The sequence below is a fragment of the Ranitomeya variabilis genome, chromosome 4 (assembly GCF_051348905.1).
Source record: "Ranitomeya variabilis isolate aRanVar5 chromosome 4, aRanVar5.hap1, whole genome shotgun sequence".
Classification (NCBI taxonomy): Eukaryota; Metazoa; Chordata; class Amphibia; order Anura; family Dendrobatidae; genus Ranitomeya; species Ranitomeya variabilis.
The window spans coordinates 143,580,798-143,724,976 of NC_135235.1; the positions used below are offsets into that span (position 1 = coordinate 143,580,798).

Genomic DNA, 144,179 nt, shown 5'->3' on the forward strand with positions numbered 1-144,179 from the left:
TCAAATCATACTTATATGGGGATTATGTTGCAGATAGTGCAGCAAGAAAGCACTTAAATGTCAGGCTCTTCCATGAGGTCCAACCCCATGCTCTGTCGGTGGCAGGCTACAATGATGCTTTTTTCCTCCATCCCCTCCCACCAGCCATGATAAACAGAGAGCAGATAGGGGATGTTTATACTCTTCATCTCTTGACAGTTGCTTGCTCATCATCACTTCCTCTTCCATTTGTTCCTTGGCCCTTGCACCTTCAGTAACAGTTTGCCTAGTATCACCTGCCCCTCTTGATTGCAGTATATCACCCTACCTTGGCATCTGCCTGTGTAATGACAGTGTGAAACTTTGAGATAATGCTATCCCTTCCACATTATCACATATACATGGCCAACAGATTGGAAATGGTGGAATTCAACCACTTAGCTTAGAATTATGTAGGAGGAAACAATCTTTTATGTGATTTCAACTGCAGAACCAAGGGCTGGCTGCAGTTTAGTGAGAGGGTGGAGTACAATAGACCAGACAAACTGCTGAAACATGAATGAGATGCAGGCAGATATGTTACGGTGGGTTTATAAAGTCGTGTTGTGCTCTTTCTCTCAGATTGGTAAAAAACAGCAGGCATGTCTGCTTCTGTTACAGCTGATGGCAGACTCTCAATCAGCCTGACTCGAGCATGTAAAGAAATGGAGGTTTTGCAGTTGGAGTCCTGCGTGACAATACTTGGCATGGTAACAGAGGATGAGGAAGAAGCAACAGATGTGGTTGATGGGATGGCTGATGGTTGGTGAGGTCTTCTGGTCAGAATTTGATTGGAGTGGGATTGCCAGAGTAATGCATGTTGATTGCGCATGTGAAGATTCATGCATTCAGTAGTCAAATTATTGCACTTTTTCCCTCTACTCAGTTTTTGAAAATTTGGCAGACAGTGTTACTTGGCTCATTCCTTGTGGTGTCAAAATGGCCTAAGCTAGGCAACCCTTGCTGCCCCTGCGAGCTGCTGACCAGAGAATGCTGCTGGCCATAGCCACAGTTGTGGCTAAGGATGCAATGCTCATTGTGGCTGCATCACTCCGTGTCTGCGCCATATGGTGCAATGTAACCTCCATGTCTTCCTCGTCTTCCACCTCAGTTGACCTAATCAGCTGCATGCCTCTGAGTTCATGGCCAAAGGAATCTACAGCCTCACCATTATCCTCTGTGTTATTACATTCCTCACCCTGAGAGTCACCTTCCTCCTCTTCCTGCCCTGACAGCACAGTACAGTTGTCATCAGCCACAGCTATGAGTCCCATCAGGATCATCTCCCCCTTTGTGGTTAATGTCTGGTGACGAGGGTCAGGATGCAGCTCAGACCTTACTTCATCCTGCCATGGATGCAAGCTAAAAAAGATTGTGAATCTTTGGAATATAGTTCTGATGCCCATGGCATAGAATGTATAAACACCTCTACAGACTCACCCACTGTTGTTCCCTACATTTAGTTGGGCGGTTGGAGAGTTGTGATGCGCGGGGGAAGCAAAGACAATTGGGGTGCCACCTCTGTGGACTGTACTGTGTGTGATAATGAGGTGGAGAAAGAGGAGGAGAGGCCACTTGAAGTTGTGCTTGTCATCCACTCAAGCACATGCTCTTTCTGGGCCTCATCAATAAGGCCTACCGCTGGGCAGCTGCTAAAGAAAGGTGGTGGAGTAGCCCATCCAGTAACATAAGTTGTCATTTGGGTTTGTGTAGGATGTGACTTTGTTGGTTTAATGGTGCTTTAACTAACTATCACCTACCCCACATACACCTTGAACACCAAGCCTGATCCCTTTTCCACCACAACCTCGCTCTTTCTTCACAGTCATGCTGCTCAGATAGTGTGGAGGGAGCACAGTATTAGCAACAAAAAATTACATTTTTTACTCTGCACCAGCTCTACACACAGCTGAATTTAAACGGCACTAAATGACAAGGTGAAATATGACGTGCTGAATTGCATTAGTCACAGAAGAAAGAGTTGTCTCAATGTGGATGAGAAATGACAAAGAAGATATGCTCTGGACAATTTAAAACTGAGATCTGCCCTACTGCATCATGTTAGTAGTAGAATATTTTTTTGTGTGTGGATGAGGCCTGTATAACATAGACTAGATACTGCAAACAATTTCAAACTCTGTTCTAGCCTGACATTTGTCACAGAATTTTTTTTTTTACACTGCAACAGCTGCACAGAAAGATGAATTTTATCGTGACTAAATCACAAGGCAATATATGGCGTGCTGAATCATGTTAGCAACTGCAAAAAAAATTTCTAACTGGGCATCAGCTCAAATCACAGAACAATGTTGCAGCTACTAAATTAAAGTTGAGATATGGCATGCTGAATCCCGTTAGCAACTGCAAAAAATATTTATTTTTTACTGTAAAACAGCTCTGCACAAAGCTGAATTTCACAGCCACTAAATTACACGGTGTGCCATTTTTTTCAGTCTATTGCACAATGTGCAAGTAAAGGTGTGGTTTGCCTTTTCCTTGAGCTGGATATTCTATTCATGTTTTTCCCTATGTCTGTGTCAGCCAGCTGGTTCAGTCCTTTTATGCATGTACTTTTAAATTTATGTATGAAATAGCTAAGATGATTGTCTATAAAATGATGCTAGTCTCATGTTCGAAGCAGTAATGGATGGTGAGATATGGATGTGAAAGTCAAAAGTTCAAAACATTGTTACTCTTTTGCTCCTCAATGTAGCTTGGTGACAACAATAGAAATTCTGCAGCAAATAACTGTTTTATGTTTGATGTATACCTAGTTATTCACTTTCAACAACTGCAACATAACTAGGATGAGGGAATCTAGCCTAGGAGTGCCGCATTGCACTCAGTCAAACTCACATGTAAAGCAATTAAAGTTGCATTGTATTTTCATTGAAACGGCCAAAATACACATTTTACAAATTGCCCTGTCAGAGACAAAAAGTCGCAATCAGCATTTTAATAAAATGTTATTTTTCTTCTTTACCTAGTCGGCTGAAAAGAAGTAGCAATGTTATTACAGTGCTGGATTTTTTCACATTATGATAGGCATTTTTGCCAACAATTGTGTGTTTATATTATTCCTTCCCTTGTCATCAATTACTGTACAACAGCAGGCAAAGCACTAAAAAAGTAGATTATTATTTTACATATACAATCTCATTTTTTCTAAAATCTAATGGAAAAGTTATATGAGATCACAGCAAAATAAAATAAAAGCTTTGACATGTAAAAGCTCTTTGTGAGACATCATGTTGATAATCAGTGGGGAAATATTCACAATAAATACCTGGTTAAAAACACAATTTGATTCAATATCATAATAAGAAATGGCTACTGTTTAAATATTATCTTTTAAACAATAATGTACAGCAAAACTTTTTTTTAAGAGAACATGTCACTTATTGCATGCTGTCAAAATCATTGGCAGCATAAATCATAGTACAGTGCCTTGCAAAAGTATTCGGCCCCCTGGAACGTTTCAACCTTTTCCCACATATCATGCTTCAAACATAAAGATACCAAATGTAAATTTTTGGTGAAGAATCAACAACAAGTGGAACACAATTGTGAAGTTAAACGGAATGTATTTGTTATTTTCAATTTTTGTGGAAATTCAAAAACTGAAAAGTGGGGCATGCAATATTATTCGGCCCCTTTAAGTTAATACTTTGTTGCGCCACCTTTTGCTGCGATTACAGCTGCAAGTCGCTTGGGGTATGTCTCCGTTTCTGAATTAGCTGTGTTTTGTCAATCGCAAAAATTTTAATGCTTTTTGTCAGACTAACTGTCCCTGATGTTAATTTCCAAACCAGTTCAGAAACAATAAAGTTAGCTGCAGACCCACAGCAATGAAAGTCAATTCTGGTAAGACCAGGATCTTGAAAGAAAAGACAAAACCATTTTGAGCAGTACTTTATATGAGGAGAAAAAGGGTACCTGGAAGTCTAGGTAACCTAGTCAACTATCACCCAGGCTTAGACATTTGCTCGATGGCTTACTTCTTTGAGGGAGAGCTGAACAGTCCTTTGAAAAATGTCCTGAGAGACCACAGTTAAAACATGCTTGAAAAAGACCCTTGTGATTGAAACGTTGCACTTGGCAAATAAAGAAATCGTTTTTGAACATTTCACCTGGATTGGATGCTGTCCTTCATTGCTTTTTTGGTATTTTCACAGTTAAAACAGAGTCCAAGATCCTTTCTCTGTTTTTGGTCCACAGCACAGAAACTGGCTGCTTCAAATTCTATTGGCCCTACCATGAGTAAATTGCCCTGCTCTGAGGATGAATGCAAGGCATCTCGCTGCTACTATTCTCTCTCACAAATTCTGAGGTCAATTTGTACTGCCTAGGTCATGGCTTCTGCCAAAAAGCAAGGAGGATCATGCAAAACCAGAACGTCCTTCAAGGATTTAGATCTCTTTGAAATTGGCACCTAAGGTGCCTCATAATTCTTCTAAATCTCAGTGAACCACTGTCAGAATTCAGGACAATAGTCCTCAGCTGTGCTGCTCCCCTTTGTCAGGTTCATGATCCTAGCTTTAGAACTCTGTATTCTGTTAGGTTCATCAGGCATCAACTTAAGACCAATCTGGAGTTAGTGGGGCAAAGAGAATGCCTATGTCTGGGGGCCCCATCGTAATAGGGGCATAACAGTTTCCACCTGCTAGAACTCATTCCCTGAAGACCGGGGTCATGGGATAAACAGGAAACAGACATCGCATAGGAAATAGACATCGCCGTTTCTGCAAGTAGTGAAAATCTAGAAGAGGTTTTCACAAGACTAATTATCTGTCCCTTTCCAGGACCAGTAAAAGTGCAGGAAAGTGAAAAATGATCATTGTCCCACATATGTGCTCCTTCCTTCTCTGAAGCCAGTTTTAAATATGTTTTCCTGAATAAGGACATTGGATTTTAAAGGACTGGTGAGTGACACTACTTTTTCAACCTATATACTAATTATCTGTCATTGCAACTGGAACTGTGATGATCCGAGACTCAGGTATTCCTTATCAAAATCCTGCATCGTCTGAGTCAAATTCGCCACCTGGTCAGAGCGTGGGAACAGGCTCCATACTGGAGAAAAAAAATGTATACTGTCAGTTGTAATGTGATGCTGAGTCACTACTTATGGTCAAGTCAAGACACAAGGTAGTAAAAAGGTCTAAGGTCAGATACCAGGAGGGCTCAGAGTGCAGAAGGGTGATACAAAGTGTGGTCAGGTAACTGTCCGGGGTCCAATGCCAGGAGGATACATCAAAAGCAGAAGGGAAAACTCTAGATCACAACAATATCACAGCAAGCAGACACACCTACCTACGAATTATTTACAGCCAAAGCTAACAGACAATTTTCTATACTCCTCCTTCTAGACCAGTCCTCTGCCTTCGACACAGTTGACCACTGCCTTCTACTACAGATCCTCTCTTCCTTTGGAGTTAAAGACCTTGCACTATCTTAGACCTCCTAATACCTTACCAACCGCATATTTGGCATTTCCTACTCCCATACTACCTCTTCATCTCGCCCCCTCTCTGATGATGTCTCTCAAGGCTCTTTCCTAGGACCCTTATTCTTCTCAATCTATACTCTCGGCCTGGGACATCTCATAAGGTCCTATGGATTCCAATACCATCTATATGCTGATGACAATTAGATCTACCTCTGGCCCAGATGTCACCACTCTGCTCTCCGGAATCCCAGAGTGTCTATCAGCCATATCCTCCTTCTCCTCTCGCTTCCTCAAGCTCAATATGGACAAATCTGAACTAATTATCTTTCCTCCATCTCGAATATCTTCCCTACCTGATCTATTTATCAAAATAAATGAAATCACACTTTGCCCTGTCCCCAAAATCCGTTGTCTTGGAGTAACCCTTGACTCTGCCCTGTCCTTCAAACTGCACATCCAAGCTCTCGCCACCTCCTGTCGCCTCTAGCTCAAAAATATTTCCAGAATCCATCCTTTCCTCAACCCTCACTCTACCAAAATGCTTGTGCATGCCCTAATCATCTCCCACTTCGACTACTGCAACATCCCCCTTTGTAGCCTACCTTCTAACACTCTCGCACCCCTTCAGTTCGTTCTAAACTCTGCTGCCCGACTAATTACTCTCTCTCCTCGCTACACTCCTGCTTCCCCTCTTTGCAAATCCCTTCACTGGCTCCCAATTTCCCAGCGTATCCAGTTTAAACTACTAACACTGGCCTACAAAGCCATCCATTATCTTTCTCCTCCATATATTTAAAAATTAATCTCTCAATGTCTTCCCTCACGTAATCTCTGGTCCTCCCAAGACGTCCGTCTCTCCTCCATGCTTAAATGCTCCTCACCCAAGCCTCCAAGACTTCTCCTGAATATCCTCCATCGTCTGGAATTCTGTGCTCCAACACGTCTGGTTATCCACCAAATTTGGATCCTTCAAAAGAAACCTGAAAACCCACCTCTTCAAGAAAGCTTACTACCTGTAATGACCACACGGCCACCTCAACACGGCCATCGGAGCTACTGCAACCCCCGACCTACTGTCTCCTTCCCCAGAATCCTGTAGAATGTAAGCCTGCAAGGACAGGGTCCTCTTCCCTCTGTACCAGTCTGTCATTGTTAGTTTGTTTACTGTAAGTGATATTTGTATTTTGATATAACCCCTTCCCATGTACAGCACCATGGAATTAATGGTGCTATATAAATAATAATGAAAATATTATTATTATTAATAATATTAATAATAATAATAATAATAATAATAAAGCAAATCTACAATTGACAGAGATTACTAGCATCTAGCCAGCTAAATACCTTGCAATTATTTAGGGATAGGAGGCACCTGAGGAAACGCCTGCAGACTAAACCAAATTGAGCAGAAGCACTGTTAATAAAACTTGACAATCCAGCATGCCCCAGGATAAGATTGGATAACTGGACTGTCACTCACAAAGCTGACAGTCCTGCACACTCCAGATCCCACAAGGTGGCTGAGCTGTCACAGCGTTCCTTGGCCACAGTCATTGTATATCATGAAAATATCAATTCTAATTGAACCGAGAAATTTATAGGCTGATTCATGAATCAAACACCTGTTGTGAATTTTACCATTGTTAAAGAACAGAAAGATGTGCAAATACTTCTAAAACATTGGAACGTTGGACATGTGCATTGTAGGTTCATCCTGAAATTTTACCCGAAAGCCAAATATCCTTTACTTTCTACAAGTAGTGTATGTTGTGATGAATTTAATAGAACTAAGGTTGTGCTGGTGTTAACGAGGTTAAAATAAGCTGACACAATACCTTGGTGAGCTCTTCCTTCATGAATTGATGTTCATTATCATTGGGCTGTTGGTGACATGAAGAGTTTCCTATTTTAACATTGAACGAAGCCTCTATGGAGAAGACACGCATGTCGGGCGCAATGGAACCCTGGTGTAATGTGTTTTTTGTTGTAGAGCGCAGATAGGACTCTTTTTGATTGTTTGTTTCCAATTTTGGCACAACCTGACTTGATTATTATATGTATGTGTTTGTATTTGTTGATTCTTTTATTTTTCCATCAACATGGCCATGTGAGGGCTTGATTTTGAGGAACGAGTTTTACTTTTGACTGACACTTGATTTTATTATATAGTGTACTGGAAAACAGAAAATAAAATCCAAGTGTGGTGAAATTGCAAAAAAGTGCAACTCCACAATTGTATTTTTTTATTTACTATGTTTACTAAATGCTAAAACTGACCAAGCATGCATAGGTTATTTTTTACTTAAATGGTGAAAAAAAAATCCAAAATTTGTAAAAAAAGAAAAATAGGGTCATTTTTCGAGATCCATAGAGTCTCCATTTTTCATGATCTGAGGCTGGGTGAGGGCTTACATTTTACGTGCAGAGACAATGTTTTAATGGATACCATTTTGAGCTAAATACAAGATTTTGCTTGACCGTTATAGCATTTTATTGCAATGTTGAGGCAACCTAAAAAGCAGTTCTGAGGTTTTGATTTTTTCTCGTTACGCCGTTTACCGATCAGAATAATTCTCTTGATATTATGATATATCAGGACTTTTAGAAAGCGGCAATACCAAATATGTGTAGCAAATAGTACTTGGACTTTCGTGAGTCTCACTGTATGGCTAAGCAGTAATTCACAGCCATATATGGGGTATTTCTACATTCAGCAGAAATTGTGGGACACATTTTGGTGACATTTCTACACATTTCCCAGTTTGAAAATGTAAAATTTGGGGTTAAAACTAAATTTTGGTGTTAAAAATATAATTATTTTTCTCTTCATTGACCAATGCTATAACATTCTGTAACCCACCTGTTGTGTCAATATCATCACTCCACCTCTAAGTAAATTAATTGAGAGGTGTAGTATGTAAAATAGGATTCTTATGGGGGGTTCTGCTGTTTTGGCATCTCAGGGTGTCTGCCAATATGATGTGGAACGCTCAAACCAACCCAGCAAAATGTGAATTTCACTCCAATATGGTGCTTCTCCTTGTGAAAATGAAAAATTTGGGACTAAATTTAACATTTTTGTGGAAAAAATGTGATTTTTTTTTAAATCTTTACTGCTCTAAGTTATAAAATTTTATGAAGCAGCGAAGGGTTCAAAGAGCTCAGTTAAATTCCTTCACTGGTCTAGCTTCAGTAATGGTGTCACTTGTGTTTTTTTCACTATTTAGGCACATTAGGTAATCTACAAATGAGAAATTACACAAGCATACCATTGCATAAAAGTCTACCATTGCATCAAAGTCTGCTTTCCAAAACATCGCTCCTTTTCTGAGCCTCACCTTGAGCCCAAGCAACAGTTTAACCCCACATATTGGGTATCGGCACACTCAGGAGAAATTACACAACAAATTGTATGATGAAATTTCTCCTGTTACCCTTGTGAAAATGCAAAATTTGGTGCTAAAAAACATTTTTGTAGGAAAAATTGGATTTTTTTTTACGGCTCAACGTTATAAATTTCTGTAAAACACCTGGGGGTTCAAGCTGCTCACCACTAGGGTTGAGCGAAACAGGTCGGCAATTTTCAGAAGTCGCCGACTTTTAGCAAAGTCGGGTTTCATGAAACCCGACCCGGTGTGGGGTCGGCCATGAAGTCGGCGATCTTCTGAATCTGGAATCGGAATTCCGATACCGATTCCCGATATGTTTAAGATATTGGGTATTGGTATCGGAATTCAGATTTAAGTGTAAAATAAAGAATTAAAATAAAAAATATCGCCATACTTACCATCTGACGGGAACCTTCCTTCCTTAGAATCAGCCTTCCAGGACCTCGCGGTGACGTCGCGGCTTGTAATTGGTCACGCGGCCGCCCATGTGACCGCTCGCGCGACCAATCAGAAGCCGCGACGTCACCGTGACGTCACCGAAGGTCCTGGAAGGGCTGATTCTTAGGAAGGAAGGCTGCTGGAAAGAAGCAGGGCGTGTCCGAGGGTGAGTATATACCTAATAGGAATATACTCACCCTCGGCTTCGTTCTGGCAGCCTTCCTTCCTAAGAATCAGCCCTTCCAGGACCTTCGGTGACGTCATGGTGACGTCGCGGCTTCTGATTGGTCGCGCGAGCGGTCACATGGGTGGCCGCGCGACCAATCACAAGCCGCGACGTCACCGCGACGTCACCGCGAGGTCCTGGAAGGCTGATTCTAAGGAAGGAAGGTTCCCGGTTAGTACCAGGGCCCGTCAGATGGTAAGTATGGCGATATTTTTTATTTTAATTCTTTATTTTACACTTAAATATGGATCCCAGGGCCTGAAGGAGAGTTTCCGCTCCTTCAGACCCTGGGAACCATTGGAAACCCAATGCACTGCATTGGGTTTCGAGTTTCGGCCGACCCCGACCCCGACTTTTTTATAGGATCGGCCGATTTCACTCGACCCGACTTTTGAAAAAGTTGGGTTTCGTGAAACCCGACCCGATCCTATAAAAGTAAAGGTCGCTCAACCCTACTCACCACATATCTAAGACCCTGAGGGGTCTAGTTTCAAGAATGGTGTCACTTGTTGGGAGTTTCCACTGGTTAGTCACATCAGGGACTTTCCAAACGCAACATGGCATCCACAAATTATTCCAGCAAGTTTTGCATTCAAAATGTCAAATGGTGCACCTCATCGTCCAAGCCCTGCTGTGTTCCCAAACAGTAGTTTTCCCAACAAATGGAGTATCAGCTTACTCAGTAGAAATTGCTCAACAAATTTTATGGTATAATTTCTCTTGTTACAGTTGTAACAATGCTAAATTTTGGGCTAAAAAACATTTTTGTGCGGAAAATGGAATTTTTTTTATTTTCATGGCTCAACGTTATAAACTTCTGTGAAGCTCCTTGTGGTTCAAGTTGCTCATCACACATCTAGATAAGTTCCCTTAGGGGTCTAGTTTAAAAAAATGGTGTCACTTGTGGTGGTTTCCACTGTTTAGACATATCAGGGGTAGAGATGAGCGAATATTTAAATGTTCGATTCTGATTATGATCTCCAAATTTGCAATGTTTGCTGATTAATTTGTCGAATATTCTTCGAATATAGCTGGATGCCATTCAGGTTAATAGGAGGCAAAAACAAACGCATGGACAACACCTTATAATGATGCCAAATTCTGCCAAAACACATCAAATGAGGGACAGACACCAGAAAAGTGGCCTCAATTCACCCACAGTACAAATTTTAGCATGTAACTCAAGCAATCAGCCAGGCATGAGGTATCAGGATCTGGGACAGCATTTACAGCTTTCAATTGAACGTCACAGTAAGAGGAGGTGGGTGAGGGATCAGTATAGGAACCCTTTGCTGTGAGCCCTGATGCCACATGCAACATCTCTAACTGCTTTCATGCTGAGCCACACTCTGGTGGAACAAATATCAGTTTTGTAGATTACCATTGTCAGAAATATATAAGGATAGTAACGCAAGTAGTTGAGTCGAAGGAAGTGGAGGCCTGGTGGTCCCAGAGGCCAACTGCTACAGGCAACGCGCATGATGGAGACCCAACCAGGAGTGTTCACATATCCAAAAATTATTGTCAGACACCACAAAAGTGGCATCAACTTCACCACAGTAGAAATAATATAATAGGGACCGACAGGTCTTCCACTACACCCAATACAGCAGATGGACACCCACCCAGGAGTGTTCACATTTAAACAAATGAGGACCTTACACCACAGAATTGGCATCAATTTCATGAGAGTAGAAATAGTATACTAGAGAGTGATGGGGTATTATGCCAGATGACCTGGCCTCCACAGTCACCAGACATGAACCTAATCGACATGGTTTGGGGTGAGCTGGACCGCAGTGTAAAGGCAAAAAGGCCAACAAGTGCTAAGCATTTCTGGGAACTCCTTCAAGATTGTTGGATGACCATTTCCGATGACTACCTCTTGAAGCTCATCAAGAGAATGCCAAGAGTGTGCAAAGCTGTCATCAAAGCAAAAGGTGGCTACTTTGAAGAACCTAGAATATAAGACATATTTTCAGTTGTTTCACAATTTTTTGTTAAGTATATAATTCCACATGTGTTAATTCATAGTTTTTATGCCTTCAGTGTGAATTTACAATTTTCACAGTCATGGAAATACAGAAAAAAATTTAAATGAGAAAGTGTGTCCAAACTTTTGGTCTGTTCTGTACCTATACTGGGATCATGTTGCAGATAGTGCAGCAAGAAGGCACTCATATGTCGGGCTCTACCATGAGGTCCAAGTTCATGCTGTGTTGTTGGAGGGGCAACAGTGAGGCTTGTTTCTTCCTTCCCCTCCCACCAACCATGAACAAAAGAGGGGGAGGAGTATCCTCTTCATTTAACCGTCGCTTGCCATTACCTCCTGCTCCTCCATTTGTTACTCAGATCTTGCACCTTTGATAACATTTTGTCTGCTATCACAAGCCCCCCTCAAACACAATAATCCACCCACCCTTGGCACCCACCTGTGCGATGACAGTCTTGAACTTAGAGACAATTTTATCCCTTCTGCATCCTCCTCTGCTTCCTCCTCTTCTTCTGGGACCATCATCTCCTCCTGTAGGCTATTCAAAATCTGCTCCAGAATAGTGATGCTGATGATGGCGGCATCAGAGCTATTCATCTTATTATCCATTTCGTAACTGTGCGGAAAAGTGCAGAGGTCCTTAATCTGTGCCCCCTCTGTAAACATAATATGCACCATGTACCTACTGTGCTGGCCCAGGCTATATGACAAGACATACTGTGTCAGGGCGCGTGCTGCAGCCACAGTCTCTGTAACATGTGTAGAGTGGAATTCCACTGTGTTGGCACATCGCACATCAGACAGTTAGTTGGTATGGACAAAGACCTCTGTAACGATGCAAGTCGATGACCAGAGTGGTGCGAACAGTGGAAATGAGCACACAGCTTACGCGCTTACTGGAGCAATCCACCCAGGCCAGAAAAGTAGTGGAGAAAATGCTGTATCATCAGGTTGAGGATGTGAGCCATCTACAAGGTGGAAAGGTAGCATTTCCATGGCTAACAGATTGGAGATGGTGGAGTTCAACCTCTTAGCTTTGTCATACGTAGGAGGAAACAATCTTTTATGTGACCATAACTGCGGAACCGTGGGCTGGCTGCAGTGCTGAGAGGGCAGAGTACGGTGAACTGGACAAATGCTGGACTGTGAGAGAGGTGCAGGTGGAGATGTTATGGTGCATATAGAAACTTGTGGTGTGCTTGTTCTCTGACATCGGTCAAATAATAACAGACATGTCTGCTTCCATTACAGCTGAAGGCGGGCTCTCAGTCAGCGTGACTAGAGCGGATAAAGAACCTGAGGTTCTGCGATCAAAGACCTGCGTCTCAATAGTTGGCACGGTAACAGAGGAGGAGGAAGAAGCAGATGCAATTCATGGGGTGGGTGATGGTGGGTGGGGTCTGCTGGTCTGAATTTTTGCACAGTGGGATTCCCACAGTATAGCATGCTTATTGCGTATGTAAAAGGTACATATAAGTAGTAGTCAAATTATTGCACTTTTTAACTCGACTCAGTTTTTTTTGTTGCAAAGTTGGCAGATTACGTGAGTTGGCTCATCCTTTTCAGTGTAAAAAAAGGCCCAGGCTAGGCAACCCTTGCCATCCCTGCGAGCTGCAGCCCCATGGACACTGCTGGTCACAGGCACAGTTGTGGCTGAGGATGCATTGCTTGTCGTGGATGCATCACTATGTGTCTGCAACGTACAGCACAACGTAAACTCCTTGTCTTCTTCCTCAGATAACCTACTCAGTTGTGTGCCTCCATGTTCATGCCAACTGGGTTCTAACATCTCTTCATCATCATCCTCTGTGTTACCACATTCCTCGCCCTTGGATTCAAATCCTCCTCTTCCTACCCTGACAGCACAGTAAAGACCGCATGAGCCTTAGATATCTGAATCTCATCAGGATCACCTCCCCCCAGGGATTAACATCTGATGACGAGGGTCAGGATGCTGTTCAGACCCAACTTCGTCCTGCCCCGGATCCAAGCTAAAAAAAAAATTCCGCACTGGTGCAGATTTTCTCCTCTTGACTCTGTGAAGCTTTTGAATACACTTCTGATGACCATGGCATAGAATGTGTGACTCCTCCATCTGTGGTTCTGTATAATCTGTTGTACGGTTGGAGATTTGGGATGAGGGGGGGAAGCAAGGGGAATTTGAGTGCCACCTCTGTGGACTGTTCTGGGTAGGATGTTGAGGTGGAGAAAGAGGAGGAGAGGCCATTTGAAGCTGCGCTTGCCATCCACTCGAGCACATGCTCTTTCTGGTCATCATCGACAAGGCGTACTGCTGTGCACCTGACAAAGAAAGGTAGTGGAGTAGCCCATCAAGTAACAGAAGTTGTCACTTGTCTTTGCATAGGACATGACTTTGGTTCACTAGTGCTTTCACAAACATTACCACCTACCCCACATACACCTTAAACACCAAGCCTAATTCCCCTTCCACCACAGCCTCGCTTTTTCCCAGTCATGTTGCTCAGATAGTGTGATAGGATTGTCACAGTATTAGCAGCAAATAATTAGATTTTAAACTTTGCACCACCTCTGCAAATAGCTGAATTTCAGTTACAGTAAATTCCAAGTTGAAACATGGCATGCTGTATCTTGTTAGTCACAGAAAAAAATTGTTTGAGTATGGATGAGGCCTCTATGACAAAGAAGATATGCTACAAACAATTTCAAAGTCATGTCCCCTACTGTATGACACTAGGAACAGAAGAATTTTTGTGGCCTCTGCATCAGGCCTCTATAGCACACTACATGCTACAAACAATTTGAAAGTCACATCCCCTACTGTATAACACTAGGAAGAGAATAATTTTTTGTGGTCTCTGTATCAGGCCTTTATAACACACTAGATGCTAAAAACTATTTGACAGTCAGGTCCCCTAATATATGACACTAGGAACAGAATAATTTTTTGTGGTATATGGATCAGGCCTCTATAAGGGTATGTATCCACTGTCTGGAAGCTCTGCGCTTTGGACACAGCGGATACTACACTCCGCCCAAAGCACTGCCACCTGTTGTACCCTCAGCGATTTCAGATGTGTTCTTTGAACACATCCAGAATCACCGCATCGTATTTATAGACTGGGTTATTTATCTTGTGGAGATGGAGCGTCTCCGCAAGATAGACATGCTGCGGTCTATAAAGACGTGCCGCATGTTCGGTTACACAGGGCCGCTGGATGCGGCCCTGCGCGCATAGCGGAGATGGGATTTCATAAAATCCCCTCCACTATGCTGTAACATGTTGACACTGCAGATTGGATGCTGCAGCTGTCCGCAGTGTCCAATCCACAGCAAATCCTGAATGTTTACTGACCGTGGAAACATACCCTAACACACACTAGAGGCTACAAACAATTTGAAAGTCACGTCCCCTACTGTGTGACACTAGGAACAGAAATTTTTTTGTGGCCTCTGCATCAGGCCTCTATAACACACTAAATGCTATAAATAGTGTTGAGCGAAACCTTCCGATATTTGAAAACATCAGTATTGGATTGGATCGGCCGATATTTGAAAAATATCGGATATCGCCGATACCGATACCCGATACCAATGCAAGTCAATGGGACAAAAATATCGGAATTAAAATAAACCCTTTCTTTCCTTGTAGGTTCATTCAACATGAAGGAAAACAACTAAGAATAATGTAGGATGTATTGGGGGAGGTGGCAGAGACATTAGAGGCATAGAGGTTTAGCCCAATCCAATAGAATAGCAGGAATTTAAATTTTTTTTAAAGACGTTCGGAGTTACAAAGATATTGACTATGTTAAGATTTTTTATATTTTGTCAGATATTGATGTTTCACTAATTCCATGCTCTTCACCTTCTTTTTTACTTCTTCGACACATTCTTCTTCATCATCCTCAGCAGCAGCATCTTTTACATCAACTTCTTCTTCACCTTCTTCCTATTATTCTTTTTTGTTACATTCTTCATATTCTTTTTAGTCAACTATTATTCTCCTTCATATTCTACTTCTTCATCATATTCTTATTTGTGACAGGCATTCCTGTATCTGTTATCTATAAAAGTTTGAAGATTACACCTTCCGTTCTGCCTGTCACAAGAGTTACAACAGGATTTGTCCACGTTCAGTTTGACTTGCAGCAGCAGGCTTTATCCAGGGGCACGACGAGGAGGAACGGACTCACACCCATACAATGCTTAGTCATACAATGCTTATAATTTAGAAAATATCTTTTGCTCTGATGTTTAGTCTTATGCTTAATGTTCTTCTGCTTTGTTCTGCAGCTTCTTGTTCTTCTGCTTCTCGGTCTTCCGGGTCGTTGTCTCCAGGGTTGACGTCTCCATGGTCGTTGTCATCATTGGGGTGGTCTTCAGGGTCGTTGTCTCCAGGGTCATCATCATCATCAGGGTGGTCTTCAGGGTCGTTGTCTCCAGGGTCGTCGTCTCAGGGGATGTCATCTCTGGTGTCGTTGTCATCTTAGGGGTGGTCTTCACAGTCATCGTCTTTAGGGTCCTGAACTTGAAAATGTAGCAGAAGGTACAAGAAGGCTGAGAAAATGCAGAGAACCAGCTGATGGAACTAGAACCCATATGGCTACCCGAAGGTCCAAGAGCCAATGGAACTACCGAGGAATAGCTGACGTTACTGGAACCCGGTTACTAAGCTGCAGGTACCTGTGCCAGAAAGCACTACCAAGGACCACCTGATGTTGGTGGAGCTCGGATACATAGAAGGAGGCACCTAAGCCAAAGGCTCTGCCCGGAACCAGCTGATGGTACTGGAACCAGGATGGGGAGCAGAAGGTACAAGAGCAAAAGACACTGCCAAGAACCAGCTGATGGTACTGGAACCCAGATGGGTAGCCAAAGGTACAAGAGCCAATGGAACTACCAAGGACCAGCTGATGTTACTGGAACCCAGTTACTAAGCAGCAGGTACCCGTGCCAGAAAGCACTACCAAGGACCACCTGACATTGGGGGAACTCAGATTACCCAGAAGGAGGCGCCTAAGCCAAAGGCTCTGCCCGGAACCAGCTGACAGTACTGGAACCAGGGGGACCGATTCAAGATTGTCTTCCTATAGCCCCAACTAGTGGTGTTGGAGCCCAGGGGGAGCAGAGTGTAGGCCGAGGCCTGCACTCGAGGCAGTATAACATTTGTTGGAGTGTCAACGTGGCGGTCACAGGACACATTGCCGAATACACAGCTGGGGATCAGCTGATGTTACTGAAACCCAATAACATGGCAGCAAGTGTTGACTGTGCAAACAGCACTTCTGAGCAGCAACTAGCGCTGTTGGAGCCCAGGGTCAGCAGGGGGAGCAGAGTGTATGCCGAAGCCTGCACTCGAGGCAGTTTAACATCTGTTGGAGTGTCAGCGTGGCGGTCACAGGACACATTGCCGGATACACAGCTGGGGATCAGCTGATGTAACTGAAACCCAAGAACATGGCAGCAAGTGTTGACTTTGCAAACAGCACTTCCGAGCAGCAACTAGCAGTGTTGGAGGCCCAGGGTCAGCAGGGGGAGCAGAGTGTAGGCCGAAGCCTGCACTCGAGGCAGTTTAGCATCTGTTGGAGTGTCAGCGTGGTGGTCGCAGGACACATTGCCGGATACACAGCTGGGGATCAGCTGACGTTACTGAAACCCAATAACACGGCAGCAGGTGTTGACTGAGCAAACAGCACTTCTGAGCAGCAACTGGCGGTGTTTGAGCCCAGGGTCAGCAAGGGGAGCAGAATGTAGGCCGAAGCCTAACTGGAGCAAATTGAAAGGGAACCTTTAAACCCCCCAGGTGTTACTAACTAGAAGAGCCACCTTGTGCAGCAGTAATGCTGCACAAGGAAAAGGTGGCTCTTTTAATTATGTTCCTTGCACACTCTGAATGAAACACTTATAAAATTTTGCCTCTTATACCGTGAAACCGTCTCGGAGGTGGGAATTTCCTTCTTAATGAGCCGCAGCACAGCTGTCAAAAATACCCCCTTGATGCTGGGCACAGCATCATGAGCATTGTTTTTTTGGTGTACCAGAGTCTGCACCATTGTGTTATCCCTTGGGCATGCGCTGTTATCGTTGCCTGTCTTCTGAGATCATTTGATGTCAGCCGGTGCGGTCGCACAGCCCATGAATCCCAGCCCCGCAGTGTCTTCTGATTTATTCACACTGCAGGGCTGGGATTCATGGCCTTGCACAGTAAATATGTTCGCCTCTCACTCATGTCCTTACACCTGCTTCAGACTGCGGCGTCAGCTGATCCCTTATTGCATGCCATGGCCGTGAAGCCGCACAGTCAGAAGAAGGCGGATGGAGATGAGTGAGAGGCGAAGATATGCACCGCACATGCCCATGAATCCCAGCCCTGCAGTGTCTTCTGATTTATTCACACTGCGGGGCTGGGATTCATGGCCTTGTGCAATAAATATGTTTGCCTCTCACTCATGTCCTTACACCTGCTTCTGACTGTGCGGTGTCAGCTGATCCCTTATCGCATGCCATGGCCGTGAACCCGCACAGTCTGAAGAAGGCGGAAGGAGATGAGTGAGAGGCGAAGATATGCACTGCGCAAGCCCATGAATCACACCCCGCGCAGTGAGAATAAATAAGACACTGCTGGGTGTTATCTCGGGCAGGGCGGCCGCACAGGCGCAGCCAGCCTGACAACCAATGATGTTAGAAGACAGGCAGCGCTAACTGCTTATGGCCAAGGTTGAACATAACAGTGCAGGCTCCGGGGCAGATTCAAACTATGCTGAGGAGGCGGCGCACGGCACAAAGGGGGTTTCTGCGTGTCATTACAAAGTAAAGTCACACCTCAGGGATGGTTTAATGGTATCAGGGGACACATTTTATACGTGTTTAGTTCGACATGTGCAAGGAGAATAACTAAATGAGCCACCTTGTAAAAATGCAGCATTACTGCTGTACAAGGTGGCTCTTCTAGTTACAAACGCCTGGGGGGGCAGGTTCCCTTTAATTTGTGTTGTAGTGTCAGCGTGGCGGTCGCAGGACACATTGCCAGATACACAGCAGGAGAGCAGCTGACGTTACTGAACCCCACTTGTAGCTGAAAGAGCCAACTTGTGCAGCACTAATGCTGCAAAAGGAAAAGGTGGCTCTTTTAATTATGCTCCTTGCAAACGCAGAACTAAACAGTTATAAAATGTGTCCCCTGTCTAAGATTGCTCTTACTGAGTGTGTTGGGGGACACTCACTTGGCACGGGATTCAAATACTTAGGCACGGGTTTTCACTTAACAGTCCATGTGGTTTATTATGGAATCATAAGCCACAGAAATATGTACAAGCAAACAGTCTTTACATAAACTCTTCACATCATAGTATACGGCTATGAAATGCGGTCACTAAACACGCCGAACCTCTGTGTCCAGTTATCGTGGGTGACCGCACGCCATACAGTTCATTAATCTCCATGGAGCACAACATGCACCAACATACGATATTACGGTTGCAGTCTCTAATTATGCTGGACCTTACTCTGTTCAGTTGCCATTAGTGACTGCACGGTTCCCCATACGCTGGGTTACCTTCTAGGAGCTCCTGCTCCACGTGCTGACTCCTGTCAGTACTCTCTCTTACAGGGAAGCTGCCAAACTGGGATCACCGTCCCGGGCAATGCCTTGCTCACCAGGCCACCTGACAGTCCAGAACCTCAGACGGGCTTTAGCTTCCCCAAACGCAGTGCCATCACAGACTGCACACGCGTCCTCTCTGTGCGCTATTCAGGACGTCCATCCCCATCTGGGACCGTCCAACACACAGGCCCCCAAGTCCAAGGCCTCCCCCACATGCAGCGCCCCCTAGCTGTAACAGGGGTCACTGCATCACATACCCCCCCTCTGTTCAAACTTGTGGGGTTGAACACCTGTCACACACCAGGGGTCTCAACACCTGGTATCCAAGTCATCTTTTGGGACTCCACCCTTGTTTGGGTTACCACTTACTTTTAGGGACACCGCCCCCATCTGGGCAACTATCCCTGTTTGGGTTACCACCCCCTTTTGGGATTCCACCCCTTTTTGGGCCACCATCCCATTTGGGTCACCACCCCTTTTAGGGACACCACCCCTTTTTGCAGCTTTAAACACTTCATTTACGGCTTTGACTCACGGACACTAAACATGCTGGATCTCTCACTTCGTCCAGTTACCATGGGTGTCCGTACGCCGAACAGTTCACCAATGTCCCAAGTCACATACAGCACATATGTCTCTGGGTCGCCGTCTCTCATCACGCCGAACCTCACTCCGTTCGGTTGCCATGGGAGACCACACAGTTCATAGAACTTCACAAGCACTAACAGTTTGTATAGTACCTGATGGGAGCTCCTGCTCCACCTGCGGACTCCTTGTCAGTCCACTCCTCCGGGAAAGCTGCCTCACAGGGATCACCAACTTGCCTAAGCGGCATATCTTAGTCAGTCCAGACCCACCGAAGGATGGTAGCTTCCCCACACAGTAGCTGTCACTGGCTCTGCAGATCCCAGTCCTCACCTCGTGCTGTTCAGGGATCCGGTCCTACTCCCAGGACCTCCCAACACCCAGGTTACACAGGATCACACAGGTGGCCAGTCCGGGTACTATTCAGGACGTCCATCCCCAGCTGGGACCGTCCCATACCCAGGCCACCACCAGCAAAGCCCCACCACGTGCTATTCAGGATTCCTACTCCCAGAAAATCCAACACATACTTCCAGGACCTTCACCACTCAGGTCCAAACACTGGAACCGCACAGGACCTGTCCAGGTGCTATTCAGGACCTCGCCGGAGGTGCCAGCATTCTAGGGGCTTATTTCAGCCAGGTCCCTGAATACATGACACATTCAGTGCAGGAAGCTCTGAGCAGCAGCGCGGACGCCGGGGGACGTGACAGACATCAGAGGGTGAGTATGTAGTGTTTTTTTTTTTACTTTTACAATGGTAACCAGGGTAACTATCGGGTTACTAAGCGCGACCCTGCGCTTAGTAACCCGATATTTACCCTGGTTACCATTGTAAAACATCGCTGGCATCGTTGCTTTTGCTGTCAAACACAACGATACACGCCGATCTGACGACCAAATAAAGTTCTGAACTTTCGGCAACGACCAGCGATATCACAGCAGGATCCAGATCGCTGCTACGTGTCAAACACAGCGATATCGCTATTCAGGACGCTGCAACGTCACGGATCGCTGTCGTTATCGCTGCAAAGTCGTTTAGTGTGAAGGTACCTTAAGTACATCTTCTTATCAATTCTTTGGTCTGCTGAATTTTGACCAATTCATTGATTGTTATGGGTCCTTTGTTATGTGTATATCTGTATTGTCTGGTGAGATACTGTCCCTTGTCAACCCTCATATGACATATTGCTGATCATATTTAATTCTTATATATTTTTAATATATTTGGTTGGCATATTTCAGCTACACATATTCATTAGTATATGTTATTTAATGATGTGGCTTTGTAATAAGCATTTGGGGCTATCAATTAAATTGATGTGTGTTCTCAGGGTTCACTTAATAGGGATATTTCTATTTCCTGCATATTTCTACAGTTTATTACCCTATACTGCTTTTGGGTCATTTGCCAGATATATCGTAGCACTTTATTGTTTTGTGATGGTGGTGGTTTTTGGATAATCAGTCCTTTTTAGGGTCATACCTGCTTTGAGTGGGGCACCATATTGATTTTTGGGTGCCAACCTCCACGGCAAGGTAGAGCAAGTGAGGATGAATACACTTCCACCACCCTTTTTAGATTGTCTTTCTCCCTATCTATGTTTATTAACCATATGGAGATATGTCCTTGATCCTATAGAGTGTTATAATAATAATAAGAAGAAGAAGAAGAATCTTTATTTTTGTATAGCGCTAACATATTCCGCAATGCTTTATAGTTTGCACACATTATCATCGCTGTCCCCAATGGGGCTCACAATCTAAATTCCCTATCAGTATGTCTTTGCGTTATGCTTACGTATGGGTATTTTTTTAACTGCAGGAATAAAAGTTACATTTTAGGAGTATTTCTTTTCACAGATTAAATAATGCCTTATATTTGGCCCTTTCGTTTCAGTCTTAAGAAGATGCTCACCTTCACAAAAGTTCCTGTCACAATCTTGTATATAACTTACAAGGGCATAAGTCAATGCAATTTGGGTATAGTTTGAGAGAGATAAAATTGATGTTGAAGTCTATCCATACAAACCTTCTATGTCTCTAATTTTAATGACAGCTAGCTCACTTATACCTCAGTGATGTCCTTTTTTTCATGTCAAAGAGAGGACACCTAACATGATTAAATAAAAGTGAAATTGTTATGAAGTTTGTATAGTGAATGTGACTATTAATGATGTCTTTATAGTAAAGATGACAGGCAATTTCTCCTGTTAGTGCAGCTTTCCTCATAAATTGACCAGCACTCCTGTCGATAGGCTGTTGATACAAGAACATATTGTTAAGGCTAGCTGAACGCACCGAGTAAATAGAGATGTTTTTATTGATATTGGAGCGTTCGCAGCCCGGGGTCCACCGTGCAGGAGTACCTGTTGCTAGCAATCGGTGGCACTATATGGCGGTATGGACTAACTCAGTTAATTCACTGAGTAGCTGTGAAAGCAAAGCACTGTGCCCTGTTAGACTTCACAGAGGTACAGGCTAACTGCCCCAACAGAGAGCAGTCAGTGGTCACGCATGCACACAAAACTTCTCACCGGAGGTGCCAGCATTCTAGGGGCTTATTTCAGCCGGGTCCCTGAACACACTCTCACGTGACCACACTGGCGCAAAGCACATAACAAAGAACAATACTAGCGTATGGCCGTGCGGCCATGCGAGCCTTAAATAGTTGCATCACGTACAGGACCTTCCTAGAAGGACCAATGAGAGGCTGCCACAGAGCGTGAGCACCTACAGGACCTTCCTGAAGGACCAATGGCCTTAGCTGCAGTATCTGATCATGTGACCCTCGATCTCCACTGAGAGATCTTACTCTGGGCATGCTCAGAGCGAGAAAAGCAGGACTTAGTCGCAGAAGCATCTGCCTTCCACTGCCCAGCACTGACTTCAATGGCAGAAGCAGGAAAGGCAGCAGTAACTCTTTGTACAGAGTCAGACTGAGCAAGACACTGGGACAGACATCTCCGCTGAGCAGGCTCCACTGCGGCAGGAGAAGAATGGGAGACCACAGCGGAGATGGCCCGAGAATCCCCCTGTGCAGAGGTGGGAGCTTGACCCCTAACATTACCCCCCCTCCTTGGGCCTCACTACAATCAAAGGCAGCAATGTGCTCAGCAGGCTCCCAGGACCTCTCCTCAGGACTGTAACCCTTCCAGTCCACCAAATAAAATTTTTTGCCATGAACCACCTTGCACCCCAAAATAGCATTCACCTCGTAATCGTCCGTAGACGAACCCGATGTCCCTGCAGATGACTCAGAAAACCGGGACATGTATACGGGCTTAAGGAGGGACACATTAAAGGTGTAGGTGATACCTAGGCGTGGAGGAAGGGCTAGACGGTAGACCACAGGATTAACCTGTTTGAGGACCTTGAAGGGACCCAAGAAGTGAGTAGCAAACTTAGTGGACTCAACACGCAGCCTGATGTTACGAGGGGAGAGCCACACTAAGTCGCCAGGAGCAAAGGTCGGGGCAGGGCGCCGATGTGCATCAGCGGAGGACCTCATTCTCTCCTTGGAGGCCCAGATGGCATCCTGAGTGCGGTCCCAAATGTCTCGTGCCTCCACTGCCCAGTCTGCCACCCTGGAGTCAGCAGAGGACGGGTATAGGCACAGGAACCCGCGGATGCTAGCCGTAATTAAGGAGGAAAGGAGTCTGACCAGTGGAGTTGGCTACAGCGTTGTTAAGGGCAAACTCTGCCCACGGTAACAAAGATGCCCAGTCATCCTGCCTGGCAGAAACAAAATGTCTTAAATAAGTGACTAGAGTCTGATTGGCTCTCTCAACCAACCCATTCGTCTTGGGATGATAAGCCGAGGAGAGATTTAACTCAATACTGAGTAGATGACAAAGCTCCCTCCAGAATCGAGACGCAAACTGGGGACTCTGGTCATGGACAATCTTGTCTGGCATACGGTGTAAGCGAAAGATATGCTTGATGAACAAGGCTGCCAGAGCCCGTGCAAAAGGTAGCCGTGGAAGAGGCACCAAATGATCACCCAGATAATGGTGCAACTACGAGACTTGGGTAAGCCCACCACAAAGTCCAGCCTGACCATCTCCCAGGGCCTGTCTGCCACCGGCAGAGGGTAAAGCAACCCAGCTGGCCATTGCCGAGGGGACTTGTTCTTGGCGCAAGAGACACATGCCCAAACATAGTCTGCGACATCACGAGCCATATGCAGCCACCAGTATGTCCTCGCCAGTAACTCACATGTCCTTTTGGAACCAAAATGTACACCCACCCTGGACGAGTGTGCCCAAGAGAGAACCTCCGGTCGCAAACTGGATGGTACAAAAGTCTTGCCCAGAGGCACAGACACTAGCGCAACCGGGGCCACAGTTCTCAGGCTCTCAGTGGGGACAATAAGCCGAGGCTTCTCTTCCTCCTCCACAGATGACACAACAGAGAGAGAGAGCATCGGCACAAATGTTCTTCTCCCCAGAAAGAAAATGAAGGGTGAAATGATACTGGGAGAAGAATAAGGACCATCTGGCCTGGCGAGAATTTAACCGCTGGGCTGTCTGCAGGTACACCAAATTTTTATAATCTGTGAAGACTTGGAAGGGAAAACGAGCTCCTTCCAAGATATGTCTCGACTCCGAGAACGCCAACTTCATGGCTAGCAACTCCCTGTGCCCGATGGAATAATTCCTCTCTGCTGGTGAGAAGGTCTTAGAAAAGAAGACGCAAGGATGCTTCCGACCTTGAGCATCCTTTTGGAAGAGGACTGCTCCAGCACCAACAGATGAGGCATCCACCTCCATGATAAATGGCTTATCTACATCGGGACGATGTAGGATGGGAGCGCTAGTGAAGTGTGACTTTATGGAGTTAAAGGCCTTGAAGACCTCCTCAGACCACAATTTGGGATTTGCCCCCTTCTTGGTGAGGGCAACCAAAGGAGCTACCAAAGTTGAGAAGTGCGGAATGAACTGGCGATAATAATTAATGAACCCCATAAAGCGCTGCACCGCTTTAAGAGAATGGGGTTCCTGCCAGTCCATCACAGCCTGTAGTTTGGAAGGATCCATAGCCAATCCCTGGGTGGAGATGATATAGCCTAGGAAAGGTAAGGACTCCTGCTCGAACATACACTTCTCCAACTTGGTATAGAGGGAGTTTGCCCGTAGGAGGTCGAAGACTTTGCAAACATCTCTCCGGTGGGAGTCAATATCTGGAGAGTAGATGAGAATATCATCCAGATAGACTATGACCGAGGTGGTGAGCATATCCCGGGAAGATGTCATTCAAAAAGTCTTGGAAAACGGCTGGGGCATTACAGAGCCCGAAGGGCATCACCAGATATTCATAGTGCCCATCCCTGGTGTTAAAAGCCGTCTTCCATTTGTCCCCCTCACGGATTTGAATCAGGTTGTAAGCACCCGCAGATCTAGTTTAGTAAACACCCTTGCTCCCTGAAGCCTATCAAAGAGCTCAGATATCAAGGGCAAAGGATGCTTATTCTTAATGGTGATGGCGTTAAGACCCCTGTAGTCTATACATGGACGCAGTTTTCCATTCTTCTTCTGCACGAAGAAGAACCCAGCCCCAGCAGGTGACACTGACTTCCTGATGAACCCTCTTGCCAAATTCTCTTGAATGTACTGAGACATTGCCTCCATCTCCGGGAGAGATAACGGATAAACTTGACCCCAGGGAGGCTCAGCACCAGGCAAGAGATCAATAGGACAGTCATAGGGGCGAGGGGGCGGAAGGGTCTCCGCCGCCTTTTTGGAGAACACGTCTGCATAAGACCAATATTGCTTGGGGAGAGAGGATAGATCTCCGGGTACCTCTGTAGTCGCAACCTTAACGCACTCCCTCTGACACCTACCCCCACAAGATTCACCCCATCCCAGAATTCTGCCTGAGAACCACTCAATATGAGGAGAGTGGTACCGTAGCCAAGGTATCCCCAACAGGACCTCATCAATTCCCTCAAGAATGACAAGCAGAGATATAATTTCCTGATGGGATGGTGACATGGACAGAGTAAGAGGGATGGTCTGGTGTGTTATCTGTGAGGGCAGTGTTGACCCATTCACCACTCGTACCGTTACTGGTTGAGCTAGCATAACCAGGGGTATTGCGTGACGTTGGGCGAAGGCTGAAGACATAAAAGTGCCCTCCGCCCCAGAATCCATGCAGACCTCTACCGAGTGCGAGGATGAGCCTATAATAATTGTCCCCTTAAAGGACAATTTGGAGGCAAACGTTGCCGTGTCTAGTGTACCTCCACCTACTACCACTAGACGCTGACGTTTCCTCGACCGCTGGGGACATTTGGTGGCAAGATGTCCTGACTGCTGGCAAACATGACAGACCTTGAGTGCACAAGCGGTCCGGGACTTAGATCCTGCTCGTGACACTTCCATGGCCTCATGTGACTCAGGAACCAGGACCGGAGATTCCAGAGGTTTGGCAAAGGTGGGAGCCAGCCGAAACCTCTGCCTACACTGGGCTCGCTCTAACCTCCGCTCGTTAAAACGGAGGTCAATTCGAGTAGAAACAGTTATTAACTCCTCCAGTGTGGCAGGAATCTCCCTAGTGGCCAGATCGTCCTTAACATGATCAGCCAGGCCCCTCCAAAATATGGGGATAAGGGCTTTATCCGACCACTCCAGCTCAGAAGCTAAAGTATGAAAGTGGACGGCAAAATGGCTGACCAAGGACTCACCCTGAGTTAATGCCAGCAGTTGGAGCGCCGTGTCATGGGTGAATTGAGGTCCTAAAAAGACCTGTTTCAGAGTGCTCAGGAACAGCGGAGCACTCTGCACCACATGATCGCCATGCTCCCACAGCGGCGTAGCCCATTCCAATGCCCTGTCCGACAAGAGAGACAGAATAAATCCCACCTTAGCCCGCTCAGTGGGAAAACATGTAGCCAGGATCTCGAGGTGAATAGAGCACTGACTCACGAATCCCCTACAAGATTTGCTATCTCCAGAAATTTTTTCTGGCAGCGGGAGGCGAGATAATGTCGGAACAGGGTTGGCAGTGGACAAAGTTGCTGCAGCCATGCTAGCAGCCTGTACAGCAACTGCGGTAACATCCACAGCTGAGGTTGAGCTCTCGAGAGCCGCCAACCTACCCTCCAGCTGCTGGATATACCGCAAGGATTGCTGAATGACCACCATTTACTAGCCAGACCCTGGTGCTAGTATTCTGTTAAGGCTAGCGGAATGCACCGAGTAAATAGAGATGTTTTTATTGATATTGGTGCGTTCGCAGCTCGGGGTCCACCGTGCAGGAGTACCTGCTGCTAGCAAAAGGCGGCACTATATGGCGGTATGGACTAACTCAGTTAATTCACCGAGTAGCCGTGAAAGCAAAGCAATGTGCCCTGTGAGACTTCACAGAGGCACAGGCTAACTGCCCCAACAGAGAGCAGTCAGTGGTCACGCATGCACACAAAACTCCTCGCCTGAGGTTCCAGCATTCTAGGGGCTTATTTCAGCCAGGTCCCTGAATACATACAAACACAAACTCCTCGCCAGAGGTGCCAGCATTCTAGGGGCTTATTTCAGCCGGGTCCCTGAACACACTCTCATGTGACCACACTGGCACAAAGCCCATAACAAAGAACAATCCTAGCGCATTGCCATGCGGCCATGCGAGCCTTAAATTGTTGCAGCACGTACAGGACCTTCCTAGAAGGACCAATGAGAGGCTGTCACAGAGCGTGAGCACCTACAGGACCTTCCTGAAGGACCAATGGCCTTAGCTGCAGTATCTGATCATGTGACCGTCGATCTCCACTGAGGGATCTTACTCTGGGCATGCTCAGAACGAGAAAAGCAGGACTTAGTCCCAGAAGCGTCTGCTCGCCGCTGTCCAGCACTGACTTCAATGGCAGAAGCAGGAAAGGCAGCAGTAACTCTTTGTACAGAGTCAGACTGAGCGAGACGCTGGGACTGACGTCTCCGCTGAGCAGGCTCCACTGTGGTAGGAGAAGAATGGGAGACCGCAGTGGAGATGGCCCAAGATTCCCCCTGTGCAGAGGTGGGAACTCGACCCCTAACACGTATGATTATCAAAAAAGCAGCTTTCCCATGTGAGATGTTTCACAATTTGTGGAGTCTAATAGACCAGTCTAGTCACAGGCTCTTCCATAAACAACCATTTGATGGACAAAAGTGCTGTGCAGTTATTGCGGAAGGTAGCACTAACAAGAAACAGTGGCCACCCTCTTAAAGTCTCCATTTTTCTAGTATTCATATGTTTCATTACAAACTTATAATGTATTAGCAAGTAGAAATTTCAATTGCCATGTTAAGCTGTAATATACAAAAAGTGATAGCAGATGTGAAAGGGCAATAATGTAAGGAAAAATCAGATTTAAAGCAATGTATGTTTCATTATTTACTGCAAGAACTGCAAGTTTTACATTGAAGGAAATTATACAACTTTAAATATTAGAAGAATAATAATTAAAGATGGGCGGATACCTAGATGTGTGGGTCTGGCAGGTTCAGCCAAACAGTTACAAAAAGTACCCAGAATAGTACCTAGACCCGAACCAGAACTTGGACTCCATTCATTTGAATAGAGGACCCTAAAATGCAGTGTTTACCCCACTGTCATGTGAATGACAGCACCACAAACACTGCTTCTTAACGGAAGTAAAATCATCACCACCGGTCAGACAGCTGTTGTGATCAGATGTATACATTTTTTGGTGTCAACTGATGGGACTACTGCTCCCATCAGCTGACACCTGCTGCCACTAAAAACAGTGAGTTCCACCATATTTTTGAAACCCAGCCAGGCAAAACTTACAGCTGAGGGCTGCAGCCTTCAGCTTTCAGCTTCAGCAAGGCTGGTTATCACGAACAGAGAGGTCCCCATGCCATATTTCTAATTAAATAATTAAAAAAATGGATGGGGTCCCTCCATTTTTGACAACCAGCCAAGCTAAAGCAGACAGCTAGGGGCTTGTATTCTTAGGCTGCTAAGAGGCCATGGATATTACCCCCCCAGCCTAAAGATAGCTGCCTGCTAGAAAATGCTCATGTATTAGATTCTGGCACTTTGCTCATCTATTCCCACTTGCCCTGTAGAGATAGCAAGTAGGGTTCATATTTGTGGGGTTGATGTCACCTTTGTATTGTCAAGCCCAAGGATCACTAATGGGGAGGCGTCTATAAGACACCTATCCATCACTAATCCTATAGTTGCATGATCAATAAAGACAGCCAGAATAAAGTCTTTTATCTGAAATAAAACAAAACATACTTTTAAATTCTTTTTTAAAAATATCAAACACAGTAATTCTCGCCTAACTCCCATTCCATTGATTCCTTCGTCTCCTGTAATAAAATAAAAATAAAAAACAACAATATCCCTCACCTGTCCATCGTTCTGTCCATGTCATAACCCGTGTCTGGGGAATAAACAGTTTTCAACCTGGATGGTGCCAAGATGCGACTGTCCAGGCGGAGAACCACTGGTGAATGAGTTGCTGCAAGCACAGCATCAGTGACTAGCGGTGATGTCATCAAGGTTACTACCAGTCACTTAGGCTATGCTCCCAGAAGGGCTGAAATGCAGTGACCTCCGTGAAATCCCTGCTAGCACCGTAAGAAAGTCTCATAGTGCAGAGGTGAGTTCACCGCAGTTCAAATTCAATGCAGTGAAATTCTCCTGGTGAACGACAGTGTACTCACCTCTGCCTTTATCACGCTGCTAGCAGGGATCTTACCGAGGTCATTGCAGTTCAGACTGCCTGGGAATGCAGCCTCAGTGTCTGGCAGTAACCTTGATGATGTCACCATTAGTCACTTATGCGGCGCTTGCAACTCATTTAACGGCGGTTCGCAGCCTGGAGGGTCACATCTTGTCATCGTTCAGGTTGAAAACTATTTACCCTCAAACATGGAATACAGCATGCGACAGAATCATGGACAGGTAAGGGATATTTTTGTTGTTTTTTACTTTTTTTATTACAGGAGATGAGGGATTCAGTGGAATAAGGTGTTAGGTCAGTGTAATTGTGTTTGTTATTTTTAAATGAAAACAAAAAATTATTTTAATTACATTTCAAATGAAATACTTTATTCTTGCTGTGTCTTTATTTACAATAAAACTATAGGATTAGTAATGGATGGGTGTATTATAGATGGCTCTCCTTTAGTAATCCGTGGGCTTGATGTCAACTGATATTACTAAAATGACAACAACGCCACAAATATTTTGTATATCTTCAGTGATTTCTTTGTATCCTTAACACATACAGTTGAAACTAGAAGTTTACATACACTATATAAAAAGCCACATATGCATGTTTTTTTCATTATCAGAATAAACCTTTCCCATTTTAGGTCAATTAGGATTACCATAATTCTTAATATTTGCCAAATGCCAGAATAATGAAAGAGATAGAATGTTTTAAGGTATTTTTTTTGAAAGTCAAAAGTTTACATACATTTCATTATTATTTGGTACCATTGTTCTTAAACTGAATTTCTTGGGTGAAACATTTGCACTATCCTTCCACAAGCTTCTTACAACAGATGGTCAGAATTTGGGCCCATTTCTCTTGACAAAACTGGTGTAACTGATCCAGGTTTGTAGGTCGTGTTGCTCGCACCTGTCTTTTCAGCTTTGTCCATAAATATACAATAGGATTGAGATCAGGGCTTTGTGATGGCCACTTCAAAACATTGACTTTGTTTTCCCTATGCCACTTTGTGTCTTTTTATATAGTGTATGTAAACTTCTAGTTTCAACTGTAAATGGTTATTCAAGCCTTTTTGTCCCCCTCTGTAAAAATGAGCTCTGACTTCATATCTCTAGGCTGTAAAATTCTGGCGGAATGCACCAAATAATTATAAGGATGGTATAAGGTGCATTCGCAGCCCTGGGTCCACCGTGCAGGGATGGAACCTGCTGCTGAGTAATTACGGACTATATGGTGGTATAATGTGGATACACACATGGGTTAGCTTCACCAGGTATGAAGGAAGCGAACCCTGTTGCATCACAGGGCCACGGTACCACATAAAGAGCGCAAGTAAAGAGTCACAGAACTCTGTCCCAAGGCTCAGTGGAAGAGTTCCTTTAGGCCTAGCAGTGCATGCATCGCTGCACTGGGGTACGCCAGTAACCACCCAAACTTGGGCCAAGAAAGCGCACTATGCATTCACTGCTAAGAGATGCAGTATTGTGTGCAATATGTGTGGCATAGCACTGTTAGGCGCTAGGCAGCTTCCACCATTCGCGAACAGTCAACAACACTAGGGTGGGAATGATTTGGAGCTTTCATCCATTGACAAGCATACATCCACACACACGTTTGCAAGTTTACACTAGCGCATGGCCGAGCGGCCATGCAAACCTTTTATAGTGGTAACGCTCCGGGACCTTACTGATTGTCCAATGGGAGCCACAACAGGACCTGAGCATGTGACCCCCGACCTCCATTGGGAGGTCGTCCCGTGGGCATGCTCAGTATGAGAAAAGCAGAACTTAGTCCCTGAAAAGCCTGCTCGCTGCTGATCAGTGGTGGCTACAAAGGCAGAGCCTGGAAAGGCAGCAGTAATCACATGCACAGTATCAACTTGAGCCAGACGCTGGGATTGACGTCTTCGGTGAGCAGGTTCCACTGTGGCTGGAGGAGAATGGGAGACCGCAGTAGACATGGTTTGAGATTCCCCCTGTGCAGCAGCTGGAACTTGACACCTAACCACTGCTTTCTCTGATTTGGTTTTTTACATGTTTCTCAACAATAATTATTTTTTCCGCATCGAAGCGTTAACTTCCTGGGCACTGGCACTTTATGAGATTTCCTGCTATTTTTTAATCTTCCCATTCTCTACATTATCTGTTGACCCTTTGCTTTACACCTGTGTTATTCAACTATCCACTTTGTCCTTTAATGTGATTTGTTTTACATTTTTTGTATTTAAAAATATTTTTTGAATAAACTTTGACAGATTTTCTATCTGGATCAATTTTTGCTCTTTTTCTTCTTTGCGTTTTCAAACTTTTGACTTTGCAGTAAGTAATAAAAATGCCTGAAAACATTTCTCTCATTATTCTTGCACTTGGCAAATATTAATAAATATGGTAATCCTAATTGACCTAAAATGGCAAAGGTTTATTCTGATTTTATATCAGATATTGAGAGTAACATGCATAAGTGTCTTTTTATATAGTGTACAGTATGTAAACTTCTAGTTCCAACTGTATTATACTGTATATAAATACAATTTAAAGTGACAGTTATAGCAATTGAAGTGAAAGTGCATTTACAAAGTCAGGACTGCTGACGTGAATAAGGTATCACAGAAAAAGCAAGTGGATGTATATATACTTCCGATACAGCGAATATCGTCCGATACCCGATATTTGCAGTATCGGAATGCTCAACACTAATCATGTCATATCATTCAGATAAGTAACTTACTATGGTTTCAGTAGCATGATTTTGTTTCTCTAAGGAAGTGATATCTATAATATGACAATATGTTGTGCTGTGGCCATGAGAGACTAGTGAAACTATATATACGTGATGTTTCCTTCTAGCTTGCTTGCTATAAATATATTACTTGGTCGTGGTGACTTAACTATGCAGCCAATTATGGCAGTAGAATGTAAATAGTTTATGAGCACAAGAGCACTTTACTTCTTTTCCCAAAAAGTTGACCTTTGGAGGCCTATTTGCTCCCTCTTTATGCCCCTGACAACCTAGGTGACTATATATACATCCTGATTTGAACAAAGGGCGAGCTAAGGGAACAGTCCTGGATAAAAAGCGGACACAAGAGCAATAGGTTTCAGTGCAATACTATTGTATCTTGTGCAAACCTACTTAATTAGTCTTTTTAGTCAGACCAAGTATTTGTGGTTGTGTGTATGGTGTTGGGATTTGGGCATGGGTAGTGGTGAGGGTCCATATAGGGCCAGAAGGGACAGCCGACGTGGAGTGGGGGTGCCATGCTGAATTTAGGGTGCCAACCTCCACTGCCAGGAAGGTACAGTCCAATAGGAAGCAATTAGGGATAAAGTTAGGACTGTTTGTTCCATATTAGGACTCCCTGGCGTATTTATTGCTGTATCAATACCCCGCTCTGATCTTAGGTTTTGGTGTTGGTTAACTTATTACTATTTATATATAGAATTTTAATATGGTTAATTAAAGATATATTTTTAAGGGTTGTTTTTCTTTTTTGGTTTATAGACTGAATATACCCTTATATTATTTGGTTTTGTTTTTTCTCTCCACAGACAGCCATATGCCAAACAACAGACTCCATTTTATCAGGTTAACCTCACCCAGAGGTGAAGCATGTGGGCAGCCAGACACGCCCACCTTGCTGGCTGCCCAAAAAACCTGGCCCTAAAGCACCAAACAATCCTCTTAGTGCTTATAGCAATACTCTACAGATGAAAACCATCTCTGTAATACATAACTCTCATTAACTATCTGTTGGACCATCATTTATTTTTCAACAGGATAATGACCCCAAACACACCTCCAGGCTGTGTAAGGGCTATTTGACCAAGAAGGAGAGTGATGGGGCGCTACGCCAGAGGACCTGGCCTCCACAGTCACCAGACCTGAACCCAAAGTTAATTCATATGCCTTCAGTATGAATTTACAATTTTCATGAAAATACAGAAAGATCTTTAAATGCGAAGATGTGTGTATATATATATATATATATATATATATATATATATATATATATATATAATTCTCATAAAATTAGACCACCATTTTTATTATAATTATTATTATTATTATTATTATACATTGTTATAGTGCCATTTATTCCGTGGCGCTTTACTTGTGAACAGGACAAATATAGACAAGTACAATAAACTCGAGTGAAAAAAGGCACACACAAATACAGTTATAGAGTTGGTCATGCGGTAGATCAGCAGACAGAGGATCGCTGCAGGTTGAAGGCTTGTATGAAGAGGTGGGTCTTCAGGTTACTTTTGAAGGTTTCTGAGGTATGCAAGAGCCTGATGTGTTGGGTAGAGAGTTCCAGAGGGAGGGAGACGTCTTGTATGCAGTTGTGGGAGAGATGACAGAGGAGTAGAGAAGGAGATCATGAGAGTATCGAAGGTTGCATGTAGGTAGGTACCAGGAGACCATGTCACAGATGTATGGAGGAGACAGGTTGTGAATGGCTTTGTATGTCATTTTTAGTGTTTTGAACTGTAGCCTCTGGGCAATAGGAAGCCAATGAAGGGCCTGGCAAAGAGCAGAGACTCGGGAATAATGGGGAGACAGGTGGATTAGTCAGGCAGCAGAGTTTAGGATGGATTGGAGTGGTGCCAGAGTGCTAGATGGGAGGCCAGAGAGTAGGAGATTGCAGAAATCAAAGCGGGAGATGATAAGGCCATACACTACATGCACTAGTGTTTTTTTGGTTTCATGGTCAAGGAATGCACGAATCCAGGAAATTTTTTGGAGTTGGAATCGGCAGGAGGAGGGAAGGGCTTGGATATCTGGCTTGAAAGAGAGGGCAGAGTCAAGGATCACCCCGAGGCACCGAGCGTGCGGGACTGGGGAAAGTGAGCAGCCATTGACATTGATGGATAGGTTGGGTGGAGGGGTAAAGTGAGGTGGGGAAAGATGATAAATTCTGTTTTTTCCTTGTTCAGTTTTAGAAAGCGAGCAGAAAAGAAAGATGAAATAGCAGACAGAAATTGTGGAATTTTGGTCAGTAAGTAAGTGAGGTCAGGTCCAGATAGGTAGATCTGCGTGTCATCAGCGTAGAGATGATATTGTAAACCGTGGGATTCTATGAGCTGTCCGAAGCCAAAGGCGTAGATGGAGAAGAGTAGGGGTCATAGAACTGAGCCTTGGGGAACACCGACAGACAGGGGGCAAGATGAGGAGGTGTGTTATGACCCCAATGGCGAGGGTCTCAGAGAAATAGGTAAGTCTGCGAAGTACAAAAATCCAGCTCATAGGGCAGTGGTAACTGGGTTGACCATATATCTACTCCTAACGCCAACACTAGAAGTAGCCGGGGAACATGCCTACGTTGGTCGCTAGATGTCTCGCGCCAGCCAGAGAACTAACTACCCCTAGAAGAGGAAAACAAAGACCTCTCTTGCCTCCAGAGAAAGGACCCCAAAAGTAGGATACAAGCCCCCCACAAATAATAACGGTGAGGTAAGAGGAAATGACAAACATAGAAATGAACTAGGTTTAGCAAAGAGAGGCCCGCTTACTAATAGCAGAATGTAGTAAGATAACTTATATGGTCAACAAAAACCCTATCAAACATCCACGCTGGAAATTCAAGAACCCCCGAACCGTCTAACGGCCTGGGGGGAGAACACCAGCTCCCTAGAGCTTCCAGCAAGGACAGGATACAGATTAAGTACAAGCTGGACAAAAATGCAAACAAAAACAAATAACAAAAAGCAAGAAAGCAGACTTAGCTTAATCTAGCAGGAACCAGGATCAGTAGAGAAGAGCACAACAGATTAGCTCTGATTACAACGTTGCCAGGCATGGAACTGAAGGTCCAGGGAGCTTATATAGCAACACCCCTGAACTAACGGCCCAGGTGAGCATACAAGGGATGACTGACATATCCAGAGTCAAATCACTAGTAACCACTAGAGGGAGCCAAAAAGCAAATTCACAACAGAGGTGGTGTGGGAGAGGAAGACACTGAATGTCCGGTCTGTTAGATATGATGAGATCCAGGATAGGGCCAAGTCTTTGATGTCAAGAGATGAGCGAATCTGTAACAGGAGGGAATGTTCCACAGTGTCAAAGGCAGAAGACAGGTCCAGGAAGAGGAGGACAGAGTAGTGTTGCTTGCTCTTGGCGGTTAGTAGGTCACTGGTCACATTAGTTAGGGCTAGGGTTGAGCGAAACGGGTCGGCAATTTTCAGAAGTCGCCGACTTTTGGCAAAGTCGGGTTTCATGAAACCCGACCCGACCCCTGTGTGGGGTCGGCCATGAAGTCGGCGATCTTCTGAATCTGGAATCGGAATTCCGATACCGATTCCCGATATGTTTAAGATATCGGGAATTGGTATCAGAATTCAGATTTAAGTGTAAAATAAAGAATTAAAATTAAAAATATCGCCATACTTACGCTCTGATGCGCCCTGGTACTAACCGGGAACCTTCCTTCCTTAGAATCAGCCTTCCAGGACCTTGCGGTGACGTCGCGGTGACGTCGCGGCTTGTGATTGGTCGCGCGGCCGCCCATGTGACCGCTGGCTCGACCAATCACAAGCCGCGACGTCACCGTGACGTCACCGAAGGTCCTGGAAGGGCTGATTCTTAGGAAGGAAGGCTGCCGGAAAGAAGCAGGGCGTGTCCGAGGGTGAGTATATACCTAATAGGAATATACTCACCCTCGGCTTCGTTCCGGCAGCCTTCCTTCCTAAGAATCAGCCCTTCCAGGACCTTCGGTGACGTCACGGTGACGTCGCGGCTTGTGATTGGTCGCGCGAGCGGTCACATGAGCGGCCGCGCGACCAATCACAAGCCGCGACGTCACCGCGACGTCACCGCAAGGTCCTGGAAGGCTGATTCTAAGGAAGGAAGGTTCCCGGTTAGTACCAGGGCCCGTCAGAGGGTAAGTATAGCGATATTTTTTATTTTAATTCTTTATTTTACACTTAAATATGGATCCCAGGGCCTGAAGGAGAGTTTCCGCTCCTTCAGACCCTGGGAACCATTGGAAACCCAATGCACTGCATTGGGTTTCGAGTTTCGGCCGACCCCGACCCCAACTTTTTTATAGGATCGGCCGATTTCACTCGACCCGACTTTTGAAAAAGTCGGGTTTCGTGAAACCCGACCCGATCCTATAAAAGTAAAGGTCGCTCAACCCTAGTTAGGGCAGTTTCAGTTGAGTTATGTGGTCAGAAGCCAGATAGTAACCGGTCTAAGAGGGAGCAGGAGGAGAGGTGGGAGGACAGTTCAATATGGAAATGCTGTTCCAGTAGTTTTGAGGCATAAGGGAAAAGGGATATTGGGCGATAGCTGGACACAGAGAATGGGTCGAGGGAGGGTTTTTTGAGGATAGGCGTGGGTGATGCATGCTTGAAGGTTGAGGGGAAGACACTGTTTGTAAGTGAGAGGATCAAGAGTTGTGTTTGGGTTGGAATGAAGAATTTGGCGAGGTTAGGGCTGAGGTGGGACAGGAGCGGGTCATGCGTGCAAGTGATGAGATGTGATCTTATCAGAAGGGTGGAGAGTTGATCATCTGTCATGGTGGAGAAGCTGGCTTTGGATGAACAGGGCTGAGCAGTCAAGGGGAGGGGCATTGAGGGCTGCGGGCCAAATCTTTTTCTGATGTTATCGATTTTCTGCTTAAAGAAAGAGGCAAAGTCTTCAGCAGAAATGAGAAGAGAAGAAGGAGGTGCTTGGGGACGGAGTAGAGAATTGAAAGTGTTGAAGAGCAGTTTAGGGTTTTTAGTCCAGGAGGATATAAGAGATGAGAAGTAGATTTGTTTTGTGGCAGTGAGAGTGGACTTGAAGCTGGTGAGAGACTGTATGCGATAAAGTGCTCAGCAGAATGAGATCTCTTATATCTCAGCTCAGCGACCCTGGAAGCCCGTCTCAGTTCTTTGGTCAGGCTGGTCAGCCAGGGGTGCCTGTTGATTGTATGAGTTTTGCTATGCCTGAGGGGAGCGGCTGAATCAAGTGTAGCTGTTATTGTGGTATTAAAAAAGTGACAGCAGTATCTGTGTCATGGAAGGAAGCTATGTCTGTAAGAGGGAGAAGGGACTCAGAGAGTGAGTGTAAATTGAGGTGTTTGAGATTTCTGCGAGGCTGAGTGAGTTTGTGGAGTGGGGGTTGTGCACTAGGAAAGGAGAGGGAAGAAAATTTCAGTAGGATGTGGTCAGACAGGGGGACTGGTGAGTTAGTGAGATTAGAAAAGGAACAGAGGTGGGTGAAGTTGAGGTCCAATATGTGGCCATCTTTGTGGGTGGCTGCGGAGGACCATTGAGTGAGACCAAATGAGGCAGTGATAAAAGTTTAGAGGCAGCTGGGGTGGAAGTGTCAATGGGGATATTGAAGTCACCCAAGATGATAGTGGGCATGTCGGCTGAGAGGAAATGAAATAGCCAGGGGGTGAAGTGGTCAAGAAAGTTGGAGATGGAGAGTTTTAAGGGGTGGTAGATGACAGCCAGCTGAAGGTTGGAGGGGGAGTAGATGCGGATGGAGTGCAAACGAGGGAAGAGTAGTGGAGAGTGGTAGTGGAATTGCGGTAAAGGAGCAGGTATCGTACAGGAGCAAGCCAACTCCTCCACCACGTTTGCTGGTGGGGCGGAGTGTGTGAGAGAGATTGAGTCCGTCATAAGAAAATGCAGCTGGAGAGGCTGAGTCAGAGGGGGTGAGCCAGGTTTCAGTGATGCCAAGGAAAGAGAGTTTGTCAGTGATAAAGAGGTCGTGGATAAATTACATCATCAAAAAGTTAACTCATTTCAGCTCTTCAGTGCAAAAAGTGAAACTCATATATTATGTCATTGCAAACAGGGTGATCTATTTGAAGCATTTATTTCTGTTAATGTTGATGATTATGGCCTACAGCCAATGAAAACCCAAAAGTCATTATCTCTGTAAATTAGAATACTTTATAACGCCAGCTTGAAAAATGATTTAAAAATCCGAAATATTGGCCTACTGAAATGTATGTTCAGTAAATGCACTCAATACTTGGTCGGGGCTCCTTTTGCATTAATTACTGCATCAATGTGGTGTGGCATGGATGCGATCAGTCTGTGGCACATGTCTGTGTTATATGTGTTATAAGGTTGATTTGATAGCAGCCTTCAGCTAGTCTGCATTGTTAGGGCTGGTGTCTTTCATCTTCCTCTTGACAATACCCCTTAGATTCTCTATGGGGTTAAGGTCAGTCGAGTTTGCTGGCCAATTTAGAGGAGTGATACTGTTGTTTATAAACCAGGTAGTGGTAGTTTTGGCAGTGTGTCTGCTTGTCGGCAGAAGGAAGCACGGAGTGCTCTAAAATTTCCTTGTAAATGGCTGCGCTGTCTTTGGTCTTGGTAAAACACACTGGGCCTACACCAGCAGATGAAATGGCTCCCCAAACCATCACTGATTGTGGAGACTTCTCTATAGACCTCAAGCAGCTTGGATTGTGGGCCTCTCCAGTCTTCATACAGATACTGGGACCTTGATTTACAAATGAGATACAGAATTTATTTTAATCAGAAAACAACACCTTGGAACACTGAGCAACAGTCCAGCTCTTTGCCCAAGAAATATTCTTCTGGCGTTGTCTACTGGTCATGAGTGGAATGACATAGAGAATGCGACACTTGTAGCCCATATCCTGTGTGTTGTGGCTCTTGAAGCAGTGACCCCAACAGCAGTCCACTCATTGTGAATCTCCCCAAAATTTTTGAATGGCCTATTCTTTATTACTATTATACATGACTGACTTTTGGACATCTGTCATGTCAGCAGTATTCCCCATGATTGTGGAGCCTTCGTAAACAGACTTAGGGACCTTTTAAACACTTAGGAAGCCTTTTGCTAATTCTAATTTGCTGAGATAATGAATTTTGGGTTTTCATTAGCTGTAAGCAATAATCATCAACATTAACAGAAATAAACACTTCAAATACTATAGATCACTCTGTAATGACTCTATATAATATATGAGTTTCACTTTTTTTATTGAAGAGCTGAAATAAGTTAACCTTTGGATGATATTCTAATGTTTTAATTCTGTGAAAGCACCTGTATATATATATATATATATATATATATATATATATATATATATATATATATATATATATAACAGTATATATATACTGTTTAAAAAAAATAAAGGGAATACTTAAACAACAGAATACTGTATAACTCCAAGTAAATCAAACTTCTGTGCAATCAAACTGTCCACTTAAGAGGCAACACTGGTTGACAATCAGTTTCACATGCTGTTGTGCAAATAGGATAGGAAACAGATTGAAACTATTTGCAACTATCAAGACACCCCCTATAAAGGAGTGGTTCTGCAGGTGGGGACCACATCTCAGTATCAATGGTTTCTGGCTGATGTTTTAGTCACTTTTGAATGTTGGTTGTGCTTTCACACTCGTAGTAGCATGAGACGGACTCTACAACCCACACAAGTGGCTCAGGTAGTGCTGCTTTTCCAGGATGGCACATCAATGCAAGTTGTGGCAAGAAGGTTTGCTGTGTCTGTCAGCATAGTATCCAAAGGCTGCAGGCGCTACCAGGAGACAGGCCAGTACACCAGGAGACGTGGAGGGGGCCATAGGAGGGCAACAACCCAGCTGCAGCCTTTGGGCAAGAAGGAACAGGAGGATCACTGCCAGAGCCCTGCAAAATGACCACCAGCAGGCTACAAATGTGCATGTGACTGCACAAATGGTTAGGAGCCGACTCCAAGAGGATGGTCTGAGTGCCCGACATGCACAGATGGGGGTTGTGCTCACAGCCCAACACCATTCATAATACTTGGCATTACCACAGAACACCAGGATTGGCAAAGTCGTCACTGGCGCCCTGTGCTCTTCACAGATGAAAGCAGTTTCACACTGAGCACATGTGACAGACGTGACAGAGTCTGGAGACTTGGTGGAGAGTGATCTGCTGCCTGCAACATCCTTCAGCATGACTGGTTTGGCAGTGTGTCAGTAATGGTGTGGGGTGGCATTTCTTTGAAGGACCACACAGCCCTCTATGTGCTCTCCAGAGGTAGCCTGATTGCCATTAGGTACTGAGATGAGATCCTCAGACCCCTTGTGAGACCATAAGCTGGTGCGGTTGGCCCTGGGTTCCTCCTAATGCAGGACAATGCCAGACCTAATGTGGCTGGAGTGTGCCAGCAGTTCCTCCAAGATAAAGACTTTGAAGCTATGGACTGGCCCGCCCGTTCCCCAGACTTGAATCTGATTGAACACATCTGGGACATCATGTCTCACACCATCCACCAACATCACGATGCACCACAGACTGTCCAAGAGTTGGCGGATGCTTCATCCAGGTCTGGGAGGAGATCACTCAGGAGACCATCCTCCGCCTCATCAGGAGCATGCCCAGGCATTGTATGGAGGTCATACTGGCATGTGGAGGCCACATAACCACTACTGAGCATCATTTCCTTGTTTTGAGGCATTTTCACTGAAGTTGGACCAGCCTGTAATTTGATTTTCCACTTTGATTTTGAGTATCGTTCCAATTCCAGGCCTCCATTGGTTAATAAATTTGATTTCCATTGATGATTTTTGTGTGATTTTGTTGTCAGCACATTCAACTTTGTACAGGACAAAGTATACAATGAGAAATTTAATTCACTCAGACCTAGGATGTGTTATTTGAGTGTTCCCTTTATTTTGTTTGAGCAGTGTATATATATATATATATATATATATATATATATATATATATATATATATATATATATATATATATATATATATATATGTATAAATCCAGAAAAATTGTAGGCAGCACGCACTTTTCTTTGTGCTGCTCTAGTTTTCTTTATATATATATATATATATATATATATATATATATATATATACAGTTAGGTCCATATACATTTGGACAGAGACAACATTATTCTAATTTTGGTTCTAGACATTACCACAATAAATGTTAAACAAAACGATTCAGATGCAGTTGAAGTTCAGACTTTCAGCTTTCATTTGAGGGTATCCACATTAAAATTGGATGAAGGGTTTAGGAGTTTCAGCTCCTTAATATGTGCCACCCTGTTTTTAAAGGGACCAAAAGTATTTGGACAGATTAAATAATTGTAAATAAAATGTTCATTTCAAGTACTTGGTTGAAAATCCTTTGTTGGCAATGACTGCCTGAAGTCTTGAACTCATGGACATCACCAGACGCTGTGTTTCCTCCTTTTTGATGCTCTGCCAGGCCTTCACTGCAGTGGTTTTCAGTTGCTGTTTGTTTATGGGCCTTTCTGTCTGAAGTTTAGTCTATAACAAGTGAAATGCATGCTCAATTGGGTTCAGATCAGGTGACTGACTTGGCCATTCAAGAATATTCCACTTTAGTAAACTCCTGAGTTGCTTTGGCATTATGTTTTGGGTCATTGTCCATCTGTAGTATGAAACGACAACCAACCAGTTTGGCTGCATTTGGCTGGATCTGAGCACACAGTATGGCTCTGAATACCTCAGAATTCATTCCGTTGCTTCTGTCCTGTGTCACATCATCAATAAACACTAGTGACCCAGTGCCACTGGCAGCCATGCATGCCCAAGCCATCACATTGCCTCTGCAGTGTTTTACAGATGATGTGGTATGCTTTGGATCATGAGCTGTACCACGCCTTCGCCATACTTTTCTCTTTCCATCATTCTGGTAGAGGTCGATCTTGGTTTCATCTGTCCAAAGAATGTTCTTCCAGAACTGTGCTGGCTTTTTTAGATGTTTTTTAGCAAAGTCCAGTCTAGCCTTTTTATTCTTGATGCTTATGAGTGGCTTGCACCGTGCAGTGAACCCTCTGTATTTACTTTCATGCAGTCTTCTCTTTATAGTAGATTTGGATATTGATACGCCGACCTCCTGGAGAGTGCTGTTCACTTGGTTGGCTGTTGTGAAGAGGTTTCTCTTCACCATGGAGATTATTCTGCGATCATCCACCGCTGTTGTCTTCCGTGGGCACCCAGGTCTTTTTGCATTGATGAGTTCACCAGTGCGTTCTTTCTTTCTCAGGATGTACCAAACTGTAGATTTTGCCACTCCTAATATTGTAGCAATTTTTCAGATGGGTTTTTTCTGTTTTCGCAGCTTAAGGATGGCTTGTTTCACCTGCATGGAGAGCTCCTTTGACCGCATGTTTACTTCACAGCAAAACCTTCCAAATGCAAGCACCACACCTCAAATCAACTCCAGGCCTTTTATCTGCTTAATTCAGAATGACATAATTAAGGGATTGCCCACAACTGTCCATGAAATAGCCTTGGAGTCAATTGTCCAATTACTTTTGGTCCCTTTAAAAACAGGGTGGCACATGTTAAGGAGCGGAAGCTCCTAAAGCCTTCATCCAATTTTAATGTGGATACCCTCAAATAAAAGCTGAAAGTCTGAACTTCAACTGCATCTGAATTGTTTTGTTTAAAATTTATTTATTGTGGTAATGTCTATAACCAAAATTAGAAAAAGGTTGTCTCTGTCCAAATATATATGGACCTAACTGTATATATGTATATATATATATATATATATATATATATATATATATATATATATATATATATATATGTATATATATACTAGATGGTATTCTAGAATATGTATGTAGTTTATTTATGAAGATTTTAGAATAATACAATGACCAATTATCGAAGCGTGGTTCAAATCCCGCACCAACTCGCGGGCAGACTGCGCCTATTGCTGATTGTTCGCAGCCGGCCACGTATTATATAGCACAGCCATGTAGTATATAACAGCCCACATAGTAAATAGAACAGCCACGTGATACATAGCACAGCCACGTAGTATATTGCACAACCACATAGTATATAGCCCAGCCACATAGTACATAGCATAGCCACGTAGTATGTAGCACAGCCCATGGAGTATATAGCACAGCCCACATAGTATATAACACAGCTCACATAGTATATAACAGCCTATGCATGCAGTATATAACACAGCCAACGTAGTGTATAACACAGCCCACGGAGTATATAGCACAGCCATGTAGTATATAGCACAGCCTACGGAGTGTATAACAGTCCACGTAGCATATAACACAGCTCATGTAGTATATAACAGCCCACGCACACAGTATATAACACAGCCCACGTAGAGTATAACACAGCCCACGTAGTGTATAACACAGCCCACATAGTGTATAACAGAGACACATAGTACATAGCAAAGCCACGTAGTATATAGCACAGCCACGTAGTATATTGCACAGCCCACGTAGTATATAACACAGCCATGTAGTATATTGCAAAGTGACGTAGTATATTGCACAGCCCATGTAGTACATTGCACAGCCACGTAGTATATTGCACAGCCCACGTAGTATATAGCACAGCCACGTAGTATATAGCACAGCCCACATAGTATAAAGCACAGCCACGTAGTATATAACAGCCCACATAGTGTATAACACAGCCATGTAGTATATTGTGCAGCCCACATAGTATATTACACAGCCATGTAGTATATTGCGCAGCCCACATAGTATATTACACAGCCCATGTAGTATATTGCACAGCCCATGCAGTATATTGCACAGCCACGTAGTATATTACACAGCCACATAGTATAAAGCCCAGCCACATAGTATATAGCATAGCCACGTAGTATGTAGCACAGCCCATGGAGTATATAGCACAGCCCAAGTAGTATATTACACAGCCCATGGAGTGTAAAACAGCCCACATAGCATATAACACAGCTCACGTAGTATATAACAGCCTACGCACGCAGTATATAACACAGCCAACATAGTGTATCACACAGCCCATGGAGTATATAGCACAGCCACATAGTATATAGCACAGCCTACAGAGTGTATAACAGCCCACGTAGCATATAACACAGCTCATGTAGTATATAACAGCCCACGCACACAGTATATAACACAGCCCACGTAGTGCATAACACAGCCCACATAGTGTATAACACAGCCCACATAGTGTATAACACAGCCACATAGTATATAGCAAAGCGATGTAGTATATAGCACAGCCACGTAGTATATTGCACAGCCCACATAGTATATAACACAGCCATGTAGTATATTGCACAGTCACATAGTATATTGCACAGCCCATGTAGTAGATTGCACAGCCACGTAGTATATTGCACAGCCCACGTAGTATATAGCACAGCCACGTAGTATATAACACAGCTACATAGTATATAGCACAGCCCACATAGTATATAGCACAGCCACGTAGTATATAACAGCCCACGTAGTGTATAACACAGCCATGTAGTATATTGCATAGCCCACGTAGTATATTACACAGCCTATGTAGTATATTGCACAGCCCATGCAGTATATTGCGTATATTGCACACCACGTAGTATATTGCACAACCACATAGTATATAGCCCAGCCACATAGCACATAGCATAGCCACGTAGTATGTAGCACAGCCCATGGAGTATATAGCACAGCCCACGTAGTATATAACACAGCTCACGTAGTATATAACAGCCTATGCATGCAGTATATAACACAGCCAACGTAGTGTATAACACAGCCCACGGAGTATATAGCACAGCCATGTAGTATATAGCACAGCCTACGGAGTGTATAACAGCCCACATATCATATAACACAGCTCATGTAGTATATAACAGCCCACGCACAGAGTATATAACACAGTCCACATAGAGTATAACACAGCCCACGTAGTGTATAACACAGCCCACATAGTGTATAACAGAGCCACATAGTACATAGCAAAGCTACGTAGTATATAGCACAGCCACGTAGTATATTGCACAGCCCACGTAGTATATAACACAGCCATGTAGTATACTGCACAGTCACGTAGTATATTGCACAGCCCAAGTAGTATAATGCACAGCCACGTAGTATATTGCACAACCCACATAGTATATAGCACAGCCACGTAGTATATAGCACAGCCCACATAGTATATAGCACAGCCACGTAGTATATAACAGCCCACGTAGTGTATAACACAGCCATGTACTATATTGCGCAGCCCACGTAGTATATTACACAGCCCATGTAGTATATTGCACAGCCCATGCAGTGTAAAACAGCCCACATAGCATATAACACAGCTCACGTAGTATATAACAGCCTACGCACGCAGTATATAACACAGCCAACATAGTGTATCACACAGCCCATGGAGTATATAGCACAGCCACATAGTATATAGCACAGCCTACAGAGTGTATAACAGCCCACGTAGCATATAACACAGCTCATGTAGTATATAACAGCCCACGCACACAGTATATAACACAGCCCACGTAGTGCATAACACAGCCCACATAGTGTATAACACAGCCCACATAGTGTATAACACAGCCACATAGTATATAGCAAAGCGATGTAGTATATAGCACAGCCACGTAGTATATTGCACAGCCCACATAGTATATAACACAGCCATGTAGTATATTGCACAGTCACATAGTATATTGCACAGCCCATGTAGTAGATTGCACAGCCACGTAGTATATTGCACAGCCCACGTAGTATATAGCACAGCCACGTAGTATATAACACAGCTACATAGTATATAGCACAGCCCACATAGTATATAGCACAGCCACGTAGTATATAACAGCCCACGTAGTGTATAACACAGCCATGTAGTATATTGCATAGCCCACGTAGTATATTACACAGCCTATGTAGTATATTGCACAGCCCATGCAGTATATTGCGTATATTGCACACCACGTAGTATATTGCACAACCACATAGTATATAGCCCAGCCACATAGCACATAGCATAGCCACGTAGTATGTAGCACAGCCCATGGAGTATATAGCACAGCCCACGTAGTATATAACACAGCTCACGTAGTATATAACAGCCTATGCATGCAGTATATAACACAGCCAACGTAGTGTATAACACAGCCCACGGAGTATATAGCACAGCCATGTAGTATATAGCACAGCCTACGGAGTGTATAACAGCCCACATATCATATAACACAGCTCATGTAGTATATAACAGCCCACGCACAGAGTATATAACACAGTCCACATAGAGTATAACACAGCCCACGTAGTGTATAACACAGCCCACATAGTGTATAACAGAGCCACATAGTACATAGCAAAGCCACGTAGTATATAGCACAGCCACGTAGTATATTGCACAGCCCACGTAGTATATAACACAGCCATGTAGTATACTGCACAGTCACGTAGTATATTGCACAGCCCAAGTAGTATAATGCACAGCCACGTAGTATATTCCACAACCGACATAGTATATAGCACAGCCACGTAGTATATAGCACAGCCCACATAGTATATAGCACAGCCACGTAGTATATAACAGCCCACGTAGTGTATAACACAGCCATGTACTATATTGCGCAGCCCACGTAGTATATTACACAGCCCATGTAGTATATTGCACAGCCCATGCAGTATATTGCACAGCCACATAGTATATTGCACAGCCACATAGTATATAGCTCAGCCACATAGTATATAGCATAGCCACGTAGTATGTAGCACAGCCCATGGAGTATATAGCACAGCCCAAGTAGTATATAACACAGCCCATGGAGTGTAAAACAGCCCACATAGCATATAACACAGCTCACGTAGTATATAACAGCCTACGCACGCAGTATATAACACAGCCAACATAGTGCATCACACAGCCCATGGAGTATATAGCACAGCCATATAGTATATAGCACAGCCTACAGAGTGTATAACAGCCCATGTAGCATATAACACAGCTCATGTAGTATATAACAGCCCACGCACACAGTATATAACACAGCCCACGTAGTGTATAACACAGCCCACATAGTGTATAACACAGCCCACATAGTGTATAACACAGCCACATAGTATATAGCAAAGCCATGTAGTATATAGCACAGTCACGTAGTATATTGCACAGCCCATGTAGTATATTGCACAGCCACGTAGTATATTGCACAGCCCATGTAGTATATAGCACAGCCACGTAGTATATAACACAGCCACATAGTATATAGCACAGCCCACATAGTATATAGCACAGCCATGTAGTATATATCAGCCCACGTAGTGTATAACACAGCCATGTAGTATATTGCATAGCCCACGTAGTATATTACACAGCCCATGTAGTATATTGCACAGCCCATGCAGTATATTGCACAGCTACGTAGTATATTGCACAGCCACATAGTATATAGCCCAGCCACATAGTATATAGCATAGCCACATAGTATGTAGCACAGCCCATGGATTATATAGCACAGCCCAAGTAGTATATAGCACAGCCTACAGAGTGTATAACAGCCCATGTAGCATATAACACAGCTCATGTAGTATATAACAGCCCACGCACACAGTATATAACACAGCCCACGTAGTGTATAACACAGCCCACATAGTGTATAACACAGCCCACATAGTGTATAACACAGCCACATAGTATATAGCAAAGCCATGTAGTATATAGCACAGTCACGTAGTATATTGCACAGCCCATGTAGTATATTGCACAGCCACGTAGTATATTGCACAGCCCATGTAGTATATAGCACAGCCACGTAGTATATAACACAGCCACATAGTATATAGCACAGCCCACATAGTATATAGCACAGCCATGTAGTATATATCAGCCCACGTAGTGTATAACACAGCCATGTAGTATATTGCATAGCCCACGTAGTATATTACACAGCCCATGTAGTATATTGCACAGCCCATGCAGTATATTGCACAGCTACGTAGTATATTGCACAGCCACATAGTATATAGCCCAGCCACATAGTATATAGCATAGCCACATAGTATGTAGCACAGCCCATGGAGTATATAGCACAGCCCAAGTAGTATATAACACAGCCCATGGAGTGTAAAACAGCCCACATTGCATATAACACAGCTCATGTAGTATATAACAGCCTACGCATGCAGTATATAACACAGCCAACATAGTGTATCACACAGCCCATGGAGTATATAGCACAGCCACATATTATATAGCACAGCCTACAGAGTGTATAACAGCCCACATTGCATATAACACAGCTCATGTAGCATATAACAGCCCACGCACACAGTATATAACACAGCCCACATTGTGTATAACACAGTCCATGTAGTGTATAACACAGCCCACATAGTGTATAACACAGCCACGTAGTATATAGCACAGCCACGTAGTATATTGCACAGCCCACATAGTATATAACACAGCCACGTAGTATATTGCACAGTTACATAGTATAATGCACAGCCCATGTAGTATATTGCACAGCCACGTAGTATATTGCACAACCCACGTAGTATATAGCAAAGCCACGTAGTATATAACACAGCCACATAGTATATAGCACAGCCTACAGAGTGTATAACAGCCCATGTAGCATATAACACAGCTCATGTAGTATATAACAGCCCATGCACACAGTATATAACACAGCCCACGTAGTGTATAACAAAGCCCACGTAGTGTATAACACAGCCCACATAGTGTATAACACAGCCACGTAGTATATAGCACAGCCACGTAGTATATTGCACAGTCAAGTAGTATATTGCACAGCCCATGTAGTATATAACACAGTCATGTAGTATATTGCACAGTCACGTAGTATATTGCACAGCCCATGTAGTATATTGCACAGCCACGTAGTATATTGCACAGCCCACTAAGTATATAGCACAGCCACATAGTATATAACACAGCCACGTAGTATATAGCACAGCCCACATAGTATAAAGCACAGCCACGTTATATATAACAGCCCACGTAGTGTATAACACAGCCATGTAGTATATTGCACAGCCCACGTAGTATATTACACAGCCCATGTAGTATATTGCACAGCCTATGCAGTATTTTGCAAAGCCACGTAGTATATTGCACAACCACATAGTATATAGCCCAGTCACATAGTATATAGCATAGCCACGTAGTATGTAGCACAGCCCATGGAGTATATAGCACAGCCCAAGTAGTATATAACACAGCCCATGGAGTGTAAAACAGCCCACATAGCATATAACACAGCTCACGTAGTATATAACAGCCTACTCACGCAGTATATAACACAGCCAACATAGTGTATCACACAGCCCATGGAGTATATAGCACAGCCACATAGTATATAGCACAACCTACAGAGTGTATAACAGCCCACGTAGCATATAACACAGCTCATGTAGCATATAACAGCCCACGCACACAGTATATAACACAGCCCACATAGTGTATAACACAGCCCATGTAGTGTATAACACAGCCCACATAGTGTATAACACAGCCACGTAGTATATAGCACAGCCACGTAGTATATTGCACAGCCCACATAGTATATAACACAGCCACGTAGTATATTGCACAGTCACGTAGTATGTTGCACAGCCCACGTAGCATATTGCACAGCCACGTAGTATATTGCACAGCCCACGTAGTATATAGCACAGCCACATAGTATATAGCACAGCCCACATAGTATATAGCACAGCCATGTAGGATATAACAGCCCACATAGTATATAACACAGCCATGTAGTATATTGCGCAGCCCAGGTAGTATATTACACAGCCCACGTAGTATATTGCACAGCCCATGCAGTATATTGCACAGCCACGTAGTATATTGCACAGCCCATGTAGTATATTGCACAGCCCACGTAGTATATTGCACAGCCCACGTAGTATATTGCACAGCCCATGTAGTATATAGCAATGTGGGCATCATATCCCTGTGAAAAAAAGAATTAAAATAAAAAATAGTTCTATACTCACCTTCCGTTCGCCCCCGGTTCCAGGCGAAGCGTTTACCGATTCTCCTCGCGCACTCCGGTCCCAAGATTGCATTGCGGTCTTGCGAGATGATGACGTAGCGGTCTTGACCTCTAAGTCATCACCTCGCAAGATCGCAATACATGGAGTGGTCACCGGACCGTCGCGAGGAGTGGGAAAGGCGGTCCATTAACGCTGCCATTAACCCTGTGTGAGCGCTGACTGGAGGGGAGTATGGAGCGGGCACTGACTGCGGGGAGTAAGGAGCGGCCATTTTTCCGCCGGACTGTGCCCGTCGCTGATTGGTCATGTCTGTATTGTATTTATCTATATGGCAATAATTATATCTAACATTCCTTATACAGACAGACAGACAGAAAAACCCTTATATATCTATATATATAATTGTCTAAGGGTTTTTCTGTCTGTCTGTCTGTCCTGGAAATCCCGCATCTCTGATTGGTCGAGGCCACCTGGGCCTCGACCAATCAGCGACTGGCACAGTATCGACGTAGATGTCATAATGGTTGCCATGGTGACGATGATGTCATAAAGATTGCCTCGACCAATCAGCGACGGGCACAGTCTGCCGCAAATTCTGGAATCATCATTGTCCATATACTACAGGGACATGCATATTCTAGAATACCCGATGCGTTAGAATCGGGCCACAATCTAGTCTATATATAATTGTCTAAGGGTTTTTCTGTCTGTCTGTCTGTCCTGGAAATCCCGCGTCTCTGATTGGTCGAGGCCGCCTGGGCCTCGACCAATCAGCGATGGGCACAGTATCAACGTAGATGTCATAATGGTTGCCATGGCGACGATGATGTAATAAAGGTTGCCTCGACCAATCAGCGACGGGCACAGTCTGCCGCGAATTCTGGAATCATCAGGCCACCCTCGGTTGTCTCTCTGATCACAATTTCTCCTATTGTCTCTATTACCAAGAGAGCAGTCATTCCATTTATCTTCCGATATCGCACCATAATTTCTTTAATTATATTTTCCAATGAGGCAGCTTGTCCACCCACTCTCTGTTGCTTCAGAGTTCTACGTGTACCTTCATCAGCAGGTTCAGTTTTCTCTTGAGTCTTCCCTCCATTACCATTGACTACCTCTAGGCTCTCCGCTTGGCTCTCTGATTCAATGTCCTCATTCCCAGACTCGATCTCCCCAGTCTCAGGTTCCTTGGAGTTCTCATCACCTACTGTCCTGGTGTCACACGCCTCGGTACAGTTTCCATCCCCTTCCAGAGTTTTGGCGCAGATATCATCTTTTGCCACCTCATGGATGAATGAACCACCAGTCTGCTCTCTGTGACCTTTCTAGGTTTTCCTTCCACTTGCGCTCTCAGTTGATAGATCTCCACCGTCTCAATGGGTCAATTTTATTTCCCCCACATCATCGACTACCTTTTTGCTGGGCTTTGTCATTTGAAATGTGACCTCCTCAACAAGGACATTAAGCTTGTTTGCACCTGACCCTGTCTCTCCAACAGTCCTCTTTTCATAGGGTGTAGCCTGTCCTGACTTTCTGCGGCCGCCATTTTGCCGGCGATGAGAGGAATGTTTGCTATTTGTACCCGGCTCTACCTTACCGCACTCTGTTTCCCTTGCATTAGAGTCACAGTCTGAATGGGAGTCACCACTACTCACCCTGTTACCCTGGCACAACAAGTCCCGACTTAAACAGGTGTTGGACCCCTTTTCTGGAGCTACCCCATTTTCAACGGTCACATTGTTGGTCACCTCTGCTAATCTCAGCGTTGGTCAGACCGACACTTTCTTCTGGTCACCCCTAACTCTGAACTATAGACTTCAGGGGCCGCTACCTCCTCCTCACACAAGACCCAAAACAGTTTAAAGTTTGGGTCTATTATGATAGGGTATGGCAGGTCCAGGACCAAAGGGATGCTTTTAATAATCGTGGGTGTCTCAATGATCACCCTGGACACCGAGTAGTTCCTAGAGGCCCAATGGATGCAGTGGACTTCCATCTTCCTTCTGGGAATCAGATGGACCTGGAGTATGGCACTCACAAGGGTCACCCAGCTCCCTGAATCTAGAAGTCCAATCACTCTCTCTCCATTGACTTCCATCAAACAACTCTGTGATGTCTTTTCAGATGTATACTCGGTACAGGATACCGAACATGCGCTGTTTGAACATTGTACCCAGCAACAGTCCTTCTGTGCATTTGCTGTTATCCCTTTTTGGGCCATCACTCCTGTTTTTGCGTAACCACCCCTTTTTTGACTCCACACCCTTTTGGGACTCTGCCCCTTTTGGGCAATCGCCCCCATTTTGGTACATCACCCCCTTTTGGAATGCTGCCTCCTTTTGGAACACCCTCCTTTTGAGCAATAACCCCCTTCTGGGATACATCCCTTTTTGGGACACCACCCCCTTTTGGGACACCACCCCCTTTAGAGACACCTGCCGATGCCCACAGATCATGGAGTGATAGAACTCCTCAAGAGCGTCACTGCAAGCCACCTCCCACATGGCTGTTTCACCTCCCATGGCTTTCGCAGGGCCTCCCTGCACTGCACATCGATCCACACAGGACAAGCTTCGTAACACCGCTGAATTACAGCCAGAAGTTTTAATCTTCATAACCCTGTTGACCTACAGCCAGATGCTTGCTTCCGCATACTGTTGCAGCTACACTCCCTGACAGAAGTTATGTCGCTTATCCATGTTATTTAAATAAAACTTGTAACCTGACGTTAAATTCATCCATTGGTTGTATACATTATTCTTTGAAAGGCTGAAACCCTCCAAAATGTGGTTTAGGTTAAGAAAATAAATTGACATCAAAGCAGAAATATTGATAAGTTAATGGACACAGAATGGTCTTATTTTGGCAAGACAAAGGTTTTGTCGCCTGGTCATATAATGAACCAAATCCTAGTTTACATCCTCACCTATGCTCAGTAAATGTCCAGTTAATTAGTGTGTGTGTATAAAAAGAAACCCAGCACCCCAGACCTTCACTTGAACTGCAACTTGAGCTCTGACAACATGCCAAAAATCCACCATGCGACCAAAGCCTGGATTATCAAGAGGCTAAAGACCAGATCCACTGCAGAGGTGTCTGGCACCTTTAATGTGGCTCACCGTCAAGTACAAATAATTAAAAAAAGATTTGAAGAGACTGGAGATGTGTTTGACAAGCCTAGGTCCGGCAGAACCTGCAAGACAACTGCTCAGGAGGAACGTTTGTTGGTTAGAAAATCCAAAGCAAGCCCCTCTTCCACTGCAGCAAAGCTTCAACAGGCCTGGTCACCTCAAGTCCCTGTGTGAACTAGAACAGTTTGTAGGATTCTGTCTCAAAATTGCATCCATGGTCGAATGAGTGCCCAGCAGCCAGCACTACACAAAATGCAAATAAAAAACTGTCTGGCATTTGCAAAGTTTCACAGCCTGCTTAACAGATGGACGCTTGAAAAGTGGCAGAAGGTGGATTTCTCTGATGAATCTTCAGTAGAACTACACCACAGCTGCCGCAAATACTGCAGGAGACCTACTGGATATACTGAATTAGAACAGAGCCACATATATGTCCAAATCTGGACAGAAACAACTCCCATATAATATATCAACATACGGAAAAAGGAGTCCAACCGCTGTCACTTATAGTTTTGATAAAAGGTAAATGTTTATTTTGATAACAACAAATTTTTAGGCTATCAAGCCTGGCTTACACAAAAAATTATAAAATCACAGTAATACAAAGGTACGGGTAACAAACTACCCCACACATCACCAAAATTATACAGCTAAAGGTTGCAGGTTCACTATTTTAGTAAGAGCATTAATCATGGTATAGTTAAATGATAGCACTCTCAACCATGTAAAGGACTCATTCAGAGTAACCATAAACAAACAGTCAATGACTGCACCTTACCCATGTGAGCCGTGGTGAATGTGTGGAGTATGGCAGCCCCTACACGTGTTTCGCATGGACGGCCCCCGGAAGAAGCCTACGCGAAACACGTGTAAGGGCTGCCATACTCACCACGGCTCACATGGGTAAGGTGCAGTCATTGACTGTTTGTTTATGGTTACTCTGAATGAGTCCTTTACATGGTTGAGAGTGCTATAATTTAACTATACCATGATTAATGCTGATTAATAAAAATTTGTTGTTATCAAAATAAACATTTACCTTTTATCAAAACTATAAGTGACAGCGGTTGGACTCCTTTTTCCGTATGTTGATATAGGAGACCTACTGGAGCCCATATAGATCCAAGATACACCCAGAAAACAGTTAAATTTGGTGGTGGAAAGATCCTGCTCTGGGGTTACATTCAGTCTGGGGGTGTGTGAAACATTTGCAAAGTGGAAGGCAATACCATAGCCTAAAATATCAAGAAGTATTAGCTACCTCTTATATTCCAAATCATAAAAGGGGTCAAATTTTGCAGCAGGATGGTGCTCCATCTCATACATCTATCTCTACAACAAAGTTCCTCCAGGCAAAAAAGATGAAGGTGCTCAAGGACTGGCCAGTCCAGTCACCAGTCATGAACATCATTGATCATGTTTGGGGTAGGATGAAAGAGGAAGCTTGGAAGACAAAACCAAAGAATCCAGATGAACTCTGGGAGGCATATAAGACTACATTATTTGCTATTCCTGATGACTTCATTAATGAATTGTATGAATCATTGTTGAACCGCATGGATGCAGTCCTTCAAGCTCATGGAAGTCACACAAAATATTAAATATGACTCTAATAGCACCACAACTTCATTCACCAATGTTATGCAACATATATTTGTATTTTAAGTTAATTATTTGTTTGAGTATCACATTACTTTATGTGGTTGACAAAACTTTTGTCTTGCCAAAATCTGACCATTCTGTGTCCATTAAATGATCAATATGACTGCATTGATGCCAATTTCTTTTCTTAACCTAAACCAAATTTCATAGGGTTTCAGCTTTCAAAAGAATAATTTATACAACTAATGGATGATTTTAACATCAGGTTATAAGTAGTGTTGAGCATTCCGATACTGCAAGTTTCGGGTATCGACCGATATTTGCTGTATCGGAATTCCGATACCGAGTTCCGATATTTTTGCGATATCGGAAATCGGAATCGGAAGTGTGCGGTGCGTATGGTTCCAAGGATCTGGAGGAGAGGAGACTCTCCTTCAGGCCCTGGGATCCATATTCATGTAAAAAATAAATAATAAAAATAAAAAATATTGATATACTCACCCCTCCGGCGGACCCTGGCTCTTAGTTGTGCCTCCGTTCCTAAGAATGCAGGGAGTGAAGGACCTTCGATGACATCGCGGCTTGTGATTGGTCAAGTGAGCGGTCACATGAGCGGTCACGCGACCAATCGCAAGCCGCGACGTCATCGAAGGTCCTTCACTCCCTGCATTCTTAGGAACAGAGGCACCGCTAAGAGCCAGGGTCCGCCGGAGGGGTGAGTATATCAATATTTTTTATCACTAGACAAATTTAAATATTAAACAAAGATAGCACAAGTAAACACAAAATACAGTTTTTAAAGGATGGTCTTTATTATTTAGGGGAAAATAAATATGTTTTTATGTCAATAAAGAGTGAGTGTGAAGTATATTGAATGGTATCCCCATACCTATACACATTCAAACAATGACCACACTCTCAAACATAAATACCTACAGAATAGAAAAAAAAGTATTTAGTCAGCCACCAATTGTGCAAGTTCTCCAACTTAAAAAGATGAGAGAGGCCCGTAATTTACATCATAGGTAGACCACAACTATGAGAGTCAAAATGAGAAAACAAATCCACCTTGTTTGATTTGGCAAGATGTACTTTGAAAATAATGGTGGAAAATAAATATTTGGTCATTAGCAAAAGTTCATCTCAATATTTTGTTATATATCCTTTGTTGGCAATGACAGAGGTCAAACGTTTTCTGTAAGTCTTCACAAGGTTGGCACACACTATTGGTGGCTGTGCAGCAGGGGCTTTCAACTCCCTCCATAGGTTTTCAATGGGGATTTGATCTGGAAACTGGCTAGGCCTCTCCAGGACATTCATATGCTTCTTACGAAGCCACTCCTTTGTTGACCTGGTGGTGTGCTTGGGATCATTATCATGCTGAAAGACCCATCAATGTTTCATCTTCAATTCCCTTGCATATGGAAGGAGGCTTGCATGCAAAAGCACATGATACATGGCCCCATTCATTGTTTCATGTACACGGATCAGTCATCCTGGTCCTTTTGCAGAGAAACAGCCCCAAAGCATGATGTTGCCACCCCATGCTTCATGGTGTTCTTTGGATACAACTCAGCATTCTGTCTCCTCCAAACATGATGAGTTTTGCTTCTACCAAACAGTTCTACTTTGGTTTCAACAGACCATATGCAATTCTCCCAATACTCTTCTGGATAGTCCAAATGCTCTGTAACAAACTTCAGCAGGGCCTGCTGCGAAGTGTGCTATTTTTGCCACTGCACAGTCACAGGTGGTGCCATCTTGGAGGAGGATTTTTTTTTCTTCAACAGTAAGATGGCACCGCCGGCGAAAGTGCAGTAGCAGCTATTGTATCACAGTGGTACAGGTGGGGGAAATAAGTATTTGACCAGTTAGACGCTCCTAATCAACTCGTTACCTGCATTAACCCCTTCACGACATGCAGCGTACTAGTACAGCTCCGGCGCTGAGCCCACATCAAAGTCGCGACATGTCAGCTGTTTTGTACGCAATCCACCTGACGCTATTAACTAATTATATGCCGCTGTCAAACGCTGACAGCGGCATTTAACTACCGCTTCTGGCCGCGTGGCCGGAAATGCTCATATCGCCGTCCCCGTCACATGATCGGGGGTCAGCGATGAATCGGCATGACAACCTGAGGTTTCCTTGAGACCTCTATGGTTGTTGATGCTGGCTTGCTGTGAGCGCCACCCTGTGGTCGGCACTCATAGCAAGCCTGTAATTCAGCTACATAGCAGCGATCTGATGATCGCTGCTATGTAGCAGATCAGATCAGGCTATGCCAGATTCTAGCCTCCCATGGAGGCTATTGAAGCATGGCAAAAGTAAAAAAAAATGTTTTAAAAAATATGAAAAATTAAAAAAATATAAAAGTTTAAATCACCCCCCTTTCGCCTCATTCAAAATAAAACAATAAATAAATCAAACATACACATATTTGGTATCACCGCATTCAGCATCACCCGATCTATCAAATAAAAAAAGCATTAACCTGATTACTAAACGGCGTAGCAACAAAAAAATTAAAAACACCAGAATTACGTTTTTTTTGGTCGCTGCTACATTGCATTAAAATGCAATAATGGGCGATCAGAAGAACATATCTGCACAAATGTTGTATCATTAAAAACATCAGCTAGGCACACGAAAAATAAGCCCTGACCTGACCCGAGATCCCAAAAAATGGAAATGCTACGGGTATCGGAAAATGGCACAATTTTTTTTTTAATCAAAGGTTAGATATTTTTTTCACCACTTAGATAAAAAATAGCCTAGAAATGTTTGGTGTCTATGAACTCGTAATGACCTGGAGAATCATAATGGTAGAGTAATGTTAGCATTTAGAGAACCTAGCAAAAAAGCCAAACAAAAAAATAGTGAAGGATTGCACTTTTTTTGCAATTTCACCACACTTGGAATTTTTGTCCCATTTTCTAGTACAAGACATGGTAAAACCAATGGTGTTGTTCAAAAGTACAACTCATCCCACAAAAAATAAGCCCTCACATGGCCATATTGATGGAAAAATAAAACAGTTATGGCTTTAGGAAGGAGGGGGATCAAAAAACGAGAAAGGGCTGCAGCTTGAACAGCTGTCTTACATAGTCACCTTTGTAAAAGACTACTGTCCACAGACTCAATCAATCATTCAGACTCTAACCATTACAACATGGGCAAAACCAAAGAGCTTTAAAAGATTGTCAGGGTAAAGATCATAGCCCTGCACAAAGCTGGATTGGGCTGCAATACCATAAGTAAGACATTGGGAGAGAAGGAGACAACTGTTGATACAATAGTAAGAAAATGGAAGAAATACAAAATAACTGTCAATCAACATCAATCTGGGGCACCATGCAAAATCTCACCTCGTGGGGTATTTATGATTATGAGGAAGGTGAGAGGTCAGCCTAAAATTACACGGGGAATTTGCTAGTGGTCTTAAGGTAGCTGGGACCACAGTCACCTAGAAAACCTTTGGTAACACATTTGTTATGACCCCAGTGGACAGGGTCTCAGAGGAACGTGTAAGTCTGCAAGATACAAAAATCCAGCTCATAGGGCTGTGGTAACTGGGTTGACCAAATAGCTACTCCTAACGCCAACACTAGAAGTAGCCGGGGATCATGCCTACGGTGATCGCTAGATGACACGCGCCAGCCGGAGAATCTAACTACCCCTAGGAGAAGAAAACAAAGACCTCTCTTGCCTCCAGAGAAAGGGACCCCAAAGCAAGATACAAGCCCCCCACAAATAATAACGGTGAGGTAAGAGGAAATGACAAACACAGAAATGAACTAGGTTAAGCAAAGAGAGGCCAGCTTACTAATAGCAGAATATAGCAAGATAACTTATCTGGTCAACAAAAACCCTATAAAAATCCACGCTGGAGATTCAAGAACCCCCGAACCGTCTAACGGTCCGGGGGGAGAACACCAGCCCCCTAGAGCTTCCAGCAAAGGTCAGGATACAGATAGGAACAAGCTGGACAAAAATACCAAACAAAACAAAAGCAAAAAGCAAAGAAGCAGACTTAGCTTGGAAAACAGGAACCAGGATCAGAGGACAAGAGCACAACAGATTAGCTCTGATTTCAACGATGCCAGGCATTGAACTGAAGGTCCAGGGAGCTTATATAGCAACGCCCCTGAACTAACGGCCCAGGTGAGGATAAAGAAAAAGACAAACGCTCCAGAGTCAAATCACTAATGACCACTAGAGGGAGCAAAAAGCAAAATCACAACAGTACCCCCCCCCTTAGTGAGGGGTCACCGAACCCTCACCACGACCACCAGGGCGATCAGGATGAGTGGCGTGAAAGGCACGAACTAAATCGGCCGCATGAACATCAGAGGCGACCACCCAGGAATTATCTTCCTGACCATAGCCCTTCCACTTGACCAGGTACTGAAGCCTCCGCATGGAGAGACGAGAATCCAAGATCTTCTCAACCACGTACTCCAACTCGCCCTCAACCAACACCGGAGCAGGAGGCTCAGCAGAAGGAACCACAGGCACAACGTACCGCCGCAACAAGGACCTATGAAACACGTTGTGGATAGCAAACGACACAGGAAGATCCAGGCGAAAGGATACAGGATTAAGAATTTCCAATATCTTGTAAGGACCAATAAAACGAGGTTTAAATTTGGGAGAGGAAACCTTCATAGGAACAAAGCGGGAAGAAAGCCACACCAAATCCCCAACACGTAGTCGGGGACCCACACCGCGGTGGCGGTTGGCAAAGCGCTGAGCCCTCTCCTGTGACAACTTCAAGTTGTCCACCACAAGATTCCAGATCCGCTGCAACCTATCCACCACAGAATCCACCCCAGGGCAGTCAGAAGGCTCCACATGACCTGAAGAAAAACGAGGGTGGAAACCAGAGTTGCAGAAAAACGGCGAAACCAAGGTGGCGGAACTAGCCCGATTATTAAGGGCAAACTCAGCTAACGGCAAGAAGGTCACCCAATCGTCCTGATCAGCAGAGACAAAACACCTCAAATAAGCCTCCAAAGTCTGATTAGTTCGCTCCGTCTGTCCATTAGTCTGAGGATGGAAAGCAGACGAAAACGACAAGTCAATGCCCATCCTACTACAAAAGGATCGCCAGAATCTGGAAACGAACTGGGATCCTCTGTCTGACACAATATTCTCAGGGATGCCGTGCAAACGAACCACGTTCTGGAAAAACACAGGAACCAGATCGGAAGAGGAAGGCAGCTTAGGCAAAGGAACCAAATGGACCATCTTGGAGAAGCGATCACATATCACCCAGATAACAGACATGCCCTGAGACACCGGAAGATCAGAAATGAAATCCATGGAGATATGTGTCCAAGGTCTCTTAGGGACAGGCAAGGGCAAGAGCAACCCGCTGGCACGAGAACAGCAAGGCTTAGCTCGAGCACAAGTCCCACAGGACTGTACAAATGACCGCACATCCCTAGACAAGGAAGGCCACCAAAAGGATCTGGCCACCAGATCTCTGGTGCCAAAAATTCCTGGGTGACCTGCCAACACCGAGGAATGAACCTCGGAAATGACTCTGCTGGTCCACTTATCAGGCACAAACAGTCTGTCAGGTGGACAAGAATCAGGCCTATCAGCCTGAAATCTCTGCAAAACACGTCGCAGATCTGGAGAAATAGCTGACAAGATAATACCATCCTTAAGAATACCAACAGGTTCAGCGACTCCAGGCGCATCAGGCACAAAGCTCCTGGAAAGAGCATCGGCCTTCACATTCTTTGAACCTGGTAAATACGAGACAACAAAGTCAAAACGGGAGAAAAACAATGACCAGCGGGCCTGTCTAGGATTCAGGCGTTTAGCAGACTCGAGATACATCAGATTTTTGTGATCAGTCAAGACCACCACACGATGCTTAGCACCCTCGAGCCAATGACGCCACTCCTCAAATGCCCATTTCATGGCCAACAACTCCCGATTGCCCACATCATAATTTCGCTCCACAGGCGAAAACTTCCTAGAGAAAAAGGCGCAAGGTCTCATAACAGAGCAACCAGGGCCTCTCTGCGACAAAACGGCCCCTGCTCCAATCTCTGAAGCATCCACCTCAACTTGAAAGGGAAGCGAGACATCAGGCTGGCACAAAACAGGCGCCGAAGTAAACCGACGTTTCAACTCCTGGAAAGCCTCCACGGCAGCAGGAGCCCAATTAACCACATCGGAGCCCTTCTTGGTCATATCCGTCAAAGGTTTCACAATGCTAGAAAAGTTAGCGATAAAACGACGGTAGAAGTTAGCGAAACCCAAGAACTTCTGAAGACTCTTAACTGACGAGGGCTGAGTCCAATCAAGAATAGCTCGGACCTTGACTGGGTCCATCTCCACAGCAGAAGGGGAAAAAATGAACCCCAAAAAGGGAACCTTCTGTACACCAAAAAGGCACTTTGAGCCCTTGACAAACAAAGAATTTTCACGCAAAATTTTAAAGACCATCCTGACCTGCTCCACATGCGAGTCCCAATTATCAGAAAAAAACAGAATATCATCCAGATAAACGATCAGAAATTTATCCAGATAGTTCCGGAAAATGTCATGCATAAAGGACTGAAAAACTGAAGGGGCATTAGAGAGCCCAAAAGGCATCACCAAGTACTCAAAATGACCTTCGGGTGTATTGAATGCGGTTTTCCATTCATCCCCTTGCTTAATGCGCACAAGGTTGTACGCACCACGAAGGTCTATCTTGGTAAACCACTTGGCACCTTTAATCCGGGCAAACAAGTCAGACAACAGCGGCAAAGGATACTGAAATTTGACAGAGATCTTATTTAAAAGCCGATAGTCAATACAAGGCCTCAAAGATCCGTCCTTTTTAGCCACAAAAAAGAATCCCGCACCAAGAGGGGAAGAAGACGGACGGATGTGTCCTTTCTCCAGAGACTCCTTGATATATGAACGCATAGCGGTATGTTCAGGTATCGACAGATTAAACAGTCTTCCCTTAGGAAACTTACTGCCTGGAATCAAATCTATTGCACAGTCACAGTCCCTATGAGGAGGCAATGCACTGGACCTGGACTCGCTAAAGACATCCTGATAATCAGACAAGTACTCCGGAACTTCCGAAGGCGTAGAAGAAGCAATAGACACAGGCAGGGAATCCTCATGAATACCACGACAGCCCCAACTAGACACTGACATAGCCTTCCAGTCAAGGACTGGATTATGGGTCTGTAACCATGGCAGCCCCAAAACAACCAAATCATGCATTTTATGTAGAACGAGAAAACGTATCACCTCGCGGTGTTCAGGAGTCATGCACATGGTAACCTGTGTCCAATACTGCGGCTTATTTTCTGCCAATGGCGTAGCATCAATACCCCTAAGAGGGATAGGATTTTCTAATGGTTCAAGAATAAAACCACAGCGCTTAGCAAATGAGAGATCCATAAGACTCAGGGCAGCACCTGAATCTACAAACGCCATGACAGGATAAGATGACAGTGAGCAAATCAAAGTTACAGACAGAATAAACTTAGGATGCAAATTACCAACGGTGACAGGACTAACAACCTTAGATATACGTTTAGAGCATGCTGAGATAACATGTGTAGAATCACCACAGTAGTAGCACAAGCCATTCCGGCGTCTATGAATTTTCCTCTCATTTCTAGTCAGGATTCTATCACATTGCATCAAATCAGGTGTCCGTTCAGACAACACCATGAGGGAATTTGCGGTTTTTCTATCACATTGCATCACATCAGGTGTCTGTTCAGACAACAACATGAGGGAATTTGCGGTTTTGCGCTCCCGCAACCGCCGGTCAATTTGAATAGCCAGGGACATGGTATCATTCAGACCTGTGGGAATGGGAAAACCCACCATAACATTCTTAATGGCCTCAGAAAGGCCATTTCTAAAATTAGCGGCCAGTGCACACTCGTTCCAATGTGTCAGCACGGACCATTTCCGAAATTTTTGGCAATACACCTCAGCCTCGTCCTGGCCCTGAGACATAGCCAGCAAGGCTTTCTCTGCCTGAATCTCAAGATTGGGTTCCTCATAAAGTAAACCGAGCGCCAGAAAAAACGCATCAATATCAGCCAATGCCGGATCTCCTGGCGCCAACGAAAAAGCCCAATCCTGAGGGTCACCCCGTAAGAATGAAATAACAATTTTTACTTGTTGAGCAGAGTCTCCAGACGAACAAGGTTTCAGGGACAAAAATAATTTACAATTATTCCTGAAATTCCTAAACTTAAATCGGTCTCCTGAAAACAGTTCAGGAATCGGAATCTTGGGTTCAGACCTAGGATTTCTGGTAACATAATCTTGTATACCCTGCACACGAGCGGCAAGCTGGTCCACACTTGTAATCAAGGTCTGGACATTCATGTCTGCAGCAAGCTTAAGCCACTCTGAGGTAAAGGGGAAAAGAAAAAAAAAATGAGAGAGGGAAAAAAAAAACTCAAAATTTTCTTTCTTATAATCCCACTTCTGCAATGCATTAAACATTTAATACAGGCCTGGCATACTGTTATGACCCCAGTGGACAGGGTCTCAGAGGAACGTGTAAGTCTGCAAGATACAAAAATCCAGCTCATAGGGCTGTGGTAACTGGGTTGACCAAATAGCTACTCCTAACGCCAACACTAGAAGTAGCCGGGAATCATGCCTACGGTGATCGCTAGATGACACGCGCCAGCCGGAGAATCTAACTACCCCTAGGAGAAGAAAACAAAGACCTCTCTTGCCTCCAGAGAAAGGGACCCCAAAGCAAGATACAAGCCCCCCACAAATAATAACGGTGAGGTAAGAGGAAATGACAAACACAGAAATGAACTAGGTTAAGCAAAGAGAGGCCAGCTTACTAATAGCAGAATATAGCAAGATAACTTATCTGGTCAACAAAAACCCTATAAAAATCCACGCTGGAGATTCAAGAACCCCCGAACCGTCTAACGGTCCGGGGGGAGAACACCAGCCCCCTAGAGCTTCCAGCAAAGGTCAGGATACAGATAGGAACAAGCTGGACAAAAATACCAAACAAAACAAAAGCAAAAAGCAAAGAAGCAGACTTAGCTTGGAAAACAGGAACCAGGATCAGAGGACAAGAGCACAACAGATTAGCTCTGATTTCAACGATGCCAGGCATTGAACTGAAGGTCCAGGGAGCTTATATAGCAACGCCCCTGAACTAACGGCCCAGGTGAGGATAAAGAAAAAGACAAACGCTCCAGAGTCAAATCACTAATGACCACTAGAGGGAGCAAAAAGCAAAATCACAACACACATTATGCCATAAAGGTTTGAAATCTTGCAGTGCCCGCAATGTTCCCCTGCTCATGAAAGCACATGTGCAGGTCCATATGAAGTTTACCAATGAACACCTGGATGATTGTGTGAGTGATTGGGAGAAGGTTCTGTGTTCAGATGAAACAAAAATTCAGTTCTTTGGCATTAAATCAACTCACTGTGTTTGCAGAAAGAGAAATGCTGCCTATGACCCAAAGAACACCATCCCCACTGTCAAGCATGGAGGTGGAAACATGTTTTGGGGGTGTTTCTCTGCTAAGAGCACAGGACTATTTCATCACAGCATCAATGAAAGAATGGATGGAGCCATGTACTGTAAAATCCTGAGTGACAGCCTCCTTCCCTCCGCCAGGACATTACAAATGGGTCATGGCTGGGTCTTCCAGCAAGACAATGACCCAAAACATACAGCCGAGGTAACAAAGCAGTGGCTCAAAAAGAAGCACATTAAGCTCATGGAGTGGCCTAGCCAATTTCCAGACCTTAATCCCATAGAAAACTTAAGAAACGAGTTGAAGCTCTGAGTTGCCAAGCAACAGCTTTAAAACCTTAATGATTTAGAGATGATCTGCAAATAGGAGTTGACCAAAATTCCTCCTGACATTTGCGCAAACCTCATCATCAACTACAAAAAAGTCTGACTGCTGTGCTTGCTAAAAAGGGTTTTGCCACCAAGTATTAAGTTTTGTTTGCCAGAGGTATCAAATACTTATTTCTCAATGCAAAATGCAAATAAATGTATATAATTTATACAATGCAATTTTCTGGATTTTATTTTTGATATTCTATCTCTCAATGTTAAAATTAACCTACCCTTAAAATTATTAACTGTTCATGTCTTTGTCAGTTGGCAAACTTACAAAATCGGCAAGGGATCAAATACTTATTTTTCCTAATGTATGCACCGATAGCTGCTACTGCGCAGGCGCGGCGGGCGCCATTTTCAAATAGATTTTTTTTCAAGTTGAATAACATGAAGAACAGTTATTATTGGCACATGAAACACGCTATTATACTGCAGAGGAGGTGCCATGGCTGGCACCTGTCTGCTGCAGGGTTTTATTTTTTTTAATTATGTACAGATATTCATTATGCAAACTAGGGGACAGGTCACTGAGGGATCAGTGACCTGTCATCAGTCTGCATTATGAGTATCTAATAAAAGGACCTCATGAGGCCCCTCTCCAAATGCACCCCGCGGCACGGGCATATCATTAACTGAAAATAAAGATTAAATAACAACCACAAGATGGATTTTATCAACTAACGTAACATTTTAATCAATGTAACGGCGCTGACCTGACACTGTCTGTAGGTTACTGTGCACAATCCTGCTGATAGGTTCCCTTTAAGCGGTAATAATATCAGTTTTATATTAAGAAAGGAAAAAACTTTTGCTAGATAAAGAAACTAATTTATAACTTTCTTTAGCTCAAGAAACACAACAATTTACCTGCTGTCTAGTATTTCCATTGTCAGTCTCAGTGCACATTGCAATAACAAGACAGAATGTACTGCAGTTGGTTTTATATATTTTTGACTAAATTAATCATCTATAAAAGCAATCGATGATAGCCGCATAGGAACTGCATATATCATTTAGCTTTTCTACCAATCAGCAGTAAAAATGAGAGAAGTTCTAACTTTAGCAGTAAAACTAACTGATCTATTCTGAGAAAGTTTCTGTTGAACAAATGGAAGCAATGCAAAAAACTCCTCTACTAGACTCCCTTCCCTGCAGGTGATTCTTCTTTTCTCTTTCATCTGAAAGTTCTCAGCCATTTGGTTTCTTACTGCACGTTAAGTCTCTTTATGTCACTTTGAGGATGGAGATTTAGAACTTATGACATTTCTTTTTACTTCAGCTGTCTTTTCAGTTTCTAGAATTGCAACATATACATCCCATGTGAATGAACCTGTTTCAATCCTCTTGTTCTCTCTCTGTGTTATTGTTTATTTCCTGCATGAAAGGCATTCAGGTCAGTGGAAAAAAGGAAGAGTTTTTTTTATAGTTCATCACATCTAAAAAAAAGTCATTAGAATCTACTGTGCAATCTATTAACACCTAACAAACATTTGATCATATATTGCCTTGAAAATGTGTTCACACCCTGTGAACTTTTTCACATGTTTTCACATAACTCCCACAAATTTAAATTTATTTTATTGGGATTTTATGTGACATACCATCATAAATAGAACATACAGTATTTTTGTATTTTTTAGGAAATGATACATGGTTTTCTAAATATTTTCAAATTATAAATCTGAAAATTGTGACATGCATTTCTCTTCATCCCATCCGAGCCTAAACTTCATAGGACCGCTTTTCACTACGTCTTTTGGAGTATGTCTTTAACATATTTTCACATCCATAGGCTGAATTTTTAGCCCATTCTTCTTTGATAACTAGCTCTAGATCAGTGAGACTGGATGGAGACATCTGTGAACCTCAATTACCAAGTTTTGCCATGGATTCTCAATGATATTGAGGTCTGGATGTTGACTGGTCCATTCACAATCATGAATATGCTCTATCCAACTTCTCATCAACTATGATCAGCTTCCCTGTCCCTGCTGAAGAAAATCTTCCACACAACATGATGCTGACACTACCATGTTTTGCTGGCGATATGGTGCTTTCAGGGTGATGTGCAGAGTTAATTTTAGCCCAAAAAGTTTTGCTTTGGATCTAAATAACCAGAGCACCTTCTTTGACATGATAGCTGTGTCCCCTACATCGACTTTTCCAAGCTGTAAATAGGAATTCTTATGTTTTTCTTTAAAAAATGGCTTTCTTTTTGCCACTCTACTACAATGGTCAGATTTGTGGAGTATCCAGCTAAGGCCATGTTTACAAGATAGCAGTTTGGTCAGAATTTTACAACAGTATTTGTAGGCCAAAATCATGAGTGGAACAATCATAATTAAAGTATAAAAGACACATGTGCATTACTTCTACATTTTAACCTACATCTTATTGTCTGAAAAATATGTTAATTTCCTTTACACTTCACAAATACTTTCTACTTTATGTCAGTATATCAAATAATGATGTGTGTTTGCAAGTCGAGCAAGCATCTTTGCCAAGAGATGATGCTGTAATCAGCCATCATCTGCTATAAATGCCGCAGATAGAGTGGAGCTCTGCCGACATCTGTTACCTGTTAAACGCTGCTGTCAATCTGTGACAGTGGAATTTACACCTCTGGCAAGAGGGTGCGTCCTTCTATGCCCCCATAGGTACACCCATAATGTAATCTTTAAGTGACAATGAGTTGCTATTACAAACAGGGGTCTGCTGAAGACTCCTGTGAATGTCATGACTGTACTCCCGTAAAAGCCAGACCCTGATATTTGCTGTATGCAGCACTACTGGAGTATTTCTTTATTTAACACAGGTGATTGGATGATAGTAGGTTCAATTCCCATAAGTATACCAACAGATACAGTGAAAAGTAAAAAAGTTATAAAAAATAAAAAATTACAAAAAAAAAATAAGAGCTCAAATCACCACATTTCTTCCCTATTTAAAATTTAGAAACAAAAATAAATAAAAAAATACACTTACTTCATATCACTGTGTTCATAAATTTACGTTATATCAAAATATACAATAAATTAATCCAATCGGTGAACGGCATAATGAGAAAAAAAATCAGAAGCTAGGATTGTTTTTTTCAGATGCTGTAAAAAGACAAAAAATGTAATAAGACATTGTACCTACTTCAAATTGGTATCAATCAATCAATAAAAACATAGGCCCAAGCTTTAAATAAACAAATTTCAATTTTTTTTTTACTTTTTTAGCCACTTAAGTAAAATAAAAACTATGCATGTTTAAGATCTCCTTAATTGAAGGCTAACGTGGAGAATCATACTGCCAGGTTAATTTTACTGTAAAATGATTGCTGTAAATAAAAATCCCCCAAACAATTGCAAACTTGCACTTTTTTTTTTCTATTTCACCAAACAGGAGTTTTTTTCTGTTTTCCAACACATTACATGCTAAAATGGATAGTGTCATTCAAAACAAGGTCTCACATGGTTATGACAAACCGTAAAATAAAAAAGTTATAAAAATAAAAGCACAAAAACAAAAAAATCACTCTTTTTCTTAAGTGATTAAAGGCATTTTGTGGCTCATGTGACTGCAGACTTGTGATTACTTACACTGTGTGCACTGCGCATTGTGAGGATTCTCCTGTAATGGCTTTGGGAGCGAGCAGTCATGCATTTGCATATTTCTGGCTACATTCGGTCTATTGAGCAATTCCATGTCCATGTAGTTGGCAGGTGAAAGCAGGGCCAGGACAAGGTATTTTAGTGCTCTAGGCAGATGAAGCTGATGGCACCATCCCCCTGTTGATGAATCCTAATCCTCCAAGTAAATGAATAGGTCAGAGACTGAAGTAACATAACCCCTCTTTGATGGGTCAGGTAACAAGCTATGAGGACCACTTCCACTTGTGTTACCTTTTTTTACACTTGTTGGTATTTTCTGGTAAAAAAAAATGGTGTACTAAGGTTTAGCTTAACATGGAGTATAATTTCAAAATTAGATGTATAGAATCACTAATTCATTTGGAACAATTTACACAATACAAGAGACATATAGCAATATTCATCCCTGACATCCTAAATTTTAAATGTAAGACCCAAGGATAGTCATGGAAATTAAAATAGCTTAACTATACAATGGTTTCTGCATTTGTCATGCAAAAATATAGTATGCAACAAAACTGATGGTGGTTCTGGTGCTGTATACTTTTACTGATAGTGGTTCTGGTAATGTATTCCTCTACAGATGGTGGTTCTGGTGACATATTCCTGTTTACATAATGGTTCTGGTGACAAATTCATTTAGTTTTGCTTGTCCTGGTGTTATATACATGTTCTACTAATGGCTCTGGTGAGGTATTCATGTATTAATGATTGTTATGGTGATGTATTCTTTACGAGAACCATTATGAGTCCATGAAAATGAAACCAAAATCAATATCAGTACATAAATAGAACACCAGAGGCATCAATATGCATGTAAATACTGCACCATAACCATCATCAGTAAATAAATAGGCCACTAGAACCCCCATGAGTACATTAATTCATCACCAGAATAATCATCAGTAAATAAATACAACAGTGTACCATCATCAGTACATAAATACATCCCTTACGCATCCTCTTTTGCTTCTTCCTCTTTCTCTGGGACTACCACCTCCTCCCGCAGACTATTCAAAGTGTGTTACAGCATGTAGATGAGCAGAGTAGTGATGCGATGACATCGTCAGCACCAACCATCTTAGTTGCCATTTTGAAAGTATTTTAGAGGGGTGCAGAGGTCCTTCCTCTGGACATATTGCACGAGGGCTCGGCTATGCTGCCACAGACGCTACAACATGTGCAGAGTGCAATTCCACTGTGTCAGAACATCGCAAATCAAACAGTTAACCGGTAGGCCAAAAAAACTCTGTAATGATGCCAGTTGATGACCTGCTGGGTGTGATCGTCAAAAGTGTGCACACATCGATGATGCTTTCTGCAGCAGCATATTCAGGCCAGGATAGTGGTGGAGAAATTGGTGCACCATCAGCTTGAGGACGTAAGCCACACAAGTCAAGTCTGTGAGGTTGCATCAATGTAGTGCCTCCACCAGGTTTGCATAATTATTGCACATGGACTCTCCTGCCTCCAGATTTGGTGGAGACAGCTATTGCTCCAACTTGGCCTGGATAGCTGTTCACAACTCAAGCTGTGACTTTGATCTTCAAGGTACATTAATTTGAACACTGCCTGATTGTCATGATCCCTGGCTGCGTAGTATGGGGTTGTGATGGGATAATCCATGCACTGTTGTCTCATTAAAGTTGTAATTGAGGGCACAGGTTGAAGTCCTGAAGGAGGAGGAGGAGCCAGAAGTAGTGGAGGATGTATTAAAGAGATTAGTCCCTCAAGCCTTGGAAATTCCAAGATTTGCTGTCTAGTGACACCTTTGTGTCTAGTGCTTTAGTTCACCATCCCTTGGTGTGTACTGGTTCAGTTCTCCATCCCCGGGTGTGTGGGGGTTTAGTTTTCCATCACTTTGTGTGTAGTGGTTTAGTTACAAAAAACTAGGTGTTTCCACTGAAACTTCCCTGACAAAAGTCACCAACATCCTACAAAATGCCACATCCAAGCAACACCACTTTGTCCTCCTCCTGGAGCACCTGTCATCTGCCTTCGACACAGTGGACCATTCCCTCTTACTACAGACGCTCTCATGTCTTGGCATCACAGTCTAGGCCCTATCTTGGATTTTCTCATAACTAACAGGCAGGACATTCTGAGTCTCCCGCTCAGACACCAACTACTCATCTCAACCTTATATGTCTGTGTTCCCACAAGGTTTAGTTCTAGGACCCTTGCTTTTCTTTGTCACCATGATTAAGGCTAGATGCTGAAATGTGTTGTTTTTTATACACTGTATGTGTGGAATATCTGGTATTGTTACCGACACTGGTTACATGTTTTAGTGGATTCAATTAAAAGTTAAGTTATGCTTTTCTTCTTCTGAGCATGCCCAAGTGATGACCTCCCATTGGAGGTCAGGGGTCACATGCTCAGGTCCTGTAGCAGCTCCTATTGGACCACTAGGAAGGTCCTGAAGAGCTTCCACTATAAAAGGTTTGCATGGCCGCATGGCCATGCACTAGTATAAACCTGTATGTGTGCATGCGTGTGTGTTCTGGTGATTGCTCCTTAATCATTCCCATTCCTAGAGTTGTTGAATACTTGCGAATGTTGGAGCTACCTAGCGCCTGATAGTGCTATCCTTAACACAAGAGCACGATACTTACTGCGTCAAACCAGCAGCTTCCATCTATTAGGGCACTCCTCACACATGGGTAAAACTGGTGTGTTGGATAGGAAGTGAGTCAGACGCTACCTGGGTTTGACCAAGAGAGGACCTGTCAGGCAGACAGGGGGAGAAGGAGGAACATCTGAGCTGCAGACAGAGGGTCTCTGTCAGGGGTGGGATCCTGACAGAGGCCAAGCACGAGATAGAACGTTACGGAGCTGCGCCTGTACCCATAGCAGCAGCATCCTAAGAAAGGACACAAAGCGAATTGTATGGTGGAGAGTAAGAAACGAAGTCACAGCACAAAGAGATAATACCGGGAGGAGTTCTGCCCCAAGATCGGCAGCCTCCTTCTGAGGCGTGTAGCTGGTGGCCGGAACACTGAAGGAGTAATTGACTCTAGGTATTACTTCAGAGACTGGAAGGACAGTCAATTCCAAGTTGGCTGCCCAACCTTAATACCTAAGAAGACACGGAGGCAAATTGTGGAAGAGGGGCGTCTCTAGGGTCCCTATAAATAAGCTCCAGGCCTACCCCGTCATACGGGTTGTCCTATCCATACCATCTGGGGGACAGAGAGAGAGAACATCAGAAACATCCACAAAAGTTGTGAGGACTATCCCGTGGTGCTCAGCAGGCAGGTACTACAACACACAGGCGCTAGTAGGAAGGCTACTGATTTCCACCTGGATAAGGGAACTCTGGATGTGCCTTCAGACTGGCCGGACTCTGCCTGCCCTGTGAACGGTACTCTGGACTGTGGATGCTGGAGTCTTCAGTAAAAGGTAAAGAGACTGCAACCTTTGTGTCCTCGTTATTCATTGCGCCTTACATCATCCACCATCACCACCTACACATCTGGGAAGCCCTGGGGACATACTTCACCTGTGGGAAGGTATACCATCTAGCTGCCATTCCATCACCCCAGTAGACCCATAAGCGGCGTCGGTCACCCTGACCGAATACCACAGGTGGTGTCGCGAACACCATACAAACTACACCTTTAATTGGATGCCCCTCAAAGGGCCACGGACTGGGTCGGTCCACTGTGACATCCCCAGAACCAAGAGGGACCCGGTACCGAGTACCCCATTGCCCTACACGTGGGGGAGCTCCATATATTGGCGTCATGAACAGAATCTACTTAAGCTTGAAAATCAGGTCATGTGTGCCTAAGAACTGTGTCAGAACTGTATTGGAACTGTGATTTGCTTAAGGACTGTGTATTGCCATTTGCCATCAAAATTCCCAACAAAATCGCCACCATTTCCGCGCCACGAGGAGCACAGGAGAAGGAGAAGGGCGTGCCATGGGAAGAGAACACCAAAGTGGCGCCAGAAGTGACGACCACCCCCTCCGACTACTGCTGCGAGAAGACGACATGCCCCGAAGCGAAGAAGGAGCTCCACCCTGAGAAAATGGAGGAGCCATGTGCATGTGCGGCCACCGACGTCGAGGCAGTGAGGGAGACCAGCGAGTAACTGAATGACGACGAAGTGACCCAGGGCTGTCTCCGTCGACCGGAGGCGGACTCGAACCTGCCACAGCTGGAGGATCCGGACTCCTTGGATCCGCCGGTGGAGGGGCCGAGCCATCAGCTCCTGGACATAGAACCGACTACAGTGAAGAAATGAAAGTCGGAACTGTGCAAGAAGGTCACATCGGAAGAACCGTGGCCCGAGCCACCGCCGACTCCAGTGTCCTCATCAGCGGGGGGGTTCGACATCGATGGAACCACATCAGACGAAGGTACAGGAAACGCTCCTGCCCCACTGACATATCCTGCTCCGGTGACCGCTCCCCACCCCAACAGTGACCAACCACCTGCTGCCGAACTAGTCGTGATGGCTCTGGGCAAGATAGAAGGGATGCTGCCCCCGTTACCGACAGCTATGGGCGAACCATTAGACGTGAGCTCTGAGGGGGTGATCTTCAAATGGGATGCTCCAAAGACTAGACTGAACGGGTCCAAACAAGAAGGTACCTATATTGCTGTGCTCACCTGGGAGCAATACAAACAATGCTTAATTTCACACTGGAAAAACAGAAAGGAGACAGAACAAAATGACCCACAGAAAGTACAAAAGCCAAAGACCGAACGCGGTAAAAAGAACTTGGTGAAACATGCAACCGTGGTAGCCTTTCACACGAAAAGGGGTTGGGGCTTTATACAGGAGCCGGGACTACCGTCTGAAGTCTTTGTTGCCAGCTATGACGTGGAGGTCCAATTCTGCGACGGTTATCGGAACCGAATCTTACACAGAGGGGACCAGGTGACTTACACTCGCCATCGCAGTGAACAAGGTTGGTGCGCTCGGAACGTTAAGCGATGTGAACCTACTGTAGCGTCACCTGCCGTCCCAACTAAGACTAACTCTGAACTGATGAATCCTAACACTACCACCACTGTGTGCATTATTGCCGCTACTGAACTGGCTACCAAAACTGACATTCGAATCCAGACTCCTGGTGATTTGACCGCGCCTGAGAGACGGACCGATGACATCGACACCACATCAGACGAGAACACGGAACCAAAGCTTCCCCGGTCGAGAAGTGTTCATTACCGACTGATGTCTTGCAACTTATTATGAGAATAAACCTCTGAGCCATGACTATGTAAATAGTTAACTGTTTGTTTTCCCTGTTTTCTGCTGCTAAAACCCGTAGGGGTTAGTGAGTCCTCTAGAGAGCCGTAGACAGATGGTTGATAGACTTTGTACTTAGAAAAAGAAAAACGTTAAATTATTGTTAAAGCACGGTAATTGGTTCTATAGATAGATCATAACTGTTTTCAATTTGCTTTTGCACAATGTAAATATGTTCTTGTTTGTAACGTTCAAGTGTCCTCACCTCCCATAAAGGGAAGCACTGTTAAATTAATTTGTTTACAGTATTCCAAAAATGTTTTATGTCTTTTGCTAACATGCATTGTTGTTCTTCTTTTCCCAGTCCCGGAGTACTGGATTTAACGGGGGGGAGTGCAGCGCCTCAGAGTCCTGGTTGCTGCAGTAATGTCGCTCTTCCACCAGGGGGAGTGATATTACATCTGATGGTACTAAAGGAGTTCACCTGAACAGGTATCACAGTCAAACACTAAACTTCACACTCCAGTCCACCAGGGGGAGCCTTGCTTCCATCTATTAGGGCACTCCTCACACACAGGTAAAACTAGTGGGTTGGATAGGAAATGAGTCAGAAGCTACCTGGGTTTGACCAAGAGAGGACCTGTCAGGCAGACAGGGGGAGAAGGAGGAACATCTGAGCTGCAGACAGAGGGTATCTGTCAGGGGTGGGATCCTGACAGAAGCCAAGCACAAGATAGAACGTTATGGAGCTGCACCTGCACCCATTGTGGCAGCATCCTAAGAAAGGACACGAAGCAAATTGTATTGTGGAGAGTGAAAAACGAAGTCACAGCACAAGGAGATAATACCGGGAGGAGTTCTGCCTCAAGATCGGCAGCCTCCTTCTGAGGCGCGTAGCCGGTGGCCGGAACACCAAGGGAGTAATTGACTCTACGTATTACTTCAGAAACTGGCAGGACAGTCAATTCCAAGTTGGCTGCCCGACCTTAATACCTAAGAAGACACGGAGGCAAATTGTGGGAGAGGGGCGTCTCTAGGGTCCCTATAAATAAGCTCCAGGCCTACCCCATCATACGGGTTGTCCTATCCATACCATCTGGGGGACAGAGAGAGAGAACATCAGAAACATCCACAAAAGTTGTGAGTAGGGTTGAGCGAAACGGGTCGGACATTTTCAGAAGTCGCCGACTTTTGGCAAAGTCGGGTTTCATGAAACCCGACCCGACCCCTGTGTGGGGTCGGCCATGAGGTCGGCGATCTTCTGAATCTGGTATCGGAATTCCGATACCGAGTTCCGATATGTTTGCGATATCGGAAGTCGGTATCGGAATCCATATTTAAGTGTAAAATATAGAATCAAAATAACAAATATTGATATACTCACCCTCGGACGCGCCCTGGTACTAACTGGCAGCCTTCCTTCCTAAGAATGAGCGCGTGAATGACCTGCGGTGACGTCGCGGCTTGTGATTGGTCGCCTGAGCGATCACATGGGCGGCCGCGACCAATCACAAGCCGTGACGTCATCTAAGGCCCTTCATGCGCTCATTCTTAGGAAGGAAGGCTGCCGGAAAGAAGCTGAGGGTGAGTATATTCCTATTAGGTATATACTCACCCTTGGACGCGCCCTGCTTCTTTCCGGCAGCCTTCCTTCTTAAGAATGAGCGCGTGAAGGGCCTTAGATGACGTCACGGCTTGTGATTGGTCGCGGCCGCCCATGTGACTGCTCACGCGACCAATCACAAGCCGTGACATCATCTAAGGCCCTTCACGCGCTCATTCTTAAGAAGGAAGGCTGCCGGAAAGAAGCAGGGCACGTCCGAGGGTGAGTATATACCTAATAGGAATATACTCACCCTCGGCTTCTTTCCGGCAGCCTTCCTTCCTAAGAATGAGCGCGTGAAGGGCCTTAGATAACGTCACGGCTTGTGATTGGTCACGGCCGCCCATGTGACCACTCACGCGACCAATCACAAGCCGTGACATCACCGCAGGTCATTCATGCGCTCATTCTTAGGAAGGAAGGCTGCCAGTTAGTACCAGGGCACGTCCGAGGGTGAGTATATCAATATTTTTTATTTTGATTCTTTATTTTACACTTAAATATGGATCCCAGGGCCTGAAGGAGAGTTTCCTCTCCTTCAGACCCTGGGAACCATAGTATCCCATTGCACTGCATTGGGTTTCGTGTTTCGGCCGACCCCGACCCCGACTTTTTTATAGGATCGGCCAATTTCACTCGAACCGACTTTTGAGAAAGTCGGGTTTCGTGAAACCCGACCCGATCCTATAAAAATAAAAGTCGCTCAACCCTACCTAGTTGTGAGGACTATCCCATGGTGCTCAGCAGGGAGGTACTACAACACACAGGCGCTAGTAAGAAGGCTACTGATTTCCACCTGGATAAGGGAACTCTGGATGTGCCTTCGGACTGGCCGGACTCTGCCTGCCCTGTGAACGGTACTCTGGACTGTGGATGCTGGAGTCTTCAGTAAAAGGTAAAGAGACTGCAACCTTTGTGTCCTCGTTATTCATTGCGCCTTACATCATCCACCATCACCACCTACACATCTGGAAAGCCCTGGGGACATACTTCACCTGTGGGAAGGTATACCATCTAGCTGCCATTCCATCACCCCAGTGGACCCCTAAGCAGCATCGGTCACCCTGCATGAATACCACAGGTGGCATCACGAAGACCGTACAAACTACACCTTTAATTGGATGCCCCTCAAAGGGCCACGGACCGGGTCAGGCCACCGTGACATCCCCAGAACCAAGAGGGACCCGGTACCTAGTACCCCATTGCCCTACACGTGGGGGCGCTCCATGTACAACAGAGGAACTAAAAGTGGTAGTAGTGGGAAAAGATTAAATACTTAAAGGGAATCTGTCACCCCCCAAATCGCGGGTGAAGTAAGCCCACCAGCATCAGGGGCTTATCTACAGCATTCTGTAATGCTGTAGATAAGCCCCCGATGTATTCTGAAGACTATAACTTTTTTAATTTTTCGTTGATGATTCTGTATAGTGGCTCATTTTTTGCGGGACACGATGGCGTTTTCAGCGGCACCATGGTTCTTTATATCTTTCTTTTTGATCGCGTGTTATTTCACTTTTTACTTGGAGGTTTGATAATAAAGCATCGTTTTTTTATGATGTTCACTGAAGGGGTTAACTAGTGGGACAGTTTTATAGGTCGGGTCATTACGGATGCGGCAATACTAAATATGTGTAGGTTTAATTTTTTTTATTTAGATAAAGAAAAGTATTTATTGGAACAATATTTTTATTGTTATAGCAAAGATGAGACTATACTACATGGGCTATATCATGTATGATAAAAGTGGGAAAGGTGATAGAAAATCAAGTGAGGAAAGCTTATATCAGAAAAAAAACAGAGCTGGAGAGTTTCTTGAACCTGAATAGCTCATAAACTTCAACCAAAAATAGAGTCAAATTTATCAGCTGCTGCCATGTATCTAATTTCTAATAACCTAGCTAAACTGAAAATCCTGATGCATACTGTATGTATATAATAATTAAGTCAACTAGTGGACATAAAACACATGGGTGAACCAGAGAAATGTACTGCATAACAAATTGTTTCTATTAATGGTGAAAACAATATCATCCAAATAAAATACTACTAGATAAACAAGGTACCTATGAGCATTCTAATGAAAATTAAAAAATAAGGCAAAACATATCAAATTTGATAACTGTGTAAATGGACAATGCATGTTTCCATAGCATAGAAAAATATAGCCAAAAAGTGAAAAGGTGTAGAAACAAATTATAAGTAGTTACCAAATTTTTTTGGACTATAAGACGCACTGGACTATAAGACGCACCCAGGTTTTAGAGGTGGAAAATAGGGAAAAAAATATTTGAAGCAAACAAATGTGGTAAAATATTTAATAACATAAATAACATACTATTATATGTGGTGTTATTATATATAATAGTATGTTATTATGTTGGAAGCTGCGGCACCAGTGTGGTGTCTGTGAAGTACTATATGAAGACGAGTATAAGTGAGTATAAGAATGGGGGCACAGGGCTTATATTGAAAGCACCACTCCAGCACTGCAAAATAACACAGGAGTGCTGCTTTAAAATCCCATGGGAGAAGTATAACTCCCAGCATGTGTTTTGTAAAGACTAATCTCTTAATTGTGGCAGCCAGCCAGCCAGTGTGGTAAGGTAAAAGCTGGAGCATCCCATGACTACACACACAGAGCCCTCCCTCTTGTTGCCTCTCCACAGCACTGGTCGTAAGAGGAAGCCAGCAGATTCTAGTGGGGAGTCTGAAGGACCTGTGATGACATCAGAAGAGTGAGGGCTCTGTGCTGCCATGTGATGCTCCAGCCTGCCCACTTCATGACATCACACAGATCCTTATGCCCAGCACTCAGCATCCAGCACAGCCAGGCAGGTATGCAGTGATCTTGTGTCTCCTCCGGCCCCTGCTGCTGCCTCCTCCTCCACCGGACACACAGATCTCCCCAGCTGCTGCAGGAATCCAGCGCTGAAGAAAACATGTGTGTTTCAGTCAAGGACTATTCATGTGCTACTCCCAGCTCACTTCTCAGCTGACAGGTGGGCGGGGAAGCGGCTAATGAATATTCACTGCACTTAATAATCAGGACCATGTGGTTTCCCCAGCACTGATTGCAGGCAGCAGGGACATTTTTCTGCCTCCTGAAAATGGGATCCCAGTGCGATCCCACTAGCCGATGCCCCCCTCCCCACATGCTTCATCCCTACCATAAGACGCACCCACACTTTCCTCCCAAATTTGGTGGAAAAAAAGTGTGTTTCATGGTCAGAAAAATAGGTACATCTATTCAGGGTTTCCTCAAATTTGTAAAACGTGGTGAAAAAAAGCACAGCCCTTGGATGAAGGATAGACATAATTAATGCTCATGAATAGTAGAAAAACATCTATAGAAATGTATTATACACAATATATTATTTCTGACTCCCAATAGTGATGCTGATGATGTTATTCTGAGAGACACCAACCACTGTAAAAAATAAACTAATTGATCTGGTCAAATTATCCTCCATCATCAACTATTTTATGGATAGCATAGCTTTGCAGTCTGAGAAGAAAGCTACACTAACAGGAGCAGGAGGAAAACCTCTAATATTTTTATTTTAACAAGTGCCACAAAATAATGTCCCAAACATATTTGTTAAAGTAAAGATAAATAGGCCATTTTCTTTAATATTCTCATTAGAAGTGCATGGTACAATAGTTATCCAGGACACCTTGAGCCCCAAGGTACTTCACAGAAGTTTATAACATTGAGCCAAAAAATAAAAAAATAGTCACATTTTTCAAGCAAAAAATGTTTTTTAGACCCTAATTTGGCATTTTCATAAGGATGACAGAAGAAATTGCACCATACAATGTGCTGTGAAATTTTCTCAGAGTTGGTGTAGTGATGATTTTGACTACATGGGTGTTTTCCAGAAGCAAGTTGCAGTAGATGTTACTGAGTAAATTTCTCCCATTGTAGTACCCAGTGTGTTATGCACAGCTTGTGCTTCTGGAGACATGCAAAAGTCAATTAGGCGGGCTCAAATAGCTAAAGAAATGCCTAACATGTGGATGCTAAATGTGAATTAGGCACACTGAGTTTTGGAAGGGTGGGGGCATTTGAATTTGAGAACCGGATTTTTTCTTTTGGGGTGCTAGGAGCCATAGCGCTTTTCCAGAGCCTTTGTACTACCAGCAAAGTAGAAGCCCCCAAAATTTCTATTGACAGGTGATGGACCTGAGTGGGGACTTGATATTTTTGTGGTTTCAGTTGAAGTTTTCTTGCGAAAATTTTACATAACGTTTGGGATCACATTTATCCGGCACTCTGCCCTGAGCACTTACTTTCCATCTAAATCATCAAATGAAGTGATTGAGATGAAAACCCAGAGGGAGGCCCTCACTTTAATGAGGAAGCAGAGTTACTCTGGACTCCACCTGGCCTCTCTTCATCAGTTTCCTTCTTTTTAGAACTGCACAAAATTGTGGCAGAGTGTGTTTCCACAGAGCCCCTAAGTGCTACAACAAACTATTCTAGGACAATCTGCTCCCAAAAATCACTTCTGGGGGGCTCTGTATGTGGAGTCCGCAATCTATTCTACTATTCTAGGAAATCTGCCTCCTTCTGCCTCATTATAGGGAATCTTCTGCTGTCTCTGAATCACGTATTTCAGAGATTTACATGGAAAACGCGGTGTAAACGCTCAGCATAGAGTGTAGGATAAATATGTGCCGAGCCTTACTGCAATATTTGAGAGGCAGAATTAAAGAATCAACAGCATGTGAAGTATTGGTTTTACTTATTTTTTACACTGTTCCACATGCAGTATAAATGATTAGGCAACTTTATTCTTTGGGTCAGTGCGATTACAGCGACACCATATTTATATAGTTTTTATGTTTGGCTGCTGTCACAAAAAAAATGCTTTCAGTTACAAAAACTAGTTTTTTCATTGCCATATTTTGATAGCTATAACTTTTTCATATTTTGTCCGAGAGAGTCATGTCATTGCTTGTTTTTGCATTACAAGTTGATGCTTTTATTGGTACAGATTTTTGGTCACATGACATTTTTTGATAACTTTTTTTTCTGATTTTTGAGAGACACAATGAACAAAAACCAACAATTCAGGAATGTTTTATTAATACATTTTTTAAACCCTTTCCGACATCGGGCGTACATTTACTCCAATGTTGGACTCTCTCCCTTGGATGTGGGCTCCAGGGGTGAGCCCAAATTTTTCCAGGGACATGTCAGCTGTTTTGAACAGCTGACATGTGCCTGCAATAGCCGCGAGTGGAATCGCAATCCACCAGCGACTATTAACCAGTTAAATGCAGCTGTCAAACTGTGACAGCGGCATGTAAATTGCTCTTCCGGAAATACACACACCAGTGACCCCGTCACGTGATCGCGGGTCACCGGTGTGTTGGCATGACAACCTGAAGTCTCCTGGAGACCACTATGGTTTTCAGTGCTGGCTTGCTGTGAGCGCCACCCAGTGGCCAGCGCCCATAGCAAGTGAGCAATTCTGCTATATAGAGGCAATCTGGTTGTGGCAGCTTCTAGTCTCCTATGGAGTCTCTTGAAGCATGCCAAAAAAAAATTAAAAAAAAAAAAATTAAAAAATTAAAAATTATAAAAGTTCAGATCACCCCCCTTTCGCTCATTCAAAATAAAACAACAAAAATAAATTCAAACATACACATATTTGGTATCGCCGCATTCATAATTGCCCGATCTATCAATAAAAAATAAAAAAATAACCTGATCGATAAACGGCATAGCGATAAAAAACGCAAAATGCCAGAATTGCGTATTTTGGTTACCGTGACATTGCATTTAAATGCAATAACGGGCAAACAAAAGATTGTATCTGTAACATTATGGTATTACTAAAAACATCAGCTCAGCATGGAAAAAATAAACTCTCACCTGACCCAAAATCATGAAAAATGGAGATGCTATGGGTATCAGAAAATGGTGCAATTTTTTTTAACAAAGTTTGGAATTTTTTTTTCACCGCTTAGATAGAAAAGAACCTAGACATGTTTGGTGTCTATGAACTCATAATGACCTGGAGAATCATAATGACAGGTCAGTTTTAGCATTTAGGGAACCTAGTAAAAAAGCCAAACAATAAACAAGTGTGAGATTGCACTTTTTTTTTACAATTTCACTACACTTGGATTTTTTCCCCATTTTTTAGTACACAACATGATAAAAATCAATGGTGTTGTTCAAAAATACAACTCATCCTGCAAAAACAAGCCCTCACATGGCCATATTGATAGAAAATAAAAAAGTTATGGCCCTGAGAAGAAGGGGAGCGAAAAACGAAAATGCAAAACCGAAAAAAGCTTGGGGGATTAAGGGGTTAATGCCGTTCCGCCTGTGGTAAAAAATGTTATGCCGATTCAAAAACTATTTAAAAGAAAAAATTATATTTTTTGCAGGTCATCATTACTTGTTTGATTATCATAAACTTTTGTAGCTTTTGTAGCTTTTGACTGATTGATATGATTTGCTGACTTGCAAAGCTCAGCGGAATATGTTTGCACGATAAAAATAAAGGTTATTATTATTAGTAGATTGAAGATGATGAAGTTCAAGCTCTTAGCTTTGGCATGTATAGGAGGAAGCACTCTTTTATGTGGGAATAACTGCACAAGTGAGGGCTGGCTGCTGTTCTGACAGAGGGTGGACTAGGGTGAACACGACAAATGGGGTGTGCTTGATATCTAAGATCAGTCAAAAACAGCAGGTAAGTCCACTTCCATATCAGCTGACAGGCTTTTGCACACCCCAACTGTAGTGGGTAAAGAAGTGGAGGTTCTGCGGCCGGAGACCTGTGTGACAACACTTGTCACGGGGAGGTAGGAGGAACAATCAGAGGAAGTGGTTAATGGGGTGGATGGTGGTTGACGAGGCCAGCTAGTCTGCAATTTAGAACAATGAGATTCCTAGATAAACACATGTATATCGTGCATGTGCCAGTTCATGCATGTAGCAATCAAATTATAGCATTTTTTAAACTCTACTCTGTCGTTTTTAACAAAGTTGACAGATAACGTGATTTGTGTCATCTTTGGCGGTCTGAAAAAAGACCCAATATAGGTTACTGCAGACCCGCGAATGCTGCCGGCCACTGAGTAAAGGGTGAGGTTTAGTGTTGAGAATTCTGATACCGCAAGTATCGGGTATCGGCCGATACTTGCGGTATCGGAATTCCGATACCGAGTTCCGATACTTTTGTGATATCGGGAATCGGTATCGGAACCATATTCATGTGTAAAATAAAGAATTAAAATAAAAAACATGGATATACTCACTTCTCCGGCGGCCCCTGGATCTTACCGCTGTAACCGGGAGCCTCCGTTCCTAAGAATGAGCGCGTGAAGGGCCTTCGATGACGTCGCAGCTTCTGATTGGTCACGTGAGCGCTCATGTGACCGCTCACGTGACCAATCACAAGCTACGACGTCATCGTAGGTCCTTCACGCGCTCATTCTTAGGAACGGAGGCTCCCGGTTACGGCGGTAAGGTCCAGGGGCCGCCGGAAAGGTGAGTATATGGATATATATATATATATATATATACAATGCCTACAAGTAGTATTCAACCCCCTGCAGATTTAGCAGGTTTAATAAGCTGCAAATAAGTTAGAGCCTTCAAACTTCAAACAAGAGCAGGATTTATTAACAGATGCATAAATCATACAAACCAAAAAGTTTTGTTGCTCAGTTAAATTTTTATAAATTTTAAACATAAAAGTGTGGGTCAATTATTATTCAACCCCTAGGTTTAATATTTTGTGGAATAACCTTTGTTTGCAATTACAGCTAATAATCGTCTTTTATAAGACCTGATCAGGCCGGCACAGGTCTCTGGAGTTATCTTGGCCCATTCCTCCATGCAGATCTTCTCCAAGTTATCTAGGTTCTTTTGGTGTCTCATGTGGACTTTAATCTTGAGCTCCTTCCACAAGTTTTCAATTGGGTTAAGGTCAGGAGACTGACTAGGCCACTGCAACACCTTGATTTTTTGCCTCTTGAACCAGGCCTTGGTTTTCTTGGCTGTGTGCTTTGGGTCGTTGTCTTGTTGGAAGATGAAATGATGACCCATCTTAAGATCCTTGATGGAGGAGCGGAGGTTCTTGGCCAAAATCTCCAGGTAGGCCGTGCTATCCATCTTCCCATGGATGTGGACCAGATGACCAGGCCCCTTGGCTGAGAAACAGCCCCACAGCATGATGCTGCCACCACCATGCTTGACTGTAGGGATGGTATTCCTGGCGTCATATGCAGTGCCATCCAGTCTCCAAACGTCACGTGTGTGGTTGGCACCAAAGTTTTCGATCTTGGTCTCATCAGACCAGAGAACCTTGAACCAGTCAGTCTCAGAGTCCTCCAAGTGATCATGAGCAAACTGTAGACAAGCCTTGACATGACGCTTTGAAAGTAAAGGTACCTTACGGGCTCGTCTGGAACGGAGACCATTGCGGTGGAGTACGTTACTTATGGTATTGACTGAAACCAATGTCCCCACTGCCATGAGATCTTCCCGGAGCTCCTTCCTTGTTGTCCTTGGGTTAGCCTTGACTCTTCAGACAAGCCTGGCCTTGGCACGGGAGGAAACTTTCAAAGGCTGTCCAGGCCATGGAAGGCTAACAGTAGTTCCATAAGCCTTCCACTTCCGGATGATGCTCCCAACAGTGGAGACAGGTAGGCCCAACTCCTTGGAAAGGGTTTTGTACCCCTTGCCAGCCTTGTGACCCTCCACGATCTTGTCTCTGATGGCCTTGGAATGCTCCTTTGTCTTTCCCATGTTGACCATGTATGAGTGCTGTTCACAAGTTTGGGGAGGGTCTTAAATAGTAAGAAAAGGCTGGAAAAAGAGATAATTAATCCAAACATGTGAAGCTCATTGTTCTTTGTGCCTGAACTACTTCTTAATACTTTAGGGGAACCAAACAGAATTCTGGTGGGTTGAGGGGGTTGAATAATAAATTACCCTCTGAAAAGACTTTTCACAATTTAAAAAAAAAAATAAACAAAGAAATAACATTATTTTTTGCTGCAGTGCATTTCACACTTCCAGGCTGATCTACAGTCCAAATGTCACAATGCCAAGTTAATTCCAAATGTGTAAACCTGCTAAATCTGCAGGGGGTTGAATACTACTTGTAGGCACTGTATATATATATATGGATATACTCACCTCTCCGGTGGCCCCTGGACCTTACCGCCGTAACCGGGAGCCTCCGTTCCTAAGAATGAGAGCATGAAGGACTTGCGATGACGTCACGGCTTGTGATTGGTCGTGTGAGCGGTCACATGAGCGCTCACATGACCAATCAGAAGCCGCAATGTCATTGAAGGCCTTTCACGCGCTCATTCTTAGGAACAGAGGCTCCCGGTTACATCAGTAAAGTCCAGGGGCCGCCGGAGAGGTGAGTATATCCATATTTTTTATTTTAATTCTTTATTTTACACATGAATATGGATCCCAGGGCCTGAAGGAGAGTTTCCTCTCCTTCAGACCCTGGGAACCATTCCGATACTTTGCGTCCCATTGAAATGCATTGGTATTGGGTATCGGTATCGGCGAGATCCGATATTTTGCCGGTATCGGCCGATACTATCCGATACCGATACCAATGCATATTGGAAGGTATCGCTCAACACTAGTGAGGTTGCATTGCTTGTTGTGGTTGCATAACTCTTTGTTGCTGGAAGCCACAACATAACCTCCTCATCTTCCTCCTCCTCCTCTATTGAGCTACTCATCTGCATGCCTCTGGGTTTACACCAAGTGGGATCTGATACCTCATCATCATCCTCTCTATTCTCCCACTCCTACTGCTGAGACACCCACCTCCTCTTCCTACCCTGACAGCACAGTACAATCTGCATATGTCTCAGGTATCTGAGTCTCATCAGAATCACCTCTGCCCCCGGGGTTAACGTCTGTTGATGAGGGTTTGGATTTTGCTTGGACCCTACTTTGTCTGACCCTGAAACAAACTGATTTTTTTTAGCATCAGTGCAGATCATTTCCTCCTCTTGACTGTGAATCTTTGGAATTCACTTCTGATAGTAGAGAATGTGTGAACAGATCTGCAGACTCAGAAATCAGTGGCTCCCTACAGTCGGTTGGGCGGTTGGAGAGTTGTGACATGGGGAAAACAAGGGTAATTGAGGTGTCACATTTGAGGACTGTATTGTGTTTGATGTTAAGGTGGAGGAAGAGGAGCAGAGGCCACTTGATACAGCGCTCTCCATCTACTGGAGCATATGTTCTTTCTGGCCCTCATGTACAAAGCGTACTGCTGTGCGGTTGCCTAAGAAAAAGACTGGAGTACCACAGACTGTAACAGTAGTTGTAAAAATGCTGCACAATTGCTCACTACAGCAAAACAAATCTACTTCTCATCTCTCATATCATAACTGTCTCACAACCTTAAACAGCTTTTCAGTACTTTCAGTTTTCTTCTCAGTCTACCAGCTCCCCTTCCCTCTTCTCTTATCTCAGCTGAAAACTTTGCCTCATTCTTCAAGCAGAAGATTGACAATGCAAGGCAAAGCTTTTGCTTAAAGTCTGAACAGCCTCTCCTCATAAGTATTCAAATCTCCTCCTCCAAAACCAACTTCACCTTCACAGAAAATCAACTATCCTCTTTACTCTCCAAATCACGTCTCACCACCTGTGAACTTGACCCAATAAAGTCCCACCTCATTCTTAACCTTACCACAGTCTTCATCCCAAGTCTAACCCACCTCTTCAACCTGTCACTAACCAATGGTGTCATCCCCTCTTGATTCAAGCATAGTTCGATCACACCCATCCTCTAAAAGCCCTCCCTCAGCCCATCATCTGTGTCTAGCCATTGCCCCATCTCACTTCTCCCCTATGCCTCCAATCTACTGAAACAACACTTCCATTTTGAACAGTTTTCCCACTTCTCCTCTTGCTTCCTCTTAGACCTTATACAATATGGCTTACGACCACATCATTCCACTGAAACTGCCCTGACTAAAGTTACGAATGACCTACTAACTGCCAAATTAAAGTGACACTAGTTTGTCCTCCTCCTTCTCCTGGTCCTGGCATCTGCCTTTGACACAGTGGACCATTCCCTCTTACTACAGATTTTCTGATCTGTTGACATTACAGACTTGGCCCTTTGTTGGATCTCCTAGTGCCTAACAGACAGGACATTCAGTGTCTCCAACTCACACACCACCTTCCTCATCTCACCCTCTATAAGTCAGTGTCCCCCAAGGTTTAATTGTAGACCTGTGCACTATGCTTAAAGAACATGCGCACGCTCCCTCCCTCTTAAAATGACCTCATGCATTGCCATAATGCGTTACCAGCCAATAGCTGGCCCAGTACCCATCTGTGTACCACCCAGTCCAGTCTGCACCTGCCAGTGCACATCTTTGAAGCACCCAGTTCAGTCTGCACCTGCCAGTGCTTTCCAGTTCCTCAGCCGGTCTAGCCCACGCCTGCCAGTGCTCATCTGTTTAACTGCCATTCCAGATTGCATCTGCCAGTGCGGATCTGTGTAACACAAGGCCAGTCCGCCCTGCCTGTGCCCATCTGTGTAACACCCAGTCCAGTCTGCACCTGCCAGTGCCTATCTGTCTATAACACTCGGTCCAGTCCACTCCTGCCAGTGCACTCCTGTTACTCAGCCTGTCTAGTCCAGCCTGTCTAGTCCACATCTGCCAGTGCTCATCTGTTTAACTGCTGGTCCAAACTGTATCTGCCAGTGCCCATCTGTCTAAAACTCTGTCCAGCCCGCTCCTGCCAGTGCCCATCTATTAAACACCCAGTCCAATCCACACCTGCCAGTGCCCATCTTTGTAACATCTGGTCTAACCCGCACTTGCCAGTGCTCATCTGTTTAACTGCCACTCCAGATCGCACTTGCCAGTACCCTTCTGTGTAGCACCTGGTCCAGTCTGCACTTGCCAGAGCTCATCTGTTTAACACCCAGTCCAGACCCCACCTGCCAGTAACCATCTGTGTAACGTCCAGTCCACACCTGCCAGTCCCCATCTTTGTAACACCCAGTCCACACCTGCCAGTGAGAGGTGTATCTAGGTTTTCTGGCACCCGGAGCAAGAATTCAATTTTGTGCCCCCCCACACACACACACACACCCAAGCAATTATGCGATTTGCACACTCAGTCAAGTGCCGAGCTGCTCTAACTAATTCTACAAATGTTCAGTGAAAACCTGAGAGAAGCAGGAAGAAATGTGACCTGTCACATGGCCATAAGTATGAAAATCACATATGAGTAGTGTTGAGCATTCCGATACTGCAAATATCGGGTATCGGCCGATATTCGCTGTATCGGAATTCCGATACCGAGTTCCGATATTTTTGTGATATAGGAAATCGGAATCGGAAGTTCCCAGTGTATGGTTCCCACGGTCTAGAGGAGAAGGGACTCTCCTTCAGGCCCTGGGATCCATATTCATGTAAAAAATAAAGAATAAAAATAAAAAATATGGATATACTCACCCCTCCGACGGACCCTGGACCTTAGCGGTGCAACCGGCAGCCTCCGTTCCTAAGAATGCAGTGAGTGTACAGGACCTGCGATGACGTCGCAGTCTTGTGATTGGTCGTGGGACCGCTCATGTGACCGCTCTCGTGACCGTGACGTCATCGAAGGTCCTTCACTCACTGCATTCTTAGGAACGGAGGCTGCCGGTTGCACCGCTAAGGTCCAGGGTCTGTCGGAGGGGTGAGTATATCCATATTTTTTATTTTTATTCTTTATTTTTTACATGAATATGGATCCCAGGGCCTGAAGGAGAGTTTCGACTCCTTCAGACCCTGGGAACCATCCAGGATACCTTCCGATATTTGTGTCCCATTGAATTGTATTGGTATCGGGTATCGGTATCGGCGATATCCGATATTTTTTGGATATCGGCCGATCCAATCCGATACCGATACTTTTGAATATCGGAAGGTATTGCTCAACACTACATATGAGTGAAGTATTCATACAATGACTGCTGAATCCTGCAGAGCTGAATCCTGACAGTGAGAGTATTACACACTGTTAGGATTGGCTACAGGGCTTTATGTTATAATTAAAGAGCTTGTCTGGGTTTGAAATTTAAGTCTATGTGACTGCAGGCTTCTGAATTCTTACAGCGCATGCACTGCACACTTTTAGGATTCTCCCTTGCCATTTTCAAGAGTGGACGGTCATGTCAGCACAAGTATGTGACTTGTATAGTTCTGGCCACATTCCGACTAGACATGTCCGGCCTTACTAAATTCTTTTTCATTGAGTGAGGCCATTTATGTCTCATCGACACTTGACTACAAGTATGTAAATCACCGGCACAAGAAAATCCTTACAGTATGTAGTGCTGGTTGTGAGAATTCAGAATTCTGAAGTCACATAGAAGAACTGCAGACTGATCACAAACTTGGACAACCCCTATAATGCTCATAACATAAATAAAAACATGAGCATTAGTCAGTATAATAAATAACATTTACATCCAGATACCTGATAGATGAAGTTGTCTCTGTAGTCGCTCTTTCTTTTCTTTCTTCATCTTGTCTTGGTGAGTTTTCTCATCCACAGAACATCTCTGCAAACTTCCATCTTCTCCTGTCTTGTGCAGCACATTCCCACACAATACCCTTAAAGATAGCAGTGTTATAATATTCCTGAAGACAAAATATCTGCCCTACGTTGATCCACTGAATAAATATTTATCCCTCACTATATTCCCTGCACAAAATATTAACCCACACTGTCCCTCTTATAGTAACATAGTAACATAGTTATTAAGGTTGAAAGACTTTAAGTCTATCTAGTTCAACCCATAGCCTAACCTATCCTGCCCTAACATGTTGATCCAGAGGAAGGCAAAAAAAAAACATATGGCAAAGAGTAAGCTCCACATTGGGAAAAACAATTCCTTCCCGACTCCACATACAGCAATCAGACTAGTTCCCTGAATCAATGCCCTATAAAGGAATCTAGTATATATAACCTGTAACATTATACTTTACAAGAAAGGTATCCTGTCCCCTCTTAAATTTAAGTAATGAATTACTCATTACAACATAATATGGCAGAGAGTTCCATAGTCTCACTGCTCTTACAGTAAAGAATCTGCATCTGTTATTATGCTTAAACCTTCTTTCCTCCAGATGTAGAGGATGCCTCCTTGTCCCTGTCTCAGGTCTATGATTAAAAATATCATCAGAAACCTCTTTGTACTGTCCCCTCATATATTTATACATTAAAATAAGATCACCCCTTAGCCTTCGATTTTCCAAACTAAATAGCCCCACGTGTAATAACGTATCTTGGTATTGCAGACCCCCCCAGTCCTCTAATAACCTTGGTCACTCTTCTCTGCACCCACTCTAGTTCAGCTATGTGTTTCTTATACACCGGAGACCAGAACTATACACAGTATTCTTAGGCTAGGTTTACATTGCGTTAACAGTAGCCCATTCAACACATGCATTAACGGGCTGCTGTTAACACAAGTGCCGATATGTCATATTGCTAGCGCAGATAGAGCTAGCAGATGCTCTATCTGTGCTAGCAGTGACAGACCGGGAAATGCTGCAGCTCGCATCCCAGGGTCTGTCAATCAATGATGGCACATCACTAGAGCATTACCATTTTGGGCATGCGCTAGCAATGCGCTCGAAATAGAGCTCAATGGCAGCATTAATGGACTGTGTTACACCGCGTTATGCAGCGGTGTAACGCAGTCCGTCTAACAGACTGCTAAAATGCAATCTGAACCTAACCTAAGTGTTGTCGCACTAGTGACTTGTATAGAGGTAAAATTATGTTCTCCTCATAAGCATCTATGCCTCTTTTAATGTATCCCATTATTTTATTTTCCTTTGCAGCAGCTGTATGACACTGGCCACTAAATGTGAGTTTGTCATTCACCCATACACCCAGGTCTTTTTCATTGACGGTTTTGCCCAGTGTTTTACGATTAAGCACATAGTTATACATCTTATTACTTCTGCCAGAGTGCATAACCTTACATTTATTCCCATTAAAGCTCATTTGTCATTTATTAGCCCAAGCTTCTAGTTTACATAAATCCTTCTGTAATATAAAATTGTCCTCCTCTGTATCTGTATTGATTACCCTGCAGAGTTTAGTGTCATCTGCAAATATTGAAATTCTACAAGGTCATTAATAAATATGTTAAAAAGAAGAGGGCCCAATACTGACCCCTGTGGTACCCCACTGCTAACCGCGACCCAGTCCGAGTGTGCTCCATTAATAACCACCATTTGCTTCCTATCCCTGAGCCAGCTCTTAACCCGCTTACACATATTTTCCCCTATCCCTATTATTCCCATTTTATGTATCAACCTTTTGTGTGGCACCGTATCAAAAGCTTTTGAAAAGTCCATATACGCTACGTCCACTGCGTTCCCTTGGTCCAGTCTGGAACTTACCTCTTCACAGAAACTGATCAGATTAGTCTGACAGGAACAGTCCCTAGTAAACCCATGCTAATATTGGGTCACAAAGTTATTCCTCTTTATATACTCCAGCATAGTATCCCTTAGAATACCCTCCAGGATTTTACCCACAGTAGAGGTTAAGCTTACTGGCCTATAATTTCCAAGTTCAGTTTTTGTCCCTTTTTGAATATTGGCACCACATTTGCTATACGCCAGTCCTGTGGTACAGTCTCTGCTATTATGGAGTCTTTAAAGATCTATATATATAATTGTCTAAGGGTTTTTCTTTCTGTCTGTCTGTCTGTCTGTCCTGGAAATCCCGTGTCTCTGATTGGTCGAGGCCGCCAGGCCTCGACCAATCAGCGACGGGCACAGCATGGCGACAATGATGTCATAAAGGTTGCCTCGACCAATCAGCGACGGGCACAGTCTGCCGCGAATTCGCCTCGACCAATCAGCGACGGGCACAGTATCGACGTAGATGTCATAATGGTTGCCATGGCGATGATGATGTCATTAAGGTTGCTTCGACCAATCAGCGACGGGCACAGTCTGCCGCAAATTCTGGAATCATCATTGTCCATATACTACGGGGACATGCATATTCTAGAATACCCGATGCGTTAGAATCGGGCCACAGTCTAGTTAAAAATAATGGTCTATCAATGACTGTACTTAATTCCTGCAGTATTCGGGGGTGTATCCCATCCGGGACCAGAGATTTGTCAATTTTAGTGATTTTTAGACGCTGCCGTACTTCCTGCTGGATTCAGCAAGTGACATTTAATGGGGAATTTTGGTTATCACTGATCATATTGTCTGCCATGGGATTTTCTTGTGTAAATACTGAAGAAAAAAAGTCATTTAGCATTTTGGCTTTTTCCTCATCCACCATTTCACCCAGACTATTTTTAAGGGGGCCAACACTATCATTTTTTAGTTTCTTACTAGTTACGTAGTTAAAGAATATTTTGGGATTATTTTTACTCTCTCTGGCAATGAGTCTCTCTGTCTCAATCTTTGCTGCCTTGATTTGCTTTTTACAGAATTTATTTAATTTTCTATATTTATTTAATGCCTCATCACTGCCTGCTTCCTTTAATTCTAGAACTAAATGCTTTCTTTTTGTCACTTATTGTGCCCCTTACAGCTCTATTTAGCCATATTGGTTTCCTTCTATTTCTAGTATTTTTATTCCCATATGGTATATACTGTGCACAGGTCCTATCCAGGATGCTAATAAACATCTCCCATTTTCTTTGTGTATTTTTATGTCTCAGGATATCGTGCCAGTTAATTGCACCAAGATCAGCTCTCATCCGTTGGAAATTTGCCCTCCTGAAGTTTAGTGTCCTTTAACCCCTCTACTACACATCTTATTAAAGGATACATGAAAACTTATTTTTTTGTGATCACTATTACCCAAGTGACCCCCAACCCTTATATTTGATATGCGGTCTGGCCTGTTTGTTAATATTAGGTCTAGCAGTGCCCCCCTTCTTGTTGGGTCCAGAAACATTTGTGAAAGGTAGTTGTCTCTCATAGTTGTCAAAAATCGATTACCTTTGCTGGAACTGCAGGTTTCTGTTCCCCAATGTATTTCAGGGTAGTTGAAGACCCCCATAATAATGACTTCTCCTTGAGTCTCAGCTTCATCTATTTGCTTTACGATGATATTCTCCATTGCTTCCATTATTTTTGGAGACTTATAACTAACCCCTATCAGTAATTTATTATTTTTCCCCCTCCCCTTATCTCCACTCACAGGGACTCTACATTTTCATTAGATTCACCTATATTATCACGCAGGATGGGTTTTAAGGATGATTTTACATACAGACACACACCTCCCCTCGCTTATCTGTACGGTCATTTCAGAAAAGACTATAGCCCTGCAAGTTAACAGCCCAGTCATGGCTCTCATCCAGCCATGTTTCAGATATCCCCACCATGTCATAATTATGCTCCAACAACATTAATTCTAATTCCTCCATTTTGTTGTCGAGACTTCTGGCATTAGTATACATGCACTTTATGTATCTCTCTGTACCTCTATTCTTTCTTAAATTATTGACTGTTCTAACTCCACCCCCATGCCACTGCCACCCCGAACTTCATTATTTGTGCCTTGGTCACTATTTGAACTATCTTTCCCTCCTATAAAATTAATACTCTCCCCCCAATCTGAAGTTTAAACACTCCTCCAACCTTCTAGCCATTTTCTCCCCCAGCACAGCTGCACCTTCCCCATTTAGGTGCAGGCCTTCCCTAGCATAAATCCTGTAGCTAACTGAGAAGTCGACCCAGTTCTTCAGGAACCCAAACCCCTCCTTCCTACACCAAATCTTGAGCCACTTATTAACCTCCCTAATCTCCCATTGCCTCTCTGGCGTGGCACATCTTACAGGCAGTATTTCGGAAAATACCACCTTGGAGGTCCTTGCTTTCAGCTTGCAGCCTAATTCCCTGAAATCATCTTTAAGGACCTTCCACCTACCTGTAACTTTGTCATTTGTGCCAATGTGCACCATGACCGCTCGGTCCTCACCAACCCCTCCCAGTAATCTGTCAACCCGATCAGCGATGTGTCGGACTCGAGCGCCAGGTAGGCAGCACACCGTTCGACGATCCCTGTCTTTGTGACAGATTGCCCTTTCTGTTCCCCTAATACTTGAATCCCCCACTACCAGCACCTGTCTGGCCTGCACTGCTCTCTTATTTCCCCCCTTACTGGAGCAGACACTCCTCCGACTTTCAGAGGACATGCCTGGCTGCAGCAGTACTACCCCTGTACTGGCACCCCCCTCATCTGCCAACTTAGCAAACTTATTGGGGTGTGCCAGATCAGGACTAGCCTCCCTGGCACTCTTCCCTCTACCCTGCTTCCAAACTGTCACCCAACTTGCTGCTTCACTGGAGTTCACCCAACTCCACTTCACAATATGAATTTTATACTCCCGTACTCCTTTGTTTTACACATTGGCAGCAAGGTCAGCCCTGCTGCATAGTCATATGCACCCCATTATGCCTTGAAACCCACATACTGGATGGGCCCATGAAAATCCACTTGTATTTTTGAATGGTATGATGGTTCCCTCTTTGCAGAATTATTTACAGGAAAATTTGGCAATTTTATTTGCGATATTTTTAACACTAAGTTTCAGATACGGCTTTAAATAAGGCTAATACTTGCAATACAATGCAATTTTATTGCATTCTACAAGATTCAAGGAATAAAATGATTGAATAGTATGAGTGCGTACACTTTTGTATATGTTAACATACAAAGGTTAATAAGTACATATGAGGATTAAATACATATAGTGATTACGTATGTATAAAGATTAACTACATACATTATGCATACATCATCAACAAGAGGCATTTAAACATCATCCGTTTGGAATTTCAGAGAAGCAACACCAAGACAGAGAATCCCTGGGAGATTCACTGCACTGCATAGGCGTCTCCAATTATGCAGGTATGAGCATGCTGTACATGTACAGGTACCCCAGTTTTTGCATTTGCCTTAGTCATTTTTCTCTGGTCTTATATAGTGAGTTACCCTATGTAGTAAATCTAGTTTCACCCAGCCCTTCAAGTGGCCAGCTTTCAAGGTTGTATGAAACTGAGATATCATGAAGTTATCAGACAGGGGGCCATAAACCCCTAGAATGTAAAAGCCACGAGGATTTAGATCAAACCACCACAGGCAGAGTTTCAGTAAACCTTATTGTTTTACAATGACAAACAGCTAACATATAGAGGCTTAGAACAGTTTGTGAAGTGAATAAACACACATTTCTCAAGATTGTGTCACTATGAGCATTGTCTGTCACATCTTTAAATGTTTTACAAGAAATGCAGCTATGTGATTGTCTGAATGCATTCGGTATACAGTATTTTAATCTGGATTCCAAATCGCCATTTGTATATTCGCCATTTCTACATTTGAGGCAGCCAAAGTTATGGCTCTCAAGGAGTGAAACTAATATAGTGGACAAAGAAATATTTGTAATGAACTGCTGAGCCAAACTAACAGCATAGCTTTATCAAATTTATATGAAGTGTACTGTGTCCAATGTGAGCAACCAGGCAACACAAAAAGGAGCTTTTCAAGTGAGCTCTTTAAGGTACACAAATGTTATGAAATTTTTGCCAACAAGGATGTGGTTTCACCAATAGGGGTAGTTTTTTAAAAAAATATACTATTGCCATCACAGCCCCCCAAAAGGGCTCACATTGGACACAGGCTCAAAAGTCTGTGGCCTATAACAGTACAGAACACCCAGGTCATGTTGTCGGAGGTAAGGAAGAGACATTGCTGGAAACAGAGTTAATAAGTAGGCCCAATGTAGGGATGTGGGTCTCTGAGACTTGTAATGGAGGGCATGAGCTGACAATCAATTCCCCAATGTGGAGTTCTTTTTTTACTAAATAAAATAGTGCCATCACAGCACCCATACCCAAATAACTGGCTTATAACAGTACAGAGCACATTAACCCTGGTGATCTTGTGGCAGCTAAAGGACACATTGCAGGAGACAGAGTTAAGAAGTTTGCCCAATGTAGGGGTGTGGGTCTCTGAGACTTGTAATGGAGGGCAAGAGCTGACAAACAATTCCCCAATGGGAGGTCCTTTTTTGAGAAATAAACTAGTGTCATCACAACCCCCTTGCCCAAAATTCAGTGGCCTATAACAGTACAGAACACGTTAACCCTGGTGATCTAGTGGCAGTTAAAGGAGACTTTGCAGAAGGCAGAGTTAAGGAGTAGGCCCAATGTAGAGGTGTGGGTCTCTGAGACTTTAAAAGGAGGGCATGAGCTGACAAACAATTCCCCAATGTGGGATCCTTTTTTTACTGAATAAAATAGTGCCATCACAGACCCCTTGCCCAAAATTCACCGGCCTATAACAGTACAGAGCACTTTCACCCTGGTCATCTAGTGGTTCTGGATGACGATGATGAGGATAAGGAGAAGTATAAGGACAAACCGACCAAATCTGGAAGCATATACCCATGTGTGGTTGTGAAGAGGTGCATGAGAATACACCTCCCCAAAACAGAGAATGTATTTGTGGTTATGTTTTGCTGTTTTCACTTGGTGATGTACAGAAGTCTTTCACAATCCAGCCCTTGTTCATTTTTATAAGAGTCAGCCTGTCAGCATTTTTAGTTGACAGGCGGATGCGCTTATCTGTTGTAATTCCACCAGCGGCACTAAAAACCCGCTCGGACAGAACGCTAGCAGAAGAGGAGGCCAGGATCTCCAAGTCGTAGAGAGCCAGTTCATGCCACATGTCCAGCTTGGATATCCAATAATTAAAAGGCACAGAGGAATCATGGAGGATGTTTGTATGATCTGCAAGGTACTCCCTCACCATCTTCCCAAACATTGCACTTCTTGTGACAGCACCCCTTGCCTCTGTGCCATCACGATGGGAGGGTCTGAGAAAACTGTCCCAGAACTTTGTCATTGTTCCCCTGCCTGAGCTGGATTATACTTCTGTTTCCCTTGCTTGGACTCCTTGGTTGTACAGCAAACTCTGACGTCTGTTGCCAGCATTCTCACATGGGAATTTTCTAAGTAATTCCGTTACAAGGGCCCTCTGGTGCTGCAACATTTTAGTACACCTCTCTACCTCTGGCAGAAGAGATTGAAAGTTCTCCTTGTAGCGTGGGTCTAGAAGTGACACCAACCAGTGATGATTGTCACCCAAAATTCTTATATTGTGAGGGTCACGTGAAATGCAGCGCAACAAAAAGTCAGCGATGCGTGCCAGACTGCTAACAAGCAAGACTTCCATGTCCTCACCAACAGGACGGCTGACCATGCTTTCCTCCTCATCCTCATCCTCCTCCTCCCTGTCCTCAGACCCTCCATGCTGAACAGACGGTATGACAGCTATGCATGCAGTACCATCTATAGTCCATGAAAGTAGCTCCTGTTCTTCCTCCTCCTCGCCTATCAATGCACATTGATTAGACATGAGGCTGGGCTGAGTGTAATCCCCCTGCATGGTTTCTTGCTCCATATCTTCGTGCTCTGCCTGCAATGCAATGCATCCTGTTTAATTGTTAGCAGAGAGGTTTTCAGAATGCTGAGAAGCGGGATGAAGATGCTAATTATGGCATCATCGCCGCTCACCATCTTGGTGCAGTCCTCAAAGTTTTGGAGGATGGTACATATGTCTGACTTCCATGTCCACTCCTGAGGTCTTATGTGTGGTATCTGAACTGAACATTGACGGCCTTGTTGATGTTGGTAGTCATCAACTGCCCTGTTCTGCTCACAAATCCTTTCCGACATATGCATCGTAGAGTTCCAGTGCGTGGGGACATCACACACCAGTCGGTGAGCTGGAAGCTGCAAACACTGCTGAAGCATGGCAAGGGCGGCTGAAGCTGTAGCTGACTTTCTAAAAATGGGCAGAAAGATGGCGTACTTTCACTAGCAGATCCGGCAGCTCCAGGTAGCTTTTCAGAAAACGTTGAAACACGAGGTTAAGCACATGGGCCAAGCAAGGTACGTGTGAGCTCACCTAGTTTCAGAGCCACCACCAGGTTACAGCCATTGTCACACATGACCATGCCTGGCTGTAGGTTCAGCGGTGCAATCCAAATATCTGACTGCTCTTTCAGCGCTGTCCACAACTCTTCTGCATTGTGTGGTTTGTCACATATGCAGATTAGCTTCAGCACAGCCTGTTGCCACTTGGCTGAGGCAGTGCTGCAGTGCTTCCAGCTTCTGACTGATGTGTTGATTTCAGAGAAGGAGGAAGAAGAGGAGGAGGTTCAGGAGCTGTAGACTGTGGGAGCAACCCTGATTGACGTAGAGCCAGCCATCCTCGGCATGGGGAGGATGTGTTCCATCCCAAGGTCCGACTGGGTCCCGGCTTCCACTATGTTAACCCAGTTTCCTGTCAGTGAGATGTACCATCCCTGCCCACAAGCACTTGTCCACTTGTCCATGGCTATGTGGACTTTCCCCATAACAGCATTGCTGAGGGCACGGGTAATATTGTGGGACACATGCTGGTGTAATGCCGGTACTGCACACCGGGAGAAATAGTGGCGACTGGGGACCGAGTACCAAGGAACGGCCACCGCCATCAGGTTGCAGAGTGCTTCCATCTCAACAAGCCTAAAAGGCAATATTTCGAGCGCAAACAGAAGATAATGTTAGAATTTAGGACTGTGGCCTGTGGGGTGTTGGCTGGGTATTTCCGCTTGTGTTCCAAAGACTGGGGTATAGACAACTGAAGGCTGTGTTGGGACAAGGACGTGGACGGGCTTGATGATGGTGCTGCTTTACTATGGGAAACAACAGGTGCAGGGTTAGAGGCATCTTCACATGCACGGTGGACTGGGGATTGGCTTCTAAGCAAAACAGTGAAAGAAGCAGTGGTGTGACCTGCAGATAGTGGTCCTGGAGCCTGGGGTTCGGCCCACAAAGTCGGGTGCTTTGCTGCCATGTGCCTGATCATGCTAGTGGTGGTCAGGCTGGTTGTTTTGCTACCCCTGTAGATGTGAGTATGGCAGGTGCTCCAAATGGCCTGTCTGGGGTTATCGGCAGAGTCTTTAAAAAATAACCAGACTCCAGAAGATCTAACAGTTGGAATGGCAACTTCACTCATGTTGCTGTTCTGGGGAACGGATGCACACCTTCCGTCTATGGCCACCTCACTGCTTCTTCCTGCCTGTTGGGGGGATATGCCTCCTTCCCTGTTTGTGCTGTTGTCCTCGCTATGCATGTCTTCCTGCCAGGTTGGGTCAGTCACTATGTCATCCACCACCTCGTCTTCCACATCCGTACCCTGCTCCTCCTCCTGACTTTCTGGCAATTGAGTCTCATCATCGTGTGACTGGGGCTGGTCAAAGCTTTGGGCAGCTCTACATGTGATCTCATGTGTCTCCAATTCAAGCTGACCAGCTGAGAGTCCGGAATCTTGAAATGGAAAAATGAACAGCTCTTCAGAGTGTCCAAGTGTGGAATCAGTTGTCTCAGGGCACTTGGCATGGTGGGAGGAAGGAGGATCAGGGTGAGGAATATCTGGGCCACACTCACGGCTACTCAGTCTTGACCGTGTGAAAGACATGGTGGTGATGGCTGTGGCTAAGTGACTGGAAGCATTATCCGCTTTCTAACCAACAACATTTTCACACTGCTCTGGCTTCAATAGTGCTGTGCTGCGGTCCCCTAGAAACTGGGACAGGAAGGTCTAGCGAGAAGATGTGGGTCTTTGTTGTGTCCCACTTTCACCTTGGCCACGGTCTCGTCCTCTGCATGCACCATCACATCCACTTTCCCATCCCTTGCCCATTTTAAATGAACTACTGCACTATTTCAAAAGCTCAACACAAATGTATTTATTTGGAGCTAAATGATATATGATCAGTATGCCTGCAAAACTATGATTTTTCAAACACAAACACCGGAAAACCAGCCTAAAATGCCCAAACTTGGAGCACGACGATATATGAGGCCTTTTTTGTTTTTTGGCATAAGGCTACCACAGAGAACTATGCTACTGCGGAAATATGATTAAAAAAAAAACAAAAAAAAAAACAGGACTTAGGCTGGTTTCACACTTGCGTTTTGATCTGCAGCACTTAAAAAAATGCATGTGGTGAAAAAATGCATGTAAACGCGGCAAAATGCCGTGTTTTTTAGACGCATGCGTTTTTGCATGCAGAAAAAAAACACAGCGTTTTGCCGCGTTTACATGCATTTTTTCATGCGTTTGTGTTTTTTAAACGCATGCTGAAAAGTGTGTGACAGCTGCCAATCATCAAAATCAACTAGAAAACCCACTATAAATAGAAATACCTAGGGTTAGGGTTAGGATCCCTAGGGTTAGGGTTAGGGGTAGCTTTTTATTAGAATGTCCTGGTCACCAGGTCACTGATGAGCCACCCCCCACCATCAAGGTGATAAAGGGATCCAAACCCTAACCCTAACCCTAACCCTGACAAGCCACCCCCCACCATCAAGGTGATAAAGGGATCCAAACCCTAACCCTAACCCTACCCCTAACCCTAACCCTGACAAGCCACCCCCCACCATCAAGGTGATAAAGGGATCCAAACCCTAACCCTAACCCTACCCCTAACCCTGACAAGCCACCCCCCACCATCAAGGTGATAAAGGGATCCAAACCCTAACCCTACCCCTAACCCTAACCCTGACAAGCCACCTCCCACCATCAAGGTGATAAAGGAATCCAAACCCTAACCCTAACCCTGACAAGTCACCCCCCACCATCAAGGTGATAAAGGGATCCAAACCCTAACCCTAACCCTAACCCTGACAAGCCACCCCCCACCATCAAGGTGATAAAGGGATCCAAACCCTAACCCTAACCCTACCCCTAACCCTAACCCTAACCCTGACAAGCCACCCCCCACCATCAAGGTGATAAAGGGATCCAAACCCTAACCCTAACCCTACCCCTAACCCTGACAAGCCACCCCCCACCATCAAGGTGATAAAGGGATCCAAACCCTAACCCTACCCCTAACCCTAACCCTGACAAGCCACCTCCCACCATCAAGGTGATAAAGGAATCCAAACCCTAACCCTAACCCTGACAAGTCACCCCCCACCATCAAGGTGATAAAGGGATCCAAACCCTAACCCTAACCCTAACCCTACCCCTAACCCTAACCCTACCCCTAACCGTAACCCTAACCCTAAGGATCCTAGGGTTCCATAGGAATTGGCTATTATGTTGACCTGGTGACCAGGACATTCTTCTAATAAAAAGCTTTGTTCAATGTGGACACCCCAAGATATACGGTATTGCTATAGAGTACTAAAAAATATAAACTCGTAGAGTATTGACTGTCATATAGGGTTAGGGTTAGGGGTAGGGTTAGGGTTAGGGGTAGGGTTAGGGTTAGGGTTTGTATCCCTTTATCACCTTGATGGTGGGGGGTGGCTTGTCAGGGTTAGGGTTAGGGTTAGGGGTAGGGTTAGGGTTAGGGTTTTCTTGTTTTTTCTTGTGTTTAGGGTTAGGGTTAGGGTTATGGTTTTCTTGTATTTTCTTGTGTTTTCTTGTGTTTTTCTATAAAAACGCATGCGTTTTTAGCGCAAGCAAATGCATGTGCTTAAAAACGCATGCGTTTACATAGACAGCAAAGCATTTTTTGCCGCAAATAAACGCATGCGTTTTTTTGCGGCAAAAAAATGCCGCTAGAGATTACTACAGGTTGCATTTCTGCAAATGAACACACGCGTCAAAAAACGCATGCGTTGCCAAAAACGTGTCAAAACGCATGCTAAAAAACGCATGCGTTTTTAATGTTAAGTATAGGAAAAAAAACGCATGCGTTTTTTAGCGCTAAAACGCTGCGGATCAAAACGCAAGTGTGAAACCAGCCTCAGCCTGACATAACAGACTGTATTATTTTTTTTGGCTTTTGGGTGAATTTACAAAATAATGAATAAATAGTAGAACAAGGCTAGCACTAGTGTTGAGCATTCCGATACCGCAAGTATCGGGTATCGGACGATATTTGCGGTATTGGAATTCCGATACCGAGTTCCGATATTTTTGTGATATCGGAAATCGGAATCGGAAGTTCCCAGTGTATGATTCCCAGGGTCTGGAGGAGAGGAGACTCTCCTTCAGGCCCTGGGATCCATATTAATGTAAAAAATAAATAATAATAAAAAAAAATATTGATATACTCACCCGTTCGGCGGCCCCTGGACCTTAGCGGTGTTAACCGGCAGCCTCCGTTCCTAAGAATGCAGTGTTTAGGACCTGCGATGACATCGCGGCTTGTGATTGGTCGTGTGAGCGGTCACATGAGCAGTCACGCGACCAATCACAAGCCGTGACGTCATCAAAGGTCCTTCACTCGCTCATTCTTAGGAACGGAGGCTGCCGGTTAACACCGCTAAGGTCCAGGGGCCGCCGGACGGGTGAGTTTATCCATATTTTTTATTTGTATTATTTATTTTTTACATTAATATGGATCCCAGGGCCTGAAGGAGAGTTTCCTCTCCTTCAGACCCTGGGAACCATAAGGGATACCTTCCGATACTTGTGTTCCATTGACTTGCATTGGTATCGGGTATCGGTATCGGCGATATCCAATATTTTTCGGATATCGGCCGATACAATCCGATACCGATACTTTCAAGTACCGGAAGGTATCGTTCAACACTAGCTAGCACACACAACTATGCTATGTATGCCTGACAAACTATGATTTTTCTTCAGATGCACCAGGACTCAGTCTGACATAACATACTGTATATATTTTCTTTGGGGGAGTGAATTTTTGGAAAAAATAAAAAAATTGAAAACTGCAACTAGGTATATAGTAAATAAGCAGCAGCAGCAGACAGTTATGGAGCATTGGGAGGGATGTAGAGGGAGCAATGTGCGCAAATACAGTGCCTGCAGGCCTTGCACTGATGTGGATGTGTGCTGTGCCCTGCCTACCTAGCACTGCAATATTGGGGCCCACGAATTAGCCCTAAAAAGGACTGTTGGTTTCTTAGGAGTTGTAGATTTAGCAGTTGCAGACATACACTAACTATAAAACCACAATTCTCACCCTATCTCTGCAGCAGCTCTCCCTACTCTCGCTGAATCTGGAGATGAATGCGGCGAGCTAGGCGGTGCCAGGTCTCTTATACTCGGGATGATACTGTGCGGCCAAGCCAATCAGTGCATGACCACAACAAAGATGGCTGCGGCATTTCATGGCCTGGCACACAATTCCTGCAGCATTATTGGGTCTCTAAAGTCCGCCAAAAATGCTGGGTGGAGACACCAGTTACCGCCAAATAATCCTGGAAATGCTCGGTGCTCGCCGAGCACACCGAGCACAGTGATAATCGGGCGAGTAACGAGTAGTGGCGAGCATGTTCGCTCATCACTAATAATCACCTCTCCACTCTGAATAATCCCCACAACACACAAATAATAAATCCCCCTCCACACAGAATAGATCCCCTCTTTACACAATGAAGAAATCCCCTCCACACTGAATCCCCCCTCTACAATGAAGGAATCCCCCTCCACACTGAATAATCCCCCCTCCACACTGAATGATCCCCCATCGACACTGAATAATCCCCAAGCACAAGTAATAAATCCCCCCCCCACACAGAATATATCCCCCTCCACACTGAATCCCTCCCTACATAATGAGGAAATTCCCACAACTACACTGATGAAATCCTCCCTCCACACTGAATAATCCCACAACACACAAATAATAAATCCCCATCCACACAGAATAGATCCCCCTTTCCACAGTAAAGAAATCCCCATCCACAATGAGAAAATCCCCTCTCCACACTGAATAATTCTCCCCTCCACAATTACAAATCCCCCCACAAAAAAGAAATCATCCCGCTTCTAAGCTGAATCTTCAGTGTCTTCAGCTCCCCAGCCACAGGAGCATTTACCACAGATCCTCTGCTCTCTTCTGTGAGCTAGCAAGTGACATTAGCAGCGTCATCGCTTGACCTGGTCACGCTGCTGATGTCGCTTCACCCGGCGGTCAGAGCTTCAATTGAGCTCACATCTGAATGATGGCTCAGAGAATGGCTGAATACCAGCCCGGGGAGCTGCAGAATGCCCGATTGCACCCCAATGCAGGCACATGCCCCGGCTGCCCTAGATACGCCTCTGCTGCCAGTGCCCATCTGTGTAATACCTGGTTCATCCTGCACCTGCCAGCACCCATCTGTGTAACACTTGGTCCAGTTCACGCCTGTCAGAGCTTTTCTGTTGCTCAGCCGGTCCCATCAGCACCCATGGTACCAGTGTCCCTACTGTGCCTGCCTACCTGCATGTTTCATCCTTCTTTTGGGCTGTATCAGCCTACTCTATTTAGGATGTCAGCTGCAACCCTCTGTAGGCCAACATTGGAGTAGCACCTGGTGCCACTTGCTTGTCCCTCCTTGGGTTGCAGTTTTTGCTTGCTGCCTCTTATCCGAGGTCGGATTTGGTAGATCACCTAGTTATACCCCTCCAGGCTTTCTGAGTGCTACGGAACAGTGGTTCCACAACCTTGCTTGTTTCAGTCTCCTTCTGCTGGGTTGGCTGTAGTGCAAGAGTTGTCGGTCACCATTATACTAGTTATTCTCTGGTGAAATTGATGCCACTATGGTAGTGTCTGCTTCTAAATTTCTGAAATGTGTAGACTCCTGGTTTTCGTCTCCTGCATGTGCAGTAGGCTTCCGAGACCAGCAGGCCTCCACTTCCTTTGATTCTATTACCTGTGTTAATATAGTTACATTTTTCTGACAATAGTAGTCTATGAAACTGATATTTCTGCCACCTAAGTGTGGCTGAGCATCGAAGCCGGTTGAGCTGTTGTATGTAATATCAGGGCTCCCAACACAGCAGGCCTACACTGATGCCTTACACACCTTGCCTTAACTTGAAGTTCAATTCAAAGCTGTAAATTCTGGTCCAGACCTTGATACCTCATGCATGGCTGATTGCTGCCTTGCTATTCTAAAATTTGTACTGTGGGTCAATTGAGGCCACTTTCCTGGTATCTTCTCCAATTTGATGTGTTTTGGCAGCTTTTGGATCCATTTGAAGGTGTTTTGTTTCTGTTTGTTTTTGATTATCATTGTCTCCAATGTCTTTCAGCTATGTTTGGCGAATAAATCATCAAATATTTCAAAAAGTTATGACTCTGGGAAGAAGGGGAGCAAAAAACGAAAAGGCAAAAAGGAAAACCTCAAAGCCGTGAAGGGGTTTAGAAGCATGAAAAGTCTATCAGTTCATTGTGTTATCAAATGGGTTGTTGGCTACTACCTGGGTATCATCTGTTTCTTTGGTGAGCTCACTTAACATTACTAATTCTTTGATTGTGTTGACTAGCATGAATGGTGTTGAGTGCAGTACTAGGAGACCTCAAAGCATTACACACATCTTTTCACTGTGGTTCAATTTTTTAATGAAAAATGTCAAATGGCAAAGTTTTTATCACTTGACACTATATGGGGCTTGGGTGTGGCTTAAACTCTGCAGGTTCTAGCTTCCTGATCCTGAGTTCCGGCGATCATGGACTCTGAAGCAGCCTAAACCAGTTAATTTACCATAAAATAATCTCCTCTCCACATTTGTTGCTCCAGTAACTGCGGCATGCTGTGGTAAGGATAAGATGCTCAAGCAGGCATTTCCTGCAAAGCTTAAAGACTATTTTATCCTAGAGACAGCTCCAGCTACAGCAGTTCCCCCTAACCCAGTGTCTTCACGTTCTTTTTTCCAGGATTCCACTGAAAATAGCAGAGGATGATGGCTTTGAGAGCCCTCTTACAAAAAATATGACTCAGAGTCTCATCAATTCAATTAAACATCATTCCAGGAGGATCTTCGAGGTATGCTTATTGAACTGAAAAAAGACATTGATTTTCTGGGGGAGTGCGTGATACATATTGAGATGAAAATGATGGAATATGCCAGTTCACATAACAATTTAATACATGTTACTTCGGCCTTAGAAGAAGATTGTTTATTACCTCAAAGGCAAGATTAGTGATCTGGAAGATAGTTCATACCATAACAACATTCAGGTGAGAGGATTTTCAGAGGCTCTTCAAGACACAGAATTTACAACTCAATTTTCTAAATTGCTGCAGATGGTACTTCCAGAGCAAAACCCTCAAAATTCAATGATAGACAGAATAAATATGGCCTTAAACCAATCAATCTCAATCCAGCTTAGCCGAAGAGACATTTTAGCACAATTTCACTTTTTTATAGCTAAGGAAGCCTTTTGGTAAAATCTTCAAAATCTGAGGAAAAAGCTTAACCTGTCTGACCCTTTTCAGAACATCTATGTTTATCCAGACTTGTCTATGATGACACTTGCAAAGAGAAGGGGATGTAACTAAAGTGTTGAAAGACAATAACATTTTTTATAGATGGGGCATTCCAGTTAAAATTATAATTTTCTGTTTAGAAACAACGCATGTATGCCAGACATCGGCGCAAGTGGGAGATCTGTTACATAAATGGAATCTGTTATCTTCTATGCATGTGGAGCACCCGCTAGGGTCGTAAGGTATTCCAGCCAGGTCCGACGGTTCTTAAAGGGGTGATCACGGCAGCAGTGACCCGGTCTGTGGCCCTGGGCGTCCAATAAAAGTCAATTGAAAGGGGAACTAAAGTTTATAGGTGATTTGTTCATGACGATACCCGTGGTGTTCAGCAATGAGTGGCCAAAACTGCTTAAGGGGACCGCTGGGGCTGATGGTGATGAAGCAGAGTTGTTTCTGCTCTCCATGGGTAGAGCTGGGCCCCATTGCAATCATGGTGTTAAAGTCAATGATGGTGAATTTTGTGATGCAAGGCAGGTGATGCAGTAATAATTCAGAGGAAACAGCAGGGTGCAGTTTCCACAGTTTACTCACAGTTCTTATATGCAGTCCCCAGCCGGGTGCTGTATCCTCTGGGTTTGTGGTCCAGCCAGCTCTCAGGTAATTTGGAGTACACTTTGCCAGGATCCCCTTCTTATGTTCCTTTCCTGGCCGCCTCACTGTGCTGGCTCCCACCTCTCCTGCCCTGCGCCTTCACACACAGTGTCCCAAGCCAGCAGCCTCAGACCTTGTCAGGTGACATCCTCCTGGTCCCCTTGATCCTATGTGGCCACCTTTTCTGTGAATGTGTGTGGCTGTGGCCATGGCATGTACAGTTACCACAGCCTCCTGCTTGCTAGCTGAGCCTTGTAGATCTCCACTAGCAGGAGGCCGATTCCCCCATTGCGACCTGGTCCCTCCACCCAACTATGTTTGGCATGGATTCGGGCTTCATTGGTGGATTCCTCACTACCCATGCCCCTAGGACCCATTCTTCCTCTCTCTCAGACTCTGGAACTTCTCTCGCTCTGTCCTCTGGTGCTGGGATGAGCTCCTCTCTGCTCAGGTCCCCAGCTCCAACTGTCTAACTCTCTAACCAACTCCTCCCTCTTGTTTCCATGACAATTCCACTTTCTTCACCCACAACCTCTAGCTCGTTCCTTCCCACTAGGCCTATAGAGGTCTAGTGTTGGATGCCAGTGTGTGGGTACTGGGTGTCCCCTCCTTGCTCGAGAGTGGAGTACCACTCCTCTGGCTGAAGCACAGTACCTCTGTGGCAACTGGACCCTCAGGGGTGCCACACATGAGAACAAAGCCCAATACAATGGAGGTCATAAGAAATTGGATCCTGAGTGTTTAAAGACTTTTTGGAACAGGTCTAAGAGTCTTGCTGGACTTTCAGGCTTTAGTTGGGACTGGGGTTATACTAACAAACTCACATTTATTGTGAATGTGCTCAGTGTCACTGCCCTAGATGGCAGAAGTTCTGGTTTCTTTCTTTTGATTTGAAATTTTTTTACTTTTCTGTGTTTTTTATGTTTTTTGAGGGAGCTGTTACATGACTATACATATATCAGGTGACTTCTCTTGGATATAAGTATTTAGTTTCAATAAGTGCAAAGGGTCTAAATGTTCTCGCTAAAAGATCAATGGTGTGGAGTTAAATTATTAAGTCTGATTACAATATAGTATGTATACAAGAATCTAATTTGTTGGAGAAAGATCAATTTAGGATGAAACATACTAAACTTCCTGAATAATTTTTTGCAAACACTAGCGGCAAAAAAGCTGGGGTTTGTATTTTTTTTTTTATCAAAGATTCCCTTGTCTTTAGGCTTTTAAAAGAATTAAATGACCATGGGGGTTGATTTACTATTTTAGCGTGCTGTGTGAAAAATGTAGTTTATATTATTGATTCATCGCGTACTGCCAATTCCTCTCAGATTACATTTCTTCGCAGATTTTTGCAGAAACTTATAGAAATGTCTCAATGATTTCAAATTATAAGTGGGGACTTTAACATTCCAATATTAAGGGTCTTAGATTGTTTGTTATCTAGTAACATTAGGAAATAACTAGGTCCCTTATCCCTTAATTACAGAACATCGTCTCCATGATATATATGAAGTTATTTGAATGTGAATTAAAAAAATATATTTTTTCTTTTCTACAAGACATTGTTCATATAGTAGAATTGATTATCTTTCGGTGGATAGCAAAGTCTTATATAATTGAGTGTTGAGGCATCGCTAGGAGTGATCTCTTGGTCACATCATGCTCCTATTTAATTAAAAATTAAGAAGTAAAATTCAGCGATTAGATCACCAAGATGGTGTCTAAACAGCCACTTCCTTCTTAAGGCCTGTTTTGTAGATGAAGCATCTAAAAATCTTACAGACCATTTTACTAGCAATAAAAGTGTATCTGATTAAATGATTTGGTCAGCTCATAAAGCATCTGTTAAAGGTATATTTATTAATATAGCTTATTTTGTTAAAAGAAATAGGATAAAGGCATAGATAGTTTGATTGCTCAAATTCAGCGGTTGGAAGAAATAAACAAAACCTCCCCTAAGCCCAAAATTGTATAGAGATTAAGTCTTAGATTTGAGTTACAATCAAAATTATTTTTATTTTATGAGAATAATTTGAGGAAGACACAATTTAGACTTTATGCTATGGGTGCTATGGGTGAGAGAGCTGAAGCTATATTGACTAAAATAATTAAAACAAAGGAAGCTAATACCAAAACTGAACTTTTAGAAAGTCCCAATAATACATACATCCATAACCCAACTGAAATAGCAGAAACACTTGTTAGGTACTATTACAAGCTTTATAATTTAAAGGATGACTCTTCTACTGATCAACCATCATCTGACAGTATCCAGTCATACCTTGCTAAATTAAACCTTCCTCATATTTTGTCTGAACAACTTGAGAATCTTAATTCCCCATTTTCTGCTAAATCAATTTAAAATGTTATCATAAATACTAAATACAACTCGGCCCCAGGCCCTGATGGGCTATCGAAAGAATACTATTGACAATTTTCCTCAAACCTTTCTCCCTGTTTACTAAGGACCTTTAATTCAAGGCAAATATATGAATCCATAACTTCAACAAATTTAGAGGCCATTATCATGAGCCTTGCAAAACCAAGTAAACCTCCAGTCGTATCAGAGAATTTTTGACCTATTTCACTTTTAAATTGTAATAATAAGAATTGGTAGCCTCCAGGCTGCATAAAGTCGTACTCTATTTGGTAGCTCCTGATCAAGTTAGTTTTGTATCTAGATATAAGACTAAGGATGGTACACGAATGTGTATACAAATTATGACTCCACAATGAGAACACTTGAGATAAGAATATATCAAGCAATCAACTTTTACTCCATGTTTACAATCTATGGGGGCTACTTTAGCTTTTTGGAATACCTGGGCCAGGACAAACCTGTCAAGCTCTCGTACAAAATTTCTGTTAGATTGTTGGAATATCATATACTGTATCTTTATTTAGCTTTATAGACGAAGCATGGGATTTTTAGGCTTTGAGATATATTTAATGACTCACTACTTATCCCCTTTGATTCTCTTATTAATAAGTATTCTCTAAATAGAAATTGCTTTTATCAATATTTAAAATTAGACATCTTAAGCCTCATTTTCTCTTTTTAGAAAATATTCTTTATCTCTCTTTCAACATTTTCTAATTAAGGATAATACCATGGCTAAAGGTTTATCTCTCATTTCTAATATAATAAATAGTCATTCAAAAGAGTCAAAATTACCATGTATAGATACGTGGGGATTTGATTTATCTTTAACAGCACCATTACAGAAATAGCATAATGCTATTACCTTTGTACAAAGAGCTTCTTCCTGTATTAATCACCTTGAACAGTTGAAGAAGATTCATATGAGATGGTACCTTTCTCCCTCAAAATTTGCTCACTATATACCCATTTATTCTGCTGCTCAATGTTGGAAGGGTTGCTCCCAGGTTGGTACAATTAACCATGCTTGGTAATTTTGTCCAGAGACTGGAATCTTCTGGTCCGGAGTCTTAGGAATGATTTCTTTAACAGGAATTCAATTTGTGATGATCTGATCATGACTAAGGTCATCAGGTCGAAACGCGTAGATCGTCATTAGGTTCTATAGCCAGTGTATACTGAGTGCTGGATTCCATATATATGGATGTATTTTTTATTTATTTTCATTAAAAGTTATTTTTTACCTTCACCACTCCCTGGACACACCTGCTTTTCTGTTGGATTCATTATGGCAACTTCACCCTGGTCCGTGTGAGGTGTTTGGTGATCACACAGGAGGTCAAGGTAAAAGACGTGGTGAGCCAATTTTTTTTTCTCCACATTTCAGTTTCTGAAAGTACCTCTTAATTTTAGAATATATTTAAAAAAATAAATAGATAAATAAAAAGTAACCTAAAAACAGTGTAATTAAATATTTTGGGGATTTGTAAAGTGTTAGGCTAGTTTCACACTAGCGTTAACTGCATTACGTCGCAAATCCGTTTTTTTGCCGAAAAAACGGATGCGTCAAAAAAGTGAAAAACGGTGACAAACGTATGCCACGCATCCAGCATTTCGACGGATCCGTCGCAAATCCGCTAAACGTTTCCGTCGAAAATACTGGATGCGTTGCATACGTTGCATACGTTTTACCATCCGTTGTATCCGTTTTTCCGACGGATCCGTTTTTAAAATGGGAGGCTCCCAAATTTCATTGGCTACTGGAAAATTTGAAAAACTATATAGTACTGTTTTTACAGCCCATCTTTGTGGGTTTTAGTTTTGTGGCAGCGATGGAAGGTGTTCTTGGGAGGATTGCTAGTTTGGTTACCGACGTTATCTTTGAGACAAATCGCCTGGATATCATAGTGCGTGAGAAGGAGGCGGCAGCGGAAAGGCGTAGGATGCTTCTGCAGCAACGGAGACGCAGACGACTCTGGATTCATCCGATTAATCAACTACGGATGACCCGGGGTGTCCAGTCCACTCTGTACCTGGAGTTGTGGCACAATCCACACAAATTCCACAACTACGTGCGGATGAGGATTGAACATTTCGATTTTTTGCTTGCAAAACTGGAGGATGTCATCCGAAGACAGGATACAAGGATGAGGCTTGCCATCACACCGGCGGAGCGGCTGATGGTGACCCTGCGGTAAGCCTCTTTATTTTATTTCATTGCTGATATTGAATGTTATATTACATGCTGCAGACAATACTGCGCTGACATATTGCGCACTATTTTCTGCAGCATGTAATTTGGGTTTTCTTGGCGGACATTCCACTGCTTTATTTAAATGTCATTGCTGATATTGAATGTTAGATAACAGACTGCAGAAAATACTGCGCTGAAATATTGCGTTGCATTTTCTGCAGTTTTTTTTTTTTTAGTTTTTTGGGTTTGATGACATGCAACTGCTTTTTTTTCTGTCATTGGTCATTTTGAATGTTATATTACATGCTGCAGACAATACTGCGCTGACATACTGCGCACTATTTTCTGCAGCATGTAATTTGGGTTTTCTTGGCGGACATTCCACTGTTTTTTTACACCGGTTTCATGCTGGTTTTATTGTGTGTCCCGTCCTTAAAAAAAAATTAACAGTGCCATATTAAAACTTGTTGGTCTGTGCAATTTTTTCTAACATTTTTTTTTTTTGTTTGTTTTTTTAAAGTTTCCTAGCTACGGGTGAATCTATGACTTCGCTCCATTATCAGTTCAGTCTGGGCATTTCAACTATCTCTGGAATAGTGAAGGACACATGTCGGGCTGTTTGGACCACTTTGCAACCAGAGTATATCCCCCAACCATCCATGGAAATCTGGTTGCGAAGTGCTGAAGAGTTTCAGCAAATTTGCAATTTCCCTAATTGTGTGGGTGCAGTTGACGGGAAACATATAAGGATTGCAAAACCGGCAGGAACAGGATCGGAGTATTATAATTATAAGAAGTATTTCTCCATCGTCCTTATGGCTATTGCAGATGCCAACTGCAGGTTCCTTGCCGTGGACATCGGAGCATATGGACGGTCCAACGATTCGCAAGTTCTTAAAAACTCTCCGATGGGTCGTTGCCTTTATGGAGAGAGCTACGATTTACCGCCAGCCAGACCACTGCCAGGAACAAATGACCCAGCCCTGGAATATGTCTTTGTAGGTGATGAAGCCTTTCAACTGTCACCGCACCTACTGAAACCGTACAGTAGCCGGAACTTAAACCATACCAAGCGGGTCTTTAATTACCTTACTAGAGCACGAAGAGTAGTGGAGTGTTCCTTTGGCATATTGACGGCGAAGTGGCGAGTTCTGCTGACGGCTATCAAGCTGAAAACAACAACTATAGACGAGGTAGTTAAAGCCTGTGTGGCGCTCCACAACTTTGTCCTTTCAAAGGAGCCCGTTTCCTTGGATGATGAAGATTTGGAGACCACCTTGTGGGACTACCGCAGCAGCTCAGTTCGCTCTACAAGTTCAGTTACAAGGATGAGGGACCAGTTTGCCGATTATTTTGTCTCACCTGTCGGGCGGATCCCGTGGCAAGACATGATTGTGTAACCTGTTTCCCATGTGTAACCTGTTTCCCATGTGTTTTGTTTATGTAAAAAATGTTTTTCTGCCCAAAAAAAAAAAAAAGGCCCAAAAGCGTGGTTTTCTTGCTAGTAAAACCATTATGTTATACCTTTAACATGTCTGGTGTTTGTTTTTATTAAACCTTTTTTATTATATTACCTTAATAAATCCACAGACACACAAAGAGTACAATTATAATCAGAATTTTATTTAAACTCTTTTTTTTTTTTTTGCCAAAAAAATAGATTTTTTTTTTTTCCATTTTTTTTTTTGGAAAACTTTGCAAATTTTTTTTGACATAAACATTTAAAAACATATTTACAAGTCTTCAAAGTGTTGGGTGGAGATATGAGAGGAGGAGGGGCAGGAAGGTTGGACCACGTCGATAGGTGGGGAAACCCTACTTGTTTGGGGTGCAGTGGAAGGGGGGGTTAAACCAAAAGGCTGACCAGAGGGGGGTGGTGTTGGGGTAGGGGGAAGAGAAAAGCTGAGTAAAGAAAACATTGGGGAAGTAATTTGGTCTGGGGGCCGGGATTGTTGTGGGGACTGGGTCGGGTATTGTGACTGGGTAGGGTAGTGGGACTGGGTTGGGTAATGGGGCTGGCGTGGGGTTTGGTAATGGTGCTGGTGTGGGGATTGGAGCTGGGTTTGGTAATGGTGCTGGTGTGGGTATTGGGGCTGGGTTTGGTAATGGGGGGTATGGTGTGGAAATGGGGCCTGGGGTGGAATTGGAGTGGAGGTGTGGGGAGGTGTGTGGGTAGATTCATTAACGGCCTGCAGTACAGCATTATGGCAGGTATTCATTACCCGCATCTGTTGCTCAAAAGAAAGCTTCTCCATGCTCCTGAGCATGGATTGGAAAAAAAGATTGGCCGGATCGGGACTTACAGCTGAATGCAGCCTATCCAAGCGACTGCTGGTTTCACGGCTTGTTTCACTGATGCGTGACTGCACCATGTTGAAACCAGCAGTCACTTGCTCTCCCAAAGTTTTGAAAGAGCCTTGAAAGGATGCATTCAGGTGTAAGAACTCAGGAGCATAGCTCCTTTCCTGACCCCTCTGTCGCTGCCGCCACGAACCTAATGGTGGTGTCGAGGTGGCAGGATCAGAGGGGTGGGGTAAAGGGAACGCTAACTGTTCAGCATCAGATGCGAGCAATGAAGCCTGCAATAATGCTCCACTGCTTGGGGCGGTTGAAGTGGAGGGGACAGAGGGGTCAGAGGAGGGGACAGAGGGGTCAGAGGAGGGGACAGAGGTGTGGGGCCTACCGACGTGGCCCTCAGTGGCAGACTCAGGAGGGATCGCTCCAGAGGGCGCAGAGGAAGATGCAGGCGCCCGGTGGCTGGAGAAGGTGCTGTGAAAGAAAAAACAAAAGAAATTAATACATTGGAATGAAAAAGCCCTGACTGAAAGCAAACTAAGTAGACAGGTTAACATGGTTATTAGTGGGCTGTAGAATACTTACACTCTGCTCAGCATGGTTCGCCTCAGGAAGGAGAGGGCCTGGCCATATTTGTATTTGCTCCTCTTCCTTCCTGCAGAGCCACTCGGGGCCTTCATCTCATCGTTGAATTCCCTCTTAAAGCGATCCCTCAGTGACCGCCACCGCTTCCTAACCTTTCCAACTGTGAAGACAAGAATCAAAAGAAAAAAAAAAAATTGGTAAATGCAATACATTACAGTCAGCTCAAAACATCACTGGAAAGTGAATACTTACCTAGTTTGCTCTGCTGCTGAGGATGAAGGCTCTCCCGCCTTGGAAACAGGTTGCGACACACTTCGTCCCAGAGCCGACGGGTGACACCGGTATCAGCATGCCTGCGGTTAGCCATGTTCCACAGCGGCTCCCGCTCGCGAACCTCCTCGATGAGATTCTCAATATCAATGTCGTCATCATCATCATCATCCTCTTCTGCGGGAGCACGCTGTGAAGCCTGTGCCAAAAAAAAAAAAAGGAAAACAAACAAATTAGTACACTGAAACACTAAAGTACCAATAGAATACCCCTCCCAAAAAAAAAACCAACTCACTGATGGCCGACCGCGGCGACGAGTCCGCCGACTCTGGGAGTGTCTGGGAGAGCCTTCAGCGGCAGCAGCAGCAGCCTGAAATAAAGTAAACAAATTCTCAGTTAACCCCTTAACGACCGCCGATACGCCTTTTAACGGCGGCCGCTAAGGGTACTTAATCCACAGCGCCGTTAATTAACGGCGCTGTGGAAAAAGTGAATAGCGCCCCCCAGAGTCGGATTTTCTCTGGGGTCTCGGTTGCCGAGGGTAGCCGAGACCCCAGAGAACATGATTCGGGGGGTTTTTACCGACCCCCGAGTTGCGATCGCCGGTAATTAACCGTTTACCGGCGGTCGCAACAAAAAAAAAAAAACGCGATTTGCCGTTTAATTTCTCTGTCCTCCGATGTGATCGCACATCGGAGGACAGAGAAATGTGGTCCCCGATGGCCCCCAATAGCCCCCCAATACTTACCTACCTCCCCCGGTGCTCCTCGTGTCTCCCCATGGGCGCCGCCATCTTTTTTCCGGGAAAAAATGGCGGGCGCACGCGCAGTGCGCCCGCCGCCCGGCACCCGGATGTTCTTTGGGGTCTCGGCTGCCGGGGGTAGCCGAGACCCCAAAGAACATGATCGGGGTCGGTTTGCACCGACCCCTGCTTTGCGATCGCCGGTAATTAGGGTTGAGCGACTTTCATTTTTTTAAGATCGAGTAGGGTTTTGGGAAACCCGATTTTGTCCAGAGTCGAGTCGAGTGCAGTCGGCCGATTATCGCTAAAAGTCGGGGATCGACCGAAACACGAAACCCAATGCAAGTCAATGGGGAAGCTTAGTCGGCAGTGAGTGGAGGCCAGGAAAACACCTACAGTGCCCATTTTAATGCCAAAAACATCCATTCTTGTTTCTGAAGCTTGTCAATCTTAATTAACTTTATAATAATAGTTGGGCATAGGGAATTGGGGGTCATTTGGCAAAAGTTGTGGGGGGAGTAGGGCCGGCTCAAGTTTTTCGTGGGCCCAGGAAATGCGGACTACGTCACGGCGGTGTTGCAGGGAAAGGTAATTATTTAAAAGTTGCAAGTGCTGTGATCCTGAGCAAGCAGGGGGGGGGCCCACTCGTTCGCATTGCCACTGGCACAGGGCCCCTCAAAGTACGGCGGTGTGTTTGCATGGCGGGGGCGCCTCCCACCAGCAGCGACACTTTTGCGTACTCTGAGGGGCCCTGTGCCAGTGACGTCGCCAACGAGTATGCCCCCCCACCTGATGAAGGAACCTGCACTTTCATCTGCACCTTCCTCTTTGTCCCTGTGTAAGGTGGTATAACATGCGGGAAGGGGAACCTTACTTTCAGCAGGGACAGATTCTGGCTGTGTAGAGTACAAGGGGAATGTAGTGGTCTCGGTCAATGTACCAGCAGACTCATTTAGCAGTGGCTGGGCAATGGGCAGGATGAGGAGGAAACAGATATAGGGCCAAAGAATAAAGTAGGCTACATGCAGTTCAAAATTGGTAACAGGACTAAACAGGCGGCATTGCTTTGTTCAGTGGAGTAGCAAACCCAAGAGCAGCAGACACTGTTTCAAGGGCCTAACCACACTAGTAGGCCAAATGCAGTTTAATATCTGATAGTATAGGGCGAAAGCCAGAATGTGGAAGCTCAGCTTTGTTCAGTTGAGGACAACACCAGGGAGGGGCAGACACCTTTAGTAGGCCGGAAAAGCCTATTGCATTTTTTAAAATGGTAATTTGGAGCAGAAGGTTGAAGCTCAGCTTTATTTAGTTGAGGGCAACACCAGGGAGGGGCAGAAGCCGTTAGTAGGCCCTAACCACCATTTTTTTTTTAAAACCACTTAATGAGAGCCGGAAGGTTGAAGCTCAGCTTTATTTAGTTGAGGACAACACCAGGGAGGGGCAGAAGCCGTTAGTAGGCCCTAACCACCATTTTTTTTTTTTAAAACCACATAATGAGAGCCGGAAGGTTGAAGCTCAGCTTTATTTAGTTGAGGACAACACCAGGGAGGGGCAGAAGCCGTTAGTAGGCCCTAACCACCTTTTTTTTTTTAAAACCACATAATGAGAGCCGGAAGGTTGAAGCTCAGCTTTATTTAGTTGAGGACAACACCAGGGAGGGGCAGAAGCCGTTAGTAGGCCCTAACCACCTTTTTTTTTTTTAAAACCACATAATGAGAGCCGGAAGGTTGAAGCTCAGCTTTATTTAGTTGAGGACAACACCAGGGAGGGGCAGAAGCCGTTAGTAGGCCCTAACCACCTTTTTTTTTTTTAAAACCACATAATGAGAGCCGGAAGGTTGAAGCTCAGCTTTATTTAGTTGAGGACAACACCAGGGAGGGGCAGAAGCCGTTAGTAGGCCCTAACCACCTTTTTTTTTTTAAAACCACATAATGAGAGCCGGAAGGTTGAAGCTCAGCTTTATTTAGTTGAGGACAACACCAGGGAGGGGCAGAAGCCGTTAGTAGGCCCTAACCACCATTTTTTTTTTTAAAACCACATAATGAGAGCCGGAAGGTTGAAGCTCAGCTTTATTTAGTTGAGGACAACACCAGGGAGGGGCAGAAGCCGTTAGTAGGCCCTAACCACCTTTTTTTTTTTAAAAACCACATAATGAGAGCCGGAAGGTTGAAGCTCAGCTTTATTTAGTTGAGGACAACACCAGGGAGGGGCAGAAGCCGTTAGTAGGCCCTAACCACCTTTTTTTTTTTAAAACCACATAATGAGAGCCGGAAGGTTGAAGCTCAGCTTTATTTAGTTGAGGACAACACCAGGGAGGGGCAGAAGCCGTTAGTAGGCCCTAACCACCTTTTTTTTTTTTAAAACCACATAATGAGAGCCGGAAGGTTGAAGCTCAGCTTTATTTAGTTGAGGACAACACCAGGGAGGGGCAGAAGCCGTTAGTAGGCCCTAACCACCTTTTTTTTTTTTAAAACCACATAATGAGAGCCGGAAGGTTGAAGCTCAGCTTTATTTAGTTGAGGACAACACCAGGGAGGGGCACACAGACAGACTCCTTTAGTAGGCCTGAAAAGCCTATTGCATTTTTCAAAATGGTAATTTGGAGCAGAAGGTTGAAGCTCAGCTTTATTTAGTTGAGGGCAACACCAGGGAGGGGCAGAAGCCGTTAGTAGGCCCTAACCAAAGTTGAAGGCCAAATGCAGTTTAATTTCTGATACTATAGGCCGAAAGCCAGAAGGTGGAAGTTCCGATTTAGACAGTGGAGCACAATTTGAATTAGGGACTGCAGACAGACTTAGTAGGCTGTCCCCTGTGGACCATGCATCCACCACATTAACCCATTGCGCCGTAATGGACACGTAATCTTCCGTGGCCATGCCTACAGGTCCATGCGTCTGTTGTCAGGTGCACCTTTGTACTCACAGATTGCCAGAGTGCATGGACAATGCGGTCTTCTACATGCTGGTGGAGGGTTGGGATGGCTTTTCTCGCAAAAGAAGTGTCGACTGGTTAGCTTGTAGCGTGGTACAGCGTAGTCCATCATGGCCTTATTAATAGTAAATAAAATATATAACTAGGCTCTATGAACTTTTAAATCGGTTCCAGGGGTACACGGGCAGCATTGGTGTGGTCAGTGGAGGAGTATTGCAAGTAGGGGCTGCAGACAGGCTATCAAAGGCCTAAAATAACAAACAGTAGGCAGTCATGGCAGTTTTACATCGGTTACATGGATACACAGGCAGGCACTCCAGGCAGCATTGTGGTCAGTGGAGGAGTATTGCAAGTAGGGGCCGCAGACAGGCTATCAAAGGCCTAAAATAACAAACAATAGGCTCATTGCAGTTTTACAGCGGTTACATGGATAGACGGGCAGGCAGCTTGGTGGTGGTGAGTGGAGGAGTATTTAAAGTAGGGACCGCAGACAGGCTTCAAAGGCCTAACATAAGAAAATGGGCTGGCTGTAGGCACTTTATAATTGGTTCCAGGGGTACACGGGCAGCAGTGGTCTGGTCAGTGGAGGAGTATTTAAAGTAGGGACCGCAGACAGGCTTCAAAGGCCTAACATAAGAAAATGGGCTGGCTGTAGGCACTTTATAATTGGTTCCAGGGGTACACGGGCAGCAGTGGTCTGGTCAGTGGAGGAGTATTTAAAGTAGGGACCGCAGACAGGCTATCAAAGGCCTAACATAACAAACAATAGGCTCATGATGGCAGTTTCACAGCGGTTACATGGATACACGGGCAGGCAGCTTGGTGGTGAGTGGAGGAGTATTTAAAGTAGGGACCGCAGACAGGCTATCAAAGGCCTAAAATAACAAACAATAGGCTCATGGCAGTTTCACAGCGGTTACATGGATACACGGGCAGGCAGCTTGGTGGTGGTGAGTGGAGGAGTATTTAAAGTAGGGACCGCAGACAGGCTTCAAAGGCCTAACATAAGAAAATGGGCTGGCTGTAGGCACTTTATAATTGGTTCCAGGGGTACACGGGCAGCAGTGGTCTGGTCAGTGGAGGAGTATTTAAAGTAGGGACCGCAGACAGGCTTCAAAGGCCTAACATAAGAAAATGGGCTGGCTGTAGGCACTTTATAATTGGTTCCAGGGGTACACGGGCAGCAGTGGTCTGGTCAGTGGAGGAGTATTTAAAGTAGGGACCGCAGACAGGCTATCAAAGGCCTAACATAACAAACAATAGGCTCATGATGGCAGTTTCACAGCGGTTACATGGATACACGGGCAGGCAGCTTGGTGGTGAGTGGAGGAGTATTTAAAGTAGGGACCGCAGACAGGCTATCAAAGGCCTAACATAAGAAAATGGGCTGGCTGTAGGCACTTTATAATTGGTTCCAGGGGTACACGGGCAGCAGTGGTCTGGTCAGTGGAGGAGTATTTAAAGTAGGGACCGCAGACAGGCTATCAAAGGCCTAACATAACAAACAATAGGCTCATGATGGCAGTTTCACAGCGGTTACATGGATACACGGACAGGCAGCTTGGTGGTGAGTGGAGGAGTATTTAAAGTAGGGACCGCAGACAGGCTATCAAAGGCCTAAAATAACAAACAATAGGCTCATGGCAGTTTCACAGCGGTTACATGGATACACGGGCAGGCAGCTTGGTGGTGGTGAGTGGAGGAGTATTTAAAGTAGGGACCGCAGACAGGCTTCAAAGGCCTAACATAAGAAAATGGGCTGGCTGTAGGCACTTTATAATTGGTTCCAGGGGTACACGGGCAGCAGTGGTCTGGTCAGTGGAGGAGTATTTAAAGTAGGGACCGCAGACAGGCTTCAAAGGCCTAACATAAGAAAATGGGCTGGCTGTAGGCACTTTATAATTGGTTCCAGGGGTACACGGGCAGCAGTGGTCTGGTCAGTGGAGGAGTATTTAAAGTAGGGACCGCAGACAGGCTATCAAAGGCCTAACATAACAAACAATAGGCTCATGGCAGTTTCACAGCGGTTACATGGATACACGGGCAGGCAGCTTGGTGGTGAGTGGAGGAGTATTTAAAGTAGGGACCGCACACAGGCTATCAAAGGCCTAAAATAACAAACAATAGGCTCATGGCAGTTTCACAGCGGTTACATGGATACACGGGCAGGCAGCTTGGTGGTGAGTGGAGGAGTATTTAAAGTAGGGACCGCACACAGGCTATCAAAGGCCTAAAATAACAAACAATAGGCTCATGGCAGTTTCACAGCGGTTACATGGATACACGGGCAGGCAGCTTGGTGGTGAGTGGAGGAGTATTTAAAGTAGGGACCGCACACAGGCTATCAAAGGCCTAAAATAACAAACAATAGGCTCATGGCAGTTTCACAGCGGTTACATGGATACACGGGCAGGCAGCTTGGTGGTGGTGAGTGGAGGAGTATTTAAAGTAGGGACCGCAGACAGGCTTCAAAGGCCTAACATAAGAAAATGGGCTGGCTGTAGGCACTTTATAATTGGTTCCAGGGGTACACGGGCAGCAGTGGTCTGGTCAGTGGAGGAGTATTTAAAGTAGGGACCGCAGACAGGCTATCAAAGGCCTAAAATAACAAACAATAGGCTCATGGCAGTTTTACAGCGGTTACATGGATACACAGGCAGCTTGGTGGTGAGTGGAGGAGTATTTAAAGTAGGGACCGCAGACAGGCTATCAAAGGCCTAAAATAACAAACAATAGGCTCATGGCAGTTTCACAGCGGTTACATGGATACACGGGCAGGCAGCTTGGTGGTGGTGAGTGGAGGAGTATTTAAAGTAGGGACCGCAGAAAGGCTTCAAAGGCCTAACATAAGAAAATGGGCTGGCTGTAGGCACTTTATAATTGGTTCCAGGGGTACACGGGCAGCAGTGGTCTGGTCAGTGGAGGAGTATTTAAAGTAGGGACCGCAGACAGGCTTCAAAGGCCTAACATAAGAAAATGGGCTGGCTGTAGGCACTTTATAATTGGTTCCAGGGGTACACGGGCAGCAGTGGTCTGGTCAGTGGAGGAGTATTTAAAGTAGGGACCGCAGACAGGCTATCAAAGGCCTAACATAACAAACAATAGGCTCATGGCAGTTTCACAGCGGTTACATGGATACACGGGCAGGCAGCTTGGTGGTCAGTGGAGGAGTATTTAAAGTAGGGACCGCAGACAGGCTATCAAAGGCCTAAAATAACAAACAATAGGCTCATGGCAGTTTTACAGCGGTTACATGGATACACAGGCAGCTTGGTGGTGAGTGGAGGAGTAGTGCAAGGAGTGTCTGTCCCAGTACTCCCAAAATATAAATAGATGTTAATGTCTCGCAAAACAACCAAAACAAAAAAAAAAGGTGGCATACTTAGGTACAGGGGTGGGCTCATCTACTGAGTTTCTGACATTGTAATTTGGCAGTAACTATTTAATGGTGCCAATATAGGACACAGACACAGACTACTTTAAGTTGCATCATAGATGTCTACAAATTTGTATTGTCAGTGCCAGACATTGAATGATGTCAGCGAATAGACTAAAGATTGGTGGAGCTGTGCGACATAATTTTGCACGTGGTAGAGCACATTTTGAGCTGGGGTAGGGGGGAACTCTCTTGAGGCCGGCGGGACCGCCCCAGGGCCCCTCATGTTACAACGGTGTGTCTGACGTTGGGTGCGCACCACCACCGCCAGAGACACTACATTGTACTATGAGGGACCCAGTAGCAATGCCGTCAACCAAAAGCGAGCACACCCACCTCTTCAGACAAACAGCAGTCTCACGGGTGCTTGCGCCAAGTCGCGATACCACGGCCCCGTGTGGGGAGTTTTGCCATTTAGGGAGGTGTAAACATGTCGTATGCTGTACAATCAGCTGCAGCAAATTAGACATTAGAAAAGTAATTCACAGGCAAGAGCTTTTCATAGGAAAGCTAGGTGTCGGCCGGGCAAGGTGGGGCAAAAGATTTCGAAATCCAGTTGTGGTTCATTTTAATGAATGTTAGATCGTCAACATTTTGGGTAGCCAGACGAGTCCTTTTTTCGGTTAATATTGAACCTGCAGCACTGAATACTCTTTCTGATAGGACACTTGCTGCCGGGCAAGCAAGCTCCTGCAATGCATATTCTGCCAATTCTGGCCAGGTGTCTAATTTGGAGGCCCAGTAATCAAATGGGAATGACGGTTGAGGGAGAACATCGATAAGGGATGAAAAATAGTTAGTAACCATACTGGACAAATGTTGTCTCCTGTCACTTTCAATTGATGCAGCAGTACCTGTCCTGTCTGCGGTCATAGCAAAATCACTCCACAACCTGGTCAGAAAACCCCTCTGTCCAACGCCACTTCTGATGTGTGCACCCCTAACACTCCTAGTCTGCTGCCCCCTGGAGCTTGTGTGAGAACGATCACGTGCGCTGTGTGCTGGGAATGCCTGAAGCAAACGGTCAACAAGAGTTGATTGTTTGGTTGCTAATATTAGTTCCAAGTTCTCATGTGGCATAATATTTTGCAATTTGCCTTTATAGCGTGGATCAAGGAGGCAGGCCAACCAGTAATCGTCATCGTTCATCATTTTCGTAATGCGTGTGTCCCTTTTTAGGATACGTAAGGCATAATCCGCCATGTGGGCCAAAGTTCCAGTTGTCAAATCTCCGGTTGTGATTGGTTGAGGGGCAGTTGCAGGCAAATCTACGTCACTTGTGTCCCTCAAAAAACCAGAACCCGGCCGTGACACGCAACCAATTTCCTGTGCCCCCGGGAAAGGTTCGGCATTAAAAATATACTCATCCCCATCATCCTCCTCGTCCTCCACCTCCTCTTCGCCCGCTACCTCGTCCTGTACACTGCCCTGACCAGACAATGGCTGACTGTCATCAAGGCTTCCCTCTTCCTCTGGTGCAGACGCCTGCTCCTTTATGTGCGTCAAACTTTGCATCAGCAGACGCATTAGGGGGATGCTCATGCTTATTACGGCGTTGTCTGCACTAACCAGCCGTGTGCATTCCTCAAAACACTGAAGGACTTGACACATGTCTTGTATCTTCGACCACTGCACACCTGACAACTCCATGTCTGCCATCCTACTGCCTGCCCGTGTATCCTCCCACAAATAAATAACAGCACGCCTCTGTTCGCACAGTCTCTGAAGCATGTGCAGTGTTGAGTTCCACCTTGTTGCAACGTCTATGATTAGGCGATGCTGGGGAAGGTTCAAAGACCGCTGATAGGTCTGCATACGGCTGGCGTGTACAGGCGAACGTCGGATATGTGAGCAAAGTGCACGCACTTTGAGGAGCAGGTCGGAGAACCCAGGATAAGTTTTCAATAAGCACTGCACCACCAGGTTTAAGGTGTGAGCCAGGCAAGGAATGTGTTTCAGTTGGGAAAGGGAGATGGCAGCCATGAAATTCCTTCCGTTATCACTCACTACCTTGCCTGCCTCAAGATCTACTGTGCCCAGCCACGACTGCGTTTCTTGTTGCAAGAACTCGGACAGAACTTCCGCGGTGTGTCTGTTGTCGCCCAAACACTTCATAGCCAATACAGCCTGCTGACGCTTGGCAGTAGCTGGCCCATAATGGGACAACTGGTGTGCAACAGTGTCATCTGCCGATGGAGTGGTTGGCCGACTGCGTTCTGTGGAAGAGCTGTAGCTTCTGCAGGAGGACGAGGAGGAGGAGGAGGGGGTGCGAACGCCTACAGCCAACTGTTTCCTAGACCGTGGGCTAGGCACAACTGTCCCTAAATTGATGTCGCCTGTGGACCCTGCATCCACCACATTCACCCAGTGTGCCGTGATGGACACATAACGTCCCTGGCCATGCCTACTGGTCCATGCATCTGTAGTCAGGTGCACCTTTGTACTCACAGATTGCCTAAGTGCATGGACGATGCGCTGTTTAACATGCTGGTGCAGGGCTGGGATGGCTTTTCTGGAAAAAAAGTGTCGACTAGGTAGCTCGTATCGTGGTTCAGCGTACTCCATCAGGGCTTTAAAAGCTTCGCTTTCAACTAAACGGTAGGGCATCATCTCTAACGAGATTAGTCTAGCTATGTGGGCGTTAAAACCCTGTGTACGCGGATGCGAGGATAAGTACTTCCTTTTTCTAACCAGAGTCTCATGTAGGGTGAGCTGGACTGGAGAGCAGGAGATCGTGGAACTTTCGGGTGTGCCGGTGTACATGGCAGACTGAGAGACGGTTGGAGACGGTATTGTTTCCGCCGGTGCCCTAGATGCAATATTTCCTCCTACTAAACTGGTGATTCCCTGACCCTGACTGCTTTTGGCTGGCAAAGAAACCTGCACAGATACTGCCGGTGGTGCGGAAAATGGTGGCCTTACAGTGACGGAAGGGATGTTGCGTTGCTGACTAGCTTCATTGGCCGAGGGTGCTACAACCTTAAGGGACGTTTGGTAGTTAGTCCAGGCTTGAAAATGCATGGTGGTTAAGTGTCTATGCATGCAACTAGTATTTAGACTTTTCAGATTCTGACCTCTGCTTAAGCTAGTTGAACATTTTTGACAGATGACTTTGCGCTGATCAGTTGGATGTTGTTTAAAAAAATGCCAGACTGCACTCTTCCTAGACTCGGATCCCTTTTCAGGGATTGCAGACTGAGCTTTAACCGGATGGCCACGCTGTCCTCCAACAGGTTTTGGCTTTGACACGCGTTTTGGGCCAGATACGGGCCCGGCAGATGGAACCTGTTGCGATGTTGATGCCTGCTGCGGCCCCTCCTCCACCTCCGCTTCTGAACTACTGCCGCCTGCACCCTGTTCCCCCAATGGCTGCCAATCGGGGTCAATAACTGGGTCATCTATTACCTCCTCTTCGAGCTCGTGTGCAACTTCGTCTGTGTCACTGTGTCGGTCGGTGGTATAGCGTTCGTGGCGGGGCAACATAGTCTCATCAGGGTCTGATTGTGGATCTGTACCCTGAGAGGGCAATGTGGTGGTCTGAGTCAAAGGAGCAGCATAGTACTCTGGCTGTGGCTGTGCATCAGTGCACTCCATGTCAGAATCTACTTGTAATGGGCATGGCCTGTTAAATGTTTCACTTTCTAAGCCAGGGACGGTATGTGTAAAGAGCTCCATGGAGTGACCCGTTGTGTCGCCTGCTGCATCCTTCTCTCTTGTTGTAGTTTTTGCTGAGGAGGACAAGGAAGCGACTTGTCCCTGACCGTGAACATCCACAAGCGACGCGCTGCTTTTACATTTACCAGTTTCGGAAGAGGAGGCAAAAGAGCTAGAGGCTGAGTCTGCAATGTAAGCCAAAACTTGCTGTTGCTGCTCAGCCTTTAAAAGCGGTTTTCCTACTCCCAGAAAAGAGAGCGTTCGAGGCCTTGTGTAGCCTGACGACGAAACTGGCTCCACAGCTCCAGACTTAGGTGGAATATTTTTATCCCCACGACCACCTGATGCTCCACTACCACTACCATCATTACCAGCTGACAATGAACGCCCACGACGACCTCTTGCACCAGACTTCCTCATTGTTTAAAAATCGTAACCAAACTAACTTTATTTGTTGCTGTCAAACAACTTACACGGTGAGCTATAACTTCAGTATGATTTCAATATCCCTTAACAGGTTGGTGAGACCACAAGGAAAATCAGGCACAATGTTACACACTCTGTTTTCTGTGACACCAAATCACAGAGATGACACACACGCAGGACTGTCACTCAAGCACTAATGTCAATATTAATCTCCCACCTAATTTATTTATTTTTTTTTCTCTGTGAGACTTTAGAAACCAAATAATATTTAAAAAAAAAACAAAAAAACAAGGCTTTCTATGGCCCACTGAATGAGAGATGGCACGCACAGGAGTGGCACACAAGCCCTGACTGAGGCCAATATTTTTCTCCCACTGATTGATGTAGTGTTTTTGTGTTGAGGTTGATTTTAAAACACAAATGAAGGAAAAAAATAAAAAGGCTTTCTATGGCCCACAATTAGAGAGAGAGGTGGCACACCCAGGAGTCAAGACTGGCACACAAGCTGAAATGGCAATATTACTCTCCCACTGTTTTTTTATGTATTTTTTTTTTATTTTCAGGGAGACTTTAGAAACCAAATAATATTTAAAAAAAAAAAAAAAAACAAGGCTTTCTATGGCCCACTGAATGAGAGGGACAGAGGTGGCACACCCAGGAGTCAAGACTGGCACACAAGCTGAAATGGCAATATTACTCTCCCACTGTTTTTTTATGTATTTTTTTTTTTTATTTTCAGGGAGACTTTAGAAACCAAATAATATTAAAAAAACCAAAAAATAAATAGGCTTTCTATGGCCCACTGAATGAAAGGGAGAGAGGTGGCACACCCAGGAGTCAAGACTGGCACACAAGCTGAAAGGGCAATATTACTCTCCCACTGTTTTTTTATGTATTTTTTTTTTTTATTTTCAGGGAGACTTTAGAAACCAAATAATATTAAAAAAACCAAAAAATAAATAGGCTTTCTATGGCCCACAATTAGAGAGAGAGGTGGCAAACCCAGGAGTCAAGACTGGCACACAAGCTGAAATGGCAATATTACTCTCCCACTGTTTTTTTATGTATTTTTTTTTTTTATTTTCAGGGAGACTTTAGAAACCAAATAATATTAAAAAAACCAAAAAATAAATAGGCTTTCTATGGCCCACTGAATGAAAGGGAGAGAGGTGGCACACCCAGGAGTCAAGACTGGCACACAAGCTGAAAGGGCAATATTACTCTCCCACTGTTTTTTTATGTATTTTTTTTTTTTATTTTCAGGGAGACTTTAGAAACCAAATAATATTAAAAAAACCAAAAAATAAATAGGCTTTCTATGGCCCACTGAATGAAAGGGAGAGAGGTGGCACACCCAGGAGTCAAGACTGGCACACAAGCTGAAAGGGCAATATTACTCTCCCACTGTTTTTTTATGTATTTTTTTTTTTTATTTTCAGGGAGACTTTAGAAACCAAATAATATTAAAAAAACCAAAAAATAAATAGGCTTTCTATGGCCCACAATTAGAGAGAGAGGTGGCACACCCAGGAGTCAAGACTGGCACACAAGCTGAAATGGCAATATTACTCTCCCACTGTTTTTTTATGTTTTTTTTTTTTTATTTTCAGGGAGACTTTAGAAACCAAATAATATTAAAAAAAAAACAAAAAAACAAGGCTTTCTATGGCCCACTGAATGAGAGGGAGAGAGGTGGCACACCCAGGAGTCAAGACTGGCACACAAGCTGAAATGGCAATATTACTCTCCCACTGTTTTTTTATGTATTTTTTTTTTTTATTTTCAGGGAGACTTTAGAAACCAAATAATATTAAAAAAACCAAAAAATAAATAGGCTTTCTATGGCCCACTGAATGAAAGGGAGAGAGGTGGCACACCCAGGAGTCAAGACTGGCACACAAGCTGAAATGGCAATATTACTCTCCCACTGTTTTTTTATGTTTTTTTTTTTTATTTTCAGGGAGACTTTAGAAACCAAATAATATTAAAAAAAAAACAAAAAAACAAGGCTTTCTATGGCCCACTGAATGAGAGGGAGAGAGGTGGCACACCCAGGAGTCAAGACTGGCACACAAGCTGAAATGGCAATATTACTCTCCCACTGTTTTTTTATGTTTTTTTTTTTTATTTTCAGGGAGACTTTAGAAACCAAATAATATTAAAAAAAAAACAAAAAAACAAGGCTTTCTATGGCCCACTGAATGAGAGGGAGAGAGGTGGCACACCCAGGAGTCAAGACTGGCACACAAGCTGAAATGGCAATATTACTCTCCCACTGTTTTTTTATGTATTTTTTTTTTTTATTTTCAGGGAGACTTTAGAAACCAAATAATATTAAAAAAACCAAAAAATAAATAGGCTTTCTATGGCCCACTGAATGAAAGGGAGAGAGGTGGCACACCCAGGAGTCAAGACTGGCACACAAGCTGAAAGGGCAATATTACTCTCCCACTGTTTTTTTATGTATTTTTTTTTATTATTTTCAGGGAGACTTTAGAAACCAAATAATATTAAAAAAACCAAAAAATAAATAGGCTTTCTATGGCCCACAATTAGAGAGAGAGGTGGCACACCCAGGAGTCAAGACTGGCACACAAGCTGAAATGGCAATATTACTCTCCCACTGTTTTTTTATGTTTTTTTTTTTTTATTTTCAGGGAGACTTTAGAAACCAAATAATATTAAAAAAAAAACAAAAAAACAAGGCTTTCTATGGCCCACTGAATGAGAGGGAGAGAGGTGGCACACCCAGGAGTCAAGACTGGCACACAAGCTGAAATGGCAATATTACTCTCCCACTGTTTTTTTATGTATTTTTTTTTTTTATTTTCAGGGAGACTTTAGAAACCAAATAATATTAAAAAAACCAAAAAATAAATAGGCTTTCTATGGCCCACTGAATGAAAGGGAGAGAGGTGGCACACCCAGGAGTCAAGACTGGCACACAAGCTGAAAGGGCAATATTACTCTCCCACTGTTTTTTTATGTTTTTTTTTTTTTTTCAGGGAGACTTTAGAAACCAAATAATATTAAAAAAAAAAAAAAAAAAATAGGCTTGCTATAGCCCACTGAATGAGAGATAGCACACACAGCAGTGGCACACAAGCCCTGACTGAGGCCAATATTTTTCTCCCACTGATTGATGTAGTGTTTTTGTGTTGAGGTAGATTTTAGAACACAAATCACGGAAAAAATAAATAGGCTTTCTATGGCCCACTGAATGAAAGGGAGAGAGGTGGCACACCCAGGAGTCAAGACTGGCACACAAGCTGAAAGGGCAATATTACTCTCCCACTGTTTTTTTATGTATTTTTTGTTTTTTCAGGGAGACTTTAGAAACCCAATAATATTTAAAAAAAAAAATAAATAGGCTTTCTATGGCCCACTGAATGAGAGGGAGAGAGGTGGCACACCCAGGAGTCAAGACTGGCACACAAGCTGAAAGGGCAATATTATTCTCCCACTGTTTTTTTAGGTTTTTTTTTTTTTTTTCAGGGAGAATTAGAAACCAAATAATATTAAAAAAAAAAAAAAAAAATAGGCTTGCTATAGCCCACTGAATGAGAGATAGCACACACAGCAGTGGCACACAAGCCCTGACTGAGGCCAATATTTTTCTCCCACTGATTGATGTACTGTTTTTGTGTTGAGGTAGATTTTAGAACACAAATCACGGAAAAAATAAATAGGCTTTCTATGGCCCACTCAGTGAGAGATGGCACACACAGGGATGGCACTGTAGCAGAAATGCCAATCTTAATCTCCCACAAAAAAAAAAAACAAAAAAAAAAAAAAAACTGTCCTACAATTACTATCTCCCTGCAGTAATGTAAGCCAGGTATGGCAGGCAGCAATAGGAGTGGACTGATGCACAAATTAAATAAAAAGTGTGGAAAAACAGAAAAGATAGCTGTGCAGAAAGGAAGGAACAAGAGGATATGTGCTTTGAAAAAAGCAGTTGGTTTCCACAGTGGCGTACACACAGCAATACAGCTATCACGGAGCCTTCTAGGGCAGCCCAATGAGCTACAGCGCTGAGGGGAAAAAAAAAAAAAAATAGCTTCCACAGTCCCTGCACACCGAAGGTGGTGTTGGACAGTGGAAATCGCTGCAGCACAAGCGGTTTGGTGGTTAGTGGACCCTGCCTAACGCTCTCCCTGCTTCTGATGAAGCGGCAGCAACCTGTCCCTAAGCTCAGATCAGCAGCAGTAAGATGGCGGTCGGCGGGAACGCCCCTTTATAGCCCCTGTGACGCCGCAGACAGCAAGCCAATCACTGCAATGCCCTTCTCTAAGATGGTGGGGACCAGGATCTATGTCATCACGCTGCCCACACTCTGCGTTCACCTTCATTGGCTGAGAAATGGCGCTTTTCGCGTCATTGAAACGCGACTTTGGCGCGAAAGTCGCGTACCGCATGGCCGACAAGCACAGGGGTCGGATCGGGTTTCATGAGACGCCGACTTAGCCAAAAGTCGGCGACTTTTGAAAATGATCGACCCGTTTCGCTCAACCCTACCGGTAATTAACAGTTTACCGGCGACCGCAAAAAAAAAAAAAAAAAAAAAAAGCGATCAGTTATTTCTCTGTCCTCTGATGTGATCGCACATCAGAGGACAGAGAAATAGGGGGATTCGGGGACCCTATCATACTCACCCGGGGTCCCTGGGTCCTCTTCTGTCTTCTCCTGCCAGCCGGCTTTTTCATCATGGCGGGCGCATGCGCAGTGCGCCCGCCATCTGCTGCCATCTGCCGGCCGGCAGGAGAAGACAAGTTGGGGCTAAAATTAGGGTTAGGGTTAGGGTTAGAGTTAGGGTTAGAGTTAGGGTTAGGGTTAGGGTTAGGGTTAGGGTTAGAGTTAGGGTTAGGGTTAGGGTTAGGGTTAGAGTTAGGGTTAGAGTTAGGGTTAGGGTTAGAGTTAGGGTTAGGGTTAGGGTTGGGGCTAAATTTAGGGTTAGGGTTAGGGCTAGGGTTAGAGTTAGGCTACTTTCACACTAGCGTTTTTTGGCTTCCGTCGCAATGCGTCGTTGGAGAAAAAACGCATCCTGCAAAAGTGCTTGCAGGATGCGTTTTTTCTCCATTGGCTTGCATTAGCGACGCATTGCGACGGATTGCCACATGTCGCATCCGTCATGCGACGGATGCGTCGTGCTTCGGCGGACCGTCAACACAAAAAAAACTGCATGTAACTTTTTTGTGCGACGTGTCCGCCATTTCCGACCGCGCATGCGTGGCCGGAACTCCGCCCCCGCCTCCCCGCACCTCACAATGGGGCAGCGGATGCGTTGAAAAAACAGCACCCGCTGCACCCGTTGTGCGGCGCTTACAACGCTAGCGTCGGTACGTCGGCCCGACACACTGCGATGGGCCGAGTACGACGCTAGTGTGAAAGTAGCCTTAGGCTTCTTTCACACTTGCGTCGGTACGGGGCGGTCGCAATGCGTCGGCCCGATGTACCGACGCACGTTGTGAAAATTGTGCACAACGTGGGCAGCGGATGCAGTTTTTCAACGCATCCGCTGCCCAGTCTATGTCCTGGGGAGGAGGGGGCAGAGTTACGGCCACGCATCCGCGAAAATGGCGGACGCGACGTACAAAAAAAAGGTTACATTGAACTTTTTTTGTGACGACGGGGGCTAAAGTTATGGTTAGGGTTGGGGCTAAAGTTAGGGTTGGGGCTAAAGTTAGGGTTAGAGTTGGGATTAGGGTTCGCGTTTGGATTAGGGTTGGGATTAGTGTTACGTTTGGGATTAGGGTTGGGATTAGGGTTAGGGTTGGGATTAGGGTTATGGGTGTGTTGGATTTAGGGTTTTGATTAGGGTTATGGTTAGGGTTGAGATTAGGGCTGTTTTGGGGTTAGGGTTGTGATTATCGTTAGGGTTGTGATTAGGATTATGGATCGGGTTGAGATTAGGGTTAGGGCTGTGTTGGGGTTAGGGTTGGAGTTAGAATTGGGGGGTTTCCACTGTTTAGGTACATCAGGGGGTCTCCAAACACGACAGCCAATTTTGCGCTAAAAAAGTCAAATGGTACTCCCTCCCTTCTGAGCTCTGCCGTGCGCCCAAACAGTGGTTTACCCCCACATATGGGGCATCAGCATACTCGGGATAAATTGGACAACAACTTTTGGGGTCCAATTTCTCCTGTTACCCTTGTGAAAATAAAAACTTGGGGGCTAAAAATCTTTTTTGTTGGAAAAAAATATATTTTTTTATTTTCACTACTCTGCATTATAAATTTCTGTGAAGCACTTGAGCTTTCAAAGTTCTCACCACATATCTAGATAAGTTCCTTAGGGGGTCTAGTTTCCAAAATTTGGTCACTTGTGGGGGTTTCTACTGTTTAGGTACATTAGGGGTCTGCAAACGCAACATAACGCCCGCAGACAATTCTATCAAAGTCTGCATTCCAAAATGGCGCTCCTTCCCTTCCGAGCTCTGCCGTGCGCCCAAACAGTGGTTTACCCCCACATATGGGGTACCAGCATACTCAGGACAAATTGGACAACAACTTTTGTGGTCCAATTTCTCTTGTTACCCTTGTGAAAATAAAAATTTGGGGGCTAAAAAAATCTTTTTTGTGGGAAAAAAAATATTTTTTATTTTCACTACTCTGCATTATAAACTTCTGTGAAGCACTTGGGCATTCAAAGTTCTCACCACATATCTAGATAAGTTCCTTGGGGGGTCTATTTTCCAAAATGGGGTCACTTGTTGGGGGTTTCTACTGTTTAGGTACATTAGGGGTCTGCAAACGCAACATAACGCCCACAGACAATTCTATCAAAGTCTGCATTCCAAAATGGCACTCCTTCCCTTCCGAGCTCTGCCGTGCGCCCAAACAGTGGTTTACCCCCACATATGGGGTACCAGCATACTCAGGACAAATTGGACAACAACTTTTGGGGTCCAATTTCTCTTGTTACCCTTGTGAAAATAAAAATTTGGGGGCTAAAAAAATCTTTTTTGTGGGAAAAAAAATATTTTTTATTTTCACTACTCTGCATTATAAACTTCTGTGAAGCACTTGGGCATTCAAAGTTCTCACCACATATCTAGATAAGTTCCTTGGGGGGTCTATTTTCCAAAATGGGGTCACTTGTTGGGGGTTTCTACTGTTTAGGTACATTAGGGGTCTGCAAACGCAACATAACGCCCGCAGACAATTCTATCAAAGTCTGCATTCCAAAATGGCACTCCTTCACTTCCGAGCTCTGCCGTGCGCCCAAACAGTGGTTTACCACCACATATGGGGTACCAGCATACTCAGGACAAATTGGACAACAACTTTTGGGGTCCAATTTCTCTTGTTACCCTTGTGAAAATAAAAACTTGGGGGCTAAAAAATCTTTATTGTTAAAAAATATATATTTTTTATTTTCACGACTCTGCATTATAAACTTCTGTGATGCACTTGGGCATTCAAAGTTCTCACTACACATCTAGATAAGTTCCATGGGGGGTCTAGTTTCCAAAATGGGGTCACTTTTGGGGGGTTTCTGCTGTTTAGGCACATCAGGGGCTCTCCAAACGCGACATGGCGTCCGATCTCAATTCCAGTCAATTTTGCATTGAAAAGTCAAATGGCGCTCCTTTGCTTCCGAGCTCAGCCATGCGCCCAAACAGTGGTTTACCCCCACATATAGGGTGTCGGCGTACTCAAGACAAATTGTACAACAGCTTCTGGGGTCCATTTTCTCCTGTTACCCTTGGTAAAATAAAAATTTGGAGGCAAAATATCATTTTTGTAGAAAAAATGCGATTTTTTTATTTTCACGGCTCTACGTTATAAACTTCTGTGAAGCACCTGGGGGTTTAAAGTGCTCACCACACATCTAGATAAGTTCCTTAAGGGGTCTAGTTTCCAAAATGGTGTCATATGTGGGGGGTCTCTACTGTTTAGGCACATCAGCGGCTCTCCAAACGTGACATGGCGTCCGATCTCAATTCCAGCCAATTCTACATTGAAAAAGTAAAACGACACTCCTTCTCTTCCAAGCTCTGCGGTGCGCCCAAACAGTGGTTTACCCCCATATATGGGGTATCGACGTACTCAGGAGAAATTGCACAACAACTTTTGTGGTCTAATTTCTCCTGTTACCCTTGTGAAAATAAAAATTTGGGGGCAAAAATATCATTTTTGTAGAAAAAATGAGATTTTTTATTTTCACGGCTCTACGTTATAAACTTCTGTGAAGCACTTGGGGGTTCAAAGTGCTCACCACACATCTAGATAAGTTCCTTGGGGGGTCTAGTTTCCAAAATGGTGTCACTTGTGGGCGGTTTCCACTGTTTAGGCACATTAGGGGCTCTCTAAACGCGACATGGTGTCCGATCTCAATTCCAGCCAATTCTGCATTGAAACAGTCAAACGGTGCTCCTTCACTTCCAAGCTCTGCGGTGCGCCCAAACAGTGGTTTACCTCCACATATGGGGTATCGGTGTACTCAGGAAAAATTGCACAACAAAATTTGTGGTTAAATTTCTGTTTTTACACTTGTGAAAATTAAAAAAAATGGTTCTGAAGTAAAATGTTTGCAAAAAAAAGTAAAATGTTCATTTTTTTCTTCCACATTATTTTAGTTCCTGTGAAGTACATAAAGGGTTAATAAACTTCTTGAATGTGGTTTTGAGCAGCTTGAGGGGTGCAGTTTTTAGAATGGTGTCACACTTGGTTATTTTCTATCATATAGACCCCTCAAAATCACTTCAAAGGTGATGTGGTCCCTAAAAAAAACATGGTGTTGTAAAAATGAGAAATTGCTGGTCAACTTTTAACCCTTATAACTCCCTAACAAAAAAAAAAATTGTTTCCAAAATTGTGCTGATGTAAAGTAGACATGTGAGAAATGTTATTTATTAACTATTTTTTGTGACATATCTCTCTGATTTAAGGGCATAAAAATACAAAGTTTGAAAATTGCAAAATTTTAAAACTTTTCGCCATATTTCCATTTTTTTCATAAATAATCGCAAGTAATATCGAAGAAATGTTACCACTAACTTGAAGTACAACATGTCACGAAAAAACAATCTCAGAATCAGCGGGATCCGATAAAGCGTTCCAGAGTTATAACCTCATAAAGTGACACTGGTCAGAATTGTAAAAATTGGCTCGGTCATTAAGTACCAAATTGGCTCTGTCACTAAGGGGTTAAGGTAGGCATATATTTTCTGTGTTTAGTAATCTGTTTTGTGTATGGTGCAGTGTGATGTGCGAAGCAACTGTTTCACCACTACTTACACTTGGTTCCTCCTCCACTTGCATCTCTCCACCCATCTCGCCCCCTTCTGAAAGCTCCTCATCTGATTCAGCTTCCTGTTGAAACATAATTTATGCATGTAGTGATAAAAAAAAAGTAAATTTAAAAAAAATAAAAATAAAAAAATAAAAATTTGTGTTAACTTACCGATACACGCTGTTGCTGTGGAGGAGGGCTGTCAGAAGAGGACATTGTTGTGGAAGTAAAGGCCGGTGGCTGTGGTCCTGGTGGGCTGACAGGCGGCGGCTGTGGTCCTGGGCTGACAGGCGGCGGCTGTGGTCCTGGGCTGACAGGCGGCGGCTGTGGTCCTGGTTTTTCTGTAAGTTTAAAGACACTTGCAATCTGCTCTACACATTGAAGCAGCAGATTTGGGGTCTTCAAAACTTACTTTTAACAGTTGGTGGCTGTGGTCCTGGTGGGCTGACAGGCGGCGGCTGTGGTCCTGGGCTGACAGGCGGCGGCTGTGGTCCTGGTTTTTCTGTAAGTTTAAAGACACTTGCAATCTGCTCTACACATTGAAGCAGCAGATTTGGGGTCTTCAAAACTTACTTTTAACAGTTGGTGGCTGTGGTCCTGGTGGGCTGGTCCTGGGCTGACAGGCGGCGGCTGTGGTCCTGGGCTGACAGGCGGTGGCTGTGGTCCTGGTCCCTGGTGTATCTATAATAAGTATAATGGATTTCTAGTTAGACCACCCCCTAAACTAGGTAATGTTTTAATAAACACCCTGCTAAAATGATGTGAGAAAAGTTCATTAAATGTGAACACCAAAACCCCAAAACAGGTGCACGGTATACCATTCATTTCCATGTTCCCAAAAAAAATTTTTTAAATGTAAACCCACCATGTAAACATATATTTACCACATTTTATTTTCAAAAATCACCTCCCCCAACAAACCTTTAAGTGTAATCTTTATTAAAAAAAAGTGCCCTCAACCAACTGTGTATTGCATGTGTAACCATTGGTACATACACCTGTTTTAAATTTACCTGTATGAAATGATACTACGGACATTTTTTTAACAAAAATTTTATTATTTTCTTTTTTTTTCACTCTTTTTTTTTAAAATCACAATTAGGAGCTGACATGCTCTTTATTTTAAATACAAGTACATTAACTGCAAATGGTTTTAACAGTAATTAAAATAAAATCAACACTTTTAAATAGAAAAAAAAAACCACACTCACACATTCAAACCACAAGCTGCAGACCGCTAGACTTTTTAAAAAAATACATCAGATTTAAAAAAAAAAAAAAAAAACATTTAAACCACATGCTGCACAGACCACTATACAGTCAATACATCAGAAAAAGGCAATTAACTAATTAAAGCATGGACAAATGCACATGCAATCAACAAGACGCACACAAACATGCATGGTATGTGTCCACATTCCGGATCGCATCAGGATTTGGTCAGGATTTTCCATCAGTATTTGTACGCCAAAACCAGGAGTGTAACAATTATGGAAAGTATAATTGGAAAACAGGCACACTTTTGCTTTTATCACCCACTCCTGATTTTGGCGTACAAATACTGATGGAAAATCCTGACCAAATCCTGATGCAATCCTGAACAGGGACACATACCCTCCCACATGAACAGGCATAAGATTGACAAAGGCATAATAAGGTGCAGGCACATGATACAAAAGCACACAGCCGTCCAAAAATACACACATACACATGCACGCACATAAGCTTTATGCAAATACACATATGTACAACAAAGGCAGAAAGGTGAACCCAATCAGAAGACGCATACACACACACACACACATACAAAAGACTGACAGTTAGTGTTGAGCGATACTTTCCGATATCGGAAAGTATCGGTATCGGAAAGTATCGGCCGATACCGTCAAAATATCGGATACAATCCGATACCGATACCCGATCCCAATGCAAGTCAATGGGACGAAAATATCGGAATTAAAATAAACCCTTTATAAACTTGTAGGTTAATTCTACATGAAGGAAAACAACTAAGAATAATGTAGGATGTATTGGGGGACGTGGCGGAGACATTAAAGGCACAGAGGTTTAGCCCAATGTAATAGAATAGCAGGATTTTGGGTTTTTTTTATGACGTTCGGCGGTAGAAAGATTTTGACTATGTTAATTTTTTTTTTATTTTGTCAGATATTGATGTTTCACTACTTCCACGCCCTTCACCTTCTTTTTTACTTCTCCCACACTTTCTTCTTCATTATCCTCATCATCAGCTTCTTTGACATCAACTTCTTCACCTTATTCATCTTCTTCTTCATCTTCTACCTATTATTTTTTTGGTTACATTGTTCATATTCTTTTTATTTTACTATTATCTTCATCATATTCTACTTCTTCATCATATTCTTATTTGTGACAGGCATTCCCGTAGTTGTTATCTATAAAAGTTTGAAGATTACACCTTCCGTTCTGCCTGTCACAAAACAGTTACATTTGTCCGCGTTCAGTTTGGCCTGCAGCATCAGGCTTTATCCAGGGGCACCACGAGGAGGAACGGACTCACCCCCATACACTGCTTAGTCTTCTTCTGCTTATAATTTAGATAATATTTTTTGCTCTGATATTTAGTGTTATGCTTAATGTTCTTCTGCTCTTTGTTCTGCAGCCTCTTGTTCTTCTGCTTCTCGGTCTTCCAGGTCGTCGTCGTCTCCAGGGTCGTCGTCTCCGGGGTCGTCGTCATCGGGGTGGTCTTCAGGGTCGTCGTCTCCGGGGTCGTCGTCATCGGGGTGGTCTTCGGGGTCATCGTCTCCAGGGTCGTCGTCATCACGGTGGTTGTCGTCTCTGGTGTCGTCGTCATCTTTGGGGTGGTCTTCCGGGTCATCGTGTTTAGTCTCTTGAACTTGGAAATGTAGCAGAAGGTACAAGAAGGCTGAGAAAATGCCGAGAACCAGCTGATGGAACTGGAACTCGGATGGCTACCCGAAGGTCCAAGAGCCAATGGAACTACCGAGGACCAGCTGACGTTACTGGAACCCGGTTACTAAGCAGGAGGTACCCGTGCCTGAAAGCACTACCAAGGACCACCTGACGTTGGTGGAACTCGGATACCCAGAGGGAGGCACCTAAGCCAAAGGCTCTGCCCGGAACCAGCTGACGGTACTGGAACCAGGATGGGGAGCAGAAGGTACAAGAGCAAAAGACACTGCCGAGAACCAGCTGACGGTGCTGGAACCCGGATGGGTAGCCGAAGGTCCAAGAGCCAATGGAACTACCGAGGACCAGCTGACGTTACTGGAACCCGGTTACTAAGCAGGAGGTACCCGTGCCTGAAAGCACTACCAAGGACCACCTGACGTTGGTGGAACTCGGATACCCAGAGGGAGGCACCTAAGCCAAAGGCTCTGCCCGGAACCAGCTGACGGTACTGGAACCAGGATGGGGAGCAGAAGGTACAAGAGCAAGTGTCTGCGTGGCTTTTGCAGGACACGATGCCGGCTGCACAGCAGGGGAACAGCTGGCGGTGCTGAACCCCACTGACACATTGGCTGGTGTTTTTCTCTGTGCAGCTAGCAGTACCGGGCCCCAACTGGCGGTGTTGGAGCCCGGGGTCAGCAGGAGGAGGAGATGGAGCAGAGTGTAGGCCGAAGCCTGCACTGGCGGCAGCTTTTGGGTCTGTTGTGCCTGCGTGGCAGTTGCAGGACACGTTGCCGGCTGCACAGCAGGGGAACAGCTGGCGGTGCTGAACCCCACTGACACGTTGGCTGGTGTTTTTCTCTGTGCAGCTAGCAGTACCGGGCCCCAACTGGCGGTGTTGGAGCCCAGGGCTCTGCAGGGGGAGCAGAGTGTAGGCCGAAGCCTAATTGAACCAATTTCAAAGGTAACCTTTAACCCCCCCTCAGGGGTTACAAAGTAGAAGAGCCACAGCTTATGCAGCAGTAGTGCTGCACAAGTCAAAGGTTGCTCTTTTAATTTCGCTCCTTGCACACGCTGAATGAAACACGTATAACATTTAGCCCTTTAAACAGTCAAACTGTGTTGGAGGCGCGAGTTCCCTTTGTAATGAGACGCAGCACAGATGTCAAGAATCCCACCTTGGTGCTGGGTGCAGCCTCCTGAGCGTTGTTACTTGCTGTACAGGAGTCTGCGCTGTCGTGTGATCCCCTGGCCTAGCGCTGTTAGCGCTGCCCATGTTCTGGCATCATTTAATGTCGGCCGGTGCGGTTCGCGATGACCATGAATCCCAGCCCCGCAGTGTCTTAACATTGTTAAAACACTGCGGGGCTGGGATTCAGGGCCTGGCGCAGCACATATGTTCGCCTCTCACACTCGGGTCCTTACACCCGCTTCAGACTGTGCGGCGTCATCTGATCCCTTATCGCATGCCACGGCCATGAAGCCGCACAGTCCGCAGAAGGCGGAAGGCGATGAGGGACAGGCGAACTGATGCACTGATCATGCCCATCAATCACACCCTCGCAGTCCCAATAAATAAGACAACGAGGGGCGTTGTGTGGGTCAGGGCGGCCGCAGAGGCGCAGGCAGCCAAACAATGATGCCAGAAGACGGGCAGCGCTACCAAGGGGGTTGCAGCGTGTCATTACAAAGGAAAGTCACACCACCGGGACGGTTAAATGGTCACACAGAGGACACATTTTAGACGTGTTTTCAGTTCCACATGTGCGAGGAGAATACGTTTATGAGCCACCTTGCACACATGCAGCATTACCGCTGTACAAGGTGGCCTTTAAAACGTACAAATGCCTGGGGGAGGGGGGACAGGTTCCCTTCAATTTCAGTTCTTGTGTCTGCGTGGCTTTTGCAGGACACGATGCCGGCTGCACAGCAGGGGAACCGCTGGCGGTGCTGAACCCCACTGACACATTGGCTGGTGTTTTTCTCTGTGCAGCTAGCAGTACCGGGCCCCAACTGGCGGTGTTGGAGCCCGGGGTCAGCAGGAGGAGGAGATGGAGCAGAGTGTAGGCCGAAGCCTGCACTGGCGGCAGCTTTTGGGTCTGTTGTGCCTGCGTGGCAGTTGCAGGACACGTTGCCGGCTGCACAGCAGGGGAACAGCTGGCGGTGCTGAACCCCACTGACACATTGGCTGGTGTTTTTCTCTGTGCAGCTAGCAGTACCGGGCCCCAACTGGCGGTGTTGGAGCCCAGGGCTCTGCAGGGGGAGCAGAGTGTAGGCCGAAGCCTAATTGAACCAATTTCAAAGGTAACCTTTAACCCCCCCTCAGGGGTTACAAAGTAGAAGAGCCACAGCTTATGCAGCAGTAGTGCTGCACAAGTCAAAGGTTGCTCTTTTAATTTCGCTCCTTGCACACGCTGAATGAAACACGTATAACATTTAGCCCTTTAAACAGTCAAACTGTGTTGGAGGCGCGAGTTCCCTTTGTAATGAGACGCAGCACAGATGTCAAGAATCCCACCTTGGTGCTGGGTGCAGCCTCCTGAGCGTTGTTATTTGCTGTACAGGAGTCTGCGCTGTCGTGTGATCCCCTGGCCTAGCGCTGTTAGCGCTGCCCATGTTCTGGCATCATTTAATGTCGGCCGGTGCGGTTCGCGATGACCATGAATCCCAGCCCCGCAGTGTCTTAACATTGTTAAAACACTGCGGGGCTGGGATTCAGGGCCTGGCGCAGCACATATGTTCGCCTCTCACACTCGGGTCCTTACACCCGCTTCAGACTGTGCGGCGTCATCTAATCCCTTATCGCATGCCACGGCCATGAAGCCGCACAGTCCGCAGAAGGCGGAAGGAGATGAGGGACAGGCGAACTGATGCACTGATCATGCCCGTCAATCACACCCTCGCAGTCCCAATAAATAAGACAACGAGGGGCGTTGTGTGGGTCAGGGCGGCCGCAGAGGCGCAGGCAGCCAAACAATGATGCCAGAAGACGGGCAGCGCTACCAAGGGGGTTGCAGCGTGTCATTACAAAGGAAAGTCACACCACCGGGACGGTTAAATGGTCACACAGAGGACACATTTTAGACGTGTTTTCAGTTCCACATGTGCGAGGAGAATACGTTTATGAGCCACCTTGCACACATGCAGCATTACCGCTGTACAAGGTGGCCTTTAAAACGTACAAACGCCTGGGGGAGGGGGGACAGGTTCCCTTCAATTTCAGTTCTTGTGTCTGCGTGGCTTTTGCAGGACACGATGCCGGCTGCACAGCAGGGGAACAGCTGGCGGTGCTGAACCCCACTGACACATTGGCTGGTGTTTTTCTCTGTGCAGCTAGCAGTACCGGGCCCCAACTGGCGGTGTTGGAGCCCGGGGTCAGCAGGAGGAGGAGATGGAGCAGAGTGTAGGCCGAAGCCTGCACTGGCAGCAGCTTTTGGGTCTGTTGTGCCTGCGTGGCAGTTGCAGGACACGTTGCCGGCTGCACAGCAGGGGAACAGCTGGCGGTGCTGAACCCCACTGACACATTGGCTGGTGTTTTTCTCTGTGCAGCTAGCACATCTGGGCCCCAACTGGCGGTGTTAGAGCCCAGGGTCAGCAGGAGGAGCAGGGGGAGCGGAGTGTAGGCCGAAGCCTGCACTGGAGCAAGTTGAAAGGAAACCTTTAACCCCCCCCCCCAGGCGTTTGTAGCTGGAAGAGCCATCGTGTACACCACTAATGCTGGAAAAGGTAAACTTAGCTCTTTTAATTATGGTCCTTGCAGATGCTGAACCTAACACTTATGAAATGTGTCCCCTCACAGCGTTCAACCGTCCGGTAGGTGGAACTTTCCTTTGTCATGTGACGCAGCACAGCCATCATTTTTACCCCCTTGGCGCCGTGCGCCACCTCCTCAGCGTTGTTTGAATCTGTCCCGGAGCCTGCGCTGTTAGGTTACCCCTTGGCCATGCACACATTTCGCGCTGCCCGTCTTCTGACATCATTTGCTGTCAGGCTGGCTGCGCCTGTGTGGGTGCGCTGTCCGAGATTCAGCCTCGCGGTGTCGTGTAATGTAATCCCACCGCGGGCCTGGGATCCGTGGCCATGCGCAGTGCATATCCTCACCTCTCACTCCCCTCCCTACGGCTTCTTCAGACTGTGCGGTGTCACGGCCGTGGCATGCTATTAGGGATCAGCTGACACCGAACAGTCTTTAGAAGCCGTAGGGAGGGGAGTGAGAGGCGAGGATATGCACTGCGCATGGCCACGGATCCCAGGCCCGCGGTGGGATTACATTACACGACACTGCGAGGCTGAATCTTGGACAGCGCACCCACACAGGCGCAGCCAGCCTGACAGCAAATGATGTCAGAAGACGGGCAGCGCGAAATGTGTGCATGGCCAAGGGGTAACCTAACAGCGCAGGCTCCGGGACAGATTCAAACAACGCTGAGGAGGCGGCGCACGGCGCCAAGGGGGTAAAAATGACGGCTGTGCTGCGTCACATGACAAAGGAAAGTTCCACCTACCGGACGGTTGAATGCTGTGAGGGGACACATTTCATAAGTGTTAGGTTCAGCATCTGCAAGGAGCACCACGAAAAGAGGCACTTTTTCCCTTTGCATCATTACTGCTGCACAAGGTGGCTCCTTCAGTAACAAACGCCTGGGGGGGGGGGACAGGTTCCCTTAAATTTAACTTGTTGTGCCTGCGTGGCGGTCGCAGTACACGTTGCCGTATACACAGCAGGGGAACAGCTGGCGGTGCTGAACCCCACTAACACATTTGCGAGGTGTTTGGCTCTGTGCGTACAGCACTTCTGGACGGCAACTGGCGGTGTTGGAGCCCAGGGACAGGTGGAGGAGGAGGAGGTTGGAGGAGGTTGGAGGAGGTAGGAGGGATTGCCACACACACAGCAGGGGAACAGCTGACGTTACTGAACCCCAATAACAGAGGAGGGACTGTTGACTGTGCGTACAGCACTTCTGGACGGCAACTGGCGGTGTTGGAGCCCAGGGACAGGTGGAGGAGGAGGAGGAGGTTGGAGGAGGTAGGAGGGATTGCCACACACACAGCAGGGGAACAGCTGATGTTACTGAACCCCAATAACAGAGGAGCGACTGTTGACTGTGCGTACAGCACTTCTGGACGGCAACTGGCGGTGTTGGAGCCCAGGGACAGGTGGAGGAGGAGGAGGTTGGAGGAGGTAGGAGGGATTGCCACACACACAGCAGGGGAACAGCTGACGTTACTGAACCCCAATAACAGAGGAGGGACTGTTGACTGTGCGTACAGCACTTCTGGACGGCAACTGGCGGTGTTGGAGCCCAGGGACAGGTGGAGGAGGAGGAGGAGGTTGGAGGAGGTAGGAGGGATTGCCACACACACAGCAGGGGAACAGCTGACGTTACTGAACCCCAATAACAGAGGAGGGACTGTTGACTGTGCGTACAGCACTTCTGGACGGCAACTGGCGGTGTTGGAGCCCAGGGACAGGTGGAGGAGGAGGAGGAGGTTGGAGGAGGTAGGAGGGATTGCCACACACACAGCAGGGGAACAGCTGATGTTACTGAACCCCAATAACAGAGGAGCGACTGTTGACTGTGCGTACAGCACTTCTGGACGGCAACTGGCGGTGTTGGAGCCCAGGGACAGGTGGAGGAGGAGGAGGTTGGAGGAGGTAGGAGGGATTGCCACACACACAGCAGGGGAACAGCTGACGTTACTGAACCCCAATAACAGAGGAGGGACTGTTGACTGTGCGTACAGCACTTCTGGACGGCAACTGGCGGTGTTGGAGCCCAGGGACAGGTGGAGGGGGAGGAGGTTGGAGGAGGTAGGAGGGATTGCCACACACACAGCAGGGGAACAGCTGACGTTACTGAACCCCAATAACAGAGGAGCGACTGTTGACTGTGCGTACAGCACTTCTGGACGGCAACTGGCGGTGTTGGAGCCCAGGGACAGGTGGAGGAGGAGGAGGTTGGAGGAGGTAGGAGGGATTGCCACACACACAGCAGGGGAACAGCTGACGTTACTGAACCCCAATAACAGAGGAGGGACTGTTGACTGTGCGTACAGCACTTCTGGACGGCAACTGGCGGTGTTGGAGCCCAGGGACAGGTGGAGGAGGAGGAGGTTGGAGGAGGTAGGAGGGATTGCCACACACACAGCAGGGGAACAGCTGACGTTACTGAACCCCAATAACAGAGGAGCGACTGTTGACTGTGCGTACAGCACTTCTGGACGGCAACTGGCGGTGTTGGAGCCCAGGGACAGGTGGAGGAGGAGGAGGTTGGAGGAGGTAGGAGGGATTGCCACACACACAGCAGGGGAACAGCTGACGTTACTGAACCCCAATAACAGAGGAGGGACTGTTGACTGTGCGTACAGCACTTCTGGACGGCAACTGGTGGTGTTGGAGCCCAGGGACAGGTGGAGGAGGAGGAGGTTGGAGGAGGTAGGAGGGATTGCCACACACACAGCAGGGGAACAGCTGACGTTACTGAACCCCAATAACAGAGGAGCGACTGTTGACTGTGCGTACAGCACTTCTGGACGGCAACTGGCGGTGTTGGAGCCCAGGGACAGGTGGAGGAGGAGGAGGTTGGAGGAGGTAGGAGGGATTGCCACACACACAGCAGGGGAACAGCTGACGTTACTGAACCCCAATAACAGAGGAGGGACTGTTGACTGTGCGTACAGCACTTCTGGACGGCAACTGGCGGTGTTGGAGCCCAGGGACAGGTGGAGGAGGAGGAGGTTGGAGGAGGTAGGAGGGATTGCCACACACACAGCAGGGGAACAGCTGACGTTACTGAACCCCAATAACAGAGGAGCGACTGTTGACTGTGCGTACAGCACTTCTGGACGGCAACTGGCGGTGTTGGAGCCCAGGGACAGGTGGAGGAGGAGGAGGTTGGAGGAGGTAGGAGGGATTGCCACACACACAGCAGGGGAACAGCTGACGTTACTGAACCCCAATAACAGAGGAGGGACTGTTGACTGTGCGTACAGCACTTCTGGACGGCAACTGGCGGTGTTGGAGCCCAGGGACAGGTGGAGGAGGAGGAGGTTGGAGGAGGTAGGAG

General features: G+C 44.7%; 1 protein-coding gene across 1 annotated transcript; it reads right to left on the reverse strand.

Moving 5' to 3' along the window:
• Nucleotides 1-8,631: 8,631 nt before the first annotated feature.
• On the reverse strand, nucleotides 8,632-113,894 carry LOC143767761 (uncharacterized). Its single transcript, XM_077256282.1, has 5 exons — nucleotides 113,780-113,894; nucleotides 113,528-113,687; nucleotides 113,331-113,416; nucleotides 13,221-13,367; nucleotides 8,632-8,711 (listed from the first exon to the last, which is right to left on the reverse strand). Exons 1-5 carry the CDS (start codon nucleotides 113,892-113,894, stop codon nucleotides 8,632-8,634), a joined length of 588 nt encoding a protein of 195 aa, XP_077112397.1.
• Between the last annotated feature and the right edge of the window lie 30,285 nt (nucleotides 113,895-144,179).

What these genes read in the sequence shown, in the direction of transcription:
- LOC143767761 (XM_077256282.1), bottom strand. Translation starts at nt 113,894, where the DNA reads ATGGCTAACCGCAGGCATGCTGATACCGGTGTCACCCGTCGGCTCTGG. An exon ending in TCAGCAGCAGAGCAAACTAG is followed by an intron (nt 113,688 to 113,779) that starts GTAAGTATTCAC and finishes TTGTCTTCACAG; the next exon opens with TTGGAAAGGTTAGGAAGCGG. An exon ending in CGAACCATGCTGAGCAGAGT is followed by an intron (nt 113,417 to 113,527) that starts GTAAGTATTCTA and finishes TTTCTTTCACAG; the next exon opens with CACCTTCTCCAGCCACCGGG.